Source organism: Patagioenas fasciata, chromosome 1 (genome assembly GCF_037038585.1).
Source record: "Patagioenas fasciata isolate bPatFas1 chromosome 1, bPatFas1.hap1, whole genome shotgun sequence".
In the NCBI taxonomy this organism is placed as follows: domain Eukaryota; kingdom Metazoa; phylum Chordata; class Aves; order Columbiformes; family Columbidae; genus Patagioenas; species Patagioenas fasciata.
In genome coordinates, this window is record NC_092520.1 from 19,768,423 (window position 1) to 19,912,601 (window position 144,179).

The 144,179-nt window shown below is 43.2% G+C and overlaps 2 protein-coding genes across 4 annotated transcripts; one reads left to right on the plus strand and one right to left on the minus strand.

The window, feature by feature from the left end:
* Positions 1-13,960: 13,960 nt before the first annotated feature.
* Positions 13,961-30,148, plus strand: FDX1 (ferredoxin 1). The gene is made up of 4 exons (XM_065831363.2): positions 13,961-14,242; positions 19,890-20,014; positions 22,794-22,923; positions 27,573-30,148. The coding sequence occupies exons 1-4, from the start codon at positions 14,076-14,078 to the stop codon at positions 27,685-27,687; spliced, it is 537 nt and encodes a 178-aa protein (XP_065687435.2). The 5' UTR covers positions 13,961-14,075; the 3' UTR covers positions 27,688-30,148.
* A 25,427-nt stretch (positions 30,149-55,575) lies between these two features.
* Positions 55,576-118,681, minus strand: ARHGAP20 (Rho GTPase activating protein 20). 3 transcript variants are annotated; one of them, XM_065831340.2, is made up of 15 exons: positions 118,486-118,681; positions 108,512-108,597; positions 88,761-88,931; positions 83,329-83,478; positions 81,406-81,447; positions 80,358-80,442; positions 77,434-77,511; positions 71,617-71,683; positions 69,511-69,693; positions 64,949-65,127; positions 62,528-62,689; positions 61,013-61,122; positions 59,888-60,077; positions 59,326-59,437; positions 55,576-57,637 (listed from the first exon to the last, which is right to left on the minus strand). In XM_065831340.2, exons 1-15 carry the CDS (start codon positions 118,582-118,584, stop codon positions 56,577-56,579), a joined length of 2,775 nt encoding a protein of 924 aa, XP_065687412.2. In that variant the 5' UTR covers positions 118,585-118,681; the 3' UTR covers positions 55,576-56,576. The 3 variants fall into 3 exon arrangements, with proteins under 3 accessions (XP_065687412.2, XP_071660021.1, XP_065687422.2); XM_071803920.1 differs by lacking the exon at positions 118,486-118,681 and adding an exon at positions 118,123-118,293; XM_065831350.2 differs by lacking the exon at positions 81,406-81,447.
* Between the last annotated feature and the right edge of the window lie 25,498 nt (positions 118,682-144,179).

A 144,179-nucleotide genomic window follows, 5' to 3' on the forward strand; every position in this document is an offset into this window, starting at 1 on the left:
GGCTTTCAATAAATAAGTTCCCAGAAAGTCATGAGACTGGCATTAAAACAAAACAAAACACACACACAAAAAACCCCCAAAACAAAAAAATGAAATAAAATGAAACAAAACAAAACAAAACAAAACCAAAACAAACAAAACCAAAACCCAACACACTACCTCACGAGGCTTTAATAATAGTTTGGGATTCTCTTTCTTTTCTGTGCTCTTATATTCAGGTTTCTCTTCAAGCCAGGGAAGAGAGCTTTTTGTTTGCTTGGTTTTAGATTTTCAGTTCCTAGCTGATTACCTGATTTTGAAATGGCAGAAGGCTTTGATTGCAATACTTTAAAAATTACAAAATTTAGCAACTTTGAAAACACTACTGTTCACATTCCCAATGTGATATATGTGCTCCTAGGGTATCAGAGAAAAGGATCATTGTTTCTAACTCCAGTTACACTGTTGGAGGAGAAGCGTAACTGATAAGCTTATTACAAACTGGATTCCCATGAAGTCCCAAATGTGCAAGTACTTACTGGTAAGCCTCTGGCTGTTTTTGTAATCTCTTTTATATTTTAAAGATGTAACAGATATGATCATTCACATGCATAAGTGTTTGCAGCATCAAAACTTCATCCTTCTCCACATTTACATGAAAGTATCTAATTTGGCCTCTTACACAACAGCTGATGTAGACCTTAAGAAGCTGATCCCCAGTAGTGCTTTAGACACTGACTAGAATTTTCTTTTCAGTCATACCAATTATGACTTCCAATGACTGTGAACAACACCAGCAAAATACATTTTGAATTATAGCCTTTGACCAGAGAACATTTTGACATATATGCATTTTATTACTTCAGCTTCTTGCCAGTTTGGCACTTTCTCATTTTTATTCCATATATTCACTAGAAATCTATCAATTTCCTACTTCTGAATGTAAAAATCTGATGAGAACTTTTGCCTGCCTTCCCTGCTGGTGCGTGCAGTCTGTTCAGTGCTGTGAGCAAGATGGAACCCTGCCCTGCTCTGCCTCCTGGTGGGCACACACACTTCTGCCTCAGTACACTGCCCTTGTGCTTCACGCTCTGTGACAATCTTATACTAAAGCTTTTCTCTTGTGTAATTGAGCTTCCTCTCATTAGAAATCAATAGGCTACGACTAAAGGTAAATGCATTCCTTCCTAGCAGGTTATACGAAGATGTATTTTTCAAAAGTAGCAAAGACCAGCATGCCGGACCTCAGACAACACTCACTTCACCTGCTACTGATAGGACAGCAGGACTTGGAGCATTTACAGCAATCAACACCCTTGCTTAAAGGAGAGGTTTTGCTTACACTTTGTTGCATGTGTTCTTACCAAAAAACTGTAAAGACTCCTGGGAAGAGTGTAAAAATATGTTACTAAACATTCATAACAGCATTATCCAGAGAAGAGAAATGGGCACCAGTAGGCAACAGAAGTAGATATCGGGCTGTAATTCATTGTCAGCCCCAATCTTGTGCAGTCAGAAAACGGCTCTTTTGTTTAATTGGAAAGTCTAATTACTGTCTTGATCAGGAGCTGGGACACTGGTAGTAGTGAAAAAGATTGCCCAGCATAAATTCACTGGGGAAGGTCTGGTAGATTTTGGTCCTCAACTCCTCTTCTCCAGTGAGAACTTTACAACTTCAATTTCAGGGAGTTATTAGATGCCTGAAAATGAGGAAGGAGTTAGATTAAAGAAGAGTCCATTTTACTATACCAAAGGTGCCTCAAGTCCAGTATTTTGTCTCCAGCAACTGTGAAAGTCAATACCTGGGAAAGAATGTGAGAATGGAGCAAGCACTGATTTCCCCGGTGTACCTTCCCATCTTCGAACAACTTGCAGATCAAGTATTTCAGACATGAGCTGGACATGGTGGTAGGATTTCCTTTTCAAGACCTTGTACAGTTGTATTTTGAACACACTTTAAGATCCCCTGTATGGAGACAAATATTCACAATGGAAATCTGGCTCTAATTCAGCAATGACAAATTCTAGTTTGTTTTAAAAGCTTCATATTAAACTGTCCACACACTTTTTCAACTTATTATAAGAAGGAGCTGTTGCTATGAAATGTTATGCGTAACATGAAGTAGAGGAATTTTAGACATTCAGAACAGTCAGAAAAGTTTTCCTGTGAATAAAACTTATATGTCTTTCTATTAAAGAGTACGAGGGCTTTCAGACAACTAACTCTAAAGTCCCCTAACTCAGAGATGCAAAGTCTCACACAGATTTCATTGTCTCTTATGTATGACAGAACCATGGCTTTGAAGCAACAAATTATTTACAGCTTTGCAGAATTCCACAGCAGTAATTCACCTTCCTGTTATAAGACAGACCCACCTCTTCAGCTTTCCTCTCTGAGTGGACAACACCAGGCTCTGGCTTATTTCCAGAGCTCAACCTCTTTGAATGACGAAACTCCAAACATTTCTATCTGTTTCCCGCTGTACTTCAGGTGCTGTAGTGAAACCAGCAATGACAAAGCAATGGCAAACAAAACACTCTCCTGACCTGCTGCACTGCAGTGACCGGATCCTCACCAATGAAGTGCCAAAGTTCCCAGATCTCCCTTTAGCTGTGGAATCGCTTGACAGCTACATACAGACTTCGATGGTACTCAGGTTACCTGCCTTTTACAGAAAAGCTTATAAACCACTTTAATTCCCCAAACAAAAACAACCACCTCATTATTTTTTTACTTATTAATCCATCACTGGTTGATGAAAACTCCTTCACAATCTTGCCTTCTTTCAGGCACGGATTACTTCAGACTCGTGGCTCTCGAGTCCTACGCTTCTGGGCTACAGACTAAACCTCTGCCAGTTCCTGACTCATTGGAGCTTCTTATGATCAATGACTACATTTTTGATTGCTTAAAAATTAGATAAAGGGCTGTGTTACCAAACTGCCAAGTGCAGGTAGAGAGAAAGACTTTGGTCATTTACATGGTCTCAGAATTAGAAAAATTAGGGTAAAGAGATGCCATAGTTTGGAGAAACAACCATGTCCTGTGTCAGCAGCTCACATCACCACTGCCACAAATCACTTGAAGATTGCCAAGATAAAATAATGTGGCCCTCTGCTCTCCCATCTTTTTTTTTTTAATATATTTTTGGGAGAGAGCTTAGTTGCACTGAATAAAGCTCTTGTTTCAATCAAAGAAAAACTGTAACCAGAGGACTGAAGAGATCATCCAAGAGGACTCTAAGAGATCATCTCTAGTAATTTACAGAGATTATCTGCTGATCATTGGTATACATTTGTAATGCTTTTATCATGCTGAACCCTGGAATTTTATGCCAAATGGAAGAATATGTAGTACTTTTGCTTAGCAGCATAAAATAATGCAAGCTGGGACGGCTGTTTTCCCAGGATACATCTTCTCATTTTGCACATGGCGGCTGTAGCATGGTGGATTGAACTGAAATGGCTGGAAACCACTTACTTTCTTCTTTTTTTTCTAGGTTAGTTTTTGCATAGATCACCTCTATGAATCCACTCCACACCTGGCTCATGCACACTATAACAGCAAGCAAAAGAGATGGAGAAGCAAAGAGGAGAAGGACCATATCAGCTTCACCCAAGACTTTTGTAAATTGCATGGGGCTCCACTCTGTGGCCTCAATGATGAAGCTGAGGGCAGAAGATTGTGTCAATACCTGTGTATTATCTTGCTGAAACTGTTTGCCATCTAGTGGTTTGTTGGCCTTCTACAAAAATAACCTTTAAAAATAGTAAAGAATTGGAGGACCTAATTTAAAAAAACCAAAAAAACAAAAAAACAAACACATTTGTATTACATGTGTTTCCTAATGGGCAAGAGCCTATACAAATATATCGGAAAGATGAAGCGCCTCTTGCAAGGTGTTTACCATTAGAATGAACATGCCATGGAAACAAGCAACACAACCAAGATTCAGAGAGATGTCAGGTACACACTGTTTGTAATTTTTCTCTCATTTATTTCACTCTGCTACTCTTATTTCATCAAAGTGTCCTGACCTAATTTCCTCCACCATTTTCTTTGAGCTTGTCTATCCAAAAGTGAACATTATATAGAAATTATGACAGAATTAGGAGGGTTCTGTGTTTGGGGTTGGGCACAGTCAAGGTGCAGCAAGAGTTGGATGCTCTGTAGTGGAAGGTGTCCTGGGAGATAAGCACAACACCAGGGCAGCTGAAAGCTGTCACCTCGCCAACAACGAGTCAGGATGCAGAGCAGCAAGCCAGGGTCAAGACTGGATTGAGACACAGTGGTCATGGGGAGACACAGTCCAGTGGTCACCCAGCAGGCCTGAAGTGACAAGCAGGCCCAAGGCCAAGCCAGGACGCCAAATCAGTGAGGCTGGGTCAGGACCAGGCCCGCAGAGGTGCCACATGGTGCAAATAGAGCTGCTGCACAGTGGCCCAGGCAAGGGCCAGTGTAAAGGCTCAGACTAGAACTGTCTCTCAAAGGAAAGTGGAGGCAGGTCCCTGGCTTTTTTCACGACTGCTCTTATCAGTGAAGGAGCTGACCTTGGACTCTGCCAGCTGAACTTGTGTAAGGAGTAACGTGTTCAGGGTCATGGCAGTCTGAGGGCTGGAACACGTCTGGCATGGGTAAAGTTGGTTAATGGAAATGGCTTTATTCATTAGAAGAGTGTTTGAATGAAGATCACACATGAAAGTAGATCAAAGATCTTACTGTGTTATTGTGGAGAGTCTCTGGCTGTGTGCTGTGAACAAGCCAGGGCTTGATGCCGCTGTGCTACACGGAAGGATTTCCCTGAGACACCAGAGACAAAAGGAAAGTAAACAGAAGCCGCTCTGCCCTCGACCCAGGCTGCAGGAGGGGCGTTGCCGCTGCGCATGAACAGTCTGTGAACAGTGCCCTGCAGCCAATCACCATAGTGGGGGGGGATGAGTGACTGTGAGTGTAACCAATTGTAGCCTGCACTTGCCGCATGGCCTTTTGGTATAGAGTATATAAGGCTTGGAAAAACGTGGTCTCGGGGACATTGATATTCAGTGTTGTTTAAGAGTTCATTAAAGAGTACGGATGGTAAATTCACATTGAATTAGACTCCTTACTCTCGCCCGGCCCGCCCGTTCGATCAAAGAGCTTATGCCGGCGTCTGGATTCGTCGAATTTGCTACCACTACAATTGGTAGCAGAGGATGGTTCGTTAGCAAAGCATAACGCTTCGGATCTACAAATGGTAGCAGAAGGATGGATCGTTAGCAAAGCATAACGCTCCGGATCGAAATTACTGCGGTAAGCAGCGTTCATAAAAACGGAGCCAAGCCGGGGTGTGGGATAGTGTGCTTAGTCCGATATCAAAAGACGGGCACCTGTCGAGCTGGCCACTCGCATCCTACGTTAAGACCGCGCTGATAAGATAATGGATATTGAAACAGCCGCGGCACTGCTGACGACTATTCTCTCTAAGAGAGGTATTGAATCGTCACAGGAAAAGCTAATCACATTGATTTTTTTAGCTCAGAAGTGGGGACACTTTGGAGAAGTTCCACTTTTGTTTTCCCCAACGGAATGGAGATCAGTGGGGGACACTATGTGGGACAAAACTATCAGAGGGGAAGAAGAGAAAGAAATTAAAGCTGTGAGAGAATTGTGGAAAACCGTATTAGAATCATTAGAAGTTATGAAATCGGAACAACGTGCCGCCCTAAGAGCCGCGGAGGCGCTTGTCCCAGAACAAACCTGGACTGATAAAACTTGTCCTAAAGAAAAGAGGGGCCTGTGGGCTACTCTGTGGGGTCTGCCTGCCGTTCGGGGTGGTCGCGGGGTCCCGGCTCAGCCAATACTTTCACAATCCGATCTGCAACGCGGATTAGAAACTGCGCGGCTCGTAAACAAAGAACCGGAAGTTTCCCCCTCCGAGTCTCTGGGGCAATGTGCCAAGAAGGCGGAAGTGCAACTAGTCGACTGTCCGGATGTGGGAGGCCCTGAGTGCCGCCCTCCTCCTACCGCTCCGCCTCTGCCCTGCCCCGAGCCGGACGCCCCCCCTCCCTCCGAGAAAAGCGTGGAGGCCGGGCCGGCGCCGTCGCCGGGGCCGGGGCCGCCTCAAACTTTGCCTCCGCAAGCACCCGCGGAAGTTTTTTGTGAGCCTCCTCCTACATCATTGGGCTCACCCCAAGCAGTAGAGCAGTTACTGCAAGTTATTACCAACAAGCTTGAACAACTTAACTTAAGAGTGTCAAATGTAGAGAAAAATAAGGAACAAATTGAGTTTCAAAAACCGGCTTGCCCTTCACAAACAATGCAATCAAAGGTGCCTATAGATTCTACTGACCAGCCGCAGCCCCGACGTGGCAGATGGTCAGGGGTCATCAAAGATGCCATCCTAGAAGGTGATTGGTCTCCAGCAAAATTAGCCCTACCGGTAATTCAAAATATGAACACTCAGACAACGGTATGGGAACCACACAATTGGAAAATTTTGCAGCAAGCAAAACAAACAACCACAAGCTATGGTATACGTTCAGAAGCTACCAGACACAAAGAACATCTCCGAACCTGTATCACAATCAGCGACCAACCATGAACCAGGCTTCTTTCACCTCAACAAACCAAGCACCGCAGGAAGCCTCGGAATTGATGTGAAGACGGCAGTAGATATTACATTGACCAATACTGCAATTCATAGAATACCAACTAATGCTAAAGGACCTTTATTTCGACAAGATAGTCTCATTGGAGGCCTATTGATTGGCCGTTCTTCTGCTAGTATCAAAGGTCTTATAGTAATAACAGGTATAATTGATGCAGATTTCACAAGAACTGTTCAAATCCTGGCCTACACTCTGCATCCGCCAATTTTTATTCCTTCTGGGAGTAGAATAGCTCAGGTAGTAGCACTGGAAAACTGCCTACCAATGCTTCCAGGAGTTCCTCCAGCATCCTCAACACAAAGGCATGATAAAGGATTTGGATCGACAGGTCCTGCAGTTTGCTTCACCTCATCAATGACTCAGCGTCCCATGTTACGTGTGCAACTATTTCAATCTGATTCTACTGTTGTTGTAGATGTAAATGCAATGCTTGATACTGGAGCTGATGTCTCCATCATTAGTCAATTCAAATGGCCACAAAATTGGAAACTTCAAAAATCAATCTCTTCCACTGTTGCTGGAGTAGGTGGTCAAACTACTCCAAATATAAGTGTTGATCCCATTTCGATTAGTTTCCCTGAAGGTCAATGTGTTACCCTTAGGGTGCATGTAATGGAATTGCCAAGCAGCCTTGAGGCGCTTATTGGCCGTGATGTCTTGGGGCAACTTGGTGCCGTGTTAACTACTTCACCTTTTCCTTAGTGGTCACTGGAAAGCAGTTGCCCAACCCTCCATTGACCTGGTTAACAGATAGCCCAGTTTGGGTTGACCAGTGGCCATTAACAGAAGAGCGACTGCAAAAGGCACGTGAATTAGTAGAAGAGCAATTAGTTGCAGGCCATATCAAGCCTTCTATTAGTCCATGGAATACCCCAATTTTTGTAATACCAAAAAAGAGTGGAAAGTGGCGATTATTACATGACTTGCGAAAGGTAAATGATCAAATGCAAGCCATGGGTGCTTTGCAGCCTGGATTACCATCACCTGTAATGTTACCAGAAAATTGGCATATTCTAATTATAGATTTAAAGGATTGTTTCTTTACCATTCCTTTACATGAACAAGATACACAGCGTTTTGCATTTACACTGCCTTCAGTAAACAAAGCGGAACCAGCTAAAAGGTATGAGTGGGTAGTGCTACCGCAAGGTATGAAAAAATTCTCCTACACTGTGCCAAATGTATGTTGCATGGGCACTTCAACCTATTCGTGCATCATGGAAACAAACAATTATTTATCATTATATGGATGATATTCTGTTCTGTCAACAAGCTGAGTTCACAGAAAGCTCCATAGTCCAAATTACGATCAAACTCAAAGAAAAGGGGTTGGTCATAGCTCCAGAGAAAGTTCAAAAGTCTGCACCTTGGAAATACCTTGGTTGGTCCATTTGTGATGCACAGATTTGTCCACAAAAAATTGAATTACATACTGATTTACAAACATTAAATGATGTCCAAAAATTGTTAGGGGACATACAATGGATTAGAAATTGCGTAGGCATTACTAACAATGATATAGCACTTCTTACTTCACTTCTAAAAGGAGGTGATCCAGCTAAGAAAATAAGCTTAGAGTCCGTGCATCTCAAATGTCTTTCTGATATTACACAAAAAGTACAGACAAATTGGTCTAGCCGAAGACTTTCTGATCAACCAGTTTCCCTCCTTATTAGCAATCTAGAACATCCGTGTGCAATCATCTGCCAGTGGCAAAACAAAAACGGGGAATTCCCCATAGATGTTGCTACAGATTCTTCCTTTTGTGCCACTGTCAGATTGAAAACAGAAAATGATTTGCGATTATTAGAGTGGATTTTTCTCAGTGTCCAACCAAAATTCAGTATTCAAACGAGACCAGAAGCAATTGGAGAATTGATTCGAAAAGGAAGATCTCGAATATTAGAAATTAGCGGTCAGGAACCAGATGACATCAGTATTCCGATAAATGGAGCCGATTTAGAATGGTGGCTGAGACATTCGATGCCTATACAGAATGCATTATTAGGATTTATAGGCAAGGTACATTCACGACAACCAAAAGGTAAACTATGGCAATTCCTTAGAACAAATCAGTGGTTAGAGAGAAGCAAAGTAAAAGCAAAACCTGTTGAAGGCCTTACAGTATATACAGATGCAGGAAAACGAAGACACCAGGCAGCATGTGTCTGGCAAGAGAATAGTCAATGGAAACAACATTTAATTGAAGGTTCAAAAGAGGATTCATTGCAGACTTTAGAGCTCACGGCAGTAATATGGGCCTTAAATAATTGGCTGAAATCTGCTCTAAATGTTGTCACAGATTCTTTGTATGTAGCAGGTGTAATACCCAGAATGGAAAATGCCCTGTTAAGACAATCGAATAATCCTCGATTAGGAAAATTGTTTGTACAATTGAGAGCTATTTTAAATCAAAGAAAAGAACCCTGTTGTGTGATTCACATCCGCAGTCATCAATGGAATCTTGGTCTAGGTGAAGGAAATCAAATTGCAGATAGTTTAGTAAGTTCAGTACAGCACATGCCTCCAACAGATAAATTCCAACAAGCGAGACAAAGTCATGAGAGCTTTCATCAGAATGCCAGAGGTCTCCAAAGACAATTTGATTTAACTTTAAATGAAGCAAGAAGTATTGTACAGGCATGTCCTCAGTGTGGAAGCCAGATGTTAGGTATAGGAATCGGTGTCAATCCTCGAGGTTTAAAAGCCTTAGAAGTATGGCAAATGGATGTGACACATGTGCCAGAATTTGGAAGACTTAAATATGTGCATGTCACAATTGATACTTTTTCAAAAATGATATGGGCTACTGCTTTACCAGGAGAAAAAGCACTACATGTATGTAAACATCTTACAGCTTGTTTTGCTGTAATGGGTGTCCCAGAAAAGATTAAGACAGACAATGGCCCTGCCTATGTTAGCCAGAAAGTTAGAACTTTTCTAATGAAATGGGGAGTGAAACACGTTACAGGTATACCTCATTCCCCAACAGGCCAAGGAATCATCGAGAGAGCACATCAAATGATTAAAGGGTATTTGAGCAAACAGAAGCAGGAAGAGTTAGATTGTCAACAGCGTTTAGCAAAGGTGTTGTTTACCTTGAATTATTTATGTTTAACTGGAGACCATGAGGAGCCTCCTGTGATCATTCATCATTATCAGATCAGACTAGGAAGGAAAAACACTTTACCGGAATTCATGGTGAGATATCGTGATCCCACCACTGGATTGTGGAAGGGACCAGTACCTGTTATTTTTAATGGTAGAGGGTATATGTGTCTCTCCACAGATCAAGGTCCATTGTGGGTTCCAAGCCGAGCAGTAAAGCCGGAGTTGAAACAAACTCAACCAAGTCAACTCCCTGCAGCAGAACCTTCGGAGGTCACAGAGTGAGGTGTAACCTTTGCATTGATTTAGCTGTGACATGTATGCGTACTATAGTTATATAAGTAGATCTTTAAACACCACTACCTCTTGAGTAAGTTTATCAACACCCAGCACATCGTTTGTTATAAGTTGAGTATCTTTAAACCAAAGTTCTTGGAATTTGTTTAATCAATCCATTGCGATATTTAAACGGCAATGGAATACCTCAGGTTTATTGCAAAGTGCACTGTTTACGTTGATTGTTGTTGTTATTTATATGTTATGTATAAGTTGTTTTTTATCACATATCAAAGAAGGATTAGAACACACAGCTAATCAATCCTGGCTTGTCCAAAAAGAAAAAAAAGGAGGAATTGTGGAGAGTCTCTGGCCGTGTGCTGTGAACAAGCCAGGGCTTGATGCCGCTGTGCTACACGGAAGGATTTCCCTGAGACACCAGAGACAAAAGGAAAGTAAACAGAAGCCGCTCTGCCCTCGACCCAGGCTGCAGGAGGGGCGTTGCCGCTGCGCATGAACAGTCTGTGAACAGTGCCCTGCAGCCAATCACCATAGTGGGGGGGATGAGTGACTGTGAGTGTAACCAATTGTAGCCTGCACTTGCCGCATGGCCTTTTGGTATAGAGTATATAAGGCTTGGAAAAACGTGGTCTCGGGGACATTGATATTCAGTGTTGTTTAAGAGTTCATTAAAGAGTACGGATGGTAAATTCACATTGAATTAGACTCCTTACTCTCGCCCGGCCCGCCCGTTCGATCAAAGAGCTTATGCCGGCGTCTGGATTCGTCGAATTTGCTACCACTACATGTTCAGTCTGGGGGAATCAAGAACTCTTGCTGTTCATGATGACTCCATTAATGAAAAGCAATAAGGGACATATGGATTATCAACTGATCACAGAATTATTTGAGGGTACTAATTTGATGTGTATATGAAAAAAACCCCAAACAAATACAACCCTAGGATGTATCAGGGCCACACATTTATTTTAGAGACACTGTACAAGACCCAAAGTGAATGTACTAACTAGTCGCGCATGTTTAACAAGGGTGAATTCAAACTAATATATACAAAAATGATTCAGTGGGATAAGCAGGAGAATAGTAAGAGTCTCCTGTCTTATGAAAGGAGATTAATAACATCAGAGGCTAAAATAAAAAGGGCCGGAGGGGTGAACATCACAAAGAACAAAATCTATTTAAACTCACGGGCAGTGCTAGCCAAAGATATATCAGTATAAATAATCCTATACTAAGAATGAAACTAATAAAATCAATAATTTGAAAATTAATACTTTGAAAATTAATAATTTGAAAATCAATAATTATGCCTTCTGTCTTTCCAAAGAGTGAAATTTTGGGGCTGTTTTTCAGAGCAGTTAATAACAGCAGCAAACTTTAAGAAACACGTAAATATTTCTGTATGTAGTTACTTCAGTGGTATGTGACAGCAAAGGTTTAGATTAGAAAGTCCAGAGGGTCCCTTTCAGATTTATTTCCTGCATTAACCATTAATTTATGACAAACAGCCTTCTGGTTAAAATCAGACTAAATTATCTGATACACCCTTTCAGCTTTGCAATTTTAGAAGTCCACATAAAGCTGTATGTATTTAGCTAAATATTGCCTTACAAGTATGCATATGTGACTCTATGCTGTAGTGACAATATTGAAATAAACTGTATTATTTTTGGCCACGTTGTCTTCTGTTGCAAAAAAGTGAAACCTGATGAAAAATAACTCAGCATGGGTGAGGGGATACCAGTATACTAGCTGAGGATCTGCCCCTCAGACTATTTATTTCAGTGACTGGTCTACGATACATTCACATGCGTGTCATCGGACACAGGCAAGTCACATGGATGAAATGCAAACAGTAAATTTATTTTCGTTACCTTGCTAACCAGGGGATCTCTGAAAAAGCAGCTACGCACCCAGACGGAGGCACGCAAGTGGGAATGCAGGCATTGCGGAGCTCAGTGCTTATGAGAAGATCACCGAGCCTGCTGGTTTTGCCAGTACACCAGGGATTCACACAGGCACAGTTTATCACGCTGCTTTGATCTTTGCCTGCAGTAGAGCAGGAATTTCAAGGATGTTTGATAAGATCCCTTTTAGACTTTCACAGGCCTATCTTATCTAAACACAGAGGTTCTACTTGTGAAGCACACAAAGATAAACAACAACTAGTGTGATGTGTTTTTCTACACCCCAGCTGCAGTGGCTAGGGCGTATTTACAATTCTTCTCACCAATCTTCCATTATATTCCCACAACTTGTTAATTGCATTTATATTAATGTATGACTTAACAGACGTATTGAGTGCATTGATTTCATTTCTATTTTAAAACATTACAAATGGCATATTTTAACAAATGCAATTATTTTGCTAGTAACCAAAGAAAAACTGGAAGCTATTCTGCCAGTGGAAGCCTGTGTAAAGTTACTGCATCATCTGTGACAGGTACTGTTTTTAAGGTAATTGCCTAGAAAAATGATCAACCTCATGTCACCTGAAATTTAGAGATATACCATGCATGTTGGTAATTTTAACACTTTCAAAATCCTATGCTAAATCTAGATGGGGACAGCAGCAAATTTGTTCTTATGGAAAGAATACTGGATTGTAAAGGATAATGACATGAAATAAAATTTGTATAACAGGATTCATATAGCATAGGTGCTATAAAAGCTTCTTTGACGTAGCAATAATTGAAATAAAGCCTAAAAGGCAAGATTCAAACTATGTAAAATCTTGTGTTGGCCATATTTGTAATGGGTACAGGGAATCGCTCTAACAACATTGAGTCTAACGTAGAGGGTAGGAGCTATATACCAGAAGCAGAGGAAACTGGCACATTCAGGTAACTTGGTTTATGGGCAGACAGTCTGGAGGCTTTTGGCATATAAATTATATTATCTCCCTCTTTGATCTTACTCTGGCACAACAAAATCACACTCTTAAAATCATAAGGCATCAGGAATAATCTTAGCTACCTCAAGAACATCAGAGGTAAACAACATTTCCTCCTTTTCCCCATTTATTTCCACTCCTGCTTGAATAAATTATTTTGAAGAAAATGATCCATTTCTTCCTCATTCACTCAGCACTTTCCAGTTTGAGTGTGGTCAAATGAAGGGTATCTACATAACCATCTAATAAAAATTTGTAGAGCAATGTGTACATTGCAGAAAGCCAAAGTAAGTCTACATGTGCAGCCTGTAATTACTCAGGAAATCTCAAAACTTCCTATTGCATATACTGATATTTGGGCCATTCACCGTGAGTGCTCACTTGCTGTTAAAACCTCGGGTAGCATTGTTGTCGCATTGCTAATGCTTGGGTTTTAGAAGGTGATCTTCTGTTGTCATAAATAATGATGAGAAACTGGGAATTTCTCGGTGGTTCTGCCTGGACAGCCTGTCAAGCAGCTGAGATCCTTGAGCCGCCATCCCCACTGCCCTGGGGCTGTTCCTCTTGCTATACCTAGGGCCAGGGAGCCCAGGCTAGGTTCCTTAAGGGGCATTTGGGATTTGGTGACGACTCCTTGGCCACTAGTGCCACAGCGTGTGCCAGGGACCTCGCTGGGGCCCGAAATGAGCTGAGCCCTTCGCTGGGCCCAAGCCGTGACAAGAAATCCCTCACAGGCCCAACCAGAGAGGGGGGCAGGATACGTGGGGTTTCACGGCACCATCTTCCCGGGAAGACTCGGGATAGGGCTTGCATTTGGGAACCAGAGAGCTTTCACCGTCCTACAGCGCGTTCTGTGACAGCAGGAGGGACCTGACGAGCAGACAGCGGCGGCGCCTCAGGCGACCAGCGCCCTGCGCCTTTTTCGTAAGGGCCGGCCCGTTCCCTCAGCGCATCACTGCGCACTTTGCGTAATCCCGCGCTTCCCATCGCGCGGTCACCTCTCACCGCCGTCACAAGGGGGCGGGCCGTGCGCTACGTAGATGGTTGCGAGAATCGTCGCAGCTCACGCCGGAGGCGTAAGCGCTGGGACTTTGCTCCCGCCTCTCCCGGTAACGGCGCGGAGACCTCACGCTCCCGTTTTGCTGCTGCCATGGCTGCCCCGGGGCCGGCCCGGCTCCTCCGGGCCGCTGCCGCTTCTTCCCGCCGCTGGCTCTTCTCCGCCTCGCCGGCAGCCGGGACGAGGCCGGGCCGCGGCAGCGCCGCCGCTGCCGTGAGGACGGCCCGGTTGTTCAGCGTCTCTGCCCAGGCGGCGCTCAGGTAAGAGGGTCGGAGTCCTGAGGCGCCGGCCGGGCTCCTCACGGCGGCGGCCGCCCTCCCACCGCCGCAGCGCTGTGTCTTTTCGGGCCTTGGTGCTGAGGGCACCCAGGGCCAACGGCCGCCTGTGCCACCGACTGGCGCTGCGTGACCTTCTCCCGGTCGCTCGCAGCTCCTCGGTGCCCCGCTGTCCCGGCCCCGCCGCTGCCCGGCCCGCTCAGGGCAGTCCCGGTCTCCTCGCCCCCCTCACGGCCGCGCCTCGCCCGGCGCTCGCCGTCCCGCTTCTGGCTGCCGTGGCCCCGAAGTGCTCTGCGGGTTGGCTGTCCACCCGCCTCCCCGGGCTGTCGGCCGAGCGCCCTCGGCGAGGCTGGGGAGCTGTCTTAGGGCCCGTTGGCTGGAGGTGTCTGTGGGCCGGCCAGGGCTGGGCCTGTCGTTAAGTCTGTGTGACCTGGAGTCCTGTTGGCAGAGTTTATGATGTTACGGAAAGCGAAACTAGGGTTCCTAATGTTCAAACTAGTTTTCTAAAGGGCTGCGACCTTATCAATGTTGCTTTTTCGTGAAGGATGGCATTTGCCCCCCTCCCTTTTTTTTTTTTTCTTCTGTGAAAGTCTGACAGGGCCTGTGGTAAAAGGTACAGCACATCAGAGAGATCCCAACACTGAAGATCTTTTCTGCCTTTGGTATCGTTTTCTTTATTGAAGAGCCCTAGTGCATCTAAGTGTGCAGAACTCATCGTCACCAGTATGTATGAGTAGGTGTTTCAAAATGCATGATATCTGTAGACATTAAATATTCCACAGCCCACAACTATAGATTTCCACTTTAGTACTGAGTCAAAGACTGTTTATGCATGGCTTGTGGCTTGTATATTCAAAGATAGGTCAGAGCATACAGTTAACTTTCAGTGTTTAGAATGCATATGTTTTAAAAGCCTAATATACTTGGTTGCCAGAGAAGTTTTTTTGACTCAGAACAGGACCTGCCCAACATCAGTCATATAGGCTAGCCTTTTTCCAGAGGGCTAGCTTGTGCCCTCACCATCAAAGCTGTTTCAGTAGTTTGCTTTTGAACTCTTCTCTGGGTGCTCTTTTGGTTTGTTCTAGCAGATACTTTTAATATGGAGAGAGACTAACTTTTTAGTCGAGAACTCCCATATGAGATAGGTAAGTTACTGGTTTAGATCTGAATGACCCTGCTGAGTGTAATTTTTTAAAAAAGTCTACACGGAATGCCCTGACCATCAGTTATATTTGAGGTCCCTCATTAGCAGTTTATCATTCAAAAATCAAAATGTTTTTGTAAAGTGTTGTTCAAGTTTTAAAAGTTATTAAAAATTATTTGACAGTGTAAAAATGGGAGGAAAAAGAATACTAAAAAGTGAAAATATTTCTTTTCGTAATAGTATTGTAGGACCTGTAATCCCCCAGGCCTTTCACAAACAGACTGAACACAAGATTGGAATGTACTCACATTCATTGTGCAAGCATACCAGCAGAAAAGCTCATGCAAGCAAGTATTGCAAATGTATTGTTTATATATATATACTCCATGTCATAAGGTGGCTGAGTGAGTCAGGAGGAAAAAAAAAATCCTTGTTTCTTTCATATATTAGTGTTTTCACCATCTAAGTGCAAAGTTACTTTCTTTAGTCCTACCATTTTTGGATGTCATATTATTTGAGACTAAATTCCTGAACTTTATATAGTCAGACTGTTATTCCAGTAAAAAGATACAGCATTGTTTGTATATGTAAAATTTAGCCGTATTTGTGTTAAGAGGGTCAAGACCTAGTTATATAAATCATCAGCTGTGGTGATTCTTGTGAGGAAAAGTTCCCAAGTGTATCAGTAAAGCATCAGGCATTATGTTTTAATTTCCATTTCATTCCTTCTCTTGCTCCATTTTTATCAGTTATCCTCCCTTTTCATGGTGATTAGTAGTTACCTCAGTACCAGTGTAGATAGCTGTACAGTATTTTTGGTGCACAAAATAATTATTACATATTCTAAAGGTTAGTTCAAATTTATAACTTCTGTATTTTGAGGCTTGTATAACAGTTTCATTTGTGAAACTCTTCAGAAAATTGGTTAGCATTGTTAGATTTACTATATAATAAAATATCTGGAATTAATGAAGTTGGTCTCACCATGTGCAACACCAGGCTACAGTTGTGATCTTTGGTTTTTTTAGAGGAATGTGAGAAGTGATTCTTAACTTGGAATTAATAACTGAAGATTCAAAAGCATACTTCCTTAAAGGTGGCAGAGGTAGCTGTCAGGATTCTTGCTGTATTCTTTGTTCTGTGTGAGGTACGATGAACAGCATTTACAGTTCTCTGGTGCTCTTCTGTGTATTTGCAGTATGCTTAATTTAGGGTATCCTAAGGAAGCTTGATAACAAAGCTGATAGTACTGTGGCAACCATATGAAGAAATAAATTTTATTTTACGTTTGGTGAAAAGGGTTAATCTGAGCATGAATTGGGATATTTATGCTTTATGCAGATTACACAAAATATGTTTTGTTCTTCATGATAATGCTGAGGCTATTTTTACTTGCATAGACCTGGCACATGTTTCATGTTAATTGCCTATAACTAATTCACATTATGGTGGTGTTTGGTTTTATTTTATTTTTTTTCTTCATGCAAACAATGTCTGGGTAGACCAAAGCCATGTTACTTGGAATTTCTAAATCCTAAACTTTGTTTCATGCAGGTGCAATTATAATTTTTTAGTGGTATCTGGTAGTCATTGCAGAGATCTGCACAGTACGTGTTTTGAAAGTCTGTCTAGTCTGATTATTATGCACACACACGTCTAAAAATATTTTCACCATTTGAGCTTGTGCACAATAAAGCCTCAGTGATTTTGGTTGGTTGGTTGGTTTTTTTAATTTGAACATTTTGACTATGTGAAGAGTGGTAAAGATGGCAAGAGCAGAAAACCAGATTCTACTGGAAGACTTAATAAAGCTAGAGATAGCTTTCTTACAAATAATTAACTTTAGTTTCTGTTATGAAGCAGGGTGGATTAGGTCCTGTTAATTACTGTAATGATCTTTAACAGAAGTCAGTGACTTGATAGCAGTACTTTGGTTTGTCCCCTTGCTGCTTGCCACGCCAGTTAGGCAGTCACAGCCACGGTGCAGTCCCATGACTGTCTGAAGCTTATGCAAGATTGTTACTGCCGAAAAGGGGATCCAGCTTCTGTTTCCTCACTTTTGTTGTGGGCAGTTGCACTTCTGTCATTTTTACTTACTTGTTCAGATGGGGCTACTTTGTTTTTATGGTCGATTTTCATCTAGATTAGCAAAATGAGTTGCCTTGCAGTACACAAAGTTTAGATTGTGTTATTGCATCATAAAGTTGCACCAGTTTTAAACAATTGTGTTACTGCAAGTTTCGCATGAGGCAGATCTGACTGTGTACCAGTTCTGATGTTCATATGGCCATTTACCTGCCAAGGCTAGGTTTCAGACAGCTTTGTTTCCAGACCCAATTTATCACGTGACAGTGTGAGTACTGGGGATAGAAGGAATAAAGGAGCATGGCCAGGACTCTTCTTGTGCCAGATTGAAGTCTAATCACAGGCAAAGACAGTTTGAGGTGTGTTTTGAAAACTGGGAGGGAGATGACTTGTCTTTCATAAAGGTCCAGTGATCTAGTGGATGGCCAGACAGCTTGCTGTTTGGTCCATGTTATTTGTGATTGCCTCATCTTGTAATAGAGGAAAGGGCATGTTTTGAATGTTGTACAGATATTTAGTGTTTGCGATGTCTGTGCCTTGGGCAGAGGATCCCCTTAAATGCACATACATCTTACATTGTGTCTCCTGTAGGGGTTTTGTGTTTGTCATGTTGACAGCAATATTTCAGTAAATGAGTGTTTTGGTGAGCTCTGAAGGGGCTTTTTTGAAGCAGTTTGAAGTTACGTTGTCAGCAGTCTACTTTGGCTGTCAGAATGTGCATCTATACCTTTCTGGTTGCAATCTGAATCCATTAGTCTTAAACTTCCAGTGAAGGTGGTGATTTTTTTACTAGTGTATCTAAGAAGTGGGTGCTTGTTTCTTTGGTTGTGCTGTGGGAGGTGTTAACACAGCAGAGGAGCAAAAAGAAGAGTGGTAACTGAAACCCCCACAGAGCGGTTTGCTGGAGGTGGTCCTTTGATATCACAGGTGGCTGTGCAACATTGATTGCGTTTTGTAAAGATAGATCCTTAAGATTTCTGAATTTTATTATAGTGCATGCTTCAGTTGCAATCTGTAGATCAGGAAGGTCAGTCCTTCATTATCAATTATAATTTTGGAATGAATTTATGGTTAATAGTAGCTTGTGGCTGCCTTGTGGAGAATGGACTGAGGGATGATATGACAAGAATTGAACACAACAGCATAATGAATCATGGTGCTTATGGTTGTGACAAGTATATTAAGTCTACAGCAACAAACATTTGTTGTTTTTCAAAACAAGCTAAGATTCAGATTGCTAAAAACACATTTTCTTTTACAGCCAGTTCTAAAAATAAGCTGTTTACTGATGCTTCGGTATGGCCACTTTCAAATTTTTTGCTTTAATATTCAGCTCTGCAGGTTAGAGTTTTCCAGGGAGTGACTAGATTTTCAAGCTTGTATGCTTTCCATATGATAGATCACTCAAAGACCCAATTACTAAAAAGAGTAAAGGTAATATTAAGTGTGCTGTTCTTCAGCATGGATTTCACATTTAAACGTAGATTTTTGCTTAACTTTCAGTTGTTTTATTTGTATCTCTTGCCTCCTGGCAAACTTCTTTGCTGTCCATCCAACAAGTTTTTCTTTTTTTACTCAGTTTAAAAACAAACGAGCTGTATTCTAGTTGTCAGTATTTTAACAGCTTTTCTTTAACTTGCATGCGAAATGGTGTACTATGGAACAACAAAAACCTTTTTTTTTCATGTTAGAAGCATTAGTCTTAAGAAATTCTTATGCGTACGGCAAGAGAAATTTGTCTTAAATAAACATAATTGCCTGAAAAGCAAAACAGGAAAATACAGAACTTCTTTATTTGAACACAGTGTCAAAACTTCTTCACTGGAATTAATATTTACCAAGTGAAGTCCTGAGAGAATCAGTGCGCAAAAAAAAGCAGAATGCTTTTGGAGTATTTTAATTCATGGAAGGAGAGGATAATTAAATTTTGGAACTAATTAAGTAAAAAGCTTTAAACTTTAAGCAGAAGTGGGAGAATTTAAAAATTTGTCCTAAATGCCGATGGTGGGAACACTTAAAATATTATAAATCCAAAAGAAAACTCCACAGAAAGGAGTGAAAAGAAGCATTTAAAATAGGCTCTTATTTTTGGTGTAAATGCAAATATTGTGCCTAAGATAGAATAGTTCTGACTCTTCAGTGAAATCAAAACATCAGGATCCTGTATAGCTTACAGTGACAAAACACAAACCAAGTTTGTTTTTTTCCTTGATTTCATGACCATTGTTCAATGTACAGCAGTGAATGCCTGTACCTATTATAGTTTTTAAAAAACAATAAGATAGGTTTCTGTGCTTGTAAAGTTGAAAGTGATTGCTGGTTTAGTAGTTTTCAATCATTTGTAAGGATCTAAAAAATTCTACAACTCTTTTTTTAATTCCGTTATATACTTTCGGTTTTCAGCTCAGAAGATAAAATAACTGTTCATTTCATAAATCGTGATGGTGACAAACTAACGGCCAAAGGAAAACCTGGGGATTCACTGCTGGATGTTGTTGTTAACAATAACCTAGACATAGATGGTTTTGGTAAGTAGATTCACTGAATACTGTATGTATCCAGTGCCTAGAAATTGTTCTGTAACTAGTTTATTCATAAATATTGGTAGAATTGTAGAATCATTTAGGTTGACATAAAACCCCAAGATCATCGAGTCCAACTGTAAAGGAATATTTATTTATTAATTTATTTGTAAAACTTAGCTGTACTTTATTTACTTTATTTGGATTCCTCCCCTCGCCTTTGATGTTTTTTCTTTCCTGCAGGTGCATAGAATATTTTGGGTCAAGTTCCAAAAAAATATTTGCAGTCATCTTTGCTTGAATGTTAAAGGAGGGGAATGTGGGCAGAGTGCTGTTAAGACTCCCCTGAGCTGGAAGGTTCTGGAGGTGACACAAAACTGGTGTATTCCTAACAGCGTGTGGTTACTTCAGTGTTGCCATACTGTCTTAATTTGTTGTGGGGCTTTTTGTAGCACAAATTGCGATAGTACTTGAGTCCTAAATGAGAGAAACAACCAAATCCATGTGAGTTAGCAGGGAAGAGCAGAAAATTTAATTCTTATTAAAGGACTGGGGTAAAGGAAATCAATGCCCTAGTGAACTAACTTGGTACAAGTTCTGATGAAATAGTTCCCTATTCCTTCAAACTACAGCACTTTCTGTAGTTAGTTCCACTGAAGTTGTAGGATTCTGCCCATGCAAAGCAGTGGTATTTGGTAATAACAATTAAATACCTCGGGATGGGTATTTACATGAACGTGAGCTCAAGAATTAATAGTACAAACTAGAGCAGGACACAGAAGTACAATTTGCATGGCTGAATACATGGCATGGAGCAATCAGAGAGGAAAAAAGTAAGTAGGCTAGTGTAGCAGGGTTTTAAATCTGAGGTGTGTTTTATTTAAGTGCCAATAAATTTCACTGCTAGTAATAAAATTTAAATCTCAGACTTACGTTTGAGACAAATCTTACGACTAGAGTTGCATACATGTGGGGAAGAATTGTCTGTTAAATATCTGTAATACATTGGGATAACTAGCTTCATGTATCACTTACTAGATGTGTCATATAGGCTTATGGCTAGTCTGCTTGTATTCTACAGTAACTTTTCTGTCAGTTTGTATAAATATCAGCCATGTTAAAACATTATAGTAAAGTGGGAAGAAAAAGATAACACTGTCAATAAACAGAAGCCAAACTAAAAATTGGAGATACTGTGACAATCTTTAATTATAATGTATGCTGATCCCACTTCGATAATCATTTGCTAATGAAACCTGGTACTAGGGCAGAGAAATAATGCTATCTAAATAATACAAAAATTTATGTTTTGTTTTAAGAAAAAATAAGTAATGAGGGAAAAAATGTAATCTGTAAATCTTGCCTATTTACTTCTATCACTAGGGGGCATCCCATGTGCAGTAATAATAACAGAAATATCTTTGTATAAAGACTTACGAAACTGTTGAATGATTCAGCTGCACTCTGTTTGCTGCTGCTAGCTTTACAGTTGCAGAAAGACCTTCCACTATTCAAATAGACTGGTCAGTGTTCTTTCCTTTTCTCCTCACCTTGCCCAACATTAAAACATTTTAATTGCTGATATGACAAATTTTACATTATTTGGCACTTTATTTAAACTCTTTTTCACATGCATTTGTACGTACTTGAAGACATGATATATTTTAAAAATCGACTCTTCCGGTCAGTGTCATGCTCACTTGGAATATATGCTGTTGATACCATTACTATATGTAACAGCGTGGTGCTATCTGTGTGATTTTTGTGGTCTGATGATGAATCCTGCTGTTTCTTTTCATAGCAGTGGTTATACGTACAACCTTGCTTCCCTTTGTTTCCATATGAGTGCAGAGGTGATGTGGTCACAATACTCCTGGCTCTGCTTTCCATGGAAATGAGTAAATAAACAAAACTTGGCTAATGTCTTACCTGTTTTGCTCTGATCAATTCAAATCGGAGGTGGGGGTTTGCCTACCCTGACCCCAGTCTCCACAGAAGTACGAAGCGTTCAGCTGTCTCCTCCTCTTGAAGTTGCATGTTTCCTTTTCAACGAAGTGGAGAAGTCAGTGTAGCTCTGTATGGTGACAGAGACAAATTTGTTAGTCGTCAAATTTTAACTGTCTGGTGATGACCTAATTGCTTCAGCAGGTAAATGTAGTTGGTACTTGTTCTATTAATCCTCTGTTCTTCCCTAGCAAATTATTAGATCCTTGGCTCAGGCTGGATTGCCAAGTAGTGCCTGTAGGCCTCTTTAATACAGAGAAAACCATTTCTCTCCAGCCTGACCGCCTTTGTTGCTGGGAATTAGAGTTCTCTTGAGTGGGAAAGAATACCAAGTACAAAATCTCTCCTTCCTGCGCTTTTTTTGTATAGCAGGTGGCTTCTGTTGCACTTCTTGAGGACACCTTCTTAAAACAACGGGAAAGAGAAGGATAGAAGATTCAAACGTGGAAATAAATTAGGTGGCATTGACTGACAGTGTCTGCTTTTGTGTTCTTACAGTAGAAAACTTTTCTCTCTTTAGATGGTAGAAAGGGAATTGGTTAAGTATTTTAACTAACTACAGCATTCAAGTAAATGTTAATGTTGTAGGAACTGCAGAAATGCTATTGACAGTTGAATGCGGAGTAGATATATGAATGTGGGAATATTTGAAACAATTTTACTAATCAACAGAGATACTTACATGAGACAGACACATATATGAGGGTTTTATTCTGAAATTCTGCTGTAATTTGAAACTTGAATGTTCTGTTATCTTCATATATTTCTTTTTTTTCTTTAGGTGCATGTGAAGGAACACTAGCCTGTTCAACTTGTCATTTAATCTTTGAAGACCACATATTTGAGAAACTAGATGCAATTACTGATGAAGAAATGGACATGCTGGACCTGGCATATGGCCTCACAGAAACGTAAGGCAACATAAGGCATAACACTTCAGTACATCGAAGAATGTAAAGAAGGGTGTGCAGATGGAGCAGTCCAGTATTCTTGAAATGCTTAATCAGCTTTAACAAATAGCTGGATTTTGTTACACAAATGCAAGTGTCAAGTTTAAATATTGTTTGTCTGAATTCATATTTGAAAGGTGTCAGTACTGCTCTTGTCAGCTGAAGAGTTGCACCTGACAGTACTTTTCAGAGGTGTCTGGTATAGAAGTGTCAGATCCTGAAGTATGACCAAAACCTCAGTTCTTTCAACAGAAATTTTGTTGCTGCTGCCATGTGTAAATTTTCTTGTTTCCCTTCCCTTCTGTTTTCTGTCTTCATTAGTCTGTAGCTAGTTAATATATTTTATGAATGTGTTTACACTAGTATTTTAGTTTTGGTCAGATCTTCTTTTCACAGAACCATGGGAGGGTTGAGATTGAAAGGGACCTCTTGAGGTCATCTGGTCCAACCCCTTGCTCAAGCAGGGCCACCTAGAGCCGATGGCCAGGACCATGTCCAGACGGCTTTTGAATATCTCCAAGGATGGAGACTCTACAACCTCTCTGGTATTTATGTACATTGATAAGAACCCCCTCCTGAGCTTTCCCTAGGATAAACAGTGTCCCACATGGCAGTGTCCCCACCTGATGTGTTTTGACTCATATCAGAGGGCTCTCAGAGCACACAAACCAGAGTCCCTTTGGATGAAACTAATCCCGAAGTATGCTCGAGCTGCTAATGGACATTTCAGTGCACAAGAGTAAACTGGTGGTAGTCTAAAGTAACCCTCTGTCCCTCTCCCTCACCATCACGTGCCTTGTAATTAGGGTGTCACTTCCCCATTCCTAGGGGGCTGCATCACTTGCAGGTGTGCACACAGCTTGTATTGTAGAACATACTCGTGTGAACAGCAGGCAGATATGCTTTACAAGGTTTCATAAGCCCTTCATGCTTCAGTGGAACTGCCTGTCAAAGTTCTTGAAAATCTTTCCAGTCATGTCAGAGGGCTTTATACCTGAGCTGTATAGCACGGGATGCTTAACGTCTCTGCAAAGGAGTACTCCGGAGTAACTTGTTTACCTCCTTCTACCAGTAGTGGGAATCCTGTACTAATAGTTTCTACATAAGGGTACACTTTTCCTCACTTCAGCCAAATCTTAACTTTTCTGGGAGGTTGTAAAGGCAAAGAAGGCAAGCTATGAGAAACTTGTTTCAGCTTCTTTTGTTTTATCCTTTTTCCCGTCTCCCCAAAAACATTTACAATCTTGCAAAAAATCTTAAGTGTACTAAGTGTGAATTTACTTTGCTCTTGGCATCTACCATAACTCCTGTACTCACAGGAGTTTAGGTTCTGGGCCAAACCAATTACCTGGTCTTCTGTACTGATATAAACTTGTGTAATGGAGATGCACTCTGTCATAAGGATAAAAGCTTTTTCTTGTCAGTGACTCTCTGGATTTGGGAAAGTTTCAGCTGGCAGCTGTCATGAAGAATAATGCTGTTTAAAATGAGGGGCTAATTAAAACGGGTGAACCAAAATTGTTTTGAATAACTGCAGAGTAGTAGAGATTATTAGAAGTAGTAAGATTGGGGGACACAAACCTGGCAAATTAGATATTTTAAAAGAATACTGAAGAAAAAATAAGATGAGAAATAGCTTGCTAAAAAATAGAAAAATATTTCTGTTTCTAGCCTATCAGAAGCAGGACTCTTGTTTGTGTGAAGAGCCAATAGGTGATGTAGAAGGTGTACTTAAAACATAAAAAGATATAATAAAAACATAAAAGCAAAGTTTATTTTGCATTGTTGTTACGGGATGTCCATGCACTGGAAGGTTTCTTTGCAGAGGACTTACTGAAGTATCAGTCTCAAACAGATGTGTCCATAGAAGCAGTATTACAGCAAATAAGTAAAATGAGTAGTAACGAATAGTAATGACTAGGTAGCATTCCTACGGGATTTCCATATGGAATTCAATATGAACTACTGTCTGTAAGGCTTAATTAGCTGCTTTAAAACTGTTTCCACATCAAAGGAATGGAAGGTAGCAACCCAGATTTTAAAATTAGATCATTTGAACTGGAGAACAATGAGTCTGATTCCATCCGTACTGGACACATTAATTGTGTGTATGGGCTGTTGCTTTTTTATAGTTTCTACTAAATAATAGTAAGGAAAGAATTCAACAGAGCTTTTGTAGAGGGAAGTTATAGGTATGGGAGTTCTTCAAATGAATCACAGAGCATGAAGAAAGATCTTACAGTTCATATAATTTACCTAGGTCCAGAAATCCTTTACATTTTGAGTTGCAGTGGGATAAGAGCAAAGGCACTGAGAAAAATAAGTAATTGGTTAAAAAAAAGAAAATGTTTTAGCAAGGTAGAAGTATTTGAGTGTCTGTTAAGAGTATGTGATCAACAGTGTGATCTTAAAGTGATTGGTGCTAAGTTTTATGTAGAGGGCATATTTGTGAAAGACTTGCAAAAGAGAATGAAGAGTAAGGTGCGTGTATATGTGCTGTGTTGCTCAGTGTGGTAAATTCAAACTGTCAGTGAAGACAAGTGCAAGGATCTTGTGCCGTTGCTTGACAGGAAATGAAATTTGGTGTTTAAAAGGTGCAGATAAATGCATATGGAGAGGTGAGTAGAACAGTAGTAACTTTGCATACTTGAAATAGGCTGTCAGCTGGCTAGCATCCAGGAATGTCAGCTTAAGGTTTGGTGTAAAACATCAAAATCAAACCAACAAACAGAAAAACAAAACAAAACAAAAACCAAACCAACAACAACAACAACAAAAAACAAACAAACGAACCAAACCAACAAAAACAAACCACAAAAAAACCCGTAAACACACACACACATACACACACACACACACCCCCCAAACCAAAACTTCAAAAAGGTAAATGGAACATTGGCAATATTAGGTAGGAACAGGTAAAAAAACAGAAAGTACTATTACATGACAAAATGGAGATTCACCATACCTTTATACTTGTGCAACTCTGACTTCCTGGTTTGTTGTGCGTTGTTCGGTTTTTTGGTTTTGGTTTTTTTAAGTAGCAGAATGAGAGGAAATAAAGGGAAGGCCTACAGAAGTGATTAGAGGTGGAATGGCTTTCATGCAGGGATTGACTAAATAATTGTTTTTTAAGGTCCAAGCTTCACGGAATCACAGCTTCTTCAGCTTTAAGGGGTGGGGGAATCTGGTTATATATATATATATATGTATATATATATATATGTAAAATTGTACATGCTGTGGAATAATTCAGAATTATAGTTTGTTTCTGACAGTGTTGTTTAGCACTACTTAGGTTTTTTTGTCCTGCTGTGTAGCAGGCTTAAAACAAAGGGCAGCACTGTTTCACAGGAAGTGAATCCATTGCCACACCGCAGAGTACATAGTCCATTAGCATTATAGAATCACAGAATGTCCGGAGTTGGAAGGGACCCACAAGGATCATTGAGTCCAACTCCTGTCCCTGCATCTGACAACTCCACATTGGTCTTTAGTGAGTAGCAGACACTTCAAATTAAACCTTACAGGCAATGCTATGTGTAAATATAAAAAATCGCATCTCTCTAATAGATTTCATTTTTAAAGCTATTCTTATGGATGCATATTCATGAGATTAAATGTTTTGTTAATGTATGTATTTATACGTATGTTCCAGTAATTTGAAGTTGATGTATACAGTCATTTACATATAAGAATTACTTTTGGGTATAGTACTGAATTGGGAGTGTTAACAGCAGTGGATCACTACATGCTTGAAAGAATTCTGTATAGGTATTAATGTAGTACCATTTTTTAGACTATCTCTGCCTGCATTCCTATACAAAGTTATTCATCTGGTAACTGCATAACACTGCCCATTCTTTGTGATGTTTAAGTATTCTATACTTAAGTATCAAGGCATGAACATGGAATTAAACATCTCCCAGCAATAAAACTGGCTTGTGATGTCTGCAGAATCTTGTGGTGGTATCAAATATTTTTATTTTAATTACTCACGTACAAGATCTTTTTTCTGCTGAATGATGGGTAGAAAAATGAAGGTTTGCATCCCCTCAGGTGTTAACGAGTATTTTATCCTTCCACTTCCTATGTGTCTCATCTTTTCACTCTTACCTTTCTGGCTTAATGACCCAATCTTGAGTTGTTTAGTTTGAAAACACTGAGCTGCCTTCAAGCCCTGGAATGGGTTAGGCTGTGCTTTTTTTGAGGCTTTCATTCTGATTCATTGCCTTCACCTCTTCAGAGATGCCAAATGTCCCTTGGGAGATCAAGTGTCATTACCTACACTTGACTGAACTATTAGTGACTTATGGAAAATGGAGGAGCCACCCTTATTATATGTTACCTCAACAAGTAGGAGGGACTCAGTGTATAACTTTCCAATGTACTGAACTCTGTTACTTAATGTAAATCATTATTATTGCCACTTACCTCTTTGCATTGGTGCGTGCAGTTCACTACAGATCTTGATTAAGACCATGCACAAGGGTTGGCTGTTTCTGGATCGTAATGTGTTTGGGATGGCTGAATGTTGGAGGCATGAAGGGGTAAATGCTGTTATATATATGATTGACTAGAACTAACAACAATGTCCTATTTCCTTACAGATCACGGTTAGGCTGCCAAATCTGCTTGAAGAAATTGATGGATAATATGACTGTTCGAGTACCAGAAGCTGTTGCTGATGCTAGACAATCAATAGATATGAGTAAAAACTCCTAAAAGAAAATATCTTGGGGGTTTTAAAGAGGCTTAATTATTTTTATAACTTATTTTTAAATGTGTAATTGAATACGGAAACTTCCATAATTGTGAGTTATTTTATATGACTATCAATATTAGATTAATGCTATTTTAATTTTCTTTATAGAACCTCCTATATTTTTACGCTTAAAATGCAATAATACTTCTTATAACTGATCATTTGATTGTAAATGTTAGCAAGTGTATTACAGATTTCATGTAATGTTGTTCTGCCAAACCCTTTAGTGATGTTTGAAAACTGGATCACTTCTACAAGACTCCAAAAAACTCATCTGCTTTTCTAGGTTTCAGACCTGGATGTGTAAGAGAACAAAATCTGTAGGACTGCATGGGGTCTTGTAAAAGTGTTGTCATTAAAGGTGAAATGCTCAGAGCTAATGCACGTTCTCATTATGGTACTTCCTCAGCAAAGAGTGGATTTCCAGGGTAGGAATTTTCCAGACTTTGGAATCTTCATGAGATGTGGCAAATTTTGTCTTGCAAAAATACTGTTAGAACTATGAAATCTGGGGACAGATACAGAATGTTGGCACCTGCAGCTTAATTGCTGCAGTGCACCTCTGTTGCCCGAATAGAAATCAATAAACCTCATTTATGTTTAATTACACCACAAATACGGGATGCACATGGCTTAGAGTAAAGCTGGGAGCTGTCTCATGGGAGAGCGGAACCACTGGAGGTAAATGTGAATTCTTGCTGTTCTCTGAAGATGACCAAGTTGGGATTGAAGAGGGCACTGTTTGTCAACGTAAGATTTGTTCTGAAATAGTTATCCCGTTTTCACTTTTGAGCCTGTTCAGGAGGCAGTCTGGTGTTAGGTGGGGCATTCAGCTTCAAGAGTTTCCTAGACTTTGGGACTTGCTCTCGGGATGATGTCAGTAAAGGTTGATGTGTAATGACCAAGTATTTATTCCATGAAGACAGACTGTGTTCCCCAGAAGCAGGGAAAGCCCCATGGTGGGATGGTGTGTGGACTGATGATGAAGAGCTTTTGGTTTGATCTTGTGTTAGTCTTCTAAAGTAGACCAAAATAAAATAACGTCTCTAAGACTCTATTACTTTCTCCAGTTTTTGTTGCCTAAATACTTAAATGAAATGGTTGTCACTAATGCAATAGCTATTATCCTTATAAGGTTATTCTGATATTTTGTGGCATATTTTATATATATATATACACATATATATAAAACATCTTTGTTTATATTTCAATGATCTAATGCATTCATTAATGCCTTATTTGAACTGGTGGCAATGACATCTAGACATCTTTTCTTGCATTACTATACTTATGAGAGAGGTGAAGAAAATATTATTTTTCCTTTTGATTTTGATTATTTTGAAATTTTGATTATTTTGAAATTCATAAAGAGAAAAAAAAAAGTCCCTCTTTGTTATAAAAAGAAATATCTTCTAGAACTGTATTGGAAATAGGTCTAGTTCAGATTCTTTAATTTCTTCTCTGAGTAGCTATTACCTTGTTTCCTGGTGTTCCCTTTGGCGTTTCCCCTAAAACAAGATACGTTTAATGTGTCTGCTCAGAACTTAATCATATAGGGTGTTCAGAACACACTTCCTGTCTCATCTGATTCAAAATATGACTTCAGAGTTGAAATTTCATGGCTTTTTGAAAGATGGAGAGAGTGAGGTCAGGGAGAGGGCGGAAATAAATTGGAGAAATGTTCTGGAGGTACTGCCGTCTTCCTCTTCAGCAGCTGTGACTCTAACCATAATTTCCAAGTTACCCTCCCGCAATCAGGCACTAAGGTAAATCAGTTCTCACTTTCTGTTGCCTTTGTCCTGAGTTCAGTTATATGCAATGTCCTGAACTTTTATTTTTTTATGTGAGACACAGCTCTTTAGCTTCCAAGAGAGGGAACTTGAATCATAACCACATGTACTGTGTGTTCTTACGTAGGAAAGAAATCTAAGGTTTCAGTATAATGCTGGCGTTTGGGGGCAAGTGTTGGTGTTTGGGTTTTGGGGTTTTCTTGTTTGTTTTTGTTTGGGGTTTGTGTTTTTGTTTGGGGGGTTTTTTTGTTTGTGTGTTTGTTTTACTTATAGCACCAGACACTTCTCCTTGTGGGAATCCTGAAGGGCTTTAACGCTACCTTAAACGTGAAAGAGCTCTTGCAACTGTTCTCTTTCTAAGCCAAGGCTCTTTCATTGTGCATCTCCAGTGGCAGCTTCTTGTTGCAAAGACTTTGACTCTCCCATAGTGTGCCTGTGGCAGGAATTACTTAGCACAGCAAGGCAAAAAAAGGGCACTCCGAAGTTTGTTTTGAATTGTGGAGGTATCCCATACTGCATGCAAATGGAAATATCAGAAGGTGAAGGGACTGACATCCCCAAAATGCACATCTCAGAATAACTTGTTTTCTTATTGCCAAAATGATTTGCAAATAAATATTATTTTATACCACTTTCTGACATACCTTGTTTGTATTGATTTTTCTTCCCTTCAAGTCATTGAATGTATTTCTGTATTTTATACCATTGAAGTATAAATTTGTGTGCCATTGCAATAATTCATGGCATCAAAACTAGTTAAATATATATTTGTAACTAATTTCCTAAAGGCATTTTCTTTCTCTGTCAAAACATGGGGTCAGTGGGTCTCTTCTGCCTCACTCCTGTCAAAAATGAGGAGAAAATCAGAACTTTGTCAGTGCTGTACCTGCCAGTGTTCGATGTGATGCCTGAAGGGGACAGAAGGAGGTGTCTTGCACTCCAGCGTCACTGCATCATGCCTTGCAGGGTAACTTTCCACCATCAGGACTGCAAGCTGTCACTAGTGAGAGGAAAAGGCACATTCCCCCGGCAGTTTGTTACTTCTTGGTTAGAAAATCTTCTAAATCTGAAGTTCACAGCTCTTGGCTGCAGCGCTCAGAAGGTTTCAGGCAGATAAGTCCACAGTTAATTCACATCGCGGTTAGCGGCAAGCTGAAAAGGTGACATCCGAAAGAGCTGCAGTGACAGTGGCAGCGTTTCCCCATGCACTGGTCTGGCCATGGAGGGAGGTTCCCTACAACCTGATCTGGCTCTGCCCTCCCAGAGAACAATGAGGTGTACAAAGATAAGGCTGACCAAAAAAATCCCCATTCCTTGGGAGGGAAAATGAGAAGTAAATCTTGGAGGCGAAAGAGATGCTCAAGCCAAGTCACTGAGGTATTGAATGGTAGAAAATGTTGGAAAGAGACTACAGTTGCTGCAACTTGATTTCTCCTCAAATGAACCAAGAACTTGTGAAAGGGGAACAGGGTTCCCCTGTGTCCCGGGGAGGCTGTTTCCTCTGTGGGTGCCTGTGCAGATCAGCACTGCTGCAGTGGGCTGAGGTACCCTGAGCTCTCTCCTGTTGTGCTGCTCAGAGAGCAACACGTGCAGTTCATACATAAAACAAACAGTAAAAGTACTTCTGAGATTCACTTTCTAATCTACTGACTACCTCTTCCTTATTTATGATAATTTTTATTTTTTTCTTCACATGAACCAGTCCAAATTCAAAAAGATCTTGCTAAATGTAGCTTCTGCCCAGCAGTGATTTAACATTTGCAGCTGGGAAAAGTGTTCATCTAAAGCTGTGACCCTGCTGTGTGTGGAGAAGCATCACTGGGTTCCTCCTGCACATTTCTGGAAGTTCCCTTGACCTCAGCCCAGCAGCAGAAATGTTATTTTGAGCATTAACGCTGCTTGTGTCCTTCCCCAAGCAGTGTTGCCTCAGGCCGGTGTAATCCCTTGTGTTCTAACCCCTTCTGTAGCACAGTGCCTTCCTTTCCCCAAGCAGGCAGTAGACTGCATCTCTAGCATCTGCTAGAGATGAAGAAGGACAAAAAAGATTTTGAACAGACTTGGTACAACCATCCATATGTCTGCCCAGGTACAGTGGAGCTTTTGCTTTCCCATTTCTGTCTCTTCTAGAGCACATCTAAAATAGATGAAATGGGGTAGGGTCTGAAATTCTCTCAGCTGGTGCTGATCCCAGCACTAGGAGGGGTTACAGTTTGGGCATGGGAAGAGCACAGCAGCCGCACGTGTGGGCACAGCTTGGCTGCAGCTTTCGGGTGGAGCTGGTGCCTGTGGAGGCGGCTCAGGTGTCTGTGGCTGTGAGCGACCCGCCAGTTCAGTGTTAGAGTGGAAAAGAGCCATTGCTGGGCCAGGCCAGGCTGCCATGTCTCAGGGTACCTGCGCCCAGCATGTGGTCCTGTAGACAGACACACAGACACGCATCAGCCGCGCCTGTCGCTGCAGGCAGAAAATGCAATGCCCCTGCATGTGCCTCGTGTGTCCCCGCAGGCTGGGGGGCACTGACCGTGGGCTGGTGGCTCTCCGTGACAGCCTTGGGAGCAGCCCTACGAGGGGCTCAGCTGGCTCTGGTGAGGCTGTGGGGTTCCCCTGCCTGTCATGGTGCCTCTGCTCCTTCCTGTTCGCAGGGATGAGCCGTCAATCACACCACCTAATGCTATTCAATGACAAGGTGGGACATTTCTTCTAGTTTCTCCCAGGCTGCAGCAGGGAACAGAGGATGCGTTACATGTGAGAAGCGATAACACCATGGGACACTGCTGACAAGTAAGTAACTGCTTCCAGATACTCCAGAAAAGTCTGCAGGTACCTGTGGCAGCTATATCCAGGTTGCAGCTATGACTGGGTCAGTTTTCTTCCCACTGGCAGCAAAATGCTGCTGGCATCTGGTGGGCTGAAATGTCTGGGTTTGGTGAGGTCTGTCCTGTCTCACTGAAGGACATGCTAGGCCATAGATGGCATTTCTCCTTCAGGCTGTGTTTGATCGAAAGTGACTCTCCTTAAGAATCAGGGTTTGGATCAAACAAATATCCAGATAAACTGGATGTTCTTAATCCATCTGAGTGTATCTGAGCAGGTTCAGAGGTGGCTCAGCAGCTCATTCTCGTTTTACTGTTACTCAAGTAGCAGTCCCGCTTGGCATGGGTAAGCCAGCGCTAGATTTTGATCTGGTGAGTGCTCACAGGCTTTACTGGTAATGGTTTGGAAGAAGAAGGGCATAGCCTTCCTAGAAAACTTTGACTGGAGGGGAGAAAGAGAGAGAGGGAGAGCTGATGAAGGATCAGAGTGATGCAGCTGCAGCCTCTTGGATCCAGGAGAGAGGCAGACACACCACCCAGGGAGCGAGCGATGGATTTTGGCTGGGGATAAAGGTAAAAGGTCTCATCTCAGAGGAATGTTTAACAACAGATGAAAATAGCTGTAAAAGAAAACAAATGGTGTCACAGAGACAAGGCATATGGTGGCTTGGAGTGGCGGGGAGGCTGGTTCAGGCTGTGGTTCTGTTCCAGGGGGCTGATGGCTGTCAGGAGGGGTCACAGCAGGGGATGGCCAAAGCAGGAGAGTTTCTGCTTCAGATTTCAGCACTTTTTTTCTTCCACCCTAAATGAGTTGTTATGATCATCACAGCCATTGGATTTTCACCAGAAAATCAGGAAAAACACATTCTATCCTGGCACAGAGAAGAAAAAACAATCAGTGTCCCTTGCCTTGAAGCTTCTTGCCCTTCTGGGCTGTTCTTTGAGAAGGGCCGCGTGGGAGCCTCTGGGGCGAAGATCTGGGGAGGCAGAGCAGAGCTGCCCCAAGGGTGAGTGTTGTCCTGGCAGGCAAGCTCAGGAGACTGGGATCTCCCTCCTCCGAGTGATGTATGTAGAAAATATCATATTTCCAACTCAAACAGCCCGTGTTTGAGCATCCAATGTTAGCTTCACATAAAAATGACCTTAATTAAAGACCTCATTCCAGTCTGTATCCTCTACCACTTTTGCATTTTATTAGGTACCTGTCTCTGGATAAGAAGGGTGGGAAGGTATTTTAGTTTCTGATTTCCCTATCATAGTACTTATTTTTGGAGGTGAAAGTGCCTAAAGGCGGCATAAGACATCAGAGACCCTTACAGCAGTACACAGAAGCGAAGGGGGGGGAAAACAATTACTAGGCAACAGGAGTTAATTCTTAAAATAAAAGTACATAATAACCGCAGGATATTTGCCATGGTATTTCGTTGCTTATATAACTGGTTAATCAGTGCTGTCAACTGCCCAGCACTGGACTGCTCCTGCTTTGCCATAAAGCCCCGCCTTCACCATAAGTAATACATTTAGTCTATTTCTGCTTCCTTCCAGCTGAAGAGCCTCTATAATGGTTCTAGATCACGGGAATTTTGGAACATTAACCTTTATCTGAGGGTCATATGCCAGAAACTCTTACTCTCTGGCAAAATAATTTCTTCAAATCCTATTGCTAGTGAGTGAAAAATGAATCCCTGCTCCAATCCCAAAGTGAGCTTGAGCTGCAGTGTAATCAGTGCAAGTACAACTGCCCCAAAATTTGCGGTACTGCATGAAACAGATGCAGTCAGCAGTTCACAGTTTATGCAGTGAGACATTATTTGCCAGAACAATAGGACTTTTTTTGCTCCTTCAAATCTGGAGTGCATTCAAAAATACACAAGAAGGTCCTCTTGCTGAAAACGTGTGGTCACCTTTAAACCTGGAAGGAAATCTGCGTTATTTAAGGAGTGCGTTCCTGGCAGCAAATTTGGGTGGGTGCTGCTCTGACAGCAGGTCTGAATCTGTAAACACTTGACCCAAATCCAGCGAGGGAAGAAAGAGCCTTTAGATGATCCTTGCCACTTGCTCCCACCTCTCCAAAATAAACAGACCGGTATGTTTTGGTTCAGCAAAAATGTTGAAACAAATTACATTTCATACAAGTCACAGTACTGTTTCAGAAGTGAAAACAGCAGTATTGCTTCCAAGGCACGCAGAATATTTATATATAAAATAAAGCACCTAGCCAGGCCCTGCTGGTGCGTGCACTGGGCTCCCAGCCCTCTTTTACATCCTGTGATGCTTCTGCCGAGACTCCTTGATTTATTGGCTGTTTCCCTCCTGATCCACCGCCTGCAGCTCCTCAGTCAGATCTGAGGGGTGACCTTATTAATGTTTACAGATATATAAAGAGTGAGTGTCATGAGGATGGAGCCAGACTCTTCTCGGTGACAACCAACGATAGGACAAGGGGTAATGGGTTCAAATTGGAACACAGGAGGTTCCACTTAAATATGAGAAGAAACTTCTCAATGAGGGTGACAGAACACTGGAACAGGCTGCCCAGGGAGGTTGTGGAGCCTCCTTCTCTGAAGACATTCAAAACCCACCTGGACACCTTCCTGTGTAACCTCATCTGGGTGTTCCTGCTCCAGCAGGGGAACTGGACTGGATGATTTTTCATGGTCCCTTCCAACCCCTGACATTCTGTGATTCTGTGTTCCCATGGCTTCCACAGGCTTGTTGGGTACATCTTTGTACTCAACAATGTTTTTTGTCGTTTCCTTGTGGTTTTTCTGTTTGTTTGTTTTCTGCTCAGTTTCTGTCCTGTTTATTGTGTTTCTTTGTCAGAGAGACATCAGGCATCCTGCAGCGATTTCCTCACCACGCAAGTCAATACTTGTACTAATTGCAAGCTCTGTTCATTTCAATAGTCATGAGATTCTTCAGCTTTCTCATACTTTGTGAGTAACCATGATGCCTGCCATCCTGACAGGTTAAATGCTGGTAGAAATAAAAGCCCCTCCAGGAGCACAGGGAAAGGATGCAGGAGCAGCTCCCAGCTCCCCAGTCCCCAACCTTGTGTTCAGTACCTACTGTGGCTCCTCGATCCCTGGGAGGTGGTGGGGGAACTTGGGGCTTGACCCCGGCATAACGCTGAGGTACGGCTGGGTGCATGGAGCCATAGAGGAGCAGCCAAAATTAATTTGCAGAGCGCACGTGTTCTCAGAGCCATGCAACATCAGAAAACCTCATGTTTCTGCTGTGTGGCTTTTGCCAAAGCTTCTCCTGCAAAGTCCTGAAGATGCGTTGGGTGGCTGAGTGCAGAGCAGGAGACAACTTAATTAGAAACTTTACTTAGAAACCTCAGCTCTGAACAGCTTCATCTGGCACTGTATCCTTCATGCGCTCTCTGCCAGGCACAGCTCTCTCTTCTATTACCATTAACTTTGGTAACCTCTCTAAAAAAAATCTCATAATTACTTCTGAAAAGATGAAGCAGCAGAAGTCTCTGTTTTCTCCCAGGTTATCCGCAGCTCTGATGCCATCTGTAATGTCAATGTGCTCTTTTTTCACAGCCTTGATACTAGTGATCTGAAAAAATCCCCATTGCTGATAACTTCTCAAGGTCTTGGCTGGGAGTTTTTGATTTCCAAACTGAATTTCAGGCTACAGTATTTTCACAATTACCACTTTTGTTGTCTCATGGAAAATGTGAAATAAAACACTTATAAAACTTCTTTTTTTTTCTTGAAAGAAGTGTGAAATTGGAATATTTTTATTTTTATGTTGATCTTTATATAGTGAAAGCTGTTCATCTAAAAGGCAGGTACAGAAAATCAGTTCTGTTGGCTCGTACATGATAGCACTTGATTCTGTTAAGCTTCTTCATAATGTTTTCCAAATCTAATAATTATTGAAATTGTCTTTAACCCTCTATGGTACAGGCCCTGAAAGATCTTTCCTAACATTTTGTTGTTTTCCAAAATGACAGACACAGGGCTATAAACATGGAATATTTGGTCAGGGAGTCACACGCTCATAGAATGGTTTGGGTTGGAAGGGACCTTCATAAATCATCTACTCCAGCCCTCTGCACACACTTGATTAGGCAACTGCTTAAACATTGTGCATCTGATAAGTTTACTGTGTAAAGTTTCTAGTGTTTCAAATAAGTTTATTGCAGAAATTGTCCAGATTTTTTGAGGAAATCAATGGAAAATGTCATTGACTTTTTTTTTAAATTGAGCATGATACCAAGAGTATTGTTCAATTTGATCTATAGGGGGGGAAAATTACCGTTTTTTCTATTTAAAAAAAAAAAAAAACCTAGTAAATGAGTAAACCAAAAAGAAGTAGAGGTGTGGATCCAGTCTTCCTGGCCAAGGATTCGCTGTGGCTGGAGAGCAGGGGCAGAGTGGTTGTGAGTCCATGGCAGGTGGCCATGGTGGCCATTAGCCAACCCCTGGCTTATCTGTATGCTAACAGAGAGATTCAGCAATACGTTGGGTGGTGTCTCCAGTGCCCTTGAGGGCATGAGCCACTGTGGGAACTTCTTACCCACAGACTGGAGGAGACTTCATAACAGCATTTTTTCATAGGGAGACAGCACACCAAGAAATCCCAAATTTACCCTAAACTATAGTCAGTAATTTTGCACTAGTTGGTTGATAAACTTGAAGTATTTTGGGCTATGAAAGTGGTTTTGTTGCTGGTTTTTTTTCAAACATCATTCCCAGGAGCAAGGATTTAGTTAAAGAGTTAGTTCAAGCATTATTCTTAGTGTGGAGCTTCTGGTGTGATGAGGAACTTGCTGCTTTAGGAGGGAAAAATTGCATTCCTGGCAGAAGAAAAAAATTCTGGAAAAGCTTTTCAAAGATCAAGGCTGAGAAGAAGAAATAATATTTGTTAGCAGGCCACCCACTTGAAAAAATAGCCATGTTCTTGGAGTCTACGATATCAGAAGCCAAGAGTGAGAAATGGGTGCTGTGAAAGCACATCTCCTGCAGGTATCTGGATATACTTCTGGGTCTTTATCAACTTTCCTAGTTAGTCAGTTTCAGTGACTAATGGTCATTTAGTTTTCACCCAAATAATTTCCACAAAAGTATTTTGGTTTAGCATCGCCATCACCCATGACTTTTTGTCTTTCTATCATGAGGACACATTTGTAGAGCTGTATCAGTCTGTTTTGTATATGCTTTGGCAAGATAGGTCTTCATTTGGTGTTTGTCGGGCCAGACATATCTTGCTTCTGGTGATGACATTGGAATGGGTGGGAGGTGCCTGGAGGGCTAGAGAGGTGGTGAGTAAAAAGGTAGTTCTAAGAAAAGCTATTTCAAGGCATGATCTTTCACCTAGGTTGCAATTATGCAACATTTTTCAAGATACTCCCAGAAGGAGGAGAAAAATCACTATCCTGGGTGGGAAGATGGGTCTTTTTGTTTTCCTGTCAGCTTGCATGAAGTATGTAAATACTCAGATGTTATCATTTCTGTTGGGAAATTAAGGAAATGAGAGTGGGAGGATTAGAGACATTTTTAATCACCTCTGGCTCTGCACCCAGGGATTTTTTCCGTGATTCATCTTTATCATGGGCAAGGAGCTTCTCTGCTGGGCCTCAGAGGGTGCAAACCCTGTGTCTGTGTCTGCATCACTGCAGCTACATCTGTGTGCTCTCACTGAAGGACTGACTCCTAACCTCTCCATTTGGGGATCTTGAGCTGGTTTGATTTGCTGCATGTTTGACATCATGCACCTCTATGTAACCCCCCTGCCTGCACTGCTCACCATGGGAAGCCACAGCTCGGGGACGATGCGAGGATTTGCTGCCAGCCCTGGTACTAAGGCACCTATGTGAGATGTGGTACATATCTCCTTCCAACACCTTCCCTCTGACAAAGTCCATAATAGCAGTGCACAGAATCACAGAATCATAGAATGTCCTGAGTTGGAAGGGACCCACAAGGATCATTGAGTCCAACTCCTGCCCTGCATATGACAACCCCACAGTTCACACCATGTGTCTGAGGGCATTTTCCAGTCTCTTCTTGAACACTGTCAGGCTTGGGGCTGTGACACCTCCCTGGGGAGCCTGTTCCAATGCTCCAGCACCCTCTGGGGGAAGAACCTTTTCCTAATGTCCAACCTAAATGCAAGATGAGGGGTCACCTGAAGAGCCTTTACAGTTCATTTATTCTCCTGTAATCTCTGGTTGTAACCCATTTGTTTCTTTATTTTTTAGGGGGAGCATTGACAAACAGTGACAGTCAGCTTAGGTCAAGCTTAGAACCTCCCTGGGGGGTTTGCTGTGCCTGGGAGTGGTTTAGGGTGGTTTTACATCTCATATTTGATGGATCTGTATGCTCAAAATATTCACTAATCCCAGATTTATCAGGGACTACGCAAACAGGTGCCTTAGTACATCCTCTCTGCTTAATCTTTGTTGTTCAAATAGAATTTGAAGCTCCACCCAAATGGATCCATAATCTCTGGTTTTGTACAGTGTGTGTTTTCAATTTATTTGTGAGGTCAGTGTGTGTCTGCTGCTTTGTTGTTTGTCAGGTTAGGACAGTCCCCTTCACAAAAGAGACTTTCTGTCCTGGGAAATGATCTTTAGAAGGTGCCATGAGAGCATATAAATAAGATAGAGTAGAAAACAGAAATGTGGCATTTATTTGTCGACCCAAACATCAAGCATCAAACAGGGATTGAAAAGAGTAATACAGTAAAAAAGGGTAATACAGTAATTGTGTTATTTAAATGTACTTAGTGGGAAATGCTGATGAGTGGTGAGGATATTACTGAAAAGCTTTTGTTACACGGAAGGATAAAAATAGAACTAATAGCTGCAGGCAATTACTCTTAAAAATCACAGCTTGTTCCCCATCTCAGAAACTCAGTGGGATGATGGAACTGTTGCATAGGGCCAGAAGAGGCAAATACGAGAAAACCTGGTCCTTGCTCCATGCCAGTTTTCTCACTGAGAAATTCCCCCCACCCACCCACACCTTCCTGTTACCTCCACAAGACTGAAAGTCTCCCCTAGGCAGCCCGAGGGGTTCAGAGGACACCTACACATGCAGTAGCCACCTTGGTAGATCAGAGTAGAGTCTACATGGTTGGTGGTGGCTTCTGCTGCCAAGGGGTGGGCTGCAGTGCCAAAAGGGCCTCTGGCTTCAGGCAGCCTCTGGAATGTACAATGCACAAAACCCTTCCTACTTCACCCCACTATGCCTAGGTCACGTCTAGAGGGTTTGTGACTGCCCTTCAGTGCACTTCAGACAGCAAAACAGAGGTGACCATAGCTAGAGATGGTCCTTTCAAATCCCACTTAAAATGGGATTTAGCCTAAATTCCACCTAAAGGGACCTAAATTCCCCCTAAATCCTAGAGAACTACTTAGCCTCCTGTCTAACCCTATGTGGCATGACACATAGTTCAGGAGATGTTTCCCTGATTGAACTTCAATTTTCTTGTGCCTAAAGTTAGGAGGGGGTTCATACTGGGATGCCCTGCTCCGAGGTGTCTTCTCTCACGTAAGTTTACTACCGTCCAGAGGGTTGCTTGTAACTCTGAAAAGAAAATCTAATATTTTTAACAAAAGTCATCTATTTCCTTTGAGTGGCAATGGGAATGAATCCCGAAGAGGTGTGTTGCTATTTTTCGCCTACGCGGTGAACAAGAAGAGTTAGCCTCTAATGTAGTTGGTCTAAATTGCTCTCTGGAGGCACCTGAGCTCGGTGTCTGGTGAACAGAGAGCAGTAGAGGTTTGATTTCATGTGTCCTGGATTAGACTCTGGAAACTCCTCTCTGACTGCATGGAAGCCCTGGAGTCATGTATTTCCAGGAAGACCTTGTTGTGGCCTTTCAATGCTTAAAGGTGGCTTGTGAGAAAGATGGGGACAGACTTTTTAGTAGGGCCTGTTGCAATAGGACAAGAGGAAATTATTTTGAGCTAAAGGAGGAGAGATTCAGACTAGATTTAAGGAAGAATTTTTTTACTATGTGGGTGGTAAAACACTGGCCTAGGTTGCCCAGAGAGGTGGTGGATGCCACATCCTTGGAGACATTCAAGGCCAGCCTGGATAGGGCTCTGAGCAACCTGATCTAGTTGAAGATGTCCCTGCTCATTGCAGGGGGTTGGACTGGATGAGCTTTGAAGGCCCCTTCCAACCCAAACTGTTCTATGATTCTGTGGTTGTACTTGGAGGTACATCCATCCACCTGACAGTTACGTGGTGGGACTAAATCAGTGGCCAAGGCTTCTTTTTTGGGGAGTGGAGAAGGAGGCACTCATTTCACCGTGAAAAACATCTTGAGGTGGGAAGAAGCGCCTATGAACGATCCTTTAGTTGTAGAAGAAACCCAACACTGATCTCACAGTGATTCTAGGATGGCTACAATTTCACCCAGGCTTTAGGAGAATGAGTCATCCTCTTCTTCAGTTATTAGCCTAAAATTCAGGTGCATATATGTGTAAGGTAGATGCCTAATGACATGGCTCCACAGCAAGAAGACAGCAACACCTGCACTGGGCAGCTCCCCAGTATGAGCCTGGTTTTGTCTCTGATGCAGGCACAGCTAAAGAAAATGCATTTTTGCATGTTTGCAGGTTAAACACTAAGTCCATAACCAGCTCTACTTTGGGACTGCCCTGTATGATTACCCTGAACAAACTGAGTGACCATTATGGAGTTTTGAGTAATTGTAGAACTGGGAGACTCCTTTATCAAGGCCCATTCCTGGGTAGTTATGACCATCCTGTCTCTGCTTCATGGTCCCGAGGCTGTCATGGATGTCAGGCCTCTGCTTTACAGTGCTGCCTTAGGCAGGATTTTGAGTAAAAATAGTGCAGGATGATTCGGAAGAAAACCTGAGGTTTTCAGACCAAATGGTCTAAAAAAAGTGGAAATTATATATAGATGCACATGTCCTCATTAAGTCTTCAATGTGTGGTACCTTCAGCAACTTTGACTTGTTTGTGTTGCAGTTTGTATCCTCTCAATTATCACACACATCGTGTACTCAGCCCTGGATTCTCCTACTGTTACTCTCTGATCTGTTTTGCCTAATTTTCTTGTCCTGCATCCAAGCATCCTCAGTGAGGTCTTTTTCTCTTTTGTAAATATCTTGTTTAGACAGATAAGGAGTCACATTAGGAATGACCTTTTTACTAGATGGGTGAACATGACCTCTGTCCTACATGTGGTGACTGACTGGCATCAGCCCAAGTTTAAATTGAAAGGGGTTATGAAAGTCTGACACCCACAAAATTGGCTCACTGCCCCTGAATCCCTGAGCTGTTTCCAGATGTTAATGAGCACAGAAACCATTTAGGCTACAGGGAGTCCTGCGGCCACCCCAAGAGAGTGAAATACGCTCTTGGTGTAATGAGGGGACAGGCCAAAAGAATGGCAGCTCAATTTCTCATTAGCTTACAGCAGGGAGAGAGAAAGCCAGAGGTTCACTCGTGTAACTCTCCAGCCAGAGGCCAGGGTGTTTTTTCTGGAGAAAAGGATCTGAGAAATGTAAATTAATTGGACTGATGCGGTTAGTTAAGGGTGTGTTACAGGAATGTTCGCTGCCTTCCCTGGATTTAGCTTTTAGAAAACAAGACTTTCTGCAGATACAAAGACTGGCAGGCAGAGGAGTAAGTGGCTGTATCCCCACTGCTGACTGTTTCCTCTGGCACAGCCATTCCACATCAGCTATGATGACAGCTCTTCCCTTCCCTTCCCTTCCCTTCCCTTCCCTTCCCTTCCCTTCCCTTCCCTTCCCTTCCCTTCCCTTCCCTTCCCTTCCCTTCCCTTCCCAACAGAGCAGCTCTCCTTGACTGAGCCCAGCTGAGCTCTTCTGCCCCATAGGCACACACATCCTGGCCGGGAGCCTTTCACTCCCCTGCTCAGACTTTGCCCAATTCAAACATAGGTAGAAATTTGAAAAACAATATTATTTGATTCAGAAAAATCTATTGTAAAAAATACTTGTCTGGCTCTTCTGCCTTCTCCTTAATTTCTTACAACCTGGATAAAAAGAGGTGGAGGAGGCTGTAGATACTCAATATCGTGATTTTTGATGTTGAGCGGCATGGCATGCTTACTGCAAACAGGCATGGACAAACAGCTGCAATTGGAAAGCAGTCACCAACAGATGAGAGACCCTGTGGCTGTCTGCACTGGAAGGGGCTCCACAGGGATCTATCCTTCCCTGCTTGTCTCTGCACCTCCAGATCATCTGGAGGTTAGAGCTGAGAACCCCAGGTTCCAGTATAAGTTGGGGAATGACCTATTAGAGAGCAGCGTAGGGGAAAGGGACCTGAGGGTCCTGGTGGACAACAGGATGACCATGAGCCAGCACTGTGCCCTTGTGGCCAGGAAGGCCAATGGCATCCTGAGGTGTATTAGAAGGGGGGTGGTTAGTAGGTCGAGAGAGGTTCTCCTTCCCCTCTATTCTGCCCTGGTGAGACCACACCTGGAATATTGTGTCCAGTTCTGGGCCCCTCAGTTCAAGAAGGACAGGGAACTGCTGGAGAGGGTCCAGCATAGGGCAACAAAGATGATGAAGGGAGTGGAGCATCTCCCTTATGAGGAAAGGCTGAGGGAGCTGGGGCTCTTGAGCTTGGAGAAGAGGAGACTGAGGGGTGACCTCATTAATGTTTATAAATATATAAAGGGTGAGTGTCACGAGGATGGAGCCAGGGTCTTCTCGGTGACAACCAATGATAGGACAAGGGGTAATGGGTTCAAACTGGAACACAAGAGGTTCCACTTAAATTTGAGAAGGAACTTCTCAGTGACAGAGCACTGGAACAGGCTGCCCAGGGGCATTGTGGAGTCTCCTACACTGGAGAAATTCAAAACCCGCCTGGACACCTTCCTGTGTAACCTCATCTGGGTGTTCCTGCTCCAGCAGGGGGATTGGACTGGATGATTTTTCGTGGTCCCTTCCAATCCTTGACATTCTGTGATCCTGTGAATATGCTTTTGCAGACAGTGCTAAAGTAAAAGGGATGGCAGGCTGGGATTCAGGCTGAATGTGGGCTCTTGGGGTGCTCATCAAGATTAAGGTGTCCACAGGTGAAAGAAGTCCTGACCTCCCATGGTATCTACTGGGGATCCAGTCAGCATGGTCGATGAAGTCCAGGGAGTGACTCGGGTCCCCTTAAGCAAGCACTAGGGAAGGGTCTGACTGCCAAAGCGTAGATGCCTGGTGCCACGTTGGAGACAACAGACACAGCCTGGTCTCCAGGTGCTGTCCCAGGGCATGAGGGACCTGCACCACCTGTCTGGCATCTGCCAGTGCTGCACAGCTGCATCTGCTGTCCTAGGACATTTCAAATAGCAGCAAGTGCCCATGTTTGGGCAAGGTTATCTCACACACCAAACAACTCTTCCTGCCATTAATGGTTGATCGAGTTGCTGTCTATGCATTACTGACTGCACCAACTGCACCAGCAGCTGGGATGCCTGGCACATGTGCAGGCACCTGAAATTAGGGGTCTAAATCTTGAAGTGAATCTCAACAGGAAAATCTAAATTCAAAATGACCTGATGACCCTGAACTAATAACAAGGCATCAGGGAGAACACGTTCAGCCATAAAACGCTGTAGGACATCCTGGATCACAGTACAGGAGGACTAGCTGACCATCTCGGACTCAGGGCAGAGAGTTAGGCCCTTTCTCCAACTACATCCTAGCCAAATATTTCTTCAATTAAAAATGCCATTTTTCATCTCCCTGACCTGCTCTTTGTCAGGAATGAGTCTCCAGATTCAGGATGGGCTGGCCGGTGTACGCTGAGTGATCGCTGACGGCTCTGCCCTCAGCCACCCCATGTCCTCCTCCCAGCAGACTGCTCAGGCTGCAAAGCCTTGGAGGTTTCTCAACAAACAGACAGGTTGAAGGAAATCATGTGAAATCAAGTGGAATATGTAACTCAACCTGAGATATTGAATTTCTGACTTCTTCCTTTTCTACAGGTATGTCATAACTTGAAGCAAGATATGATGTAGAATTTAATTTTGCCCTTTCCATCTAAAATGTCAGAAGAATATGTGGACTTCCATGGATAAAGGGAAAACCAAATGTTTCAATATCATTTAAACCCTTGTCTTTCAGCAGAAAAATATTTTGGCCAAAAATCTCCACGTGGCTTTTTGTGATCTGCAACATCACCTGCAAAGAGCATGATGTAGCTGCTGAATGAAAGCTCCATAACCACCCAACATAAGCCTTGTATCTCCCTTTGTGCTTGCAAAGAGCTGTTCTCTAGTCACTGCAGCAGTAATAATAATTTGCGATACCACCAAGAATTTCCATTTCTGTTTTTCCTAAAGCTTGGTATTTCAAATGAGAGACTTCAGAGAACTAATTAGCACGCAGGCTCATTAAATGCTAAAAAACTATCTAACTACCTAGGTAGATGGAGCATCCAGGCTGTTAACCTATTTCCCAAAGCCAAATACATCTCTGCCTCTTTAGGCTTTATTCAGAGCAATCTGAATCCTTTAAGCTGCCTGTGCTCAGGGAATGCCAGTTTATACCATCTACCAGTTTTTGCATCAGCACTGGGGGGCTGGGCACTGCCCCACAGCCACCACCGTGGGAGCTCAGTGCTGCGGCAGCGTGGGCAGGACCCACCGTGCACCTCTCCCCGAAACTTGCCTGCTGCCAGCACAGTGCTGCCAAAAATGAGCCGAGCTCAGCCTGCAGCCAGTGTGTGCCTGCGGGGAGAGAGAAAAGTGAAGAGAAATTACAGCAGCTCTGTGCGCATGTTCTCCTTTTACTCTTTCACAGAATCTTAAGAAATGGCTGTGGCTTTGTGTGGAAGTTAATTAATGATAGTAAATAATATTCCTTTGTGCTAGGAGTGAATAGTGCCCTTTATTTGAGGATCTCAGTGTGCTTAATGCTCTGTATTTAATTCAGCTTCACAGCAAAAGCTGGCTGAATTATTCATTGCAAATAAATTATCTGAAGAATACAGTCCTATTTATTTTTGTGCCGTTTGCATGCGCAGCCTGCTTTATTTGATGGCCTTTTCCACAGCCAGCAACGCCCATCCCACAGCACACAGCTCGTTGTGCTCTTTGCTAATTAAGAATGTGTGTGCACACACTGGGGGCAGCAGGAGGAGGGTGAGAGCTGCGAAGTGTTGTTGATCGTAGAATTGTAGAATGTCCTGAGCTGGAAGGGATCCACAAGGATCATCGAGTCCAGCTCCTGTCCCTGCATATGACAACCCCACAGTTCACACCATGTGTCGAGGGTGTTGTCCAGTCTCTTGTTGAACACTGTCAGGGTTGGGGCTGTGACACCTCCCTGGGGAGCCTGTTCCAGTGCTCCAGCACCCTCTGGGGGAAGAACCTTTTCCTAATGCCCAACCTAACCCTCCCCTGGCACATCTTCCTGACATTCACTTGGGTTCTCTTGTTGGTCACCAAAGAGAAGAGATCGGCACCTGCTCCTCCTCCTCCCCTTGTGAGGAAGCTGTAGACTGCAATGAGGTCTCCCCTCAGTCTCCTCTTCTCCAGGCTGAACAAACCAAGTGACTTTAACCACTCCTCATATGTCTTCCTTTCCAAACCCTTCACCAACTTTGTGTCCCTCTTCTGGACATTCTCCAGTAGCTTTATATCCTTTTCATCCTGTGGGTCCCAGCACGGCACACAGTGCTCCAGGTGAGGCCGCACCAGTGCAGAGCAGAGCGGGACAATCACCTCCCTGCCCGGCTGGCAATGCTGTGCTGGATGCACCCAGGACACAGGTGGCCTCTTGGCTGCCAGGACACACTGTCAGTGGCATGAACAAACCTTTGAATGGGAGAGATAGCAATAAGCAATGCCAAGCATGTTCCTCATCTCCACACACAGATGAAAACACACATATACATACATATATATATAGCTTTTCATATGCATGTGCTGGTGTTCACAAAGTGCACAGACTCCACTTAGGACCAATTGCACGTGGTAAATTTACAAATAAGGGATTCAGATGGCACCAGTTCTGATGTCACCCAGCCCTTCATCAGCACTTTGCTGTGGGTGGCAAGTTTCAAAGAAAGCCCTGGGATGCCTTTTCCACACAGGCAGAGCTCAGCAATGAACTTGCTGCTACCAGCAGGCTCGAGGTGCCAAAAGCTGACATGAACCCAAAAAGCTTTTTGCCTAATTCACCTACACAGAAATACCCTGGTGTCACCTGTGCAACGAAGCAAAGGCCACCACAGCTGATACCACTCTCCCATGTCTGGGACATGAGAGGGACAGAGTCAGCCCCAGCTCCAGCCCTGGTGCTGTAAGCTGGCCCTTCATGAACGGTCCCCCCTCCAGAAAGAGTTGCTGCTCCAGGCACTTTTGTCCAAAGCATCAGTTTTGCCAATATTTGGTGTATTTCTGTGTGTTCATAAGCAATGAACCACCCAGACGTGGTGGCCACTGGGAAGCCTCTCAAGGACAGTTCCCCACAAGGGGTGTTAGAGCTGAGCTGGACATGAAAATTCCCTGACCAACAGCTGGAACACTGGGCACACGGCAATATGTCACTAAATCTCTAGTGTAAGCCTCATGGTAAATGAGCACAATTTAAAATCATGATTTTTCCAAGCTTTTACCACAAAACTCTTGCTTGCTGTTTTTTGCTGTTGTTTTTCTGTTTCTTTCTTCTGAAGAATAAGGTCACCTTTGTAAGGAGGGCTTGTTTTTCTGTTCAAAAAGATCATTTTATGCATTTTGTTCTCCTTTGGAAATAGCTATGCTGTCAGAAGAAGAAATCTTCGGTGCATGTTTTTGTCAGTCTCTTGTAATCAATAACACCTACGTAAAAAAAAAATTGCTGAAATCAAGCATCAGCAAGGTAACAGGCTGAATCCATAACATTTGGGCTGACCTATTTTGAAATCACATTTACTAAGAGGAAAATAAAGTAACCTAGCCTCCTTCCTCAAACCTGATGCATTATCTTGGGTTCGTTGGGTGTTTGCCTGAATGCCCTCCAAGCACTGAGTGAGGAAAGCCCTCAGACACCTTGGCTGGGGTTCGGTGGGGATGTGATGCTCAGGAGATGATGAGCGCTGTGTTTCTCCATCCTGGGAATGAGCCTCCTAAACATGTATCATTCCTGAAGTCCCTTCGCTTCACACCCCTGTAGGACGTGAGATATTTTAATTTTGGTTTTGACTTGCGTATATCTGAAAATTCATGGTAAAATGAGTTTCTCCACGGACTCACCTGCTGGAACCAAAACCAACTCGCTGGGTCTGGCACATGCAGCCACGTTGTGGAGTTGAGTCATTCCAGGGTCACCTCAGTGGAGATAAATGGATGGGAGACTGTCAGAAACAGAACCAGCAGGTATTTGTAACAACAAAAGGACTGTGAGCTCTGCCAGTGAAGGTGGAAAGCCTGATATCGGAGCCACTTTGTCACTCAAAATATAAGAAGCATCAGGGGCTGATGCTTTATAGCACTAGCAACTGGTAACTCCAGGTGTGATGGGCACTCTCTTCTTTGAGGTAGTTAATCTACATGCCACAAGAAAGATTCTCCCTTCAAGGGTGGGAACTAGTCCCTCCCATGGATTAGACATATTTATTCAAGGTTTTGGAGACTAATATATCATTCCTTGCATAGGTAGTGTCTGTGTTCCCCTTATAGGCATGGAGAGAAAAAAGTGGCCTTAAAGCTCCTTGGAGGGAGCCTGTGTCTGCTGAATGTAGGTGTCTAAATACATGTGGACCGACCAGGGCAGGGCAGACCAGCTCCCCCTTACATCCTGTGTGGACTGTGCATCTACAGTATGGCCAGGAAACAGCCCTGGGGAAGGGGATTGAGCACCCGAGGTCTTGCAGCAGGGTCAGGCAGAGCTGTGGACACAACCCACCTGTATGCCTGCTTCTGGTCCCATGCTCTGCACTGGAGGAACTGCAGTTTACAGTGAGATTATTTCCTTCTTTTTAGAACATAATTCAGGAGAAGGTGCTTTAGAACTATTTCTCTGTTGCAAACAAGCAGCAAAAGGTCTCCTGGGATGCCTCAAGGGTGGAGAAGCAGATCAGTGTTCATCTGGATGTCAATCCAGGCTTCAGGTGTCCCTGTCCTGCTCTGGAGGACTGTCCTTCCCCTGTCCCTCCTCAGGAGGTATTTCACACCCCAGCGGGGGACCCAGACCTGAAGAGCAGAGAGATGTTGTTCAGCTCAGCAGCTGATCCCACCTCGAGACCTCCTCTGCAGTGCTTGCGCTGCTCCAGGACTTCCATGGGGTTCTGCCCAGAGCAGCAAGGGCACCAAGGTCACGTCCCCAGTGCCTGCCATCACCCTGCCCCATCGCATGGCCTCAGCATCTTCTCACCTCTGGACACACAGGGCATTTTTATATCCTAATCCCTCTCCTGACCACAGGTATCTTTCAGCCCTTCACGCATCCCACTTACCTCCCAGCACCGCCATACTTACCTGCTCAGTTCATTGCAATAAATCCCAATAAAATAAATTTATTTTAAAATGATTAGGTTTCAGGGCCTAATTCTGCACCAGTCATGGAAGACAATCAGATCTGAGAGCATCCATCTCTTTATGAGATAAGACCCTATGCATTCCTAAAAGAAAGCCAAGTGAATTCATATGGGGACTGTATTAAGGCTATAAATTCCTTGGAGTGATATGCCTGGAGTAACAACCCATTTTACTATGGGACCTACTCTGCATCCACATCATGTGGGTCTCCTGACCACAAGGCAGGGCTGGGATTTTGCTCACAGAGACCTATTTTCACAGTTGTGGCTTTTATAGCCTTTTTTGAAGGTGAGAAAAGTGAAGAATTTACGCAGTAAAAATTCTTGGCAAAGTTGGAGCCTCCAGTTTGTGTGTAATAAACCAATTACTATACTGTTGACTTTACCTCAGACAAATATATTGTAAACTCATATTCCAAGGAAAAAAATGCAAAAAATTCAAACTTTGGCTTTGCCAAACATTTTATTGGACAAATTAATTCTTTTTTCTCTCTTTTTTTTTCTTTTTTTTTTTTTTTTTTCTATCTAGACAGGACACGTGAGTGCTGAATACTTTTTCTTAGTTCTTGCACAATGAAAAAATATTTTCAAAGTCTCTACTTTATAAAATAATACATAGACCTCTGTAATAGAAATTAAAATTCTAAATGGAAATTCAATAGGGAACAATTTTTCCAGCAATGTGGGAACACCTGGTATGGTTTCTAATTTATTTAGAAAATGGGGACATGGGCTCCAGCTCTGCGAGGAATTCAAGCACATAAACAATCTTATTGGACTTCTCTGGATCTATTTACACATTTAAGCTAAGCCCAAGACTAGCCACTTTGCTAAAGTTGAGTTTCCAGACTCTTCATGCTATCTCTGCACGAAAAGTACAACATTATTCAGATGCTGCACGTTTCTGCAAGTGTTTTGAAATTTGGTAGAGGGATAGCAATGCCATGGAAGTATTCAAATGGGCCTGAGCAACTGAGAACATTTTTCAATGCCAACCTGTCCTCACTCTTCTAGTCCATGGAGACCAAGTCCTGCTTGAAAAGGGGACTTTGGGGCATGAACTTCCTTGGCTGCTTGGTCACCTCAGGTTCCTTGAGCCTGTGGACATGGGACAGTGGTGTCAGACATCCTTTCCTTGAACAGATGTGCCAATAAAGCACCTGACCGCAGCCTTGCCTCCTTCCTCCCACCCCCAGAAAGCCAGGCCCCCAGCTCTGCTGGGCAAATGGGTCATCTTGGTGATTTCAGTGGTATTTCAGATAAAAATGCTTCTTCAGGTAAAACATTATAAGTAGGCTGCTTGCGTTAACAAAGCTGCTATAGCCTGTTGTGAGGTTGGGGATCCACATGAGCTGCTCCCCATGGCAAATGGCAACTGATCTCTTGGTGCCACCAGCTGGACGTGGGGGAGATCATGTCTCCTGCCCTAAGTCCTTTCAATACATTTTACATCACTTCTGTGCAAGCTGTCCTTGGGGCACTTGACATTTAAAAAAACCTTCTTGTTTTAAACTGCTGACCATGTTGTAAGGTGGCTGCACATACACAGGGCTTGCACATATGCGAAACAGCATGGGTGACAGGTGCTGTTCCTCTCTGTCTGATCAGAATTAGCATCCACTGGTGAAATATGTACCCACACATCTATTTTGTCATGCTGGTTCCTCCCCAGTCCACCTTGATCCCTCACCTTCCCTGCCTTTGATCCTTGCCCTAAAAGTCACATAACAAACCTTGCACATTCCCACATTCCCCCTTGAAACACCTTATGAGAAGTTGTGCAACGTCCCCAAATGCTTTTCCCCCACAGCCCCCCATGAGCCTCACACCCCTGCAGGCACTGACCCCCACCAGTCTGTAGGGCCTTCTGGGAAGGGGGTGGCCCCACTGGCTCCTCAGTGGGGTTCACCCAGGGACCCCGGGCTGACCCCTCTCCTGTGAAGGTCCCAGGGAGCAGGTTGGGGCTCCCCTGGCACAGGGGGGATGTCTGGGGCTCTGCACCCGGCATTGCCCCCTGATCCCTGGGGGATCCTCCTGTTCCACAGCCAGGCTTTAACTGCCAGTGGGTGCCCTCCACAGCTCATGCTTGTTTCATCAGCTGGTACCGTGGGGACTTGTTGTCTAAACCTTCATCTGGTGCATGTCAGCAGCCTGGTCCTGTCCCTTTCTTCCCCATCACCCCCTGCCTGTCCTGGTCCCTGGCGTAGCAGGAAGCCCTGCAGAAGCTCTCCCTACCCAGGAGGAGGAGGGGGAGGAGGTGGTGGACAGCCTTGCCTTCAATGGTCGCATCCGAATTACAACTGCATCTGAGAGCAGTTTTGTAGCAGGTTGATGGAAATAGTTTGTGACAAGAGAATCAAATGCAGAGAAATAATTTCTGTATTGAAAACACCTCTCCTATGTAGGGTCACTGAATGGCTAAATTCTGAAATATTTAACTTAATGCAACTGGCAGCAGCTACTGGAGTACTTGTCCTTGAGGAACTGCTGACATTTGCAGCGAAGCTACTATGAAACCCAGACAAAAAAAAGGCCTGAAGCAAATCTAGTATCAAGGAAAAAGCATTACAGAGTGCACTGTGCATATTTATGAAACACAAGTGATGCCCAAAATCTTTAGGCCCTGTGTGGCAACCATGTCCTGACAGAAATATTCATCAGTTTTCCCCTTTGGACACTGGTGAGTCAATTAGTTTGTCCTGACAGTGGCCTCTATACAGAGACAGCGGTAACTAATCTCAAGAGTAAGGGAAATCGTGCAAGAGTTTATGTGAATGAAAGAAGCTGGCTCGCTTCCCTTGATGTTTATTTAGGGCTCCACTTAGCCGGCAGACATCATGCTCCACTGCCTCTTACACTTGGCAGGAGCAAAGGACTCTTCCAAGGGGACGTGGCCTTGCACAAATGCCAAAGACGAGGCTCAACACGGCTGCTGGCTCAGCCTCTCCCTGCACCAGCCCCTGGCGAGGGAAAAGCCCCCGCTGTGGCCAGTGCCTTGGGGCGTCCCCTAGGCGATTCCTCAAAACACTGTGAGGGCGCGATGTTGTCCAGCAGTGTCACCAAGGCTATCTTCTTACATGTATTCAGGTATTTTGGATCCAGGATATGGTGAGACGTTAAGTATTCAGGAAAGATGTGTATCACAGTTTCTGCTCTTAATATAAAAGGTTATTCGGATAACCTGAAGACTGGGTGTAAGATTACAGCTTTTGCTGGTTTCTTTAAAAAAATCATCAACATCTGTTCCAAAAGATTTTATTTACCTCTCTGAGCCAGCTACCTTTTGCTAAATTTCTCTAGCTGTGATGAATAGCAGTGAATTGCTGGAGTATTGCCATCCTTTTTCCAGACATGAGCTACATGGATATGCAAACCTGTGTAAGGAGGCTGGACTAAAGACCTCCTGAGTTCTCCTCCAGCATTAATTACCCTATATCCCTGTGTTTTTAAGGATGAAAATGAGAGGAGGTTGACAGGTCCAGCTCACTGAAGTTGTTTAGAAAACTCCGTAGATGCACAGATGAGCCTGCAAGGCCTGCGGAGCCGATCTGTGTGCCTGGGTCATGGCAGCCTCACCATGTGCACATACGTGTGAGTGCACATGTGCTTGTGGTTCCCTAAAGCACCAGCCCGTCCTGACACCTCAAAATCCATCATGTCTGGGCATGCACAGATGAAAGTGAAAAATTCAGAAGCTGCAGTTCTCTTTCTTTTCAAGAGAGAGCTTATCAGCACCACCCTACTGGACTTTGCATCTGTGAGTAAGGTCAGTTGAACGGGTACAAATGGGGCTGTGGATGTTGTAGGAAATTAAATAACAGCTCCAAGCCACTCGGTTAGGAAGTTCTCCATCTAATGCAGAAGTCACCACAGTTGCAATAAGCTCGGGACTAAGCAGGTTTCACCCTGCTCCTTCTTCAGCAGCGCCGTTGTCCCACACACGCAGCACTCTGCTCTGCCAGGCGCTGTGCAACACCAGCAACTACCCGCCTGGCCCAGTAAACTGGGAAAAGACTGGTGGTGCAAAACAGGGAGTGAAGGAGGGAAATATGTTTGCCAAATGTCATACAACAGATGTCCCCAGAACAAGAAAGGGGCTGGACTAGCAGGTATTGAAAGACATCTGGTGATTTGGAGGCATGGATAGAGGGAGACCTTTAGCCCCAGGACCTATAATCTGTTTTTCTTGAACTCTACAAACTAGTTTAAGCAGAAAATAGATGGGACATGTCTTCCTGCTTCCTGAATTGGGCTGTGCTGGAGAGATAAAGCTTGCAGGGCTGAAGCAATAGCATTTATGAGACTGATGGAAAGAAGAGTCCACTCCCCCTCTCCCACCAAAAAAAAAAAACCAAAAAACAAAACACAAACCATGACATTTCAGGCCCATAAACCCTTTACCAAGGCTAAAAAAAAAAAAGTCAAAACCTTTAAATGCAGGTTGAATATTGCTTTAAATTTACATTCTATTAATCTCTGAAATCACCTGAAAGGAATGATGGTTATTACTTGTGAAACAGAGGTAAGATGCTCATTAATGATGAGGTCATGAACCCTTGTGGGGACAGAAAGTCCAAGTGAGAGAGGCAATTTGTCAGTTTGCTTCATTTTGTGTGCTTGACAGCAGCGAATGAGGAGTCATTGCCACTCTTTCTTTCCCAATTCAGTCTTTTGTTTTGGTTTTGTTTTGTGTTTTGTTTGTTTGTTTTGTTGTGTTTTTTTCTTGTCTGTGAAGCTTTGCTACTTCAGGAAAGAAGAAATCATTTTGGAAACGTCTTGCCTACAATTTGTCCCCAAAACTCAGGCACCTTCTCCGAAGCAGCCAGTGGAAGGAGGCAGGCACTGGGGTAGATGTGGTGTCCTGAGGTGCCCGGGCCTGGGCAGGACCTCACCGGGGACCACAGCACTGGCACCCAGCTGGAGCCAGGGCAGGAGCGGGGGCTCAGCCCTCGGGACCACCCTCACCCCAACACCTTCTCACAGGCCAACAGCAGAGCCATGAAAAAAGTCACAGAGCTTTCTCTTTAATATTCCCCGGACCAGAGATCCCGTCCCAGCCTGTGGAGGTACCCACGGTAAGAGGGACATCTGTACATCAGATGTTGGCTTCCCAACAATAGCACACCTGAAGCTGCTGCTTACTGCCATCTTCGGAGTCACATCCGACACTCTGAAAAGGTTCAATCTGATCCATTTTGGATCTTAAGGGCATTTAATTCCTTCAGCTTCAGGCAGTGATCTTCTCCATTAGCGCTCTTTTCTGTGACTGTGACAGACGACGCCTCGTGCAGCAGTGGGGTGGGTGTCTTGGAAGCCAGGAGAGCATTTTAAAATGTACTGGGTCTCCATCCAGCTTGTTCACCACATGTTTAAAGCTGAAAGCACTCTACCATTAGCTACAGCTCAAAGGCAGACACATAATTTGTTTCACATCGAAGCACTCTTGGATATACTTTTACTTCAGACTAGCAGAGATAAACGGCTTGCTGGAAGATATCATTTGTAGGACAGAACATTTATATTGCAGAGACGTTTCTAAAGCTCTATTATTATTGCAATGAATCAGCATTTGCTACTTGATGTAATCTTGGCAGCACGGCAATATGCTTTTTACTGTTTCAAAGAGAAAAAAGAAATGCAGAGTAGCTGTTTTATTTCCAAATGGCATCTATTTTTGTTTTGTTTAGTTTTGTTTTAAAGTGAGTGCATATGTAGGGCTATTATATGAAAGGTCTCAAAATACATACAAAGGACTTTACCTTTGGAAGGTGATTCCTACAAAGCTGATTCTGCATATTACCATTTTTATTAAAACAGCTGAATATTAAAAACATGAGAAAGAACAAATGCAGTGAAGTCTTTGAGCCTCCACACAATTCTACATGCTGGTGTAGTTCTAAGTGCATGATGGTTTATTGCACTATGTGGGTCTCCACAAATGCCGCTCTGCTTACAGATACAACATTTGCAGGATGAGAGCCCAAAATAATAACCGTCTGATTATATATTTTCAAATAAGGATGCTTCTAACCTTGTTAACACACCTTTTCCTGCTCCAGATCTGCTACAGAATACCCATTCCATCTGATACAGAGCTGAAAATGTTTTATGCTGATAATACTTGTAAACGGCTTAGTGCACTAGACAGTGTTTACATTTTTGAGACACATGTAGTGACTTAGGAGCACATGCACCTCTGCCAGAGACCAATTAAGCAGAGTAGGATCTGAAACTCCAGTGCTGGCCAGTATTCACTGGAGTGGGGAACAGCTTTTGAAAATGGAAAGCTAATGAATGAATCAATGCAATTTCAGAAGTGTACACATGCACACATGCCCAGATGTGTTTAGTTTAGCCCTGCCGTTCCTTTTCGCCTTCTCTATAACCCTACCAATACTAAAGAATTAATCTTGCTCTCATCCAGTGCCTTGGTACCCTCCTTTCCTTGCTCCCAACCCCAATATCTGTTACCTGAAAAGAGCTCTCTGCATCTCCATATTCCTGTATCCCCACCTCCATATTAACTTCATCCCATTACCCTCCTCTCTCTAGATGAAGAGCAAAAGGGCAGGAATTTGTGTGAATATCACAAAATCTACAAAAGTTAAGAAGATGATGACAAACAGTATGAATGATGCCACCCTAAGAGAAGGAAAGATGCTGCAATACTTCCTCACACAAGATTTGTGGTGGTATCACTGGGATTTTTGCTTCAACAATAGCTTGTAGAAATGACACCTAAAAAAATTACACAGAATATAAACTGAATTTATGACATAACAAACAATATTTAATATATAGCATTGAATGCATACACACCAATACTAGTGCGGTAACAACAAAACAGAACTCGTAAAATTAGCAGCAGATTTTGCAAGTACAAAAATACACATTTTTTTTCAGAACATACATAATAGCAAAATTTATCAGGATATATTATACAAACTCAAAGCATTTAGATAATGCATTACTTTCAATATATTATACGATGTTTTAGATGCTGCATAATAAAATTACATGTGTTCTGCTTGCAATAGTACATAATGCCATTTACAGCAATATTAAGAAACTATTCACAACTTAAACATGAACAGAACAGCCAACAAAGCACAATAAATGAAACACACAGTTGCAAGGTGTTAGTTACAAGCTTCAGCGTTTCTCTTTACACGTTTTTGAGCTTATTTTTTTCTTTCTTTTGCAGTGTGAAAGAAATAACTACACTTATCGAACATACCTTATAAACATACAGAAAACAACACACTCCTTGGAGGACAATGAAGGTAATACCTATCAGTTTCAGAACAGTAGTATAATACCACAGTTATGGAATCTATGCCGACTTTGCACGCTACATCAAAACCACAAAGGACTGGGATTGACATCTGCAAGGCTCAACACACGAGTGGTCAGGGGGAGAAGCCCAGCAGACACCCCGCTGCCCTGGTAGGCTCAGACAACAGGGTGCTGCTCTTAGTTACCTCCTCAGACCCTTCCAGATTTTCAAGAGATTTCTGTTCGCTTGCTTTTTAGCGATTTTTATTATTTTTACAATGTTCTTGCAAAGCTTTATGTGGGAACACTACTCAGACAGTTTCCTAAAAAACAGAAAACCTGTGAATCTGGGGACTGTGCAGTTAAATTTGACCAAGCTGGATATTAAACTTAAAATGAACACACATTAACACCAAAGGGATTTTCTTTATGGTGTTTATTTTAAGTGTTAAGATTCCTCCGCAAAAAAGCTTTGGTCAGTCTCTTCAAACTTTGGATAGCTGTAATGCTCTTCTAGACCTCCTCTTTGATCTTGGATCATGAAGTCTGTCTCTGCCTGTGACTTTCAGAGGTAACGGCTGAATGTCAGGCTTAATCAAATAGCTGTCAACTCCATCAGTAGGTTTCAGGGGTGCTGGCCTGCTGTTGGGCTCCACCAAGCCCCCCTCAGCCAAAGCGATGGTGGGTTGTGGAGATGGTGGCACCGTGGTGGGTGTAACCAAATAGTCATCAGCCGCTTCAGCGGCAGTGTCTTCATGTTTCTTTAGAGACTGAAAAGTGCTGTCAAAAGGGGAGGAGGTTTCAGTTGGGGTAAACACAGATTGGTCTGAAAACTGAGAGAAAGCACTGTCCAGAGAGCTCATTGATGACACAGATGGAGATGTCCCAGGAGAAGATAAGCTAGAAGAGCTAAATCCTGAGCAAATATTTAATCCCTCTGGCATTGGAGGCAGGAGGCAATGGGACAAGTCTTTCTTTTCAACGTTTTGGTTGGTGTTGTCACTTTTACCAACATTAATCCCTATAATCAAGCTCTGATTGATAAGCTTTTGCCCCTCCATCTGCAATGACCGAAGCTGATGGAGATAGTCTTCATCTTCATGAGATAGGACAACATCACAGCTGGCTTTGCGAGTTGCCTTCTCATGACTGTCCCCAGTGCGGGCAAAGCTGGAGGCAAGAAGGCCAATTGCTGGCTCTGAGGAGCGCCTGTGTCTCCTCAGGGTTTTGAGGGTGCTTGAGGTAGCTGCTGCAGAGAAGCCCAGTGCCTTGGAGCAGAGAGACTCGTTCTCTGAGTTTTCGTGTGATGAAAACTTATGGTATACGTCAACAGAAATTGTCAACTGTTTCGATTTGGTTTTACTTTGGATTTCATCCACTTCAGTCTGCTCTGAATCACCATCGCTCAGAGTGAAGACAGACTCCCTGCTCCTGTTATCCTGATCTCGGTTCTTAATCCAGTCACTGGAAGAGGAGTCAGCTTCATCGTTCGCCTCATTTTCCAGGCTGTCGTAGGAAGAGTCGTTCAGATGGAGAGAAGCAGCATCTGCAAGGACAAACCAAGTGCTACATTAGTGACTGAACCACCCTGCTGACAAGCAGCTGCTTTTTCCTTTTTTTGGCAAGTATCCTTTGCTTTCAGGAGCATTTGCCCTTTGAATATTCTTTAAGCAGAAACGGCTATAATTTTGGAAAAAAATACTATCTAATTTTGAAATGGAAAAAATTAAATGAGTTCTAAATTGCAGTGCAGTTGAGAAATATAGGGTAATGGCATAAATAAGGGTTAGGGGGTTTTATGCTGTTTTTAGAAGTGGGGAACTTCACTAGTAGGTAATCCAGCTGCAAACAATATTTTACAAGCAGTATATTGAATCAGTAATTTATCAAATTTTTGTTATTGAACATCGAAAGCAACATTTAATCTTCCTGTCCTACTAAACTGTCTTCATCTTAACCCATGAGGTTTACCTGTTTTCTGATTCTCTCTCCCATTCCACTGAGGGTGGGGAGTGCGTGAATGGCAGTATGCGGTGTTCAGCTGTCTGTCAGGTTAAACCACAACACCTTCTTTTAAACAAATGAAGAAAACAGGGCATGCTTTGTATTTTTAAGGTTTTTCAGAATATACAATATCTTTAAGAGCAACACTATGAAGAAATTTCTAGTCACTGTTCAAACAGTCGCCTCATTTCCACTGAGCAGCGCACACCTGGGCACTATTCCATATATGCGATAATTGGAATTACATGAAATCTCTTTTGTTCTGGGCTATGCTAAGCTGGCTTATCTCACATTTGCAGCAGACAGAGTTCACGCATGGGCAGTCACCACGCCTCAGTGCGTGCCGAAAACTTGTTCAGCTGCCGTAACCTATTGTGAGTCTGAGCTCTCAGTCGCAGCACAGCACAGCAGATCCCATGAGCTTCCACTCTTGGGGAGGGGGCAGGCCCACTTTCACTGGATTTCACCAAATTTCACTGGAGGCCGAACACAAGGAGTTTGGGACAGCCACACTGAGTCAGTCTGGCATGCCGGAGCAGGTGCCATTACCACGTCTACTATAGGTCAGTTGTGCCAAAATTTATTTTACAAAAATGCTGCATTAGAAATAATTCAAGGAGAGACCCAACATTTCAGTTAAAATCAATACTATCACAGAGCTGGAGAGAAAAAGAGCATTTTTGATATTATGGAATGCTCTGCCGACTAGCCTGTCAGAGATTTTCAGTCACTGGTTCCATGATTTTCCTGTGCTAGGAGCAAAATCTCGATGCCCTATTGAAACACTGGAGATCTCTGTCTTTTGATAATGAAGAATAGCTGCTTTCAATCCTAATACAATGGTGTGACAGCTGTATTATAACCTTTGTTGATCACTGACTTCTCGATACTCTGGGAAAACATAGGCTGAGGCAAAAGATCTAGACTTGATATGAAACATTCTGCAGAATTTTTTCTTTCTTTTTCTTGGTTTCCCTTCTGCCCTTCTTTAACACAGTGGTTCAGATGACTGGAATAGGAGCAATTCTTTGGGAGAGTATTTTGTGATACTGTCCAGGTCTATGATACATTCGATCAGTGATTATCACCAATACTTTGGTCAAAGGAAAGAGATCAGCAGTGTCTGGGAACACCACATGAAGAGGGAACAGCATTCTTCCATGGAATATACTGATTTTTTGCCTGGCTGAGTTTAGCTGTCCACCAGGATCAAAACATCATCTGTATTACCTGAGCCGTTCTCTCTCTTGCACGTCATCAGTATTTCTCCAAAGAGTGTGGTAATTTCCTCTCCAAAAATCCTGCAGCAGTTCTCAGTGAGGAACTGTACCAGACTAGAAATCTGCAACAAAGCAATTGGAGAGAGATGTCTTGTCAGATCTTCCATTACTCCATTCAGGGTAAGCTCACCATACAGATGAGGAAAAGCAGCAAACTGCCCATCCGTGATGTGACCTGACAGCCAGGAACTCCTCACCCGATCTCTTGGGCCTGAGGAAAACAGCCAGTCCCCGTTAATATGTGCTAGTCTACATCCTTGCATATATCTTTTCCATTTCTACTGTCCTGTTCCAAGGTCACCACAGCCAGAGATCTTTTTGATGAGAGACACACTTTGCTAAAACACTGGGTATTGCTTTATGATCTCCCTCCCCTTCTTCCAGGCAGACTACGAGAAGAGGACAAGTCCTGATCTGAAGAGGTGCTGACTGTTTTCACATTTGTAACCAACAGCCTGGTTAGACAGAATGGAGGTTGGTTTGGTTTTTCACTATACTGCAGTGTCTCTTACCTTTTTTGCAAATTCACTTTCTACATCGGGAGTGGAGGAAACAGGAGGCCAGAGCAGGCTAGGTGCAATGCAGATGGCCAGATTAAATGCATTCATCTGGTTCTCTTCAGATCGCATTTCTATACCATGCAGTACTCCAAAGATGTAGCGTAAGAGAACAACATTAGCTCTGGGGAGCTGCTCTATTAACCTGAAAACATACACAAATGTAATTCTCCAAATCAGTGACTGGACAAAATAAAACCATGTTCCATAGATACACATAAGTCAAGATAATAAAAATACAGAAACAGTGTGACGCGGCCCATTTATAAACCAGGGAGCGTTCTTGCTCAGCTGCTTCCCTCGCTGTGGCACATCTCTGAACAGTTTTATGGAAGGACAGAAAACACCCTAACACGTAATTTAAATTACACTCTGTCAAACTAATGAGCCAAGTATGATGCATGACATGAAACTACATTTCACTTAAGTTACCTGATAATTCACTATTCACTTGACCAAACAGTTCAGCTCTCTCCATGCCATCTAGCTGCCATAAGTGTACATGTATGTAAGTATGTGTGAGGTCAGCTAGTGTACAAAGCTCCATTTCCCATGGCATCAACTTCTCCCACTTTCTGTTTTGCATCACCTGCAGTGGTGGAGGGTTTCCTTGTCCTGTGCTTCAGTATTTCATTTGCAATTGCATCTTGCCTTCTAAACAGTCACTAAAATTTGACATGAATGAAGGTGAATATAAGAGGAACTGATTTCAGCTACCTTTTCACCTAGGACCCCAAAGTTCCCTGCAGATGATTTTGGGTTTGGTATCAGGCAGAAATCCAGATCTTGAGCAGTGAATTTATAAATATTATACATATTTTTTTCATGAAAGCATATTTCATTTATTTATTGGTATCCACAAAAGGCAGAAAAGCAGGACAAGAGAGAGGCAGAAAATTGTCCCATACAGGCAATAGCTTAAGTATATACGTAAGTTCGAATGCTCTGTCATATACAAAGATATTTTTATCATCTAATTAAAAAATAATTAATGATAAGTCGTAACTTTAATATTTGGGATTCTGCATTCTGGGATACTAATTTATAGGAAAATAATGCAGAGAACATAAGGAACTCTACCTTTGGATGCTTTTTATCTTCTCTTCATTATTTCCTTGATCCATCACAGAGACCCACTTATCACAGAGCTGGGATGACAAAATGCTGCCTGGGATGTTGCGAAGAAAATCCTTATCAAGAGAAAAGAAGAACAAAACACATGAACAGCTGTTCTGGAGTGTGGGAGGGAGTAGGAATAAGATATGCAGATACAAGAGGATGTATCAGTGGGACAGTACTAGCTGACAAGTATCTTGTTCCACCCAGCAACTAAAACCAGAAGAAAATCATCTGAGATAAAGAAGATCTTTGGATTATGCTTAAAGTGAATATTTTCCTGCCCTTTCCTAACCCTTTTCTGTCAAAACAGAGGTACTGGGATGCTTCATCTGCTATTGCTGAACTAAAAATCTGCAGTGGGGCAAGTTATGTTGATGCTGCATAATGTCTGTCTTTCCTTATCACTTAACTTCATCTGTAGCTTCATCTTTACCTGCCAAGCTCCAATACCACCAGACCATAAGTACTCCAAGGCACCCTCACCTTCCTTCCCCTAATCAATCCCTTTTGGTAACGGAGTACTTAACTAGTCATGGGTAGTCCTGCTGCTCCTGTTTCCTAATAACTCAACCATTGTTGGGCAAACTGCTGCAACTTGGGAAGAAGCCCAAATCCTAGCTTCCCAAGCAAGCCAGGGTAAGGGAAGCTATGATGCATATGAATAACACATCTTCCCTTCTGTAGTAACTCTTCACTGTGATAAATGCTAAGCAATTGCCCCTTGGTGAAACTGTTCCCATGGGATGAGTATTGCACACCAGCACTTTGCTCGGTGCAGCTGTCCTGCCCCTAAACACGTCTTAAATCTTCTAGGAGGAAAGTCACTGTGTAAGTCTCACCCATGAAAACCTCTCACATAATAGCAAGAGGAGTGGCTTTCTGCAATAAAAATATTCCACCGAAGCAGTGCTTAACAATGGAGATTACTATTTCTTTTAAGCAAAAACTACACATGAACAGATGCAGGGTACTAAAGTAAAAAGAAATATGCTGATTCTTCTTGTCGCTGAAATCTTATTTAAGGTCTAGCGTGCTTTTTGCACAAGTAGCATTGTTTTTAATGTACAAGTCTGTAAGAAAAGATAATCCATGGGAAAATTAATTCTAACACTTAGGGCAACACCATATAATCACACGTTATTACTGACAAGTAAGGAAACAAGTCTGCATGTCTGCACTACTGCTTTTCTAGTATTTCTTTGACTTTAAACAGAGAAAAGGAAAGTTACCAGACCAGGTTGTAACTGCGACCTCAGGAGCTGGCAGCAAAACAAGCTGGCTAGCCCTCTGCCCCATCCTAATTCAGTGGTAGCCTCCTCTAGAGCTCCTCATTATTTCAGTGGGCCAGACCACTCTTTTTAATTCAGCCCACCAAGTCCTTTCTGGGCCTGTCCCTGAGGAAAAGTTCTGCTTGTTTATGCCAAGGATCTGCGTTGCTCTCATTCAAAAAGGGCAAAAGAAGTGTTCTTCGCATACCTTAAACAAAGATGCTGTCACAAATATGGATTCGCAGGCTAGATCCACTTCAGCACCTGAATCAAGCTTCTCCTTGAGCTCTTTGCAGGTTTTTGCACTTCCAGAGCGTCTGAAAATACCCTCGGTGGAAGGGCCCTCTTGGTAAAGAAGGGACAGCATGTCCTAGGCAAAAATAAAAGGCAGAGAGGCTTTCTCAGAAATACATTTTATTGTCTAGTGTCATTAAAATGTAGCTTTGCCACTTGTCCCACAGGTGAAAACCTCTGAGTCCTGAAAAAGTTCATAAATCAAACACAAATCAAGGCTGACCCTGCAAGCTATGCCAAACTGCACAGCAAACCTGTGGTCTGGGGCACTGATTTTGGAAAACAACCCCTCAGAAATACTGTGCCACCACTGTCGAGCACTAACCTCCTGCATGATCTTCCAGGATCTGTGCAAGTTTTAGCCAAGTCATTTAAATATGTAAACACTGTGGTATGGGAAAAGGAGAGTGGTCTACCTAATCCAAAGCCCTGCATCTGACAGTGGCCTGAGACAGACACCACTTTGCAGCAACATATGAGAACCGCACTGCTCATCAGTGTGTTCAATACTATCACCAACCATAGACAAAGACTTCTGTTCCATGCCTGATGTCTGAAAAAAAAGAGATTTATCTAAGCTGGAAAGTGGGTTTTTTTGTTAATATCTAGCTACACTTCTACAGCAGATCAAAGTCATATCTTTTACCCCTTGTGAGCAAGCAGCTCAGGGCTGTTAGCAGGACCACCTCTGGGACAAAGTGCTCCTGCTTGGGATGTCACTCAGATGAGGCTAAAGCTTGAATTCTGGCTCCTTCAAAGCCAATGAGGCTGCAAATGAGTAAACAGGCAGGCAACTCACTATACGAGGTATTTAAAAGGAAAGGGAAAGTAAGCAGATTCTTGCCTAGCTTTTAAAATAACAGGAAGGCCTGATTTCTTCTGCTAAATAAGAGAGGAAAATGAGCAGAAAGGAAATTCTGAAATCAGAGATCTCTCCAGAGGTAACATGTACATGATATTTTCCAGTTGCTTAATTCTCTGCAGTCTCCTGTGAGTTGTTTTTCAGACATGCTGGTCACCTCTCCCCAGGCCTGCTCCAAGCAATGTGGAATTTGTCATATTTGTCTCTTCTGAGGGGTAAATGAGTGCAGATAGTCTCTGGGACTATGTGCATGCACACAGTGGTCTGAGGACTGAGTTATAATGCAAAATGGCATGAAAAGGGTCACTGGGGGAGAGTCTGTCATCATTAAACCAAGTTACTGCAACAGTAATGGCTAAACAGTGAGGTTTGGTGATTTGCCTTGTCTGGGCTGTAAGGTAGGTGGAAATTTACTAATATTTACGTTTTGGAGAAATTTCTGAAATGTAGCATTCTGAAATGCACAGAGAGAATGAGAGACCAGGCTCTTACAGAGTCCATCTCTAGAGGGCTTATTTAAATAACCTAAATGATAAAAATGCACACTTCTCCTTCAAAAGAAAATAACAAACCCACACTATTAAATGACCTGAAAAGTCCTGGTATGATTCACTATTTGGGCCATGATAAAGCAACGCATCAAGCACAAGCGTAGGAGACAAACCATCTTTTCCTGTAAACTGGTGTAACCTCACTGATTTCAGTGGGGTTCTGGCAAGTTGTTCCACCTGAAAGCTGGTCTGTTAGGATGAGCGGTCCAATCCTGCAGGGCTCACTCTCACTCTGTAAATGTTTCAGTTGCTGCATCAACAGCAGGATAGTCCTCAGTCCTGACCAAAAATCCCACACATCTGCCTTAATTATGCCCAGGAATGGGCCCTAGGACAACCCTTTTGAGAGCACCCACAGCGCTAGCGCTCCCCGACGACAGGATGAAAAGATACTGAGGTGCTTCTGCAGCATCTGCCTTCCCACTCCTTTTTGCAGTGCTGCTGTCAGAGCAAAAACGAGGACCCCAGTGTGTGAGTGCCCTGAAACGGTCTTCTTAAGGGCAGGTAGCACTTATATGTGAGTATGGGCTGTCTATTTGGGACAGTAGATGCCACATTCGTGGAGCTGGGGATTTTACACAGATGGGAGAGGTTTAAAAAGTATATGGGAATGTGATATTTATTTATACTGCGTAAGTGAGAATTAGGGAAGAACCAGCCCTATAGCATGGACTATAAAGAAGAAATAGCCCGGAGCAGCAGAACCATCAGACACATTTCTCAAGCTGTTTGGTATTAACCAGGCCTGACCACAGCATATGTTAAAAACCAAAGTTCTTGCTGAGAACCACAAATGAGGCTTCCTTCCGGTTTGTCTGCTTGCATAATTTCAGTGTCCGGTTTACAAAGTGTCCCCACGTTCTCGTTCACTACACAAAGAAATTCCACCACTGCAAGAGCCAGCCCTGAGCCTACGACTCACCAAGAGTGGTTTGGGCAGGTTGTCATCCTCACAGATGGTTGTCAGCAAGAGGCCAAAGAGCTTCCCAGGAGCAGCAGATGTTGAGGAGAGGGGCGCATTGTCCAAGTGAGTGCCTGGGCCACGCCAAAAAGCCCAGTTTATGATAGATCTTTTCCTTTTAAACGACTTCTGGCTTAAGTCTGGGAAAAGAGAAAGGTGTTTATTAGAAGAAATGCATTTCAATTCTAATTCCAGTATTTGTTTTGCAGTGGTTGCTATGGTTTCAAATGAAAAAACATCATGAACTCAACCAACTCTTTGGCATTCGGCTCAGCCTAATCCACCATGTGCATACCTGTGTGTGTGGGGAATGTGCTGCCTGACCCAGGCTCCTCGGAGGATCACCAGCATCTGCCCTGCACTGCTGACCACAGGCTCAGCACTTACCACTAAGTGCAGGATGGAAAACCTCAACCTGCTGACTTCACACAGGGCTGGGCTTGCTAGATAACTCATTTCCCATCCACAGGTGCAGACACACAGACCTTTGGAGAAAAGTAACACATAACCGCCACTGCCCACACCTTGGCTTGCTGTCCAGAGGCATCCTGGTTCCCCTGGCAATGCGGGAGAGCACCTGCTCTCCCCACAAGTAGCACCAGAGAATCTGCTAGTGGGGTGAGATGTTTTCAGACCAGGAAAAGTCACAGCCTTTGCTCTCTTCTCCACAAAGTAAATGTACCATTAGTGCCCTCGCTCCAAGCATTTGCTGACCATGGCCTGGGGACAGTGCCTGCCCTTTAATCAATGCCTCCCGGATGGCATTTCAGCGTCCTGCTAACACACTGATGGGCTCTGTTTCTCTTCATTTATTTCAACGTATTTCATGAGACAACTAAATTGTATCACTAATTGAAGCTCTTATTTGCAGCGCATAGAGAAGGAAATACTGGTATTAGGATACAAAAAGGCTGTTTCTTATGACCTTTCTCAGCATCAGCCAGTGTAACTGCTTCTTAGCAGCACAGGCTATTGTTCACGGTGTGTTGAGACTGTTTCTGATGGAAGCGCTAAACATATTCTGTTATATGTTTCCTTTTCTAGATGTTTTCAAAGCCAGTCAGCTTTGATGTAGTAGTTTACCTACCCTGTGCACCTTTCTATTGGCTGGCTCTTCCATCTGGTCAAACATTTTGCTGTCTGCTGTTGTGGAGGACAGAGGGTAGAAGCAAGGCTTGCAGAAGTAAGGATTGTGGCATATGATATAATACCAGACTTTTCTCTCCTATACTTTACTACACTTATTTTTTAGCCCAAACAGTGATTTTCTTTACACATCATTCCATTGTAGATCATGCTGCCTTTGGGAATGGGTGGAAGTCTTTTCATTAGAGGCTTACAGGGAGAAAAGTTACAGTTTAACTCAAAATGTGAACATATGAAAGCTCGATGAAAAAAATCTTTTAATAAAAAATAATAAGGAGAATATACATTTTGAGCAGTCTAAGGCTTCATGAAATGTAAGTTTGGCAGTGTCTAAGGCTTTACTTGACACATCATGTTTTGGGAGAACATAACTAACCTAGACCTTTCAAAATGGCTTTTTTTTTTTCTTTCAGATGAGCTGGATATTAGCACGTGAATCTGGTTTGCTTCACTTAGAGTTCTATTCACACAATGGAAAATACATATTGGTGTTTTTTCTGGCAACCCTGTAGATCTCAGTGGAAGTAAAAATTAAGATGAAATGCTATTTTGGAGAACAACAAATAGCAGAAGTGGAAAAAAACATCCTTAAAACTAGGAAGTTTTCTTAGTCTCTCACTGTTTGCTCTACTCTTAAAAGCCATGGCCCAAACTGACAATGTGAGCAAGGGGTAATTGTGATTAACTGCAGCTCTCTCCTGGGACAGAAAAGAAATCTTAACCTGTGTTCTTCAACATACCAGGGCAGAACCAACAAACTGATGTATGGCAATGAAATGCCATGTCACTTACAAAACTAACATTCACTGAACAACAGGAAAACTCATCCTTTTCACATGCCCTTTTCTAAGGGGGTCGAGAAGTCTTAGGGTAAAGAGCAGAGGAGAAGGGGAGGATGTACACTCTCTTTTCTTGAACCTGTGCAGAGTTACAACACTAGGAGCCCAGCCTCCTCTAAGCCAAGACAGATGCCAATTGTTGTTCTACAGAAGTATTTACACACAAAAACATCAGGGCCTTGCTCTGGTGATTATTCTAGGCCAGAATCAGAAAAAAAAACAGTAATTCTTTGGTTGCAGATCTTGCTCGGAACTCACAGCAGCCATCTGTTGTGCTCATATTTTACACACAGGGAATTTCTTTGCATAGGTAGTGTCCCCGCCATGCAAGCGGCATTTCCTCTTCTTGCAAACTAATCAGAAATTTCTAAATAGAACCTCAGATCTATTTAACAATGTAGCATTCTTTCTGATCAAACCATTGTCAAACAGTTTTAAAAGACCTCCTTTCTGTATTGAGAACAACTTGTCGAAATTTTGCTTTCCCTCTTAATAGACGATTGAATAATAATTTGCATTACAGACTCGCCTCTGACAGCAGTCAGTTCTTTCAAGTTAAACTTTAAGCAAATCAGTATTTACAATACTTTTTAGACATGTGCTCACAAACATTACTTAATGGCTATGTTTAACTGGTAGGTGACCATTCCCGTTACGTGCTGAAAGGCTGCAGGAGAGGCAACAGAAACACTCCAGTTCCTCCACACAGTAAATTCTTCTGTACTTTTCTTAACCACCCTGCCAGGACAGCTGATGCAACTACACCACCACAGCTGGTGTTCACACAGCTACTGATTCGACATGATGGCCAGCTGTCAGTCATGTCTGCCTGTCAGCACCTACAATGCTGCCTAACCATGGTGCACGCTGGTACAACTGGGCAGCTACCCCTTGCTGACTCCAGAAGGGACAGCGTGTCCAGCACAGCGGTATCGGTGCAGAGAAATGATGCAGGGAGGACAGCACAGTATGTGTGGCAGTGAAATGTGGGGTTACAGCCTCCACTCCCTGCCAATTTGCCCAGTATGTGGCGGTGTGCCTAGTGGTTACCTAACAACCACACAGATCTTGGCTCGCTGACCTGCAGATGAGCCCAAAGCCAGATCACAGACCAGGCTTGCACACAGGTACCTTCCGCCATTTTCTAAAACCAAAATAGGTGAGAAGGAGTTAGGAAGAGCATAACAAACAGTGCTGTATGCAAGAAAATGCGGTTTGCAAGCAGCCAGATGTATACATCAGTTTAAAAAGTTTTGTTTGATGAAAGCAGGAAAGGTGAAGGAACTAAAAGCTTTTTTCTCGCGCTTATCGCAGCCCCGGTGCATGACTCGCAGGCTGCCCCACGTTCTGCTGCCCCACAGCCAGCCTGGCCTCCCCTCCTGTGGCTCGCACAGCACCACTGACAGCACATCTGCATTAGAACTTTACAGGCCTGATTTGCATTTCTATTTTCTCTTGCCAGTCAATGTCAGCTGCCAAGTGAGGCCTGTAAACTTAATTACACCCCTTTGCTAGATTGCCTCATTCTTAAAATATGCCATGAAGTAATATATGATACAAATTAGTGGGGAGGGGGGGATGAAGGAGTGTGGAAAGGAAATTAATTCATATAAAATGCAATCAATTTCCGGGATAATTTGTAATAGACACTGTTATAGCCTCACTATGTTTAATTTCTAAAAACATTACAAATGGATTCTATTCATATATTGTGGGAGATCTTAACTGTTGGGGAGTGCATAGGATAACAGTGTGCATATGTTATTTTTACTATTATGTGGCCATTAATGGTGAAGTAGGGTAGAGTTTCTAATAAAGCAGAGTATTCCATTGTGTTAACGACAACAAAAACACACCACGGGATGCATCCTTGCCCTACAGAATTTTTGGTCTGATGTCGTTTGTTTTACTCACGAGCAGTGAGCAGCCATCATGACATTGACAGCAGAGTACAAAACACAGAGCAGGTGTTCATATTTTTTGCAGTATCAAGGCCAAAGGCAGATGAAAATACTACTGTCTCCATTTTACTCAAAAAGAACTGAAATAAAGAAATCATATTTGCTCACTTCATCTAGGTACTCAAGCACATGTCTAAGCTTTGCTGCGTGAGGGTCCCAGTGAGGCAGGCGTGAGTCCTAAGTAGCTGTTTGAAACAAATGATGCTGACAAACGCTGCGTGGGAATTCTGTGCCAAAGTCAAGCCTTGACTCCTGAACTGTAAAACCACCCTGCCTTGCTCAGAGAAGCTCAGCTAATAGACTTACAAAAAAATGCAGGGGAGAGATCTTGTCTTTCTTTTGCTGGTTTTAGAAAAACCATTTGACAGGCAGCTTGTCAAAACGTGGAGGAAGATGACACACTTACAACAGCACACTCAAATCAGGGGGAGCTCCACTGCAAAATCCTCCGTGCAGATGGAAGGTACATCTGCATCCTCCTCGTCGCTTTCCACCACCCTCCCCATCCCGGCACGTTTGCTTTCTAGAGCAGAGGCAGGGGGTGGCCGGCCGGTGTGTGAGCGATGCTGGGACGTACCGTTCAGCTGCTGGCACACAGCCAGGCGGCTTGGCTTCAGCACAAACTGGCACTGCAGCTCCTGGGGCAGCTGCTCCGTCAAGAAAGACCCCTGAAGCTGCCTGGGGCAGGCACAGTGCTTTGATCCATGGGGCATCGCGTCACGAATGTGGCTCATTTTAATTCCAAAGGGATATTCATGTCCTGTTCAAAGAGAAATCATCATAATCTGTGTTGGATTGACTGGAGACTTGCAAAACTCCATCTGCCTTGGAGGAAAACCAGATTTCGCATGCTGGCCTGCAGCGCTTTCTCTCTCAGTAATCTCAGAATTGATGCTTTTCTGCATATTTATACCAGCACAAATCATACACTGGAAGATATGGAGTTACTATGTTCAGTGTAGTTAAAGAGACATAGAAGTAAAATCAGGCCTACTACAGCTGCGTTGCATAAAAGCCCATCAGAAAAAGAACAAGTTACAATTTCTGAATTCAATGTTTTCTGCTTTCCTTGTGACACTGGATGTTTAGGTATCAGTTGCTCATATGGTTCTGGTAAGAAACGACATTTTGGGAGCAGTCACCCATCAAATTTTTGCTGAGCATGCAAAACCGAAAAATACAGTGTGAAAGTGACCTTCCCTCCCTCTCCATGCAACAGCCATCAGCTCAGTCAAACAAGACACAATTACAGTTCCTGTCTGAGGCTGAAACAGGAAGGAAACATTAATCACAGGGCTAATGCAAATGAGCTATGCTTGGCATTAACCAGCATCTTTGGGGACTACACAGAGGCAATTCATTTCTGAAGGAGCTTTCAAAAATGCCACCTGGAAGATATTTTTTGGACTTATCTGAAGACCTGGCAGTTGAAATATATTTAATATGGGTGCAATGTTAAGACATTTTACTTAGCTTGCACTTAGACTTGAACACTGATAGTGGAAGAGATGTTATTTGAGATTATAGGCAGTGTGAAGCTGAAGCACCATTGAACTCTGCTTCTGATGTCTACCTATGATAAAAGTTGGCTTCACCTAATAAACCTTGGCATAAATATGAAGAACAGCATCAGTTTTATATCAGATTCTTCTTTTCTAAGGATTGTAACTTAAATTTGCAGTGAGAGTGTCAGTCAATTAGAAAGGCCTTTCCCATTTCTGAATTCTCTGGTTCTATGTTTAATACCACGGTTACGATTTTATCTGAAGAAACCACATGGAGAGTTGCAAAGACAAAGTCTGGTGTGTTTCAAAGACAAAGCAGTTTGCTCTGTCTATAAGGTGCACAATTTAGACATTTTATAAATATTAATGTTATCTGACTCCAGCAAAGCATTTGTAGCTAAGGCTGCTTTAAGAAGGAATGCTAAGATTTACTGTGGTTAGATTTGCAGAAGGAAAACAGAAAATCCACAAATTTTTCTTGTTCTAATCATCTGTGAACTCATATAGCACAAGTAATGCTGGGCTTCTACAGGGAAAGGTTCTTAATAGCAGAGAGGGATTTGTTCTCAGTGAATCATGGGCCAAAATCAAATCACTCCATCCAATCATTTCTGAGCTTTGGGTTGATTCCTGGGGATGAAACATTTCAAAAAGCACTTCAGAAAGCGAATAAGCAATAATTTGCTTGTAATCAGAGAGGAGCTGTCAGCCAGCAAGAGAAACACAGGATTGTAAAGGACCTCTTGAATCAGTTAACCTGTGTTGTGGAAGAACAGAACATTTCTCAAAACTCTGCTGAGTTTTGCTGAGGGAGGAGTAAACAATGCTATGGAAGAAATATGGTAAAGCTGGACCAGCTCCAGGAGAGGAGGTGAGTGGAGAGGCTGACTGTAGAAAGACTGAGGCTCATGCAGCAAAATTGGGGCAGAAATAAATGAGCATTTTCCAACCTCTTTGTGACACAAACAAACAATTGCTCTTCAAAACAAAGGGTCAGCATCTGACTAGCTCCCCAAATAAGCAAACTTGCGTGACAGGGAAGTAAGAGAAAAAAAAACCAGGAAAAACCAAACCAAAGCAAAAGAGGAAACTGCATTTTAGTCTTCTCTGTATTTCTTGCTTCCTTCAGCATTAAAAACTGAGTGAATGTTGAAACTGAGTGAATGTCAAGAACTTACCAATAAGAGGGTAAGGAGCATCTTCTCTTCCTGAAATCACCCACAGCTTGTAGTCTTTCTCAGAGCCCTTTAAAACCAAAATTAAGAATAAGCTTGCCAGCCATTAAGAACAGGTTCATGTTAGGTTTCTCACAATATATGGATAATCTGCACCTTGCCTTTACTTCTGCAGTGCACAGATTTGCCACCAGGAAAGCTTCTAAGGGAGTGGAACATCTCCCTTATGAGGAAAGGCTGAGGGAGCTGGGTCTCTTTAGCTTGGAGGAGACTGAGGGACGACCTCATTAATGTTTACAAATATATAAAGGGTGAGTGTCACGAGGATGGAGCCAGGCTCTTCTTGGTGACAACCAATGATAGGACAAGGGGCAAGGGATACAAACTGGAACACAGCAGGTTCCACTTAAATATGAGAAGAAACTTCTCAGTGAGGGTGACAGAGCACTGGAACAGGCTGCCCAGGGGGGTTGTGGAGCTTCCTTCTCTGAAGACATTCAAAACCCGCCTGGACACCTCATCTGGGTGTTCCTGCTCTGGCGGGGGGATTGGATTGGATTGGATTGGATTGGATTGGATTGGATTGGATTGGATTGGATGATCTTTCAAGGTCCCTTCCAAATCACATTCTGTGATTCTGTGATTCTGTGTGTCTCATGTGCAATGTGGTTTGTGTGACCAGGGTCCAGCTCTGAGCAACGAGAGGGGCTGGAGCCCATCATTTCTGAAGGAAAAGGAGATTTGCCCCAGTTCTTTCACTGCTCCTGGAAGCAGAGGGATGGACGTTACAGTCTGCCAGGACTCAGGATTGCTTTTGGGGTCAAACCAAGATGCTACCCATGCCAGACAGCCTCGCCATGTGGCTGACTCAAACCCTGGCCTGTGTGTCTCCCACTCGCAGGAGGACGGACATGAGGCAGCCCCCAGATTGGAAGGGACCTTCAGCCCCAGGTGCTGGTCCTGGCCCCCAGCATGTCTGTGTCCCGCTTCTCCCCAACGGTGCTGAGCAGCACCCAGTCCCACGGAGAGACAGGTCTGATCCCATAGAGGGATTACAGGTAAGCAGTGCGAAGTGGAGGCCATGGGCAGAGCATGTGGAAGACGGTGGGCAGCTGGTGCAAGCAAAGGTGACCCTTCAGCTCCGTCCTGAGTACCAGGGTAATCACATCCTCTGGGACATGCTCTGGCAGCACAGGCAACCTCAGCCTCACACGTGAGACATCTGCTCCACCATCTCCCCACCTACGGAGCTCAGGCTCAACAGCCGACAGCATCCCATGCCCTGAGCTGGAGAGCAGGCAGGAGCACCTTCATAGAATCATAGTATCGCAGAACTGTTTTGGTTGGAAAAGACCTTTGAGATCATCAAGTCCAACTATTATCCTAGCACTACCAAGTCTTCCTCTAACCCATGTCCCTAAGAACCTCATCTATGTGTCTTTTAAGCACATCCAGGGATGGTGACTCAACCACTTCCCTGGGCAGCCTATTCCAACACCTGACAACCCTTTCCATGAAGAAACTGCTTCTAATATCCAATCTAAACCTCCCCTGGCACAACTTAAGGCCATTTCCCCTTGTCCTATCACTTGTTACTCGGGAGAAGAGACCAACACCCTCCTGTCAGGTAGTTGTAGGCAGCGATAAGGTCTCCCGTCAGCCTCCTTTGCTCCAGGCTGAACAGCCCCAGTTCCTTCAGCTGCTTCTCATCAGACTTGTGCTCCAGGCCCCTCACCAGCTTTGTTGCCCTTCTCTGAACTCTCTCCAGCACCTCAATGTCTTTCCTGTAGTGAGGGGACCAAAACTGAACACAGGATTCGAGGTGTGGCCTCACCAGTGCTGCCCTGGTCCTGCTGGCCACACTATTCCTGATACAAGCCAGGAAGCTGTTGGCCTTTTTGGCCACCTGGGCACACGGTTGGCTCATATTCAGCCAGTTGTCGACCAACATTCCCAGATCCTTTTCCACCAGGCACTTTCCAGCCACTCTTCCCTGAGCCTGTAGCGCTGCCTGGGGCTGTTGTGACCCAAGTGCAGGACCCGTCACTTGGCCTTGTTGAATCTCATACAACTGACCTCAGCCCAATGATCCAGCCGGTCCAGATCTCTCTGTCTGGCCTTCCTACCCTCCAGCAGATCAACACTTCCACCCAACTTGGTGTCATCTGCAAACTTACTGAGGGTGCACTCGACTCCCTTATCCAGATCATTGATAAAGACATTAAATAGAACTGGCCTCAAGAGATCTGATTCGCCTGAGACCTGAGCCCATACTTATGATGCCAAGGTGAGGATGGCACCCAAGGGGCTCTTGGCACTCAGCGCTGCCCCAAAATCTCCTCATAGGGCTGTTGTCGGCCCTTTTGTGCAGTTGTTTTGTGTGGAAGGGCTTGGGAGAACCGGATAGTACTTTAAGACTGCTGAGCTTTCTTTTAAAATTGACAGTGGAGAGGATAAATTTACATCAAAGGAGACAATTTCCAGAGGATTGGAGAATGTGAACATCTTTGGGAAAAGCTGTAAAACTGCTGATTTGAAAGCAAATTCTAAATATTGCCTTTAGCATAAATACACATGTCAATACTGCAGTTTAACTGAAGAACAGTCCATTTTTTTCAGATATGACGGTGAGACAATAGAGATAAAAAGAATGACATTTAATATAAACCACTCTCAGGACAAGAGGTAATAGCAATAGCAAGGATAATACACCGTATGAAAAGCAATCTGTTATACCTTAAATCCCTTTTCAGTGACACTACTAATCAGGATAATTAAAGTCTCAAAGTTTTCTGGCTACAAAAGGTGATAAATACCTCATGATTGTATTTATTTGGCTTTACAATGAAATCCTACTCTTTTTTAAGCAGATTTGCCTACTACCCTGCATTGTCTGGACCTTCATCCAGTGCTCCCAAAGCTCTTGAAACTTTCTGCTTGCTGCACACAGCTGGTGTAATGCTGATACACCCAATAAAGCCTTCGCAGTTTGCTCTCTGACTGACAGAGCTTTCTGGCCCATACTAGCACTGCTGTTAAGTTAGCTAGCAGGGGCCAGAAGGAAAATAAATAGGCTTTGGAGACATCCCTGGTGCCTTAGGGCAAGCAGCCAGGAGCAAATAAATACAGCTGAGGAGCACAAGAAAGGCTATTTACTTTTCCTTTTAAATATATATATGAAAGGGTTCGTTGCTGTGAAGGGGAAGCAGGGGAAGGGGAAGAGCTAGCAAGCACAGTTTCAGGAGGTAGACTGCTCATCTCTCGATTGCAAATGTTGCCCTTTATGGGCTTTATGAGGCCATTTGTCAGTATAAATGTGACTGTCCCAGAAAAATCAGCAAGTGTGCTTACAGAGCTGGGAAACCCAAGGCCCTTCTTTCTGCCCCGCTTGGTAATTTGGAACAGATGATCAATGTCGTTTTGCACGAACTAGTTGTCATTCTACCAGACAAACCACAGAGGGGAAAACTCTGATGCGTTAAACCAGAGTGAACTCAGCCAAAGTAATAGCCCCATTAATCACACAACATGTGCAATGTAGTTTTTATAATTGCCATTGAAAACTCATAGAGCTCCTTTCAAGTGGTTCTTTCTGGACATAAATAAAAAACCTTGAGACAGTGCATAAAGAAAAGCTTCCTCACAGTCAGAACAATCCTAAGAGGGGGTTGGCTACAGCTTAATTTATTTAGCTTGTTTGATTTTATTGCTCCTCTTATGATATGCCTCTAATGAAAAAGGCTTTATTCTATGAAGATGTGGTGAAAAAATGTGGTATATTACTTGGGAAAATAATTCTGCAGGCAAGATTTTACATCTTTCAGATGGCTTTCGTTCTTTTTCCACTAAAAATAAAAATGTAAAGTTGAGGAAAGTGTTGATTGTCATATATACAAAAGAACACAAAGCTAAAACCTAATCAGCTCCTCTTCTGCTCATGTCAAACAAAATATTCTCTTCCAACAATACCATTTTCCTGTTTTTTTCTGCACGCAAAATGAGGAAGTGCAAATGACACACATAAAAGGACATGAACCTATTGGAAACAGTAGAGGAGGAGAGCCACAAAGATGGCCAGAGGGCTAGAGCACCTCTCCTGTGATGGCAGGCTGAGTTGGGCTTGTTCAGCCTGGAGAGGGCTCCAGGTAGACCTTACAGCAGCATTCTAGTACCTAAAAGGGACCTAAAAGAGAGCTGGAGAAAGACTTTTTACAAGTGCATGTGGTGATAGAACAAGGGGTAATGGCTTTAAACTGAAAGAGGGGAGATTTAGATTAGATATTATATAAGGAAGAAATTCTTCCCCATGAGTGTGGTGAGACACTGGAACAGGCTGCCCAGAGAAGCTGTGGATGCCCGATCCCTGGACGTGTTCAAGACTGGGCTGGATGGGACTTTGGGCAACCTGGTCTAGTGGAAGGTGTCCCTGACCATGGAAGCGGGGTTGGAACTGTATGATCTGTAAGGTCCCTTCCAACTCAAACTCAAACTCAAACTTTATGATAAAATGGTTAAAAATGAAACACATAATAGTAAAGACTTGCAGTTGTAATACAGCACAATCTCTCGATTTTTGGTGAAGACTGGAGTAGACAATGAGATGGATTTTAACTTACATCCTAGCTTCTCCACCTTACAGTTCCTTTATCAACTCCAGAGCCACTTTAATTGTATAAACTGCTGGATTCTGAGCTCAGGCCCAAGCCATAGCCTTGGTGTAAATGGGGTGTCTGAGCTATAACAAGACAGATAGAAATTACTGTTACTAGGAAATACCAAACTAGCAGAATAGGCCCCTGGATCCATTATAAGCCTGTATAAATTAGAGATAATGAATACTAGGGAAGGCCAATTTTGAAGTGGCATTTGGTCATATTTGACTCTTCACAATGAAGGCTGTGGTACAGAGAGACTTGTCAGATTCCACACAATGAGATCAATATATACATCAAGACTAAGATATTTAAAAAAAAATCTTGTTACTCATGCAGCGGACTGACAGGCCAGTTAAAAAGTTGTCATCCAGGAGCTTCTGTGATCATGGGTGTTTGCTGGAGCCACATTGTGAAACAATGAGAAAAACAGAATATGGGAGCCAGAATTCTTGTTCCTTGCACTGATTCGTTACTACACCTGAGGTACTACCTTGTCCGGTTTAGAGCAAAGGGAGCCAGTTCAGACAGTACTTGGTCTACTAGGAATTGCTGCATTTACTTACTGCACTATCCTGCATTATCCTAAGTCCTGTAAAGTCTTTTTCCAAAACAGTTTCGGGACTTTGCTTAAATTGGGTGCATTCAGATTCTGTGCAATCACTCAGTTAAATTCATATCTCACATGACACTAAAGGTCCACAGATATTTAGAGTGTCTGATCTGGACACCTGAGAGCAGTGCTTGTATTTGTAATCTGGGGACACAGCTGATCGGGCACGTTTGCACATTTTGAAACCAACTAACAAGCATGTCAGTAGGTTTCCTGTTCACAGTGAAGTATGCAATAGGAGCTGTCTCAAACTCTCACTTCTTGTGTCAAGGCATCTCCTCTTAAGCATGAGGAAAACAGATTTTAAAAAAAGCTTCAAACGTGATGGATCCCTTACACGGACAACAGACTTTATTCAAAACTTTTAAGGCACTTGATGATCTCTGGAGGTCTATATATTAACTAAGCACTGTTGCTTCATTTCACCAACACTGAATTGCTATGATAAAGTATTTAACTAATGTCCACATCCTAAAACTTGGAAAAAGTGCAAGAGAAGATTTGATTATTAAAATGGCTACAAAAAGACTCATTAAAACTGGTGCAAGGACTTACGTTAATTCCCAGCTGCTGCAGGGCCATGAGAATTACATCGTTTGCTGTATCAACATTGCTTACACTTAGGGTTTTTGACTGTGAACAGAAAAAAAAGGGAAGAAGAAAGTAGGATTAAAAATCTGGATTTGCAAAGAGTATCTGAAGTACAACAGCTCTGCATAAGTCATTGTTGAAAAATAATATTAAAATTTTACTTGATGAGATAGTTATACTACATAAATAAAGACCCAGCTGAGACCAAGGTTTGACTCCTCTGCTTCGTCACATACTTTCTGGTTTTGCTCCCCACTTCCCCAACAGCTCCATCAGACGGAAGAGTGCCCTGACTACTGGGAACAAGACCTCCACATTAAAACATGAAAAAGGACACAGCCACTAATTGCACTTCAGACAATGCAGGAGGGAAACAATGGCTTCATTAATTTAAAAGCATACAAGTTTCCTTTGAAAAAATTGAGCTTTTCAGTAAGAGGTTCTGGTACCCATTGTTAATAATTTCTGTCCTTTTCTATTGAAGATTTAACTGGTAAGGAAATACTATACACAGGCTGTTCATCTCTATATCCTTTGCCACTTTCTGTATAGACTTCTCAAAGATAGATTTGGCTTAATACCAGAACCGCTTCCTGTCAGTAATCTTTCATCCAGTTAAAATGCTACCTCTCCGGCATCCTCCAGAACCTGCTGTATGGAGAAGTATGGTTCTGCAGAAACACCGCTTTATAAATAGCTACGGTGAGCAACACGAAGTGCCGAGCTTTGTGTTGGAGGCAGCGTGGCTCTCCGCAAGGCAGCCCTTTCTCAGTGAGACTCCAGTGCCTGTTGCCCAGCACCAGCATCACTCCCGCACAGCTGGGCGATGCTCTGTACTTCTGCACCATGGCTTGCTCTTATGCAGGGCAGCACATTTCAAACACACCAGGACTAATGACTCCATCCTCAGCCCCACTGGGATGCGGTAGCACCGCTGCCATCGCCTTGCAGAGGCAAAAACAAGTGGGGAGAGCATGTCCAGAGTGGCTTTTGCTTGCACCATCACACCCACGCTGGCCTCACTTCCAAGCCGACAAGCAGCTCCCACACATCAAGCACAGGTTACTCAGCCCTCTTCAGAGGCATGCTAGTTTGGCTCTGCTAACAAGACTACACAGCTTTTGGATTGCAGCTGGTTCGTGGCCAGCCAAAAGCCCTGGCAGAACAAATGCGTTCCCGCTGCAACAAACCGCCCAGGCGTATCCAATGGCCCAAAGAAGGGAAGGTGGCAGAGCTGGGATGTAAATGTTCATTGCCAGTCTCAAGACAGTTTGCTATATACCCTTCTGCCCTGTGTAGCGTATCAGTCTTATACTGGCTATAGGATGTTCAGGTGAAACAACCCCCTGACATTCTGCGTTTAGAAAAGATCTGAGCTGTACGTTTGTATAAGTCCCTGACGATAACAAGCTGCCATGGCAATCAAAGGAAAGTAGTGAGAATACTGTATTATCTTGCTTCAGGACATATCTGAATGCTCATACCATAAAAAATTTAACATTTGCCTGAAGCAATGACATCTGGCTCTCAGGAGTAGGTCAGCACATTTGCATAAGTTTTGCTCTTGGCTAGAATATAATAAAATGGTGCATGCCTTGTGTTCAGCCTTCCTACCCTTCAAAAATGAAATAATTCTTGGACATCTCCAGCTGCTGTAGCACGAGGACCACAGTGCCATAAGAACTATTTGCATCACAAAGTTTCCATCTGCTCCTCCTCTGCTTTATTACTGATAATAGCTAGACTACAATGTGCTGTTTCTAGGACTGTCAGGATCAAGAAACTACATTTGGCACATGAGCTAATTATAGCTAAGGAGAAAAGACATTAAGCAAACAAACAAACAACGACAGAACAACAAACCCTGGTACAAGAGTGCAACACCTGAGCACATAAATGATTTATACACATCTACATCTGAGCACACCTTCATCTGCAGTTCTGCATTTGAACTATCACAATTATTGTTTATTAACATTTGTCTTAGCAACCTGGAAATTTTAACTATTATTGTTTACCTTAAAAACTATTTTCTGAAAAAAGGCAAACTACTTTACGCTTACATCTATGCAAAAACAGAATTCTAAGTGTAGATTCACTGTTGGGCAAAGACCTCCAATGAAGTCTAACTTCTGTGAAAATTTATCATGTCCTTGCAAATACTCTTTAGGCTTCTGAGCATGAAATACAGATCTTACAAGCACAGTTAGAAAGAAAGGACAAATACATGAGAAGCAAGGGAAGAATGGATGGATTATCACTGACTCCTAGGGTGTCCCTAGGGAACTGGCTACATACAAGAATTTAGTTTAAATTGGTTAAAAAGGACTTAGTAAAAAAGGTGCAAATCACCCTGTAGATGACCCTTCTTTGGCAATTTACCTTGTGCCTATAAATTTACCAGCATCGGCTAGCTGATGAAAAACATGCTTAAGACAATTTCAGGGTGTTCATATACACAGCTTTACTGACTTATGATCATTATAAACAATAAAACACACTGCAGCTTTGCAGAATTGAATGAAGGCAGCTGTGGGTTTAGATCAGTTTTACAAGCAAAAAAGGCTACATTGTACCGGGCATTTCTGAAGATGCTTATGCATAAGTTCCGCTAGAGGTGTTTCTTGGGACTTCACACTGTACGGTCTTTAGATTGCGTGCCAGAACCAGTATTTCTTACCAAGCACACTGTCTTTAAAAAGGAACTCATGTATTAAACACAGGAAACAAACATTCCGGGGCTGCATATGCCAAGTCTTTTAAAGGGGCTGTATCCTTAAAGAAGGCTGCAAACCAAAGGAACCCTCCCAATATCCAAAATATTGACAGGTGACTAGCACGTGTAGGTGATGTGGATTTAGACCCCCATTTAGCTCAAGAGCACTTACATATGCACATGTTCCCACATCCTTTGCAATTATCTTCAGAGGAACGCTTTTAGGATAGTCTTTTTCCTTCTCTTCTCTTATTCGACTGACAAAACAAGTACAAAACAAGTAAATTTTTAATATCGCAAACATAAATAGCAAGAAGGAGATCTAAATAGCAATGAAGTGGTAATTGGATAAGAAGCAGATTGTTTGCAGAAGTACCACAGTAGAAAGATCTCTGAGGACAAGAAAACATTCCAACAGTATCTGAAAGGGATGCTGACTGCAGCTCCCAGTAATGCCCTGTTGTATTAAAGTTCATTGTAGGAATCAGTGTAAGCAGCAGAGAAACTGATTTAAAAAATCAAGCTAAAACTACCCATCACTGTGATGCCTCAGTCTGCACTACAGGCTCTTACTGGAATACCTTGCATCCCATTGTACAGATCCATTCAAAGGACTGAACAGAAGAATGAATGAGAAATTATCCACAACAAGGATGATTTAAGCAACCCCAGGAACTCTGAAGAATCAGATAAAGACACGAACCTCAGACAGCAGAAGTAGGTGATCAGAAAAGAAACCCACCACTAGTAGTTTTCTGTCCGAACGCTGACTGCAATAAGACAGCTCCCACCATATCCTCCAGCTTGGGGTACATTTTGTAAGACCAAAATACAGCCAGCCATGAGCAGCAGAGTGGTTAGAGCAGAGGTTCCTGAGCTGGGCTTGCTTAGATGCCATCACCATGGAAAGAGTCCCAGGCTCAACTAGAGCAACGGTGGCAGTGGCTCCTATAACTTTGCGGGGAAGGGACCATGTGTGATAACAAATTGCTCCAGTTTTGTGCTGAGCCATGTTCAGGCACAGGGAAGTGTTTCCCTCCTTGCATAGTGATCGTTGCACATATATCTTCTGTAGGGAGAAGACATAATATTTTTTTTTTCTTAATATCACTTTGAAATAACTTATCTATCATAATGGCATAGGCACCACAGCTTGGGAATCACTGCTCTAGATGACTGGGACTTTTTTCAGTGTCTTCAAAGATCGTATAGTAAAGTACCTTTGCAAAAAAGACAACCATGTTTCCTTTTGCTCTGCAGACCTGCAAGAATTATAGAAAAACAGGGACAAATCAGCCATCATTCTAATACCCTTGTACAAACCACGGTGGAACAGACTGCTTCTTGGTCACAGTTTCCATAAATACCAGCAAAAACAAAAAGGTTTTTCCAGATTTGAATGAAAAATCTGTTTCCCTATAAAATCAGCTGAAAAGCCTGTCACAGAGAACAAAAGTCCCAGTTACCAGTTTTTGTCACAGAAGTTAAAGCTTTGCCAGCGAATTCAGTAGGAAATGGGTTGCGTTCTTAAAATGACATCCAAACAGAAGCGGCGGGCGCTTTAGAATAAGAGCTTAATTCAACAGTTTGAAGTATTTCCTCAGGTATATAGACTTCTTTCCGCTTTCACTGTTCTAATTCTCTTCTTATTTATTACTTGGTTTATCACCACATCACAAAGTACACATAAACCGCAATGAAAAGATGTCCCATTGTACTTAGTAGGGTTTAACTTTGGACATTTTAAGGCTTATCTCATTTATCTCTTTCAAGCACACAAAACTGTCCAGTTGAATGTAATTAATAAAAGGATAGTGCAAGGAATCTAACATAATTTTTCTTCAAATTCCTCTATTTAAATCCTGTCCCAGCTGGAGTCACTGCTATTCCCACTGCTTCTTCTCTAAATCAAATTCTTCAAATTTTCAGAGCAGGGATTTAGGGAGCTACAAACCTACGGAAAGATGTTGTGAGGGGAATGTACTTTATAAACATTAATAACATGATTCTGCTTTGGCTGCTTCAGTCCTATCAGATATGCATCTGTGGATTCATGCATGGTGGTTTAGATTTTTCTGCATGTCTCCAGACAAAGTAATTTCCCTTCTATAAAATCTCTGACTCTGTTTTGATTGAAACAATAGTTTTCCTATCCAACTGCTTTCTGATAGCTATAAAGGATCACATACTGTCTCTCAATCAAAGCTCGTGTTTATTGGTAAGAGTTCAATTGAAAATCAATAGAAAATTTCAGCTTTGTTTCTGGACTATTAACTGAAAAAAAAAAAAACATACACAGCACAACCAGCTCAATAGAGAGCAGTTTGTATGTAGCATTCTCTTTGGATATGGACAATGTGACATACAAATTTAGCTGCATGTGTCAGCTTTTGCTCTCTGTTGGTAAAGAGGAAAATGCATTTTCCAAGACCCAGCCAAATCACTGTGGCGAAGCAGCTGGGATTTCAGGGGGGCGGTGCCCTCCCTTCTCCAAAGTGACGACAGAACCCTCCTGCTGAGACTAAAATTAGCCTAATCACTGAAATTAGCCCTTATGTGTACTACAGTCAATGCTGCAAAGACAGACCCCAAATCTTTCTCTCTATTAAAATTCAGAGATTCTGCTTTAAGAGGAATTTTGACATTTTCTCTGACACAATTAAATTGAAAAGAGAAACAGGACAAGGTTGGTATTTCACTGTATGTTTCCCGCTACTATGACTACAAGCTCTTCTGTTTAAGAGTGTCCTACGAGAGTCTCTTTGATCCTCTCATTAGCTGGGCTGTTTGCTATTTGTAGTTCATCTTATTAATTAGCCAAGGTGTTTGTCAAGTTATACCAAAAAAAACAAGAAAAATAATTTCCACTAAGCAAGTTTGCAGCACACACAGTGCTTTGCCAAATCACATATTTTTGCAAATTTTTAAGTGATAAGTGAGTATCACTGCCATATTTGCAGACAGATAGAAGATGAGGCATGGAGGGTGACTTGCTCACAGCAGTAGAAGGACTTGGTTTAAGAATCAGTAAGCTCCTGCTTCCCACATTCACTGGTGCTGAAATGAATCCATGATAGTCTTGTCACCTGTCAGTCTCAAAACATTTAAGTAACTTGCTAAATAAAACATATCTCAGTTCTTACCTGAAATTTGCCACACAGTTGGTGGTGGGCCAGCCCAAAACAAAGGACCTCTCTGGGTCTGTGCTGCCTTCACAGACTTCTTCTGTACAAAATGCTGTCCACATCTCACAGAGACGTGCTTGGCACTTCAGTTTGAAATGAGAGTGTGACCTGCGGGCAGAAATTCACAGGTATGTCACACACACAAATGGATAGCAAGGCAGGTTAAACAACTCGGTTTCTTCTTCCTTCAGGCACATGTGAAGCTTGCATTGGAACTGATGGAAGAAGCACTTCTGCTTTAATTAAAGAATATAATGTTTTATTTGGGTTGCATATAAAAATATATCAATTTTTCATCTAAATAGCATCAATGGATATCTTATATGTGGGATAAATAGGTTGCTTGTGGCATCTCCGGACATCAATCTTCTTGCATGAGAACTGCAAATGTCTAGAACCCCTTCCAACTTTGGCCAGGAGGCCAAGATTGCCGCTTGCGTTGGACTCTTCTTTCAGGGACTTTAATGCCATTGAGGAGTTTACAGCATAGTTTCTTAGCTCCAGGGTCAACAACTGTGGTGAGTTTCAGTAGTGACAACTAGGCCAGAGCAAACGAAGCAATTCTGAAGAAAGAACAAGCAGAAAACTGCCATTTGTGTTAACTACAGCACAGGTCACATCCAGACTCCATGAACTGGCTGCAAGGTAGCTTTAGGCCCACACCCCCTGGAGAATGAGCCAGGACTTGGTGCATTCTCAAAATATCTACTAATCCACAAGGAAGACACATAATTTCCCCATTTTTTAAAAAAAATGGCCCTTCCTGTATTTTATCTTACTAAACATTAGAGTACAGTGAAAGTCAAGCTTACAAACTTTCACTCTTTTACCTCAACTCTTTACTTCCACTTGATTTCTCACGATAAGTCTCCTTCCTTTGTAGGATCGGTGGGCACCCGTGCTATGTGAGCAACAAGTAAAATCTCACAAAGTCAGCCCAGCTCTGTAGCAATGCAACAGGCACTCACTGCAGGGCAGGCCTTGCAGATGGAATCACCTGAGCTATGGTTCTCCTGGGCCAGTGGGGAAAGGCTGGAAGAAAAGTGTCTACTCCCTGAACACTGTGCCCTCCTAATCCAAGGACTGCAAGCAAAAGAATGTCAGCTCATCACCGTGTTGCAAATGTGGATGGGGACAGTGCCAGGCACCATGGTGATTAGTGCTCTATAAACAAATATGCTACGTAAGCAGTTTCTTAGAGCTTTGATACACATGGACTACCTTCTCTGAGATTAGTCTCGTTTATAAGGTATTTGATTCGGGACAGACTGAACTAATACAGTCTGAAACATGAAAATACTTGAACCTTGTGGCTTTAAAGAGGACGCAGATGAACCTGCAGTGCTCTGAGTGGTTCGAGGTTTCAGGTTAAATTGTACAAACAGGTGTAGTGGGTAGAGCAACATTAATAACACAGCAGCGTTTACAGTGGTGGGCAAGAAAGGACCATTAGTACATATCACACCCGGCAAAAAAGTGCACTTCAATTAGATACTGTAAAATACCATCTCCAGTTCATGTATTTTTTAAACTATATCATGGTGATTTCTGGTCAGCTGCACCTTTCACCTCTATGAAGTTTTATTACGCCACCAAAGAGAAACTTGAAGCACAGGAGAACATTTCAACACACTCATTCGTGAATCAGTTTATGATGCAGACAATAAGATCTGTCAAGAATATAGAAATAACTGTAACTGATTGACCACAGAACGAACTGTGAAAAGGTAGATTTACAAAAACATACAGCTGTGAATTCTAATGTAGATGTTAATAAACAGACGCCTTGTCTGCCTCCACCAAATCAATCTGTTGACCCTCCTTTTCTCCTCAATTTCTTTTTCACATCAGCCAGTACTGTGAACTCTCCACATGCTGTTTCACTTTTTTAACACTTACAGTTCATAAAGCCAGACCCCTACAGTGCCAGTAGCAGGTGTCAGCAGGGTGTTGGCAGACGGACTAAGATGTTCTCCAGTCATGCTTGATGTATATTCTTACCCGTTTGCCATGCCTAGTCACAGCTCTCAGCTATTATCAGTATTCAAGTGGCCTGGTTTCCAGAGGCGCTGAAACAGTAGCCTCCATTAACATCTAAAGAGCCTGAAGTATAATTTTATCGCTAACTGCCATGTCCTTTACGCAATCCATGGGTTCTCAGCATTTGTGAAATGTGGGTCTTCTATTTAAGTGCCAAAGCATTACCTCTGGAAACGAATATATCATCGCTGATTAAGGAAGCAGCATGACTGAACATGTGAAAAATGGAAAGAGTAGTAACCTAAGATTTTATTTATTTTTAAGGAAGTAAGTCGCCTTGCAAGTGGTACATTGTAAATATCAGGCAGATCTAGAGTTCACTGAAATCAACAGAAAAATGGTGAACTTCAGTGGTGTAGGCATTGACGCACCCCAAACTGTGCCACCTCTGCAGCGTAAACTCAGCTCCTGTTGCTTTCTGTAAGCGGCAACTGGACACCTTGCAGCCGTTAACAGATGGAAGATTAACTTCTCACTAGATTTGCTAATCTCCTTAATAGGACCCTCTGACAAAAGCATTAATGGATCTACTGTGAGATTGCTACCGTAATTCCATGTATGTACTCAACCATCAAATTCTATAGCCAGACACGCTGGGAAAATAACCTTAAAATGTATGCGCGTATATGCATCTACGTCTTACAAAGGAGAGAGATGAAGCCATCTCTCTGTGCCTCCCACACAAAAATTATGTAAAAAACCCTTGATCCTTGAACTGACTGATCCTTGAAATATTTACTCTATCAAATTTAAACACATGATCTCTGTAAGAAATCTAATCAATATATAGCAAACAGTATAACATTTTACACACTTAACATTGATTTAGTGAGAAAAATTCTTTCAACAAATTTATGACTTGTTCCTCATGTGAAGGCAGTCAGAGGTGGGAGAGCAGAGAGAGAAGCACAGCATGTACGTATTATTCTTATTTTTTATAAGCTGGGCTAATGCGTGGTTTGAAAAGATAATAGTCTACATTTCAAAAATCATTTGAAAGTAGCAGAAAACGAATCTACAGGCACCTTGTCCAAAGTCATACACAGACGGGTTGTAGAGAGGAATTAAACTCCACAAATTTCCATGAGAGCTACGCCAAGTCACTGCCTTTAAGCAGGAGTCCAGGAGTTCACTCAGCAAGTTCAGCAGACACAAGATACTTTTGCTCTCTTTAGGAAAAACTTGTACCATTTGCTGATCATACAAAGTCTAATTATGCACGAGTTCCCCTTGTTCAGTGACTGCCTACCTGTAGCTGAGCTGACACCAGCACAGCAGCGAGCTGTACCTAAAATATCTCAGGTGTTCATATGCCCCAAGCTGAAAAACTACTTAACACAAAAGAGTATTACAATAATGAGCATCTTCACAAGGAACAATGCTAAAGTCAAGTCAGATGCAACTGTATCATTAATCCTGTCCTGGGGACTTGCTGTCTTGACTCTGCATCAACTATTAAAATGTCGATAACAATCAATAGTCACAGCTGCACAGAAACACACACCACTCACGTTTTCCCTCTAGGAATCAGCAATTGCATTTTAGTGTGAGATATCTTTAAAAATGCTGATTTTTAAGTAGTATACATTAGTGACAACTCTGATGCTTTAATTGCTGACAGGGCAGCTGTAGAGAGAACATCCCAAGTAGTTCTTTAAAATACATGAAGTAACATCACTCAAAATACTATTTTTACCATTTCTGTAAAAGACTTGATTCCCCTCGCTCTTTCTCATATGCAGAAGCACCTTCTCCAAATATTGCAGACTCTTTACCACACTAAATCGAACACTGCAAGAGCTGTTACTGCTCACTGGGGACCAGATTTTGGAGTGGCTACACAGGGTAGTGCTCTACTATGCAAACAGTCCCAGTGGGACACAGTCAAATCTGCAGTCATGTGTGGCTCAGCCCAGGGTTGTAACATTGCTTCTGCTCAGCCTGTTCACCAGGCAAGGAGGGATTCATCTCACCTGACTTTTGTCTTCTACAGTTCAGGATCTTAAATCTAAGCTAGTAAGACTATGCCCACTGAATAGCCTGGGGACAGAGTGAGAGACCCCCCAAGAACATGACTCCCCTCACCCACTGACACCATTCTTTCAGGTGAGTCTGCTGAAGGAAGGTGCTGGTTTTCCCTCAGTCCCTATAAAAGGAGCCTAGAAGCCTAGGTAAGCTGCAAATATTTAACATTTGAAAGCTTGAATTAGGTGACAGAAACATACGTAAATACAGTAACAATGCTATTACTGCTACTGCTGGTAGAATAGCAAGATTTCCCCTAAATATCCTTATGTTCACCACCCACCCGTACTAGAATATGTTTTGGATAAAATATCTTCTGTGTTGTCACACTACATCAAGTGAAGGAGTTCAGCTCTGGGGGGGTTACATTTACTATGTGTGATTCAAACGGACACAGCTCAGATTTCTACAGAAAACACAGATGTGTTCTGGCTTTTCCCAGCAGCCTCCGAAATAATTGCTTAAGTGAAAAGACACATTTCAAAAGCCCAGGATTCACATCGAGATTACCACCCTGTGAAACCACAAACACAGTGCCTAACACAGAACGAAGCTGCATCATGATTTTTTATTATTCTTTCCTCATAACCCATAACAGCAAGTGAAAGCATCCTCTAAAATTGCCTTAAACCACAAATGCTGTACGAAGCTGGCATGCTAGACACAGCTTGTAAATCTGATTTAATTGTGAATGGTAGAGTGAATAATCAGAGCTCAGCAGCAAGCCTGATTACACATGAACACTACCCAGACTGCTCAGCATCGCTTCCTTTCTCCTTCCCCTTGCCCACACTCCTCCTGGCACAGCACAGCCTACAGAGACAGACTCTGTGAGGCCGCCTGCAATCTCTGTTTTCATACATCTGCTCATCACTGGTGTGTATCAAAGCAGCTTCCAGGTGAGTGTTAAGACCTGTAACCTCTCTGCGACACAGCCACCAGTGTTACGCAGACCCCACAGGACTGAAGGTGACCTTCCTAAAACACAACAGTGAGTTCGAGGCAGCGCACTGGATGCAGTTGAACACCCATTATTCTTTTCTGAGACACTGAGCTCCCAGAGCAGGGAAGATGATACATTGCAAGCAATATATTCAGGAAAATCTGCCACTCCTTTAAAACGCTGCATCCTGGAATTCTTCTATGGCTATGGGAACTTGAAAGGTGCCTCACTTCAGGCACCTAACTTCCGTTCACCAAATAAAAAGCTTCCTTATGATTTAGAGAAGACTTGCTACTAAAAAAGTACCATGGAAATCCATCTTATACTCTGCTGACAAAAAGGGGCTGCTCTGCAGGAGCAGTGCCAGAAGTGCCATACTCACTTGGACTTGGCAACAACCAGAAGGTCTGTGAAGAGGAAAAGGTGTCGCTCCTGGGTTTGCAGACCCGTCTTTAGCTGCACGTGGCCGTCCAGGATGAACGTTCGGTTGTGGCACATAAACGACTGCACAAGGGGACATGCCTCTGGGCTGATGGGGGAGAAGCAGCCTTCCCTGTGAAAGGAAATAAAGGGGATAAAGGAAAGCACATCAGCCAACTGCCTGAGTGAGAACAGGGCAGCAACTTCCCACACCTGCTGCCAAAAGGCACTTTATTTGACTACATTTCAGTGAAAGGTGAGAGGGACAATGAGGATAACTCAGCAGTCTGATTCCAAGACAAAATCTGTTAACTGTCCTCACTGAACCTTTATAACCCAAACACATGGACAGAGTTTAGAAATATTTAAATACAGCCCTCTTCGTTTTGTCTATTTGTATTTGTCTCCCTTTGTGTTGAAATCTTAGAGAAAATACCGCACCTTCTGTAGACTCTCCAGAAAGAGAGTGGAGACATATACATGACAAAAGGGTAAATGCACATATGCCTTTATCAGGAGACTCATATTTGAGGTCAAGAGCAATTTATAGAAATTATTCAGAACCAATGACAAACATAAGGTACAACTGAACCTTGCTAGAGACAGACTGTGTGCCAGACGCAGCATGAGAACAGGCAGCTCAGCCTCTGTCCCCAGCACACGACCCACACTGCAGTTAAGCTCTCGTTGCAGGGTCTGCTTATGTGACTGGAGCTCGGCTCTGCTGGTCTGTGGCTGTGCTGTGCAGACGCTGCTGGATAATCAAAATCCAGGTCCATGGGGGGCAGACCAGGCTCCCTTCTGGAAGACACTGATCTTTCCTAAGGAGGTATCGAGTAGGTTGCTGTTCGAGATTACTGATGGTGGAGACATGACTCTCTCAGCCCCTCCTGATCTAACTGTTCTGCATGACATATAGCAGTTGAATAGTCATCGAAGCAGAAATGAGAGTTTCTCTAGCATGATGTTCAGCTCAGTCACCTGGACAGGATATCCCCAGTTTCTGAGCCTTGCCCTTACAAATGTCTATTTATATGGAGCTGAACTGAAAGAATGAGAGGGTCTGAGGGGGACATGCTCCTCTAGGGATCTCTAAAAGCAGGTTGCAGGTCAGGCTCTCCCTTGGAAAGCCAGAGACATGGCTTCAAATTCTCTCAGGCAGGTGAAAGAACTGAACCTAGGTCTCCTACAACCCCATGTACCTTAAATAATGAATTTCTGGATTAAAACCAGGACACATCAGAATCTTTACTCATGATTTTTAAATGCAGCTTTTCAATTATTTGCTTTTCCTAGAGATGCCTTCAAATGAACCATTTCCCTTTGGTTGAATTAATCAGTTCAATTTTTATTCAAATGTATTTACTTGTGTTTTCTTGTTTAAAAAAAAGAAAAGAAAAAAGAAAAGAAAAAATAAGCTAAAACCTGGTAGGATCAGTTTGGCAAGGAAAGGCAAGGAAAGTGAGCAGCTTTGCAATTATAGTTTATTCCTGGTCCCGCTGGAATGGATGACAAACACCTAAGGACTTTGCTGGGAAAATAAATGGACCTTATACTGTGAAAGTCACAAAACAAGTGGGATAGATATGAGAGACGAGTGAACAAATAAAACCTACAAAGAAGGTCATAAACCCTCTTGTACCTCTCTTAGAGCCTGGATGATTCTCGACCCTCCTCTCCTTGATGCCTGTGGCTGGATTACTCAGGAAATTATTTAGGAAATCCTGACAGCTGGGAGAGAAAGGATAAGCTCTGAGATTGGCCTACATTAGCAGGACACACTTTCACTGATCTGTAAGGAGCTGGTGAGGATCTCTACTTGCTGGGGAGAGCCCTGTTTGGCCTTGGTTTCCCCTTTCTGGCTGGGAGCCTGAGTTTGTGAAAGAATTCCTCAACTTAAGTTGTCTTAAACTGTGTCTTAATCTTGTCTTTCATTACCTACCTCTTCAGGGAAGAGAGAAAGAAGAAGGACTTTCAGAATGAATCATGCAAACCTGAAGCTCCCTAATCATTCCTAAGCAGAAAGGGTGTCCAGGAGTGTAGCAGTTAAAGCAGGGAGAGGAGTTTTGGTCCAGCTCAACAGGGACACTCGCTGTGTGGCCAGCAACCGGAGTCGGGAACAGCAAGCATCTCTCCTACCCTGCCGCTTCCGTGCGACTGGGAATTCACCAGTTTCTCAGTGACTGATAGGTCACCGGGACTCAATTTCATAAACGCCCTAGCAGCACTGGGCACAGAAATTTAGCAGAAATCAGCAATGATGACCAGTCCACCTGCGTGAAAGCCGTGCAAGGCCTTTACCTCAAAGTTTAAGTCAGGGAAATACTTATATTTGAACAGAGTAACAACAATAGTTAGAAAAAACCCTTTCATGTCACACTGCTATAAGCAAATCAGCAGAAACATTCACAAAATTGTATTGAAGTGCATTCCCTTACCAACATTCCTGTAGGGTCAGACTCTTGTGTCTCCATATAGGCAACTCTATTTGATTATTCCCATTTGTACATTTTCTACATCCTGATTTGTAAGCCCAGGAACCTTTCAAATTAAACTAAGCAAAATCTTTGTCATGCAGGCAAGCAAACAAAGGTGCAGTAGATTTGTTAATGCCAGCAGGGTCAAGCAAATTTACTTGATTTTAGAACGGGAAAATGCAATAACAGAAATCAGTTATTTTAACAAAATCTGCCTTTTCACCCAATGCCTTTCAAGTTTCTCTGTGATCTGAGCTCTAACAAGCATTCTCACATACTAATAGAGTTTACCTGATAAGCCTGATCAAAAAAACCGTGAAAACATTTTCTTCCTTTGAAACAAAACAGAAAAATATCAAAGCCATTAATTCAACCAGAACCTTCCAAAGCCCCAGGATGAAGGAAAATTGAGGAAATTCACCAGTAGCGACAAAAATGTCTTTTGGAAAGCACGCTTTTGATCCTCTCAATTAATGTTCCATTGTTACAAGACATGAATGAAGCCCAAGTTTTGTTACATTGAAGAAAATGCAGATCAACTATACCCTCAGGCACAGGGATTTATGTAAAAGCGGTATTTCTGGAGTTCAGTTTTTAATGGCTCACTGATTTTTCTTAGCATTAAATGGTTCTAATTTTGAAAAAGTGCTAAGCACTCAAATACTGACTCTTTGAAAATTCCTTTTAATAGAATTATGCAAAATTCAGTACTTAAGTCAACGTGATTTCTCACACAATTCAAAAAGTAAAAGTGATTTAGGGCCTTTTTTTTTTTTTTTCTCTAAAAGTCACTCTACGATTAACATATGTAAAATCCCACCAAGTAACATCTTTCTAGTTTGACAGAAAAAAAGCCATCATCTGGGTCTGTTAAGAAAAAAATGTGAGCTGATTTCCAAAAGCTGGGGATATCCTGCAGAGTCAGCAATCAGCCATGTTCCACTTTGGTAGAAGCAAGGCTGATACTGATCTTTAGACAGCATTGCCATCATAACTCTGTAGTATAAAGTAGACATTTCTTCCTAAAAGTACTGTTTTGGGGATCTGAAATTTCCATTAAGTAAAATCTGTAATCTGAGGATATATACAGAGATATTCTTGAGTTATTCGGGAAAAGAATGAAATCACTGTTCTGGCTGAAATTCTTAGAAAGCTAATTGAAGCTTTTTCTCTTGGCATTTCCAGAGCCTAAATTTTTACACCTATCATTTTTTCAAGACACAGACACAATGATTTAGAAGAACTCTTCAATTTTTCAGGTGTAACATATGAAGTTGAAATCCAAAGAAGTCAGCCAAACACTGAAAAATACATCCCCGTTGCATTCAGTGTGAAAGCAAACACATCACTGCTCACTTCATCAATCCTGTATTTACCAGAAACCACAAAAGCACAAAAAATACTTCTTCCTCCCCTTCCAGAGCTTTCTTGGGGTTTCTCAGTAAAACTGATATCTGAATGGCATGACTCTCAAAAGTTTATCCCTGGTATATAGTGATGTCAGCTTTATTCCCTATTTGTATTGAAAACAATGCAAGAAATCATACTTTCCAAAGGAGAGTTTAACAGCGCATGGTAAGTGGTCACTAAATCCATGATCCAAAAGCTCTCCCTTGATTTCAGTCAATGATGACTTCAGACTATCTGTGATTTAGATTAAGCTACGAGATGCCTCAGGGGAACAATCTGTTCCAAAGTACCCAAGCTGGAATGAGCTATTACAGGTGTCTCAGCTCTCCGACATCCCTCTCACAGACTGCTCATGCTCCATCCTAAATCTCACTCTGTCGTGTTGGTTATTGTCCTCTGCCAGAACTTCTCTCCACCGATGGTATCTCTACAGCCACAGAAACTGATTTCCTCTAATGATGCAGCACCATTGCTCTCTGCACGACTGATACCTACTGAAATAAACCATCATTTTGCTCTTTAGCCTCTGAAATCCTTTGCAAGAGGTAGGTGAGGAATGCACCTTTTCATTAGCAGAGCAGTAAAGCGGTGGCTGTTCAAAAGGCTGAAATCTGAGTCAGCCCAGCCCTGTGAGAGGTTGCACATGGTCTGTCAAACACACATCATACCTTTCCAGATTCCTCTGGGAGTGAACAGCTTAGCCTATACTCATTTTACACACGGGTACCATAACCAAAAATACTGCCTGCATGTTCATGCCAGTGCTGAAGCCCAGGTGAGGACCAGAAGCTCTTTCCAGTTTCGAGCCTACACGTGTAGAGCTTGCAGCATAAACCTAACCTTGTTTTGGCTACAGGCTGGAGAGACCACCAAGCAGAGCACCTGACAACCTCCCTCATGCTGTTCAGAGACAACATGCTGATTTTGTATATCTCAAAAGCCGGTTTTGGATGGCTCTAAGGAACCAGCAATTTATCTTTTAGGAAAAATCACGCCCAGGAATTTTCAACTTCAGTGTCTCCCAGTAAAGCATTTACTTTACCATGACTGAGTCACAGCATTGGCCTAGAGCAACCTCCTGAGAGAAGCAGGAGCTACTCACATCCTTCCAAGGCTAGTGAAAACAGCAGCTGTCTGCACAGTAAGAAATGTCTACAGCCCAGCCCACATTACAGATTTTTGCCAAAATGGATTTATCAGCCAGGGAGGACATGTGATTTGTGGCCAGCAGACATACCCCCAAAAGCAATCCTGATCTAGAAGTTCCTTCATTTTCTTAATAGAGCTTATATTGGAAATCAGGTACAATATTTGCACTTTTCTTCTGTGCCTCCTACTCAGACCCTTAAGCTCCTAAAAAATCCTGTGAGAAAGAACTTCAACAGCAGCTTAACAGATGCTTGTTTCATATTTTACTAATGAGGCAGGCCCTGCTAACTGGAGCTTAGAAGCCAAGATGGTTTACTTCTGGAAATCCTTTAACACATTAGACATATTACCCGTATTGTGTGGCTAGAAGGTATTTTGTATTCAAGATAATTAACTTAATACAGTATTGAGAACAATTCTTTAAGAACCAGAAGAAAAGAGCTCCAGTTTGGTGTGCAAGAACTCCTTGTCTCCCCCAAGATGAGGTGGCAAAAAACCCCCAAACCTGTAACACAGCAGTGGGTACTGATCTGCCTTGCTTATAGTGCACTCAAGTGCAATATTAACATTTCAGGACTTCAATAAATATATCATTTCATCATAAATGATAGTTTGGATGTGATTGGTACTGATATCTTAGCAAACTCGACAAAATCATGATAACAGATCACCATATTCTATATTCAAACAGAGAACAGTGAAAAACAAAGTGAAAGAAGAGCATTTATTGAACACTGAAACCAAATACCCATGCTTGGGATTGAACACAAAACAATGGAGATGGTCCTGTTCATGATGCCTCTATCATGATGACAGGTTATTAAAGCACAAGGCTTGAAGAGTCACTCCCCATGCTAGAAAGGCTGGGGACAGCAAGGAGGCTACAACTGCTTTACACACAGCAGATCTACTTCTGAAATTTATCGGCAAGGGACTTTGTCTTTGAAGAACAGTTGTAGAACAAGCAAAAGCCCAAGGTAGATGCTCGATCATTTGCTCAAATCACCTGCAGAGGGAAGGGGGCAGAAACTGGGAGACACTACATGGTTCTGCACATTAACGCTATCTAGGTGGAGATGTGCTTGTGACATGGCTTCTGGCTTGGCACAAACTCACAAATCATGTATAGACAGAGTAAGGAGCTGAAAACAGGGATGCCAGAAGCCGTGCCTGGTTCCCATGACTTGCTCAGCCCAGCCTGCCCTGTCCCCACCACCTGTTTGGCATGGCCATGCAGAGGCTTTAGGGCTGGCACTTGCAGCTCCTTTCACCATGAACAAGGACCCACGCAGACAGGGCTCACCCACACCGAGCAATCTGCAGCTCAGAGCCCTATTTAGACAGGCAGATTATATATATACATATATATATATAAAATCCTCTGCATTTTTAAGGTGCTAACTACTCCCTACTGTTTCTGCTTTCCAGCCACGACCAGTGCCCTCGGCAAGTCACCCACGTGCTCAGGATCTTCCCACATCCACTCCTCGTGATTTGGAACATGAATTTCATCTAAGTTTGTATGGCACTTTATTCTAATAAATAATAATTATACCTGGAGAGTGAAAGTAAGCACAAAAAGCATCAGCCTGGAGGGTGGGCGTGTTTTCCGTGAAGGTGGTAGGTAAGATATGGGCCGACACAAAGTTAGTATGCTGTTCTAATCTTACACTGACTATTTATAGAAGGAACTTGGATAGAAAAGCAAAAAAACTCCTTTAATCACATGGGCTGCCAACCCGTTTCTGAAAATCTGCTGTCAACTTGATCCCTGCTATGCTAAGGGAGCTTCTTTCTAAGGATGCTGGGCATGTTTGCTTGCTGTTATCTATGGAAAATCTTATACAGTTGAAGCAGCACTTTGTGAAAACAGCACAGCATTCCAGAAATAGCAAGTCTATTTTCTGCAGCACTCGGTTAAAGTCCCTTAGGCCATCACCATCGCGTACAGTAGCTTTTGTACAACAAAACAAGTGAGATCTGCCCAGTTTTTCAAAGGGCGTTAGCTACAAAGTATTAAAATGCCTGCTCCTACTTTATAATTGTGCTTTACTGTTTGCAATTCCTTTTTTAGGAGTGAAGTACTCGAACAAACCTGAGGCAGTTCCTTCACACCCCTGTGTTCTCCCTTGTGGACGGTGCCCGTGGGTCTGACAGAATGTGCTGGGGTCGGCCCCAGCTCCTGGCCCCAGCCCAGGCCCGTCCTGCCCTGCCCCTGGCAGTGCCTGCACCCCAGCACGCTGCGCCCAAAAACACTGCACCTCAGGTCCAACAGCCAGTCCCACAGCAGGCACAGAGCCCTCGGGTCAAAACGCACTGCAAACCCCTCTTCAGCATACGCAGGGCAAGAACAAGCCGGGCAAATGGAAGGAAGATGAATATCGATAGAGATTGGGAGCAAGTTTCACTCAGATAAAGAGATAAATTTACATGTTAGGGCAGAAATCAGGTCTGCCACTTATATGCAGGAAGTTAGGTATCAGTTCTCTGCCTCTAAAACTCAGTGTACACATTTAAATTCAAAATACACTGAGAAAATCACAGAATAGTTTGAGTTGGAAAAGACCTTCAAAGGTCATCTCACCTACCCCCACCCGCAATAAGCAGGGATATCTTCAACTCAATCAGGTTGCTGAGAGCCCCATTCGACTTGAATTATTCTAGGATTCTAAAAACTGATTTGTAAGTATCTGAAATAATCTTTACCTGATGTCAAACTCTTAATAAAACTCTTAAAATTATAATGATTAATAGCATGGTTTACACTAAATGTTCAAGGTGTTGAGGCACGTAACTGTACTATTTTTCTATAGTCTTCCAAAAATCAGTAAATGATTAAGACTTGCAGTAAAATATCACATAGCTGTAGGGCAAAATGCATCACTAAAAAAAAATCCTCACACATTTCAGGATGGAAGCTTGGCAGCTTAACTGAAAACAAGCTGCACTTAAGTCATTTCTACATAGCCAAAAGGACAATATTCTCTGCAGAGCAAATATGCACTACAGTGTGGTGGCTGGAGACAGGAAACATGCTTGTGGTTTGGTTTGTTTCCAAGGTTTTTTGTTTTATTTTCACAAACAGCTACAAGGTGTTTACTCTGAAAATCTAGCACAAGGGCAAAATTCTTTATTGGTATAAATTAGCACCACACGTTTTGGTCATATTTTGCCTATTTTCACCAGAAAATAATTTAGTGCAAGTTATTTAAATCCTATTGAAAAGCTCTTGTAATGTGGGTGTCCTCCAGACCTGCTATACAGCTCTGCTAGCAATCAACAAGCCCAAGGGGTTTGGGTCCCAGACCCCCTGAGCAGGGGTAAGCTTTGGGGGAGCTTCTACATATTCACATGTAGAAGTCAATAAAACCTTTTCTGGCCTTTGGAAGAATCGATCCTCTGTTCCCCACTGCAGTTCCCCATCATTTTTACTGGGTGACAGAGCAGCAGCACCTTGAGTTACTCTCCCATTCCAGTTGCACCAGGGAAGTGTCATTCCAGGCATTGTCTACCCCAACAAAGATGTTGTTGTTCAGACAAAAAAAAGTCAGAAAAAAGTTAGGATGAGCAGAGAGGGAAAAAAAAAGGCCAGAACTTAACATCCCAGCACTGCAGCTCTGCACCACGGTTGTTGAAGCTTTTTGGAGCTTCTCATGGCCTACAAGAAGACTGGAGGCACAGGCTACCTTTGCCACTTCCACCCCGGTCCCTTCCTACCCATTCCAAGGAGTTATATGGGGAGAACTCTGGGATCTCAGTTTCACTCATGTCCTCCTAGAAGGTTCCAGTCTTATTTCAGTACCCTGAAGGGATAAGGTTTCTGTCCTACCTCCATTTTTTGGGGGAAGCAGCAGTCACAGTTGAGACATTTAATCCCACTTAATCACAATTGGGACATTCAAAAGCCTAGCTCAACTCCTTTGATTTTGAGTTAATTCATGGACAAAACTAACCCTTTCTTCAAAAGGGGGTTTCAAATATCTTCTTGCGAACTGTTTAGTACAGGTCATGTAATAGTCAGGAATTCTGGGCTGCCAAAAATAGCCAGGACATGCTGCAGATCTGTGCAGAAACAGGTGATTTTGACCTGAAGCACATATGAGGTAAAAAGATTGGCGTGTGCATCTTTAGAAATCTGTTCTAGATCTTCAGGTATGGCTGTTCGTGAGCCTGCGTGCTTCTGCCTGCCCTGTCCTCTGCAGCTACATGTTATAAGGGCTGTAGACAGGCAAGAAAAAGGCTTTTGTGTGAGCATGTCTTTTTAACATGGAAACAGTATTTTCTAGGTGACTGCGTAAGTTTATTGCCTGTCAGTCACCTCAGTTATCAGGTAATACCAGGGGGCAGCTCATGGCCTCTCAAGGTATCATTGCTCAACCGTCACTCCCCTTTAGCCTCTGATTTTCCCATTCTTCAAGAAGTAATTCAGCTAGATTCTTTTCGTCCTTGGCTCATGCCACCTGGGTAGAGTGGACAGTTAGGCAAAAGGAGTTTTAAGAAAAACAGATGCATTCAAAGCAGGGTAAGACTTCAAATATACGGTCAGGTAAAGCAAACCTGGAACCCACCAGCTGCTGTTCCCTGATTGCTCCTTTTCAAGAGAATATTCACTGATTATAAACAAAGTAATCACATCCAAAGTGACCTATAAATAGCCACAAGTACTGCCTTTAAAAGATAAGCCCCTTCACCACGCTTTATCCTGCCACAAGCTGCAGCTCTCATTGCAGCCGCTGCTGCCCAGCCCTGCCGGTGTACCCACAGCTGTGGGGCAATGTGGGGTGAACTCCACAAAGCTCCATTGCAGATGTGGAAGGGAGGATCTGCCCAGCCCTTGTACTGGCTTAAGTTTTTAAGAACCACTTCCCTACCAGGGACGACCAACACAGGTGCTGCATGGAAGTCGGGATTGTCACTTCACCGCACCTGTCCCAGCTGTAACAGAACAAATCTGGCTTTGGTTTGCCTCAAGGGCTTTAAACCATATTTTGATACTAGTACTACAGCACAGGAATTATCCTATTACACTGAAGAGATTACTTGATATGCCTGTGGCTGCCAGCTATAGCAAATGTAATGACCCAGATTCCTTATGAACAGCCAGCAGACAAATTAGTTGCAACCACATGCACCTGTTTGCTCTCCTATAACAAACTGCCTGCATAGTCAATAAGTTTTTGCATAGCTACTCAGGCAGGTTACTCAGAGGTTTCTATTCCACCAGTGATCTGAGCTGAGGAGAAAAGCTGTTAGAGGATTCCCCACATCCCTGCGCTGATGGTAAGGGAGAAGCAGGCACAGGCACAGGCTAGTTACCTGCAAAGAACAGCAGCCTGGAGGAGGGGGAAACACAAGAGCCTTTCACATGATTATGTTTTTCCCCATGATTTATTTGAGCCTTTGACATACCAGAAGAGCTTGCCCATGTCTGATTAGTGACCTCCTTGCTGAAATACATGACATGCTCGACACACCAGCCACCGGGAAACCTGTCCTGCTCTTGGACAGCAAAACTGAGGAGAAGGAGTGTGAGGATGCTTAGTCCAAGGGGCTCAGCAACCAAATGTGTTTCCAGAGGAGCTCTGATAAAATGAGACGCCTTACAAAATATTTGATACAGTTTTCTACCAGAACATGCAGAGGAAAGAGAGGGAAGGAAGGTGGATGAAAACACCTCAGCTCCACTTATTCACTCAGGTGAAGGTCTTTACCATTCTTTTCTGCATTTTCTGAATAATCCCACCATGAAGGCCTAGGGCACGTCTAGATATACTTAGGTACCTACTCACACCGAATGCAGTCAGTGTTCAGTGCACAGGCTCCCTATAGAGCACGCAAGGCTTCAAACCAGCACACTCATCTCGGTGCTCACAACCACTTATAGCCAGGGCACAGGGCAGGCTGAACATGGATGTGTCAGTGGGTGACATGCAAAAATAATCCTGGGAACAGACACAGGCCTTTCCCCTCCCAGGTAAGTGCTTTTACCATTCATCTATGGAGCCAAGCTTGCTTCCGTGAACAGAAAATTTCTGGTCGTAGGAGCATTGCGTGTCCTCCTGCACAGTGGCCCAGCTTCAACTGCGGGAGGGCGAAGGGAAGTCTCCACTCACTCCAAATACCTTCTCTTCATAGTTATATCACTCTTCTGGAAAGCAGAAGATGAATTGTCTAAGGAGGCAGAGAGCTGAATGTGGGTGCTTAATTTCCATTGAAAGCGCACCGATTTTGAGGCCAGGAGTTTTGCAAAGAGCAGTGGCGGTCTGTAGAGACCTGCATAAGGAATGGGCTAGAAACACATACCATAGCTTACACTAAATTTGCTAGATGGTGCAAACCTTGATTGCAACACAGACTATAGCCTCTCCCTGCCAAAATACTCAATGAGCCAGACTCCTTCCCATTTCAGCCCTGATATTGCATGTTCGGACACCACTGCCTTGAGCAATTATTAAAAAACACTTAAGAAAAGTGGACTCAGACGTCTAAAAGAGAGCAACGTTTGCAACTGGTTTTGTGAGGGCCTTGCTCTTGCCCGGGTGGGTTAAATAGGGTCTGTGGACTATTGGATGGAGCAGTACTTAGTTCTTTGCCACAGACCTGTTCAGTGCTGCCAACAGTCGTGCTGTACTGGGTTGTGCAAGAGCACAACTCTTAGGTGTTTGGGGAGCTCTCTGGTCAGTAGGAGAGTGCCTAAAGAACAGAAGCACTTGGAAGGGCAAGAAGCCACTGAGAGGATGTTTTTTAAGTCATGAGTTTACATCCAGGTACTGAAATTATTCCTGTGTCTTCCCCTTGAGGCTTATTACCATTTATTGGATGTAGCCCCCAGTCCTCAAACACTTACTACATGGGCACAGAAGAAGCCTAAAGGCAGACTGTTACCCCCATGACGTGATTGAAAACTCCTGTTCAGCAGTTTTGTACACCACGAGGTAGCAACTGGACTAAGAGATGCAATGTTGTGTCAGGCAGGAGGCGAGTTCAATGCATATTTAATGCTGGCCCTTGTCAGAGGTGAGAGCACCAGAGGCTGCACATCAGCCTGCACATCATTAGAGGCTTTCTGTTTGTTTACACAAGATAAACGACCGCAAAGCAGTCTGAGCAAGTCGGTCTGCGATTTCCTCAGGTATGCCACTGCCCAAACTGCTTGGCCAGACTCTCATTTGGCAGAGATCTTGTTGTCTAAAATCAGGGATATACAATGGCTGGACAACTGCTGCATTCTGCCAGACCTCAAGGCCTAATCCAAAAAGCCCCCAAAATGGGCTGCAGACAAAAGCACATGTGGACAGTGAGACATCTGGACAAGCAGAGCCCTGCGCTCATCCCGATGAGCAGTGCCCCTCACTGTCTTCGTCCTAAAACTGTCACAATTCTATCCGAAGGGGAATCGGCTTAAAGCACTAGTGTTAAACTATTAGTCCTTTATTGTAAAATTAATCCCTCACTTAAACTCCAATCCCTCCAAAACCCCACTTCCAAGCCTTCTTTCTTGTTACCTCTAGTCCTTTTCTTTTAATAAAAAAGGCAGCATATCTCTGAGAGCTGCAACTCATTTCCATCTCCAGATGTACAAACATCACTTTAAGCCAGTCTGTATGTCATAAATGAAGAACTGATGGGTTTTATCAAAAACAAACATAAGCACACATACACACACATGCTCACACACAAAACAAAACAGAAATAACACAGCAGGGGGACAGGAATGCCAATCTCTGAGTTAAAAGGCCATTTGAGGCCTCAGAAAGTTCACTTTGTTCCTTGTTAACAGTTAATAAAATTTTATCCTCAGCTATTACTACATTAAAATAACTTTTGTGCTCAAGCACACTGTTTAAGGAAACAATACTCCAGTGTCATAATTAGCTTAAATCAAGCATGAATTAGAAATACTACAAAAATGGCAACTTGTACAATCTCATTATAGGTTATTTTAATTACGTGCAGCTCTTTTAAAAAATAAGAGCAATTTGATACAAAATAGTGGGTTTGTTTTTTTTTTCATGTATCCTTACCTTACATAGGGAAGCGTGACATACTGAGGGGAAAAATGTGGGGAAATTCTCAAACAGAAATTTCTGTCCATACAGAGTAAGTATAAAATGTTAAAGTATGAAAACCTCTAATAAAATAGAAAATCTCAGAAAAAAATCCTGTTGTGAGGCTAAATTAAACCTAAAAACTAAACGCAGAAGCAAACAACTCTTCATTGATTTTGTTGACTGAGTCTTTAGGAACAGGATTTTCCCTACATCCTGATGACTGGAAACTTGATTTCCAATGAAACAGTGATTTTTATAACCACATGACTCCTGGATATGGAGCTTCATGGAAAAAGCTATGAAATATCACAAGTCAAGATAAAATTAATGGTGCCTGTAATTAATCCCTCACATTGGGAAATTGTTTTGTGGGATCTTTTCTTTTTCTGTCTTTCCTTCTTTCTTTCCTTCTTCCTATGGCTCTTCTGTATTCTTGAGTGCATTGGAGTCTGTCAGACAAAGGACTGCGAGACGAGGACTGGAGGACAGAGGGTGGCCCCCAGGGTGCTGCCACTTTGATTTTCACCTGGGGGAACCACTCTGACCACAGCGACAGCCCTTGTGCTTCCCAAAAAAACCATGAGCCCTACAGCTTCAGAAAGACTGCCTTGCAAAGTCTCCCTTCCACAGCACGCCTCTTCTGAAGGGTGAATGAAGGATTTTTAGAGCCCTCATCACTTGTGGCCATGCTATTTGGGTGGCTAAGGGCACAGGGCAAAACTTTAGAGATGTTGTTTCAGTTGTGCAGGTGCACGCCTAGCGTTCGCTACCCGGCCCCCTGTCACCCAAGTCAGCCTCTCGTAAGCCACAGAATCATAGAACCACAGAATTGTTTTGATTGAAAAAGACCTTTAAGATCATTGAGTCCAACCATTAACCTAACACTGCCATGGGGCAGGGCTTTAGCTTTCCTGACAGGCACTTCTGCCTCAAACACTGTAAATCTTCCCCTAGTGCTCATGGCACCGCTTTCAAAGTGACTTGTTACCCCATTATCCTCTCCCCTCCCTTCTGCAGCCTTCAAGGGAACCCCCTCCCACCCACACTGTGACACCTGCATTTGAAATGGCAGGAGGCTGGGACAGTATCTGGCCATGGTACCTCCTGTAATGGTTTTGAGCCCATCCCTCCCTACCCCACCACCGCTGGTGGTGTGTAACTGCTTCAGAGGCAAACCCCGTGCTGATCATAACATGTAAGGCACACACAGGAATGGGCACACACACAATACAGCAGCCTGTGTCTCTCAAAGCCCCTCAGATTCAGCCACAAGGCACCACCTCTCTCACACCATCCCAGGGCTGTGCCTTGTGGCGGGGTGGCCCCAGGCCATGCCCCATGTGCCACCAGCAATGGCACCATTGATGGCCCAGGCTGTGGTGGCCCCAGCCATGGGTCCCACTCCTCTGCCTGACAGGTTCTGCTGTGGGGACCAATGGGGACAGACACCCTGGCAACGGGGTGGCCTCAGCTGAGTGGGTGCCGTCCCCGCTCCAGACTTCCAACAAATGCTGTCATGGTGCCCAGGGGGCTGCGTGAGAGCAACACCTGCCTCCACCTGGATGGCCAAGGGGTCCATACCCGCACATAAAGGCCTCGTCCTGCGAGGTAGATAAAATGCTGTAAATGAAATGCTAGTAAAAAAAATGCTGTGGGGCACAACAGGGTGGCAGGCACTCCCTCGCGATGCCCCCATACTGTACTGAGGTGCTGAGCCTCACCAACCAAACACGCCTTGCAGAGATTAATTTGCTAGGCGAAATTATTTGCTGCCATGGAAACGAGTTAAGAATGAGCAAAATGATTACAACTGAAATACCTACTTAACAAGTTAGTTACTTGCAAAGAACTTTTATTCCCTTCCTCCCTTCAATCAGATTTGCCTGAAACACCAAATACCCATCTTCCCTGTGCAAAAGAGACAGTTAAGGCCTTCTGGCAATTTGCATTTATTAAAGTCTCTATTTTCGTCTTCATCTAGTCACATACCTTGGATCATCCACATATCTTCTGACTAAAACCCTGAAAACACAATGTCCAAGACTTTGGGAACACTCTGTATTTGACTAGCGCCAAGTGGAATGTATTACTAGATTACACATATGATCTTCGTTATCTGGGATATTTAGCATTTGGCACGGGACCCCTAGAAGATAACATGCCAGAATTACTTACTGTGCATTGGGAGAAGGAAAAGCAGCCTTTTTATAAATGGCATAATACTGCTTCTGTGTACAGAAAGGAAAAAAACACCTTGGAAATTTCTGAAATCCTCAGTTTTACCTGTAGCTTCTCTGGCCATAAAGTCCAAATAATAAAATCAGGTGGGGATGACTTTTTAGGTACTTCATTTTCAGGATCTTCAAAGATTTGTTCATAAAGCCTTTTTAAAATTATGGGGTTTTTTAAGAAAAAAACAGCCCCTGCTTCTAACTTACACCAAAGTAACATCATAAACTCGCTTCACACTGTAATAAAGAGTAGTTTCATTACCAATATTTTAACACCTTTAGTGTGTAGAGACACATATCTATAAATGGTCATGCAGACTCAGAAATTGTGAAATTATCTTAATAAGTTTCAGCATGTAAAGACATCACTTTCAAAGATCTGGTGAGGCACACATTAGGAAAGGGGAAGCTGCCAGCGACTGCAGCCCAGAATTTGGCTGTCCCTGTGAAATATCTGAGATGTGAGCAGAAGTCCACCGACGCAGAGCAGAAACTTGGTAGCCTGGGTTTTGTCGCATGTGGAAATTGTTTTAAGGGAAAGAAGAACAAAGGCTGAAAATTTGGCTTGAAACAAGTCTTCATTACCCTATATTGATTGTTTTGAGATGACAAGACCTGATGCTTAAATACAGGCCTCAGAAATTCCTGTTTCAAGCCCATAATTCGTGTTGCCCTGAAGTACATCATTAAGTAATTTGTGTGGTTTTCATTAAAGGACACCTAGAAAAAGTAAGAGGAAAATCACAACTGCGAAACAGGTCCAAATATAACTAACCCAAATCCTTCACTGATTTCATACACATTCATGAAGTTACAATCAGACTTATTTTTCCTGCATCTGAGTATCATCCAAGAAAAATATCAAAAGCTTACTTTTCCAAAGTATTTCTAGAATAACTTTGCTCAAAGTGCTTCCAAAGAGGACATCTGATGATGTGAAACAGTCCTTACATGCCTATTCATCATATTTTGTGAGGAAAGAGAAATTGTGCAGAAAAAAGGAAGAGATGCAAGAACAGGAAGTAGTGAATAGTCTGCATATTTTTGTATCTTGGAGGTAAATGCCCAAATTCCACCATAATATCTGTACTGTTTACTATGTTCCTCTGCTGCCCGGAGTTAGAGTTGAGCGAGGCAGAGATTACAGCATGGCTGCACATCTGTGCACCGCTGTGCCATACAGCCATCCCAGAATTCTTCAGTAGGACAAATATCTCGTAACTCCTTTTATATGACTAACATGGCAAGGCAAGATTTGTAAGGAAGGCTTAACAAAAGTTAAACCAAATGATATAGCTAGAGAAAAAGAAGACAAGCTTTTAAGCACACAAAACGTTCAGATTTGCTTTTCTTTGAGGACTGAAGAAAAGGACAATGGCACAAACAAGTTACTGCTTTTTCCAGTTAGATCATCTTGCCTCACAACCTCACACCATCACAGCTACAACAACACTACCATTAAAAACCTTAATCCTCTGAATGCTAAATAGCCATCTCCAGATGTCACAATGGTTTCTTTGAATAAATACCATTAATAAACTTTAAAATGCCCCAAATTAAGTCTGTCCAAAGTGAGTGCCACCACATTTTATGAAAGTGCCCTGTATATACGCCAAGGAAACCTGACATATAAAGCGCTATAAAAATACAAACTGACTTGTGCTTCTAAGTATTTCCTGCCCTTTTAAACTTTGCACTTGTTCATTAATTTCAACAAATATTGAGGTGAGCCAGCTGCTAAGGTGAGAAGATTCATATAAATCCCTCACAGATGTTTGCTAACTTCAGATAGGGGCTTTATTATCTACAAGTCATTAATCAACCATTAACAAGTAAGTGTTACAGAGTCCTAGTATTAAGGTTCACTGCCAAAGGAGAATAATGGATTTTGCAGGCTGGCTGTGTCTACAAGAAAGGGATCTAAGAGCTAAGGCAAGTCTGAGATAGAACATTTGGAGGAGATTAGAAAACATACGAAGCAATTTTGTTGCTCTTCAGCTTGCCTTAAGAGAAAGCACTTCATAAGAGTTAAGCATTTACACAACAACCCAAGTGGAAAGTTCAAACTCATCCATCAGTTTGGTGATGAAGAGGAATGTGTTTTGCACAGCCAAACAAGGAAGTCAGGCATAGGTGAGAATTACTGCTCCTGTGAGCAATAATAAACACCATCCAAAGTGTTACCCTCTAACTGATAGATTTTGAAGCTACAAAATCACCTGCTTTGGCTCCGGAGTACTCAGACTTCATCCAATAGCTCTCACCATGGCCACAGACTTGAGAACAGGAGCGGCTAAATTGCTTCATGCCACTGGCAGAGGACAGACATGGCTGAAGCAACCAACATCCATCAGTCGTGAAAGTGGCAGGGTCTGTCAGGCAGGCAAAGCATTGCCCTTGCTGCAGAACAAGGCAACGTTCTCCCCTCTTCAGTCCTCTCCACCACGGAGTTTCTGCCAAGTGGCCTTCCAAAAAAATCCTCCCACATGCCAGATCTGGATATAATTCTGATCTGAGCTATACAAGCAAGACATATTTACACTTAAGAAAGCATAGAATTCTTAGGTGAAATGTACATGCTGAGTATTATCCCACTCAGTGTCCCCCCATCTATGACCAATTTCTGACACTTACAGAGCATGCAATAAAACAAACAAAAAAACAGAAGTGGAATTGAAGAAAAATGTTCATGTCTGAACCCTAGCAGGCAAATGACAGAATACTGAAATATAAGCACCAAATATAGTTCATTCTCTTAATATTGAGGAGCAAGTCTTAAGACAGCTTAAAAAGAAGACATTATGGAGACATGTGTATAAACTTCAGGAAAGCCTGAAGTCCAAGGGCTGAGAGATCCCATCTTTTGTTCCCCGTATTTTCCAGTTATGATTACTCCCCATAGTAATAGTCCACCTCTAATTTCACAGCCTCAGTTACAAACTTGTCAACAATACCCGAAAGGTGGTATCACAATTATGAATGTAGCTACAAATGCAATGAAGACATAGTAGCAAATGAAGAAGAAATAAGGTGATACTGACGATCTAAACAAATTCAGTATTCTTATGAAGGGGTTACAAAATACCCATTCATGTTACTTTGAAGACCTGGAATCAAAGTCAGAGAGAGGACACAGAAGTTTTACAGACAGAACCAGAATACATGTTGCTGGCTCTCAGTCCTAGGCTCAGGCCACTAGACTACACAAAAAAGGTGCAAACGCCTCTAGGAATTCATTTCTAAGTTTCCTCTTTTATGTCATAGCCAGCAAAAAGACCTGCAAGTAGTTTCAACTCATTTTCCTTTCCTATTTTGTAACTCTGATGTTTTCCCAGAATACTTTCACAGCTTTCTGAAATACCACAGAATTCTCCATGATGACAAATATGAAACCAGGTATTAGTTAGATCAAACACAAAAAGCTTTCCAAAGCTCACATACTGATTACTTAACACACCACAGAGGAGGAAAAAATATTCCTTACAAAGCCATACTTTAATTTCCCTCAATAATGTTTCTTCGTAAAGAGCTCTACACAGCTGGAAGCGTTAACAGCCTACCAGATGGTTCCCTTCTTGATAAACACTTACGTTTTGTAAGTTTAAAGTCTAATGAACTGCAGTGCAGGAAGACAAAAGTTACATATGCAGTGTGGTTCAAATGGCAGGTCAGGGGCTGTGGCTGGACACTGGACAAGCTCCACAGAAGTGCCCATTTCTATGGTAGATTTACATAAGGGTAGGGAGAAAGGAGGAAAGGTTGATCCTGGCAGATGATGAGACCAAAAAATGCTGAGTGCTTCACAACCACAGGCACTCACATACACAGTCTTGCAAGCTGCCAGTGCTGGATGGGAGAAGGCTGTGACCACCAGATCCTGGCCCACAGCTTTGTCCTAAACTAGCAGGTGCTTCCAGAGCCCTGGAGAGCCTGTAGGTCCATGACAGAAATACAGCTCAAATTAAACTGTACAGTCCTGCAAGAACAACTCCTGAGTTACGCCTGGCACTGCCTAAGTGTACAAAGCAGAAAGTAGGAAATGTTCGTCTTCTTCTGCCCATACCATCTCTCCAGCAGGCAATCATAGCCAGCCACAAATTAATTAGAACTGAGCAGCCCAAGTGTTGCGTGCCCGGTCGCACACTGGGGAGCAGCTCTGCTTGCCCAGTTGGGTATAAACAGCTTAGTGTGGCAGCATCGAAGAAATCCCTTTCAGGGGATCAGCCGGCATCTGGGCTGGGTCTATCAGATCTTTCAGCAGGTGTTATAGTTGTGCAGCTACCGAGCAGCCTGAATTGTGGCTGACAATCAGGTGTGGACAATAGCTCAAAAACATTTCAAGTTTTGGGCTGAGAAACTGCAAAACAGTACAGCCAGCAAAGCTCACTGACTCACCTTGAGACTGATCGAGATCTGTTAAGTGCTTTGACAAAGATCAAGGAGGGTGCAGACTGACGTCTTTGGGCCAAACTCTTCATTTTCTGATTGGAAAGAGAAACAAAATGAAATCATAGATGAGATTCAGAACAGTAACTGCATGCATTCAGAGTTGTCGCAGCCAGACTCCAATTTCAAACCATAGGAAAAAGGCTGAATTATTGTCATCGGCAAACCTGGAGGGGGAAAGTCATTGTAAAATATTACATATTGAGAAAAACAGGAGCACGGCCAGAAAGACGGTGATAAAGAAAAGCTGATGATTAGTGTCCATAGGTAGATACCTGAGGTACACTGCACACATGAACTAAACCCCTAGAGCTTGTCCTCAACCACTTTTTGTCCCTTAATAATCTATTGTACTTTAAATTTATCAAATATCCAGGTGGTGGTTCAAATTTCAAATGTTTGAAACATTTTTGTGTCAGGTCTGACATTTACTATAAATTAAGGTGTGGATCCTACCTACATAATCTTATATGCTATGAATACATTGGGCTTTTTCTTCCAAATCCTTAGAGATGAGGGCGTTTTCCTTCCCTACTAATCTAGCTGGAGCATTATGTCATGTCTCTCAGTAGACAATTACGACATTTTTTTCATTCCTGATTATGTATGGAACAAAATAGGAAAGTGAGAGGCAGGGCAGCTCTTAGCACAGAACCAGGCAGGGAACGGGAAGGAGACACTCAAAGACAGAGAACGCAGCAGGAAAGAAAAAATTAAAATGTCAGCAGCTATCAAGGGAGCATGGATTCCCATTGAGTGCAGTTGAATACTACAATCAAAATACTGTGCAAATAAACAACACTTTTTCCCAGAGGCAGCGATTTTCAAAAGCACCCACAGGAGACACAACCACACATTTCCCTGCACACACCGCATCCTCTCCTTCCTGCAGCCAGAAGCAGGACTTGGGAGTCCCAGCCCTCACTTCGGAGCTGCTCTCTAGAACCGGTTGTGCAGCCTGCGGCCAGGGTGCATGACCCCTGCTCTCACCGACCCTCTGCCAGAAGGGTGCTTGTTACCTTATTTAGTTCAAATATTTTTCAGAATAAAGTGGTGAACAAAAGGACTGGGGTTGAACTCCTCCTGAGACCCCAGCAGTACAGTCTCCAGTGCTGGAACAGTCCCGCACATCACAGTAACGGCTGAGCACACACCAACAGCTGAACCTTTGACAGCCATGGAGTCCCTGTTCTCAGCTAATGGCAAAGCGAGACTTTCTTCCTTCACACTAAAAATAACCACTGACTGCCAGGAACAGGTATGTTAGGGAACAACTGATTCTTGTGCCAACATATGTGCTGGATGTGGCATATATGTCTTTTGGGTGGGTGCACAGCGTGCTACCCTTGGAGAAATTAAACTTGGCAGTACTATGTGTTTTACTTGCTTGTAACAAATGCATTTCTTTTACTCATCGCAGCGCATTTGTTATTGTGACATTCTTTTGTTCCCCCTTTATTTATGTAGAGCATGCTTGTTTGTTTTGTCAGATACTCAGTTACAGCTATTGCACAGCAATTGTCATAAATTCAACTGTGTAATTCCAATTCACCTTTCAAAATTATCCCACTTCCCTCTTTCTTTTATCAAATAATAACCTTCCCAAGACTGATAAACTAAGCCCGGGAACATTTAGCTGTCTTTGATAGGACTATAACCAGATAATAACTTACTAGATTAGTAACAAAATAGATGCCCATCTTTGCTGGCTTTGAGAAAAAAAAATACTTTCCTGTTTTTTTCTAGTGAATGAAATCAGTTTGTTTTACTGCTAGCAAAGCTGAAAAGCTGTTAGCAGTTTCAAAAGTAGCATATCTACAAATACGAAGGCAAAAAGAGACCTGCGTAACAATGCAATCTATGGAAAACAAGCCACAGACCTCATGCAACCAGCAGATTTTAGGAGTTTATATATAGAATCAACTCCCAATTGGAAATTTACTGCAAGTTTCATTATTGGGCAGGTGGCTTTCAGGGGGTGGTTAAAACTAGAGCATCTCAGCTCCTGCAGATGCAGTGGAGGTTTGGTTACATTTTCAAAGAGATCTTAATTCCTTTGACTCCTCAGGTCTGAATAGGAAGCCACCAAAAAATATGAGGCATTTTAAAATCTCTCTCTGTTATCGTAATTTTTGTCATGCTTGGGTTAGCAGTGGAGAATAGTGCCTGTGGCTGTGAGATTCTAGTCCTGACTTAAATATCTGAGGACCAAGGTAAAGATTAGGATTACAGCAAGTTTCATCAGAGCTTAAATAACTGTCAGAGAGGCACAGAATAGCTCAGGTTGGAGGGGATCCCAGGAGGACTGTGGCCCAGCCCCTCTGGACCTGCTGAGGGCTCTGGCTCACCCTCAGTCCAGGTCTGTGTCACCTCCGCAGACAAGATTCCACAGACTCTCCAGGCAGCCTCTTAAAACAGCTACTAAGCAAAGCTTGACAAAAAAAAGAGCCTTAGAACATAAAAAGATCACTGATGAGATTTGGAAAAGGAAAATTTTCACAGCAGAAGTGAAGTGAGTCAGGTCAGCTGTATGCAAATAAAAACATTACACAGAGACATTGACTACACACAGAAAGGGGTTTTTTGTTTTTATTTTGCTAGGTACAGAGCTTGGGAAGAGAAAATAAGCGACCATCATGATAACTTGAATCGATTTACTTTGAGAAGGAAGCAGACAAATTCTCTTTTCCTAAGTTGGACCCGGATGCCTGCTCTCCTCAGTTTCACTGCATTTATATGTGCAAAGATGTCACCCTGGCAAAGCAGAGAAGAGGAGATACATCCTGGGCAGCTGTAGTGAGAGCAGATGTTTGGGAGCAAAAGGAGATGCAATGACCAATTATCTAAGCGTGGGACACAGAGAAGCATTTTCAAACATGTGTCCCACATCATAACCTCCTATTTTTTCATTAGAAAGGTCAACACAGAGAGAAAGCCTCATACTTGTTGGCTGAGTCACACCCACGTGAAATGTATCATAAAATCAGTATCCATAATGAATGTTTATAGTGTGCCAGATGCAAAGATGGTAATCTTGTACCAGCCAGGACAAACTAGAGTTATTTTTGCCTTCCTCACATTCAAAAGCTTCAGTTCCCACCCCCCTCCCCTCTGATTCAGGTTTAACTTCATACTTTATAAATTTCTGGTGCTTGTTGTCTTGACTGCTTTTTCAACAGAAACAAAAAGTTTTGCTTTTTCAGTTGTTGGACTGGTGGTATGTGTCAGTATTTGGCCAGTTTCTCATCTATTATAAACAGACATAGGCCTACAGATTTCAAAAGAATGAATTTACACCAGATAATGATCAGATCTATGCTCTGAAACACTGTTTTGTAAACTGTGATGGTAGGTGGTTTATGAGCAGATCAGCCCACCATGCTGAGGACAGTGACCTTGCAAACCACCACCGAAAATACGCTGTCTCTCCTCAGGAATCAGGACCCCTATGGATTACGGTAAAACTTTCACGAGTATCTCACAAGTCATTGTCTGGGGGAAAAATGTGTTCCTGACTGCCAGTATTCAACTGATTTTGCCTCACAGTTGAACTGGATAACGGTATTATAGGGAATTCATGTAAACTAATATGTTGTTAAGTTATGATATTAAGCCCCGTTCTGTGAAAAAGGTAACATATAGCAGCATCTGCATGATGTCTTAACAAAAATGGAACTGAAAATAAAGCACTCTCCTGTACTATGTGTATATCCCTTAACTATATAAAGTTTGGAAAGACAATAGCAGAGCATGAATTAAATAAGGAATGCATGAAAAAATCATGCTCCTTACTATTTATTTTGTGATGACAAGTAACTTAGGTAACAGATATACAGTGTCTATAATATTTTACAAGTACTAGAGAAGTGAAAATCTATGCAACAAGCAGATACCCTGCTGCAGCTACCACAAAGGTGTAGGAGGTCGGAGCAACCTCTGGCTTGCACACCTGAGCTGTTTGCCCTGTGCTCCTTTTGTAGTCAACAGAGGGAAAAGGAAAAAATTAGCACACATTTCCTCTTGTCCTAGAAATGCTGTTTTCCTCCACTGACTCTAATAAAACTAAGAAAACTCTTAGAAAACTAAGGTGACCAAGAAAACTGAATTATCAGCTCAATCCTCTCCTTGCTATAATATCCGAGCAAAGGACAGGGAACAGAAATGTTTGTGAGCTCAGTAACACAGGGAACAATTGTCTTCTCAGAGAGCACTTTGGGTTTAGGATGAGAAAATTATATTACTGGGTGTATACAAAATAACTGAAAAATGTATTCAGTTCCTGACTGACAGGTGAAGGCAGCAGAAATGCCTCCTCAGCAATGTGCAGACACCCTTGCAAAAGCTGCCTCAGACATGAAAGGATTTCAGGCTCCTGATTTAGAGGCTCACTCCAGAAGTGGGTCAAGGCCGGGACATCTGCCTGGGTCATTTAACTGGGTGACAGGGACAACCCTCAGATGTGCCAATACCTTGAGCTGAGGATTGCACTCAAGTGGCTAAGCTCTCCCTCTCACTGCTTTACATTTCTAACAAAAGGAAGTCTGATTTTAACAAAGCCTACTCTTTAAAGTATCTAAGTTAATAACCATGAGGGATTTCACCCATGCAAACTCTGCTCTTATTGTCTGAGCAACAAAACACACCTGTTGCACGCATTTCTGGTTTAGCTAAACATGAACCAAAGCATAGAACACAAAACTTTACCAAAAACTGCAAGTGAACGTTCAACTAACTGTCTGACAATCAAAAAAATCAAAACAATCCTCAGCACCCAGCAGTTAATTTTCCAGGACAACTGGGCATCACTCTTTCCCCTGTATCACCGGGCCACTTATGAGAGGCAATAGATTGTTTTTTCCTACATAGTATAATCCCGTATTTGTTATGCTTACAGTGTAGGGTTATCTAAAAATACCAGAAATAACAAGAATCTCTTGTACCTTAGTAGAGCGAGAAATGGCCCTGTACTGACCTATAGCAACCCCAAGTCCTTACAAACAGGGTGAGAAGATGACTGCTGGCTCAGGCAGCAGAGACGTCTTGGTCTCATAGAGAGACCATTTACCAAAAAGGCAGAGCAGGTGACAAAACTATGTGCTTTTGTTTATGCTGGTAGAATACTTTTTACTTACAAGGACCTTCCTAAAAAGAAAGTCTTTTTTGGATGGATAACCGAGGAGAAAACAATTGCATGGGCACAAGAGGAAAGAGCTACCAACACAGTGGAAGCAAAAGCACATCATCATGGAAGAGCAGCTGTTGGACAGCACAGCAAAGTGGGGACTGAAGGCCATCTCGGAATAGAAAGAAAATACATGGAAGAAACTAACATCAAAAGATGTTCTACCAACTGCCTCCCAAAGGATATCTGATATGGATGTGTTAAAAAGATCTCACCCATTTACATCAGAAGATGGAGATGTGTAAGACTACTAAAAATGTGGAGGAGGGGAGCACTAAGTATTTCTCGTATGGGTCCTACTGCCAGCTGCACTGTGCCCACAGTGCTCAGACCAGCACCTCTAGTTTTGGTGTTTCTGATGAAGTTTCCTTTCAAGCCCAAGCAGGAAGGTTCACACATGGACACAATTCTGTCCCAGTGTCTATACAGCAAGGCTTTCTCAGGAGCACTTTACAGAGGACAGAGGGAGGAGATTCCACATGGATACTTCAAGCAGCATTAAGTAAACAGGCAATAATTTGATATATGCAGTTCTTGGGTATTAGATCCCACATGATCTGCTAAGTCCCTCTCTTTCCTACTGCCACCATGAGGGACAAAAAAAAAACAAGCCAAGACTAGGAAACTCAAGAACTAGAACACATTCTTTTATGTGTCTTCTTCAGTTTCTCTCATGGACAGATAGAGAAAGGATTGCTAATGCTAGTTCATAATTAAAGCAGCATCAGGAGGTACATCAAAACAGTAATTTATCATATACCTGCCAAGGTGATTTCAACCTAAGCAACAACTACATGGATGACTTCATTAAAATAGGGTCTTTTTCTGTCCTCATCAGAGATAAAATCGCTACAGGACATGTCTGCAGGGTGACAGGAATTGCCCATTGCTTCACTAAACAGCGCCAGAAGTGTTACTGAACAGCCGAGTTTCCTGGCACTACCAGGTGTGATTTTGACAGCAGCTCCCCAAATCCTCAGCCAGGATTGCAGTGAGCAGGGCAGAGACTCGCAGGAAGAAGAAATCTCTGCTTAAGGACCGTTATGTTAAAAAACACCTATACAAGGGCATCAGATCAAGGTATCGTCAGGTACAATGGCAAATACATACTTGATTCATCTTTTCAGGGCAAGATAAGCAGAGGGATGAATATTATCTATTACTACCTTTACTCTTCCAATGCCATTAATTTGCTTCAATTTTATCCATTTAGTACACTGTTGTGGAACTCTATAGCTCTTCCTTCCCTATCAGTAAACTTTTGCTGTATTAGTGATCAGAATCACAAAGAAACACATTTTTCCAGTGATGGGATACCATATTTCAAGTCTCAAACCACAAACACGATTTTGCTTAGTGTGGAAAATGATTGTTTGCACACATTGTATGAGTAAATATAAAAAATTGCTGAGGCTCAAAAAAATTATAAGTAGTCACTTGAAAACTTCAAGGGGGCAGCAAAAAATCCTAAGAGTGAAGTCTTCTATTACCAAATATTGTCTTGTGTAAAATATTCAGGGTTGGTTGGAATCTAGCCTCTCTAAGACGAGAGAAGTGAATCACCAGGAACTTATAAATACGGCTAAATGACCGCAGCTGCTAGTGCTGACATAGTTACACTGGCATAAAAGATGTCTCTGCTGAATAGTTTGTTTTGATAAATTTGTAGAAATAAGCTCTATCAGTATAATCACTCGTACTCATGTTACTTCAATCCACTTCAGAGTTGCATCAATTTACTGGTATTGGTTACTAAACTAAACATTCGGTACAAAACTTCTCTGTAGGTCAACCACACATAGTCCAGTGACTTCGGTAAGTCCAGCAAATGAGGGAATCTGGCCCAGAATTCTCCAAAAGTATCAACTAAAACACTGCACCTCAATGTCAGCTTTTAGCAGGGTGTCTCCAATGCTTTGTACACATTTCAAAGAGAAAACTCCCACTGTCTGTGAGGCAGGTTGGCAGTTCAAACCACTTTGCATGTCAAGAAATGGAAATGTTTCCAGGAAAACAGTTTAAATGGTCACACAAAATACATTTAAAAAGTCCTAGACATCTTCTATCTCTTGGTCCTGTGATGTGATCAAGGAGGTGATCCTTCAGCTTTGTTTTGACAGACAAGTGAAAGATGAAGTTCAGACAACCACAGAACAATGTAGCAAATCTCAGCTAATTTGAGAAAGGTATAGTCACAATTATAAAAAGGGAGAAAGGTTCAGTGATATCTTAGCATCGCATATTTGGAGGCATTCATGCCAGAAAATAAAATAATTTATGTTAAACAATTATTTGCAAAAAAATTGTTCAACTTCACATGTTGTGTCACCAGTATCAAAACTGATTTCTTGCCAGCACATTCTTCCATTTAACTGTACATAACCAATACAAGCAGTGTAATCTCCATAGTAATAAGAAAGACTTTCTAAATTGTAAAAAAATATGACGCTTTGGCACTGAGTGGAAGACAAAACAGAGGTATATAGAGAGTCCACAGTAGTAAAAAAAATATATTTAATCCGTCACCAAGATCCAGCTTCAGGCAAAATTAGGACTGGCGCACTGCTGCACACGCATAAAAGTAGGAATCTTCTTCCACCAACAAGCACAAGAGATGGTGCGCTGGTGGTCTCAGGGGAGCAGTGCGGCTGTGGACAAGCAGCTGGATGCTGGTGGTCGCCTGTGCTGGCTGCACAGGGCGTGCAAAGCTGCCACATGCTGCATGGCCCAGCCAGGGTCTCAAGCTGCTTCTCTACAGGAGGATCTCCATCTGTACCCCCGTCACATGTGCCTCCACATTGAGGAATTCCAAAAGGCCTGCCAAGAACCATAAAAAGTAATATTCCTATTCCCTTGTCAGCGCTGGCAAAAACAAGGCCTGAGTTCCTTTGGCTGTGAGGTCTATGGAGCAGGAATAGGTAACACAAGTACTACCATTAATATTTGTCCTCAGAATGTGGAATCATGAAGTAAAACTTGTAAGAAAAAATGTTCATCTTCACAGTACGTATGCATCCCTTCTCATTTCAGAGAGGTGCCCGGCGTCAGGGCTCTGACAGGTTGGAAAGTACATGGTACTCTGTCTTCAGCAAAAATGAAAGAAATTATAGAAGGAAAATCAAAGCTGCACATTTAGCCATCTCAAGTTAGATTGCAGTACTTGGAGAGGGCATCTGCTTCATCACTTTGTCCAGCTAAGCAGCAGAAGGTTCTCCACCACTTTGCGTAGGTGTATCACACTCCCTCTTCAGAAACAGATCTTGGCCAAACACTCTCCAGGCAACCATTTCACTGTTGGCAGCAGCTGCCCTGAGAAGAGGTCTCCAGAGCTGTGGTGAGGCTGGAGTGCTACCTGCCTTGGTGGGACATGGCACACATGGACACATCCCATGGAAATGAAAAGCATTGTTCCCCAGCCTGAAGAGGCGCTTCGGCAGGAGGAGAGGGCCCAAGACTCCCCTCCACAACACTGTGCCATGGCCAGCAAAGCCCCAGCCACTGCTCAGCAGCAGGAGTGGACACAAGCTCAGCCTCTACTACCACGCATCCTAAATTCATGTCATCAGGTGGACAGATTTAGTAAAGGACACTGTAACCTGGCCAATCATTCTAATCCTGCCAGCCTAATTGGTAGTCAGTAGTACTGTGCACCTCTACAGACAAGGCAGTGCACAGATTCAAACATCACTGAGAGGCAAAATTGGTAAGGCAAGAGGTACCAGCTCTACTTTAGGCAGAAAAACACTAGAGCACTTGCTAAAGCAAGGAGAAAAAAAAGAGTTCTTGTTTTACACAGTGGGAAGAATGTGGTTATTACAGTTCACTTGTTACTGCCAAGTATAAGGCAGAAACAAGTACTTGGCTGTATGCAGAAGTGAGCATTTTGCACTTGATCGTGTCAGATGCTGAAAAGCAATTCAAGATATCGAGCAGATTTTACAACCAGTTTTGAAGATGAGATGATGCTCTTCTGCTATCAGTTGTAATACACTCGGCACAAGGCGCTTCTTTGGGAAGCTGTTCTTACATTTCTCTTGCACAATGCACGTGCGAGAGCAGCCAGCAAACCCCCTCAGCTCTAGCAAATCCTCCCCTTGCTCCCCCCAGACACACATACAGCAGATCCCTCTTGGCTCCCCTGGATAGCCATTCTGCAAACCTCCCCCCAGCCCTCTGTGATACCCACCCAGCAAAACCTCCAGACATCCATCCAGCAAAGCCTCCCCTTAGGTCTCCACAGCACATCCATGCAGCACACACCGCCCCAGCTCCCCAGGAAATCCACACAGCAAAGCCCCTCGGCTCCACCGACCACCACCACCCAGCAAACCCATCCCTGTCTGCCCAGGTCACCTATGCAGCAGTGCTCCTTACCTACCCCGAGCACCAAGGCAGCAGCCTCCCTGTGCTCCCGGGACATCCGTGCAGGAACGCCTGCCAGCTCCCCGGGGTTATCTACCCGTCAAAGATCCTTGAGCTCTACCGGGCACCACCGCACCCCCAGCTCCTCAGGGCTCCCGTGCGGCAAGCCCTTCCCGCCGCAACCCCAATTCCCCCGGTAGCTCCACCGACCCCGGTCCCGATGCGCCGTGCCGCCCAGCCCGCTGTTCTGGCGGCGGCGGCTCAGGACCCGGGGTGCCCCGTGGGGCCGCGCTGACCTGCGGTGGCCCGCGGGGGGCTCCGCGACCGGGGCGGGGGCCGGGGGGCGCGTTCCCGCGGGGTCTCCCGGGGGCGGCCTCACCTTCTTGCTGTCGGCGGCAGCGAAGCCCCTGGTCTCGCCGCTCACCGAGGACGAGCGGCCCGGCCCGAGGTGCTCCTGTTGCGGGGACATCGCGTCCATGCAGCCCCGCGCCACCGCCCTCCCGCCGCGGGGACACCCGCGCCGCCGCCGCCCGCACCATGGACAGGGCGCTCCGCGCCGCGCCACGCCCCCCGCGGCCACGCCCCCGCCACGGGACACGCCCCATTGGGACACGCCCCTCACCAGACCACGCCCCAAGCAGGTTCGCGCCCTGCTCTGTGGGGACGGGTGCGGAGGCAGGTGGGGGAGAAGCACGACGCGCATGCGCCGCCGCCGGAGTCGGGGGGCGGTGGGAGGGTAGTGCGCTCGTGCGGGGAGGGGGCGCGCGCACTGCCCCTGCGCCTGCGCGCGCTGCAGGAGACGGGGCGGGGGAGGAGGGGTCCCGGACCCGGGGGCGGGGTCCGGAGTGCAGGGTTGGGGTCAGTGCTGCAGGTCACAGGGCTGGGGCGGGTGTTGCAGAGTCCACGGTTGGGGTCACTGCTGCAGATCACAGAGCTGGGGTGGGTGTTCCACAGTCCAGGGTTGGGGTCACTGCTGCAGGTCCCAGAGCTGGGGTGGGTGTTCCACAGTCCAGGGTTGGGGTCACTGCTGCAGGTCCCAGAGCTGGGGTGGGTGTTCCAGAGTCCAGGGTTGGGGTCACTGCTGCAGGTCTCAGAGCTGGGGTGGGTGTTTCACAGTCCAGGGCTGGGGTCACTGCTGCAGGTCCCAGGACTGGGGTGGGTGTTCCAGAGTCCAGGGCTGGGGTCACTGCTGCAGGTCCCAGGACCGGGGTGGGTATTTCAAGGTCCCAGGACTGGGGTCACTGTTGTGGAGTCCCTGGATCGAGGTGAGTGGTGTAGAGTCCCAGAGTTGGGGTGGGTGTTTCAGGGGCCTGGGGTGGGGTTGGGGTGGGTGTTGTGCTGCCCCAGAATTATCCTTCCCACCCAGGTCCCTGCAGAAGGCAGGTCAGTGCAAGACGTGGTCCTCTCCAGGGCCCTCCCAAGGAATGGTCCCTGTTTGAGGACCAGCAGCGGGTGAGTGCAGGTGTGTGTGGGGTCAGGTACGAGGAACAGGCGGCCATGGCAGCACGCTTTCAAAGTCCACCGGCTCAGCGCAGGGGATGCTGAGGTGACGCCGTTGTGCTCCAGAAAGCTGTGAATGGTAAGGAGGAGGACCCGCTAGTTAAGCTAATGGATGGCATTGGCTTAAGAACAAATGGGCGTAAAACGGCTATAAATAAATCTCATCTGGAGAAGCGAAGGAAGCGTACTTACTGATTGTGCCGGTTGTAAGGAGAGGAGGTTGTGGAGGAGCCCGCCAGCCAGGAGCAAAAGGCACAGCTCCGTGAATGGTGGTGGTTTGGTACAGCTGTCATGTTTGTACGTTATTGTATACCTTCGTTAAGTATCGTGTCTTCAACAGCAAGGGTCTACTCCTGATCACCCAGGAGGTTCTTTCTAATCCTCTCTTTTCTACACTTTGTGAGACATATTTTTATCTCCAGCCTTCCCAGTTGTCACAGGCTCCACGTGCATTTTCTTCGGTGCTGATCACAAAAAAAGCAGAAAAAGAGAGATCCTGCCATCTCATGTGCAGCTTTTTCTATCTACCACTTTTCTTCTGCCAGAAGAAGAGTTTTTACATCCCCATGATGAACTGGATTGAGAATTGATCCAGCTTTTATAAGGTGACTTTTCATCTCAAGAACCCAGGCTGGTTCTCCTTCTGGATGCGGAAATGTATGGTGTTGTTTCCGTAGCTTGGTGGCAGCTGCCCTTGCCATATATGACTGAAATTGCAGTAAATTATGAATTTGGTTCCATGTTATGTGGCCACCTGGATAGGTTATTATGGCCCAGTGTGTCCATGCAATAGTGCTTCAGTGATCTCCTTGTTGAGATTGATGTGGGCACCTGCCTTCTCCTTGAACCCTCATTTCTGCAAGTCAGTGGAGTCAGATAAGTGTAAGTAAAGGAAAGATGAAATATTAAAGCCTGGGATGCAGTCTGAGTGCTTCTGCCTCCTCGTGCAGAAGGACTGAATTTTCCTGGAACCAATTATTAATTTTTCCTCTTCTGCTGTTAACTTTTCATCTGTGACCATTAGGCCACCAGGAGATGGCTCTTGGATGACACCATGCCTGTATGTCTGGTTTCAGAAAGCCCACCGGGCTGCCCCTAATATCCTTGGGAAAGAGAAATGGATGGTTAGGGCAGAAGTTCATATGCATTATGTATGTTAATGTGCCATGAGTTGCACCATTTCCTCTTCACTGAATTTGTATGGTCTTTCAGCTCAAGTGTAAAAACCTTGAAATGATGCATTCTTGGTGTCTGCACTAATTTACAGACAGATGGCCATACATCACTACGGCAAACCCAGTATATTAAAAAACCTCCTGAATTTTTGGAGCATGAGTCTCTGAAAATCATGATGTCAGCTAATTTTTGCACCTCTGGGCCTTGGCGCAAGCTACATGCCAGGCCAGGTGGCAAGTGGCCACCCCATGTGCCGTGCAGACCTTGTCCCGGTGCTCTTGCAGGTTCTCCCATCCCTCTGCTCCTGTCCCCTCGGTTGTGTCCCTGTTTCCGCTCCTTACATCATGGTGCTTGTCCTGGTGGAGTTAGTGGCAAGTGGAGAAAAAACAGTCATGGGCTTCCCCTGGCACAGCGCCCATGTCTATGAAATCAGGAGGCAAGTCTCTGATTACTACTGCATGACACCCAACCCAGTGGGATGCCATCCCCAGGCAGGTCTCTGAGCTTCTGTGAGAGGACTAAGAAAAGACTTAGCAGGATAGAAAGAAAAGGTACAAAATGTCTATTTGAAGCCTGGAATGTATTTAGCAATTTGGCAACCTCCTTCCCAGAAACATTTGCAAGTGATGATATTCTTAGTGACATTTTGAAAATGGGACTGTAAGTATATGTTTATTTTGCAAAGGAAACATTACATAAGCTTTCCAAAATGCTCACACATGCTTAGAGGTGTTCTTTTATCTAGTACCATGGGCACATTTCCTACACTCTTCATTGAATACTGACTCTTTCACCTACTCACTGAGATAAATAGATTAAAATATTGCCATTTGGTAGGCAAGACTGGAGAAGAAGCTTTCTTCTCTGCATAGCACAAATATGTTTGTGTGCATATGTGAACACACAACCATCAAGTTTTTGTTAGCTGCAGTACTTCCCTGGTGCTAACTTTCCCATACCTTTCTTTAGGGTAGAAAAGTGGAGGGGAAGGTTAGTGCTGGAGATGTGAGCTGGCACAGGGACTGGGCGGCAGCGGGACTCAACAAGTCTTGCTGCGGCACGAACAGTGTGGTGGCTGGACAGTGGAGACAGGGAGCACGGGGGGTATAGCACTGATGTACAGGCAGCCTGGAGCACCCTGCCTGTGAAAAACACCTCTGAGATGGGGCTGGCAGTGAGCGGGTCCTGTACCTTACAGTGATTAATCTCAAAAAGTAAAAATAAACAAAACCACTATGATCTGCCCAAACTGGGAGACAGGAAAAACAGGTTTTCCTGAAGGATTGTTCAGAGCTTAACCCCCAGTTTCTTTCTGGCAGATCAGGACTTTGTTCGTTGATTTTAGTTTGGATTTTGAGAGGCACTTGAAAATTGGTGACGTGATGGAGGCTAGGGACAGGATGCAATCGCAGCCTATGCAGCATCCCCAGTGCTGCTTCTGCCCAACCATTACCCGTCTGTGTGGAGATTCCTGATGGAAAAAACACTGGATGCCGAAACTCCTCCATGGGCTGGTGTGGAGCCAGCCACAGGGATGGGGCAGCCGCCACCCAGACAACCTTGGTCCAGGTGCACACTCAGACATGAACCAGCCCATGGGGTGTCTGCTGGGGTTTTGACATCATCCTGGGTATTTCTCACCCGTGTCAGGCTGAACAGTGAAAAGCTGAGGTGTGTAACCACTCCAAACCACCAAACTGCACTATTATCATCACCAGCTAAAATCCTGCTTGAGTGCTACCCTAAAAAAAAAAAAGACATACAAGACTCAGAAAATAACATGCATGTTCACAGAAAGATTTTTTTTTTTCTGTTGCCTTGGCCACAGTGTTGTGTGAAGAAAAATACTGGGGAGACAGAGAGGGAATTGGGACAAAGAAATATACGGGTGTTGTAGGAAAATCACGTTTGTGCACAAGACACTGGAGAATTATTCATGGGCAAACCCATCCAGATGGAAATATGACCCCTGTAAATCTGCCACATTAGGGAAACCCACAGTGCACTGTTAGCAAATGCTGGATACACAGGCTGCGGCTACCTCCAGTTTTTATGAGCTTTCCAAACACGTTAGCACTAGCAGACATTCCCTTCCAAGAAAATCATGATATCCAAGGCACTATGTGAGGCTAAAAACGAGTGAGCTGTGCTTAATTTGCAATGAATAGATGTGATTCCACCCAATCTGCCCCCAAAGGGTACATTTACTTGGATGCTAATTTTATGAATCTCGCAAGTGCCTCATGCAGTTAAAGCCACGCACTAGGTCTGAAGTGGAAGCTCCAGAGGCAGTTGTATTGCAATGAGATCTGGTGGAACAACTCTCTGGTTTATCCCAATACCTGGAATCTCATGCTGCTCACACATTGTAAGCAGCTAGAAATAGGGCCATATCCTGGGCAGACTGGAGCTACTTAGATGGAGAAAAGCTGTGTTGAAAGGAAAAGTTGGAGAACAGGATGGTTGACTTAGCAGCTCCACATCACCCTCCACTTGCAGTTATCTAGCTGTTTCCTAATGTAAATTAGAGCATCCCTTGGGAATGCTGACTAGAAGGCCTCCTGGTTTTTCTTCCCTGGAATTCAGCACAGGAACTTTAGCAGCAGGTATTTACCTACAGTGTGACTCCCTCATTGCTCATCTTCACAGTATTTGGTGCTGCTCCGTGCCAAAAAGGTTATGGTAAACTGAGAGCATCCTCCATGCTCTGTGGTCCTGGAGGGTCTGCACAGAAGAAAGTCCAGATACTGAGCTCTGCCTTCTCTTTTTATAGCAGCTTGATAATAAAATTGTTAAATACTATGTGAGTAATTGCTAAGTGGAATTCTTGAACGTCCAGGGATTCAAGCCACACCAGTTATTAAGGTTTTGTGCAGATAACATCACATGGACAAGAAATACCCTATTCTGTCCTTTCCCATGCTCTGAAGTTTGCAGGGTCTTTTGTGCCAGCATCCCTGCCTCGGAGACCCCATCAATGCTGAGAAACACCTCACTTGGGTAGTTCTACCAAAGCTTGTCAAATAAACAAGGAGCTACCTGCTCTCTCTGCCCCAAAACTACAGGATGGCCCCACTCGAATATGGAGTCTGAGTCTGCAGCACGTGGCATGTTTCCAGCAGCAGGGACAAGTGTGCACATTGAATGGGCATTCCAGCTGAGAAGTCTGCTGTGGAAACAGGCACAGTGCAAGTGCTGGGGAGTCACAGGGTGTTGGGTGCGCCACATGATATCGCCGCTATGTGCAGGTATTTCCATTCCCGCAATGCTCTGTGGAGCCCCCTGCTCTTACCTGCTGCCCAGATGTGAGGAAAGACTGTCACAACCCAGCCATACAGAGGAAACTACCAAGAAAACCTGCGAATTCTTAATATCCCTTTCAGCCTTATTACATATGCCGTGTGAAATCCAGTCCAGCGCATCAAAGGAAAGTTTGCCTTTGAAGGGTTACATGCTTCCTGCATGCAAACATTGCTCTGATTTAATTAAGCTTGATTTTACAATCAGTGTAGTTAAACCAATATGATTCTTGTGAGCAAATACAGCTGGTATAAGCACCTCAACATGCATATGGACTGATAGCAACACCGTCCATAGGTGAGTGACATTTGGATTTTCCTACCATTTACATTTTCCCTGTTTTTCCTCTATCTTCCAATTTTTAGACATTATTTCCTTTGCTCACATTAATATGCTCATAAGATTGTTTATTTTTGGTTTCTCGGCACTGAAGATTTTCTTACAGTCATTATCCCGAGTTTAACCTTTCAATTGCAATTTGCAAGGCAAAGCTAAAAGTCAGTAACTGGATATTCATCCAGGAGAGACCTTGCATAGGAGCTAAGTATTAGACATGAAAGGATGGCATTTCATTTAAGATAAGGCCTAATCTCTTCCCTTTGTGAGCAACATTTCTGAAATAAATCTGAGCACTTGCAGCTGGAGCTGTTTAACTTTGCTCTCAGCTAGGTGGATAGTGACAGAAACACACAGAACTGAGTCTGCAATGAAATCCCAAGTGCAAAATGCAGGTGCCATTAGAAGAAAAGAGGTGGACTTTAGGAAACACCACCTAAGTGTTCAGGTATGTGCAGGGCACACATCTCTTTAGTACAACCTTGAACTTTCTTGGATCTCACTGTACCCATCACACTGACTTGAATCCTGGAAAACCCACAGTCCACAGCACTCATAGTGATGCTCAGCACGGGGGTTGGTTTCTATTCGTCAACATATTCTTGAGAAAAGACATCTTACCACCTAAAATTTGATGAGAGTGTGTTTTCAGATGTTTGCCCCCAAAATACAGTTGAGAAGCGTGGTTATCAGCATACAGATCATAAATAACCTGTGTTGTAGCCAGGTGTTGCTGACAGACTCCCTGGAGCTCCACAAAGCACTGGCCACATAGACAGCCATGTTCCCATTTCAGTGGACTGAGGCACAGAGTGATAAATTAGGTAACATGAGTCAGGTTGGCATATATGTGCCCAGTGAGAATTTATACATTCATGACAGGAACATTTATAGTTAACTAGAATGGGAAGTTATTGGGGTTGCATTAAGAATAGGGTATCTTTGTTTTATGGCTGATGGGACTTAAATTTATTGCAAGTGGAAAGTGGGTTGTTGACATTGGCTCTTTAGGAAAAATGAAGGAAGCTCCCATGAACAGGGGACCCTTTCAAGTGTAACATGCACTCATCCGTAAAAGTTATCACATTATCATCCTCATTCTGGCTTCGTATCAGGCATCACTTTCTCTAATTCACAACCTAGACAGTTTTTACTGCAAGTGTGTGTAAGAACCCAGAGGGCCATATTTTTTGTCAGTTTGTGTTTTTAACACGCTGATGGATTGTATTGCACTTCTGATCCCCCCTCGGATTTACTATTTTCCATTTACCATAGAGAACTCTCTTTTCCTAACAACTTGTGGGACTGTCAAGCTGTGAATGACAGACATTAAGAAAAATTATGGGCAAGATTTTTAGTTGTCCTTTCATAACACACTGCAAATTTTTTCACTGCAAGAGTGGGATGCTTTCAGAACTGACTCAGATTAATAAAAAATGAGCTAGACATCCTCCTGCTGACTGGGGCTCCGAGCACAAACAGCTCTGTTTTTCTTGCATGCAGTGTTGAATTACTCAATATAACTTAATGTACATATCTTCAGCTTCTGTAAGCCCAGGTGGGAGCCCAAACTTCACTGTACTCCATCGAGCATGGACTTGGCTCTCCTGCCTGTCTCAGTCTCTGACTGCATGGCTAGTGGGTTTACAGATTAAATGGTCTGTTATACAAGGGCTGAAATTCCTGGATCTTCTGGCTGATGTGAGCAAATCAGGACTGTTGACCTGCAAATGGAGTTTGGCTTTTCGCGACAAGGTTTAATTGCTGGAAAGGGGCAAGCAGCGAGAGCTGGTCAGAGGAGCGCCCTTAGTCCCTGCCAGTCTCCCCCTGTGATCCCTACACCTCCCAAGTGCTACTTCCATCATCCCCTCTGATGATGGGTTTGCGGTGTATCCGAGCTGTTCCTGACTCCTACACAATGATTGTAAGAAGTGGGTCTAGGAAGGACCTCAAAAGATCACCTAACGTTGTCATCAAGCAGCATTAGCTGTGTCTCTCCTAAAGGCCTCCTGGATAACTTCTTCATAGAAAATAGCGGTGATGGGGATGTGCGGCCTCCTGTGAGCCTGTCCCTGCATTGTCCCCACAACTGGGAACTATTTTCCCTGGTGCCTGAAACCGCCTCCTCCTCAGTTAAGGCTATGACAACTTTTCTTAAGCCGAGAGGATATGGAAAGAGTTTATTCTTTCTCCTGAGAGTTACCTTCTACATATTTGGACTCTGTGTCCTCGCAGTCCTCTTTTACAGACTAAACAATACCAAATCCTTCAGCTTTTCCTCGCAGCTGATGATTCCTGGTCCTCCAATCAGTCTTGTTCTCTGAATTCTTTCCATTTATTACATTTTAATTCTAAATCATCATTTCAAAAGCAGAATATGTTTTGTTTGTAAGGATGATGTGCACATGTTTCTCTTCCTTTCACACCCCACCTCCAAAACAAATGTTTCTCTGCTTTTTTATTAACCAGAGGTGTAACCGTGGGGAGGAGTCTGGGGAGGTTAATGTTTCATCCGTAATAGTTTACAAAAACGTTTGTTATTCCCCATGATGTGGAAAGCCATTTAGCAAGGAAGAATGTATTAGTTTTACATTTCCAAAGTGATAGAGTAAGTTTAGATAAGATTCCAACAGATATTCCTATCACTTTTTTCTCAATATGAAAGCTGTGACCCAGCATTTCTCCTGAATCAGCAGGATATAGGCTCTGGTTAGCAAGCAAACCTGAATGGTTATTGCTTTTAAATTAGCAGAAAGGTGATTGCTACTGAAGTGCATACATTTGGATGGAAATCTAAGCTGTAGGGTAATGGTAGGCTTGAATTATTTTAGGATTCAAGCTTAAGAAAAAAATAAAATGAATTGTTGGTGTAATAACTCCCAGACCATTCAAAACAAAAACTGTTTTGTTAACTTTGTTAAAAAATAATTTTTTTTAGATCACAAATCAGGGAAAAAGTAATCTGAAAAAAAAAAATTGGTTAACCTATTTTGGAAGAAAAATTCCTTCAGGATGCTGGAAGAGTGAAAATGCTCATTGCCATGAATGCTCAGCATTTTGGGCAGTGAAGCAGCAGGAGACGACCTGAAGTGAGAGAAGGGGTGGGAAGGAGATTGCGGGGGCAGAGGAGGTGCGGAGCTGGCAGCGTGGTGCTGCCAAGTCAAGAAATCCACGTGCAGCAAGAAGGGACAAGGAGACGTCAAGGGCATCACGGGCATAGCCCAGAGAACCCTCAGCAGCAGCGTGGGCTTTGCTGAACGGCTGTCACGGAGACTGTTGTGGCACACAGCGGGTCGGTGGCCTGGATGGGGAGGACGGGACACCCCCGTGCGGATTTGCCTGCTCCCCGCAGTGAGCAGTGAGCAGCATCAGCTTGGCAAAGGAACAACTGGATCTTCCCTCAACCCAAAAATAGCAACATAAATAGTGTGCAGCCATTAATTATAACTGTTACAAGGGTAGGGTGCGGAAAAAAACCCCCACCAACTAATTAATGTGAGGCATGTTCAAATGAAAGCCATGCTTTTTTCTTAAAGGAGCATGACTTTTTTGTTCTTTTCTTTTTTTTTTTTTTCCTTCCAGGTGTTTTTAAATATTGTGCTTAGACAACCTGGTTCTCAGGGGAGCTTTCTCTCTAGAGGACTCTCACTCAGCTGTGAGGTTGGAGGGATGGTCACCATCAAGTATAGCATCAGCACTATAGCATTACCACACATTACAATACTTTGCACACAACTTGAACACAAGAACACCTTACAGTTAGTTTAATATAAATGGAATATAAGCTAATGGCAGGCCTGAGGAGAAATAAAACGTCTATAGATAATCACTATTAGATGCCCTGGTGTCTTCTCAGGACAGCATGAAAGCCTACCAGCTTCACATCTTATGGATTTGCCACTATGAAAGCATAGTTGGCTGTGGGGATGTGTACTTGACCACAAAAAACCAAAATGAAATAAAATTAAACTAAAAAACAGGCTAAAATTACTGTCAGGAAAAGCACTGTGCATTTATTTAAAAGAAACCTGAAGTGGTAATCACAGGGCTATTGTATTGATTCTGCTGCCATTCAAGGTTTGCATCTTACTTCTGCACTGAAGAGGTTTGCTGTTGCCTCTAAAACTTACAGGTCAATGGAAACTGTTGATCCTGAGAGGCCTGTCAAGAAAAACGAGTGAATTATGGGTTTTGGCCAAGTCATGTGCTTAGCAGGCCAATTTTGGTAACCAAGGCAGCAAAAAATCCATTTCAATGAACTGAAATTAAAATACATATAAATGTACAGTCTAGGTTTTGCAGGATTTTTTAATGCTTTGCAGTATGACATAATGGCACATATTTTTATGTCTTCAGAACATTTCTGCTGGTTTCAAAAGGTCGAGCTGACGCTGATGTCACATTATCCACTTATTTTACAACATATTCTGGCCTTGTGCTTTATTTAATGCTTTGCAATGTTATTTGGATGCCATAATTTTGCATTTACCTCACTGGATCGATGAGGAAAAGTAAAAAGCTGCCAGACAAAGTTTATTTCACACATGAAGTCATAAGCAGCCCAGGCCTTTCCTCGCTCACCTTGCCTTCTCCTCCATCTGAATGCAAACCCATTAAAAATAGTCCAGGAAACCTCCACCTCCGCATTCACATGCAAGATGCTCATAAATCACGTTTCTTTAACAGGGGTTTAAAATCTGATGTTAATGAGGACTCTGGGGTAACACCGTGTTTGAGCAGGAACCAGCGCCAGAAAGGAGGTTGATGTATGGTTGTGTATCTCCAGTGTTATCAGTGGAAACCCTCTGAGTGACATCAGTGCAAGAGCTTCCCTGTTCTCTTTAGTACAAAAATTTCTATTGGCAGGATAATAAGAATTCCCCATCACATCTCATGAATAGTTTACATTGCAAATTCCAGAGCTCTGGCTGCTCCACCACACGGGTCCCAAAGCACAGCAGCCGTGCTGCTTCCATCAGCTGCCAGGTCCTTCAGACCTCTCCAGCCGCGTGAAGGGCTGCTCACCTCACAGCAAAGGTGCTTTTTGTTTAAAATCCCTTTCCAGTGCTGGGTGAGTGGGAAGAGGCCAGAGTGCAGATGCGAAGCTGTGCTGCAGCCTTGCAGGACTTTGTGGGGAAGGCTGGTGGGTGCTTCCTAGATGATGTGATGGTTTGCAGGACACAGGAGCTGCTCCTGCACCTCGTAAGTCCTGACCTGAAGGATTAATGTCAACTCTCCAAGGTGTGACGTGAAAGTCCATCTCTTAAACCCCAGTTTCTCACACTGTCCAACAGATCAAGGTCATTTGTAGACTCAATAACCTGCTGAATAACCAAGATATGCTGGAATATCGCAGCTTTTGCCTGTCTCTCCCTCCTTTCAAACCTCCTGAAAAGAGATCTGCTGGTGGTGTCTCACTCCCCCAGCCATCCCTGACTACCCCATGATACCAGGATGCTCTGTCCCCATCTTCCCTGTGTCCCCATCCCCTCTAGTCTGGGTTGGCCACCCTGGGTTTTGGAGCAGTTGCTGCTCACTATGGACAAAACTGTGGTCAGCGAGGGGACAAGTATCTTCATCTCTGCCTTCATCTCCTGCCCAGACGGACCCAAAAAGATATTTCTTTAACTTCCGTGTCTTAGAGACTGCGGGAAGGAAGGTGAGCTTGACTTGCCTGCCTGTGGCTTGGATTGCTTTATTGCTTAATTGGCATATATGAATTGATGTGTAATTGGCATATGAGCGTTAGCTAATGAATTATGTGCATAGCAATGGGGATAGCAATGATTTACTCTTTCAGAGAGTTGCAGCGAAAGGCTAGCAATCAGAGTGGGCTGATTACTGAAAGCTACTTCTTTTACTCAGGGCTTTGAAGACACTGAAATGTGGCAGTAAAATAAATGCCATGTTAGGGAATGATAGTATTCTATGGCTAATTTAATACCTCAATGACATCACAGAAGGATTTCCATTATAAAACTGATTTTCTTTCTGGTCTATATATTAATCAATGTGGAGCAGGTATCATATTGTCTGCTAGTTGTTGCTGTTGTCAAGTGAGAATGATCCCAACCAGGAGCTTTCTTGGCTCAAAAGCCACTCAGCTCCCTTCATAAGGCCTTATAAATGTACAGATCCCAGACTGTAGCATTGTATCACCTGCAATGCACATTTTCATGATGACCAGTAAAGTAGTAATGTTCATTTCTGAGTGGTACCGAAGGGTTATTGGAGTAAAAGCTCATATTGTCACAACACTCTAGAAAGTTACACAGGATGGTGATAAATATAAAATGAAAATTGAAGTGCAGCTCAGTATAATAATTGTGGCTGATATAAAGTCACTGGTTTCTTAGCTGCCCTGCATGAGGAAAGACAGGGATGGTGGTATCCAAAAACCTCTGAGAGCTTTGCTTTTGCTTGATTCCAAAGTTAAGTGTTCTTTTCACATAATCGCTTCCTCCTCTTTGCTTTCTGCTGTTACCTACAGCAAGGAATGTTTTCCCAGGCATTAAAAAAAATATTTTTCCTTGTTTCATCCTAATTTATTGTTTGTTCATCCTTCTGAATAGCTGCTAGCATTAGTCATTTATTCTCAGTGGTGCTCATGTCCTGCCTGTGCCTGGGGGACTTTGGGGACAGCTGGCAGCAGAGAGGAGGCTGTAGGCCAGATGTTTTGTTCTGGGCAGTGTATTGCCCCAGTCTGCAGGTTGGCTGTTAGACCCAGTTTTTCTGTAAGACTGAATCAAAGGCTGGTCTCTCAGATCCCTCACGAGGCTTCTCTACTAGATGTTTTGTTACCCTTCATAGCACTTTGTTTGTAGCTCTCCAGCTAGTTTTCAGTCCATGTGACAATGTTCATTTCCAGGCCAATTTTGATTATTATTCTTTGGTGTGAGATACCGTATCATTTGCTTTACTAAAATCCCAGAATATTTCCTTTACATCATTGCCTTTGTCCACTGATGGTAAAACTCCATCGTCAAATGTAATCAAGACTGTCTGGCAAGATCTTTTATTTAGAAACATATGTGGCTTATTGCACATAATTCCACTACTCTCTTGATGTCTCCTGATTATAATTTCAATCCTAACGTTATATTAATGTGGAGGGAAGGTGGGGGATAAACACATTTGTTTCATACCTGACCAATTGTTTTTTATGCATTTACACGTCTTATAATGCAGAGCACATATGCAAGGGAGCTATGTTATTTTTCCATGTGGTTTAGGCTGTTTGTTTATTTTATCATTAATTCTCAGAGATAAGGTCATCCTTTCCCCCAGATGTTTATTACTTTTGCAAACCAAAAAAGATTTCTCTCATAACTTGCGTTGCAGATCTAATACTTGTAAAATGCATGAGAGATGCCAACACAGTAATGGTTTCAAGAGCTTTCTATATGCAGAGCTGTGGTTTACCACCACACCACAGCTTACCACAATTTAGCAGAGAGCCATTGCTTTTAATCAGTAAAACAAGTCTCGGCCAATTTGAAAACACAGTGCTTGGGCCAGGGGAGGTGGGGGGAGGAATGAGGAGGGGGAGGAGAGATTTCGGAAAGAGATTTGCTGCACTGGTTTCTGTCAGATTTTCTGTTTACTTCCATTTACTTTGATTTATTTCCATTTTTTACACTATTATCACAGATTCCCAGCAAGGAGAAAAAAGGTGACAATCAGGAAACTTTTGGATGTTGACATAAACATTGAGGTTTTTGAGATTTAAATATATTATCTCCACTCCAGAATTTTCCCTTTGCATAGTTTTTGATCACTTTGGGCATACTTAGCTATTTCTACAGAGTTTACTACTGAGTGCAAGGAGAGCAGACTTGGAAATAAACTCATATATACCTAACAGAGAACTGACAGGGACAAGTAAATATATTATAGTTTCATATATCTGTGAGCCTGGGGGCATATATGTATGTATACACATTTTGTCCTTGGAAATCTTACAAACATGTTTGATTGAGGAGATGAAAGATGTATATTCAGTATATAATGTAAAAATGAACTGGTTGTTTGGAAGGGGGTGGCTCGTATTTCTGATACGTCTGAAGTTGAATTTCTTCAAATAGAATCTCTATTTTTGCCTTGACAACATGAAAACACTGGTGGGATTTGCTAGAGAGATTTATTTTACTAGCTGAAAGCTGAGTAGGCATCTCTGAGCAGCTGGTGGTAAGGACAGGAGATAGGTTGAATTAAATCACCATAATGAACAGAGTTTGATTTAAGGAGAAAGATTTTTTTTTAATGACATCAAATTCCACTTGTGATTTTTTCCTCAGCAGAGACAAGCTGTAACTATTTTATCTTGAGCAAGATATAAATCTTTTGAACTGGTACTATAATAGCCAAGATGTCAGTGATAGTGTTACTTGATTTAGAGTTTGTGGCATCCACTTGACAAGGAGAGGCAAGAGCCGCGCCGTAGAGCACCGTAGCAATAATCAAACATCAAGACAGGAACAGTTAGTTTATTTTCCTCATTGTGGGATTTTCACTACAGGCAAGTTTGTGATAAACCAGTATTTTATATCAGTTGTCCTGTGGGCAAGGACAGCAGCTGTCTGCAGTTCAGTGTTTTTGTAAGTTTGGCACAGAAATGTTTTCCACTGAGCCTGTTGCACTTGCAGAGAGGCTGAATGTCACAGTGATCACCATCCCACGGGCCCAGACGGGCAAACTTTGGGCTTCTCTGGGACTTGCAGTGAGTCACCCGTGAGGGGGTTGTGACTTTTCGATACCTTGGGGATGGAGAATTCACATCCTGTCTCTAAACTCAGTTATCCTCTGGAAAACTGCTGAGTCAGCCACTAAATTATCTCAGAACTGTTTTCTGTTCTGAAATCATAACACTCAGATAAATGAGTTCAGCTCGCAGTGGTACAGTCAGAAGCAGCAGGACGGGAAACAGTCGTACCTGGATGAAAACGAAGGGGTGATGTCCAGGGGAGGGGAAGTATTTGGGGAAAATCAGGCTCAAGTCTGAGGGAAGTCTCTCTCACTAAGCCCATTACTAAAAATGAAAAAAACCAGCCCAATTAGGTAAAATTTTAAAATGTTTTGGATTATGAAGATCACTTTAGTTAAGCAACTTACTAAAACACAGTTTAATTCGTAAAATTCAGCTGTGCAGGTAAAAGTTACAAAAGTCACTTGAGCGCTCAGAGGAGCTCTGGGAGGTGACCTCTGCCTCTTGATGGCCTTTGCTGGTGGTGGCAATCGCAGAGGACTGGTCGCTGCTTCTCGGCTCTGCCGTGTGCCGGATCACTGCCTGTATGTGATTTTGTGGCTTGGCCTCTGAATTTGGGGTTTATCTGGAAGTATTTCTAAATTATGTGGAGAAGATGGAAGTGATAAACTACTTAGAGTGAAGATGTTTGTGAAAGGAGCCCAGATGAGGCAAATCGGTGCTTTTTCTTGTCTCCACTAACACACATCCCCACATTGGCATGTTGATCAGAGATGAACATTTCTTCTCTAAGTAAGAAAGCATGTGTTGATCTGGCTAACGAATTGCCAGAGTCATTCTGTGAAATGCCTCAGACACTAAATCTGATATCAATTCCCTTTTCTCACCCTAAATCCTGCTTTTTTTGGCAACCACAGTTAATCATTCCTACCTTCCACGCCGTGTGCCGTGACAGGAGCTGCACCTCGGGAGCACGATGAGGTTGCTCCTCACCACTGCCATTCCCTTGGGCCTCTCTTATTATCTGTCTCTGGCAAGAGGTTAGCCAAGCACTGGCATTTTCACATCCCTGCAAATGTACCTCCTATTTCTTGACAAAGACATCTGCTGACTCAAAGTGCCATCACTTACTGCACACAGCTATTTCTCCATGCAAAGCACCCAGTTCCTCTGTTGTGCAATCTGTCCATCTGATCTAACAGCAAAAAAAAAAAAGAGACGCTATTTCCTCAGCATGCAGGAGGCAAGTAGCTCTTTTGTGAGGTAATGACTGTACAACAATAAAGTACAGTCCTCTCCTGTTCTTAGAATGAAACAACAATGTGTAACTCCACTCTGAAAATAATAATTGTCACTGTACTGTCTACATGTGTGCTCCCAGCAGCTTTTAGAGATGCCTACAGTTAAAAAAATGTGAGAATTATGGCCTCACTCTGGAGCTGTGCTGCTGGACATCAGTTAATGGTAATAAATCAGAGCAGCTACCTGCATGTCAGATTACACGGGTGTGTAAAGTTAGGCACCTGGTTTGAAACTGTTTGTCCCAGTTATTTCCAGATAGAATCACCTGCTCTGTGGTTTCCTTACAGCTCAGGTTGTAGATACTTTGCTCCCTGAAGTGGTTTCCAGTGCTGCCTTTCCAGTTAGTCGTGCCAGGCTCGGCTGACTCCCAGCGGTGGATGGCCTGGAGATGGAGGGCCACCGACATGGTGTCACCAGGGCTCACACACTCTGTCCCATGGGGTTCGTGTCCCTGGCCAGATCCAGCACCACAAGGCATGAGCTCTGGTGTGCCTGCTCTGCAGTCCAGCTGGCCCATGTGGTATCTCTCAGGCAGCCCTCGCATGCTTTTTCCCCAGTACTTTTCCACTTGCTCGTTGATGTATCTAGCCTTATTTTTGAGGTCTGCTAAATATACAGCCAGCCATAGACTTCAGCAAGCGAACCGCAGAACCCAAACAAAAGAAAACTCATTCCTCATTTCCCTGATCAGACCCAAAGAACATCTACAACACTTCCCCAATTTAGTCATGTGAGACTGCACACTGCACATCTCCCTGCATCATGTACCCTCATGGCCCATCTTGGGTGCCCAGGCCCTGCTGACCAACCCCTTGCTCCCTTGGTCAACTAATGAGTCACTGCTGAAATATTTTTTAACTGCTGAATGTGTTCGTTAGCACTGTGCTCTGGATTCACCGCCAATGTGAGAGCAGAACTATTTCTGGTGGGTCCCATGGCACTGTTGTATCTTTTTGATGTTCTCCATGAGATCAGCACCCACTGCCCTGCTGCATCACTGGCCCTGGGCACCGTCTGACAGGGAGCTCTTGTCGTTTGGGTTCAGAAGAACAAACCCACTACACCTTTGATCAGTTTAGAAGGGTAAATTTCCTTTCTTTCACACAGCATATTTATTTAAAATATGATATTCTGCAAATAGATTTGTGAGATGCAAAATGGAAAGCCTCAGACTAGCAAATGGAACCAACAGATTATGAAAGTGAAGTGGCTCTAAACGATCTCTGTGCACAAGTTCACTTTCAGAAATAGCTCTCAGACGTCTGTGGAAATCCACTCCTTTAAGCAATTTCCTTTTTTCTGCAGCCCTCAGGATAAGACAGAGCAGCAAATCATAGGTTGTTTCAACTCCAGCGTAGCCTGTAAGAAATAACTATGAGACCCAGCAAAACAACAGCAGCCTTTGGAAACAGAAAGCAGACTTGTTCCCCATCAGCAGCATCACTCTTCTGTTCCCTTTGCGCTTTCTGTAAACACTCAGTCCCACAGGAGCTGTTGGCTTCCCTCCCCCTCCAGGCAAAACTTCTTTGCTCCCTTTTTCACCATCACACATATTTACCTTTCCCCTCCCTGTTTCCCTGCATCCTGAGATGCTTTTGCACTGAGTGCCCTGACCAACCCGTCCCGTTTTACTTTCCATCCTCCCATCAGGATGCTGCTAATGGTTCAGCATCTCTGACTGTCCCAGAAAGCTGCCCCTTCCTCATTCATCCCCCTCATTGCAGGAGCGGTGTTGCACTCTGCCACTTGCCTTGGAAAGAGCTCACATCCCACCCAGCTGCCAAGAGTCCCTCAGCCGTATTCCACCATATGGCACCACGTCCCTCCACTTTATCGCTTGAAAAATATCAAGATAATCAGACCTGCCTCCCTGTGATTCATGCAACCATCTGTCTGGGCTTCCCACTATTCGAGTGCTGTAATACTTAGCCTGCTAGCCAGAATATAAGCAGGCTTTTACTGTCCAAATTTCTTAATCTAAACAAACATGAAAAGCCAAATTCTGCTCTGGGCTCCATTTTGCACAAATCCCATTTGTGACATTAAACGGAGCTGTTTGAATCAGTCTGAGTGTGGAGTTTGGCCCAAGGTTTTCCAACTGATTTATGGTGTCCATCTGGCTGCTCCTAATCAAGAAGAGCCTGGCCTGAGCGTGGTTTTTAAGCAATGCCAGTATATGCAAAACTCAGCTACAGCCGCGGGTGTGTTTGGTACTAGGGCTGATCAGACATCGCTGTCCCTTTTGTGTCACTTTTATGTGGCTTTTGGGCTCCCAGACACTGCCTGTCTGGTCAAGCAGGACCCTGCCTTAAGTAAACCCTCTGAAATGGGGATGATAAACTTCTAAAGAAAGTTTGATTACAGACAATTAAATTGCTACCAGGAGGGCTTCTGTAAACTGCTCTTCACCATGGGCTCACACTACAGGGGAAAAACTGGGAGGGAAACGGGTCTTCTGCTGAATACCTGAGCTATTGGTTGCAGTTAGCAGCACCCTGGGCAGACCCGGTCTCCAGCAATGTGTGCTGCAGCACCAGCGCTCCTGAAATCCCTTTCCACAAATATAATGGCCACACAGAACTTCAATACTCTGCCTCAGGAACCAGATCCAGCTGTCTTAGATCATCTTCCCCAGGGAGCCCAGGTCTCCTCCAGGTCCCTTTCCTGGACCTATCAGGACAGCAGCTGACAGAGTCCAGCCCAGGCTTGCAGGGACTGCTCAAAGGAGATATGGACAAGGATGGAGGTAGGAACACCCTTTGGGTATGTAAAAGTCTATTGTAAAGAAATGGGGCACCTTCCCGGTGTGTATGACAAGCAATGATGGGTATACCTGAATTAGGGAAGGGCAATGAGACCCCTACCAGTCATTTCAGGAGACTATGAAATCAAGATTTTAAATCCACCAGTCTTTAGAAAAATCATTGTTGTGTGGTCTGTTTTTCCTACCAGGATCTGTCCCCTTGGCACTGCTGGCCAAGTGAGAATCCAACAGCAGCCAGTCAGTCCAGTTCCTGGTGGAAATGTGTTAATACTAAGAAAGGGAGATTTTGAAACTGAAATCTATGTGTTTTCTTTATTTTGAAACAAGTGACTCCTACAGTTCCTTATAGCCTTTGTGGTATGCCCAACACTTGCAATATTTTAAGACAGCAGTTCTTGAAACCCAGTGAACGTGAGCAAATCTCATCTTTCTTTTAAGGATTAAAAAAGATTATTTTCCCCAACTTTGCAGAAAAAAAAATTCCTTACATTTAAACAATGGAACCTGCAGGGTAGATGTCCCAAAATCATCAAAAAGGCAAATAAAATTGATGTGAACCTGTTAATTTTAAAATCTCAAGATTTCTGAATGTCAGGAATTGGTGACACAAAATTTGCATACAGACAATTAAATGAGCTTTCTAATCAGTGGGCATGACAGAAAATCTTTTGGATGCTGCCCACAGGATTTGCTATTTTTATAACTCTTGGCTGGTTTAAGTTATTTTATTAATTATTCTCTCTCATTACAGTTTGATGTTACTTAGCATATAGCTGAAAAAAGAAAATGTGCTAAATCAGAAAACCAGGAAGAAGCAGAAAAACAACTCCTGAGTTTCCAAAAGTAATGCTGTTTCAACCGTGTTAGGCGTCCTAATCATTTAATGCAGAAGTCGACCTGAAAGTGGTGTCAGGAAAGGTAATAACAAGGTTAGATGGCACTGTAGGGAACCTACATTTTCACATTTTTGCCTGTATTTTTTCTCAAGCCAAGAAGGTCTCAGAACTCCCCAGAGAGAACTACAGCCCAGGTATGGTGACAAATGATAACCAGTTTTTCAAAGATTCTTACAAAGCAGCAGAGTTTGAGCTGTGCAGGGTCATTCTGTAGGGTCTTCCCAAACTGTTCTTCACTTCAGCACTGCCCGGCCTGGCCCTGCAGATGGCAAGAACAAACCCTTGGGCATTATTGGAAGGAAGAATTATGTATTGGGTGCATTGAAACCAAGGGTTTAAGGGTCTTTTCAGACAGCAGGGAAGCCCAGGGAGAAGACATGAGAGCAAAGGAGAAAACATCAGTTCTGTGGCTCCACATATGCAAGCAGGACCTCAGGATCCCATAGAAGCGGACTGACTCCTCCACTCATAAACTTCTGCTTTCTGGGTCAAATCACCATCTGATGTAAACTGCTGCATGAAGGCATCTCAGCTCTGCATTTTGCAACCTTTGCTGTCCTCCCAAGCTAGACCATTCTCCCCCTTCACTGATTTCCTTCTTCAAGGGGACTGGCAGTGAAAAAAAAGGGGATCCAATAATAAAAAAAACAAGCTTAAGATTTCCCCATTTGTGACATTGCCTTTTCTCTGCCCTTAAGCCATTTTTTAACTCCTTTCAGCATTTTTCTGCCTATTCTATGCCATACTTTCTGACCTTGCAAATCAATCTGTTGTGCAGTGTGGTATTGAATGCACCCCTGACAGCTGGATGAACCATGCCTAGTGTTTCTCCCTCATCCACTAATCCAGTAAGCAAATTTATCAGGTATGACCTACATCACTCATTGAACACCAACAATAATTCACATGAGAGCCTCTCATGAGGCTGGAAGACACAAACACGCAGCTCAAAGACTTTACAAAAGGCAGCCAAATTCTGCAGTCATGGCCTGTGACCCAGTCCTGCTTCCAGCGTGAAGTGAGAGTAAAATTAAAGTCAGTGAGGTGACATGCAAGTGGTGCTGGCATGTAGGAGATGAGATTCAGCTCTGTCATTTATGGTTTTAAAGCTCTCACACCTGGAGAGCCTCCCATCTTCCTTGTCAGAAAAAGCCTCACACAGCAGAGCTGGTGGGTCAGGGATCTGCGTCTGGAGCTGAGCCAGCTGCAGCCTCTGACTGAACCAGACGGTGTAAAAGCAGGTTGTAAGACATCCAGACCATCCCTGATGGCTGTTTCTCTGACTTTGTCTTAAAAACAAAACAAAATTAATTATCCTTGTAATTAGAAAGTTTTAAAATTAAATGTGTCTGGCTGCAAATGTAGCTGGTTACCTCTTGTGTGCCAGACCAGTCCCCAGGAGGGTAACTTAACAATACATAAGAGGAGCTCTGAGTGCTCATTGGTATTTTATAGGGGTTCTGGGTCAAAATCGAGGCTAAAGTGAGGATTTCATTACTGCCTTACTAGTGAAACTGTTACTGGCACAGTCACATCTTGTGGAGAATGAGGACAGGTGGGAAAATGAATGAGCATCTCAGGGCATGAAGGGGAGCACCACTGCTCCACTCGTCTCTCTCTGGTGGGCTCAGGAGAGGAGCGTGTTCCCTAACCTGCCTTGGCCATGTCCCTTCTGTGTTCTCTGTTCGTCACTATTCGATGTGATGTCACCGCTGAAAAAGAAAAAACTGTGAATTTAAAACAGCAAAAGTCAATGTTTTACCAATTTTACTTCCAAAGCAGATGATTAATGAAGTGCTGCTGTCACAAAACCTTTCAATTTTTGATGGACACAAGTTCTTGGAGAACAAAAGTGTTTCCCTGTTTTTTCTGACCATCTCTACTCTCATTCCTACACCTCAGGAACCAAGGAGTTGGCTCAGGACTCTCCCTAACCTCAAAACATTTTGCAGCTTTCTTCTCCACATTATCCCAGGGTTTTTGACATCCTTTAGCATGTAAACACTAAGACTCCAATCCATGTGCAAGGATAGTTATTTGCCACTGACCTGAGAGAAGTTTGACCAGAAATTGGTAGTTTCACAAAGGAAAAATTAAATAACAAGGAAATATTAAATAACATGTCAGATGGAGCAGGGTTCACACTCTTTTGAGACACTAACATGAGGTGATATCTCCTTGGAAACATTGCAGCATGAAGTTTGGCGGTATGTGCCGGTGGTACTACAAATCAGATAGTGTGGGACTACTATAGCTGCTGTCCACTGCACCAGTGCATCCAGTCTTTTGAGGTTTTCTATACCCTGCCTGCTAAAAGTATCTATGCAGTGACTGATTTTCAAAGCTATAAACCATAATCTATGTTTCCTTTCTTTTAGATTCAAGCAACAAGAGTGCAAAAGACACTTAGCCCCAAATTCTGGATGTTTTCAATAGAGTTTTGACACAAGATGATGTATTTCACAAGACATCTATAGGAAGAGCTGTGCATCAAAATTTGAGAACGTCTTTTGATGAATCATGGCCAATATTTGATATTTAACTTGAATAAACTGGCTTTCTAGTACCGACGTTATTTATGAGGAAATTTGTGCTTTGACCCTGCAGAAAAAATTTAGTTTCTGGTTGCTCTGGCTTGAATAACGCATTTCCATGATGTTTCCTTTGTAGTTTTGGGTAGAGCCACAGATGCATTTGTACACAGCAAAATGAGATAATCTGAGAGGAATATGTCAAGCCAGACTGCATAAAAAGATGATATTTACAGTGGATGAAGCAACAGACAATATGAGACACTGGTAACTTGGAACATTATGTACCAGATTACATTAAAAGAAAAGAAAAAAACAAGAAGAAGAAGAAGAACCGAAACAGGTTCTTCTTTTCACCTCCTTCTGATAAATCACTTTTAGGCAAACCTCAGGAGTCAACATCTGGTAAGATGTTCCCCCCTCTCACCCTCTCCCCTCTGCAGCAAGCAAAGGATTCTCAGCAAGCGTCCCCAGACCAGGCTGCTGCTCTGTGCAACTCCAGCTCAGAAACTGGTGAAGCAGGTGTAGCTCCATACAGATAATAAAGCTGTAGCAAATTGGCTACTGAGTGCACTCCTGGACAGGGCTTTTTGGAAGCAGTAGAAAGATCTGCTTTGGCTTTGGCAGTGGGGAGCCCCTCTCCCTGGGATGCGGCCCTCTCCAGTGGGAGATCAGCCAGGACGGGCTGTCACTCACGCAATGCTGGATGTGAAACCTGGGCCAAGGCTTTAGGTGGTTCTCTCTGCAGGATAACCACATTGGAGGAGCTCCGGCAGGACCCACAGAGGAACGGGATGCACTGTTTCAGCATCACCATGCAGCCTGCAGCTGCTACGCGCCCTGCAGTCTGCCAGCCGAGGTCCTGCTTCTGCACGGATATGAGTGTGTTCAACCCTGTGCATCATGAGCAATTCCCTTGGCTTTGTATGCATGGGAGTAATCTGGATGTGATTCTTTGCAGGAATGAGTCTTATGTGTCATTATGATTAATGTAAACATATGTTCAGCATCAACATAAAGCTGTTCAAGCCACAGCCACTGAAATACAGCAACTCTGCCCTGACTCCTTGCTGGTGTATTTCAGTGCAGGTTAAAAAGGAAGAGAAATCACTCTGCATGGAAGCAGCTAAAATGAGAAAGCATGTGAAAGATCACCCTATATTGCATTTTTCTGTTTATTGGCCCTGGGAATGCTTGAGTGCATATGATAATAGCACAGGTGACAGCAAGGACACAGCGATGTGTGGCAGTATCTTTCTGGTCTGTGCAACACAGAGAGGTTATTTATTTCTATATAGTATTAATGTGATTTTTTTTCTTAAAGTACAAGAATGAAGACACTGAAGAATGACAGCTTCTGTCCCTGCAGGGTGCAACACAGTTCAGTAAAAAGGGAAAATATAAGACTTTGGTGCTAATCGTACCCTAACTAAACCCCGTATTCAGGGGTGAATTTCATCCACCCAGCACAGCAGTGCAAACTTACCCGACCATAGCATCCTCCAGAGCCATTCAACCCTGACCTGGAGAATACCACCTCTGGGGCTAAGAAACTGGATGGTATTCTGGTTTTCAACCCCCTTTTACTGTAGTGAAATATTTCCAATAAAAATAGGAGCTGTTCAATGTATGGCTTCAGCATTTGCTGAATGACAGCAGGGTTGGGACTTTGCAGTTTAGAAAATCCCTCATTCACCCTTATATGATGTGTGAGATCATGGAAAGACAGAGCAATTTGCCTTCTGCCTGCCAAACACCCAATCACCATTTAAAAACTTTACAGCATCCCTTGGTGGATATATATTAGCACCATTTAACTACTTGCAGATATTTTTCAGAGAAAGTGGATTAGAAGTATGAAAAACCAAGAGATAAACAGGGCAGCCCTTGTAGCAGGAGGAAGCCACAGAAGGAAGGAAAGTGAGTCTTGGGAAACTATTCTCCTTCTCATATGGGCAAAGAACTGGCCTTTTAACAAAAGCATGCTCATTTATTATCTATTGTTACCACTGCTTACAGTAATGTGCATGTTTTCAGGAGAGACCATTTCCCTGGCTAGTCTGCATATCATTGGATAAGTGCTCAAGTGTCTCTTGCTGTTGTTAACAGGGTTGAATAAGCACACCAGGGTCCATCCTCATGGGCCCTGCCTCTCCATCCCAGGAAGACCCGTTGGACCAGCAACACTGCAGAAGTCCAGGATGGAGAAGCTCTGTGCAGCATTGTCACAGGTCCCTGCACTGGAGGCCACACTGGTGCAAAGGAGGAGCTGTGAACACAGATCTGGAGTTTGGGGCTGGATGCTACGTCACTAATGGTTGCGAGGAGAGAACAGAGAAGTGCCGGTGTGGTTAGCTGGATCAGCCGGCCAAGAGGACATAGAGCCCCATGCCGTGGGCTGGGAAAAGTGCCCACACGTTAATGAGTACAGAGACATGGCAATTAGCTTGCAAGCGCTTTGGATTAGGACCATCTGCTTACACAATACCTGCTGCAATAGACCCTCAGCCTGCATTGCTGAAATACTCCCGCAGGATGAACATCCAGAGCAAGGAGATCACATTTTTTCTGTTATCACTGCATTTCTTTTTGAAGGAAGTAGGAGAAGCTATTATTTTTCAAAAGAACATCTTGTTATAACAACTCTGAGAATTTATGCTCAGAGCAGCTCAGTCCTGAACTCAGTAATGCTTTCCAGCCATGGATCACAGCAGAGGCATATGCCATTTTTTGGACAGAAGAGACAAGATGGGCTGGAGACAATTCTTCAGAGGATTCAAGTACATTTCCAGGAAAAGACAAATGATTCATCACACTTCTAATAGCAACTATAGGCATAACTGCAAAAGCAGTAGCACAGCACAAGCAATCAGATTAATTAAGAGGGAGCAGGATGACATCAGTCCTGAAAATCAGAGACAGGAGACTATTTTTGGTGCTGTATCTTCATGGGACAGCCTGCAAATTTCCAGAATACGATCACCAAATCACAATTTACAGCTCAACACATGCGTGGAAAAGCAACAGGGAAGGGGTTCTGAAAATCACCTGGGTCCAGTCCAATACCAACGGAGCAACTCGTGGCCTCTGCCCCCAAAATTAAACTTTCTGTTCATTGTACCTTTCAGTTCAGCAGTTCGTGGTAGGAAAGATTACAGAGACTAAAAAAAAAATGTTCATGGCATGACATTCTTCTACTTGCTTTTGTGTCTAAGGCAGCCCACGCTTTGTGGGGAGAGGACACGTGCAACTAGTTTTGTATGTCAGGAAAAAAAGCTATCTGCTATCTACCAAATTCATTTGAGCATTCAACCCACCAGTAATGAAACAGAAATGGTTTTGAGTTGGAATAATAAGTCAGGAGTCTGACATGGTGTGTGATGTACCTGGGGATATGTATTATAAGGTTAATTAGGTTAGATGGATGTGCTGCAGGGTCAGCAGTGCCACTTGCCATTGTACTGTCCTATGCAGGGACTGTGTAAAATTTTCTTTTCACAAATCCAGCTGTGCTTCAGAAATCCAACATAAATCAAGGAAATTATTCAATTACTATAGATAATA

Excerpts from the sequence above, each read along its gene's own strand:
- FDX1 (XM_065831363.2), top strand. The coding sequence starts at position 14,076 with ATGGCTGCCCCGGGGCCGGCCCGGCTCCTCCGGGCCGCTGCCGCTTCT. Across the intron at positions 20,015-22,793 it reads CCTAGACATAGATGGTTTTG|GTGCATGTGAAGGAACACTA; the intron begins GTAAGTAGATTC and ends TTTTTTCTTTAG. Across the intron at positions 22,924-27,572 it reads GCATATGGCCTCACAGAAAC|ATCACGGTTAGGCTGCCAAA; the intron begins GTAAGGCAACAT and ends ATTTCCTTACAG.
- ARHGAP20 (XM_065831340.2), bottom strand. The coding sequence starts at position 118,584 with ATGGACGCGATGTCCCCGCAACAGGAGCACCTCGGGCCGGGCCGCTCG. Across the intron at positions 71,684-77,433 it reads TGCAGCAGCTGGGAATTAAC|GGCTCTGAGAAAGACTACAA; the intron begins GTAAGTCCTTGC and ends TTGGTTTTAAAG. Across the intron at positions 59,438-59,887 it reads AAAGTGAATTTGCAAAAAAG|ATTTCTAGTCTGGTACAGTT; the intron begins GTAAGAGACACT and ends GCTTTGTTGCAG.